This window comes from Harmonia axyridis, chromosome 6, assembly GCF_914767665.1.
Source record: "Harmonia axyridis chromosome 6, icHarAxyr1.1, whole genome shotgun sequence".
Taxonomy (NCBI): domain Eukaryota; kingdom Metazoa; phylum Arthropoda; class Insecta; order Coleoptera; family Coccinellidae; genus Harmonia; species Harmonia axyridis.
Genome location: NC_059506.1, coordinates 18,997,896 through 19,121,478, shown reverse-complemented (window position 1 = coordinate 19,121,478; position 123,583 = coordinate 18,997,896). Strand labels below are relative to the sequence as shown.

Below are 123,583 nucleotides of genomic sequence, written 5' to 3'. Positions count from 1 at the left end.
AATCTTCTCTGTACGTCCTCAAGGTGGTATTGATGGCAAAAATAAATAGGATGCCAAATAATGCTCCCATACTCCAACTTGCTTCGGATGAGGGAATGAAAAAGACTCAAAAATGTTGAAGTATTAGTGAAATATTTGCCATTGCGAGCAATGAATCCATATGTTCCCGAGCCCGAGGCATATGAAATAAGTTGGGAGATGTGTGGAATGAAGAGAAAATTCTGATCAAAAACCACACCAAGATCTTTCACTTCATCAACACGAGATAGCACTTGATCCCCGACGAAATATTCACATCTCAGCATATCCATTTTCCTTGTGTAGGTAACAACACTACACTTTGAAACATTTAAACTCAAAAGATTATCCTCACATCACCTGGCAACACTATCCAGCTCGAGCTTAAGTTGAACACAGTTTTCCAGTGACTGAATTTCATAATATAGTTTCAAATCGTCCGCAAACATCAGATGTGGCAATTCAAGATCATCCATCAAATCATTCACAAACAAAATAAATAGAATTGGCCCAAGATTAGAGCCCTGAGGAATCCCAGAAGTGGGTATAAACTCGGATGACTGTACACCCTCCAGCTGGACGAATTGACGACGATCAACCAGGTATGAACGAAACAGTTTGACAAGGCTCTCGGAAAAGCTAAACTTGTTGCGCAATTTCGATATGAGAAGATCATGCGCAACCTTGTCAAAAGCCTTCTGAAAGTCTGTGTATATTGTATCAACTTGACCGCCGGAATCGAGCACTTCGCAAATATGCCGGGAAAATATCGTCAAATTGCTTGCGCAAGATCTCCTTGCCATGAACCCATGCTGCTCAATCTTAATATGACTCCTTATGGCTGGATAAACATTATTGTAGACAATAATTTCAAATAATTTGGAGAAGTTGGACAAAATAGTTACTAACATGGGCGCCCGCAGGGGGGGGGGACAGGGGGGCCATGGCCATGGCTGGACTGATTGGAAGGGTGAGCATATTTATTGGTGGATGAGAACTGTGAATACTATTTTCTGCTAGTAGACGACTTCAATTTATCGCGTTTCTCTTGGATTTCCGGAATGAGTGCAGACATGGTTTGTGATCCGGTGCATCTCTAAATGTTCTTCAAAGATTTCATGTCTTACAATTCACTGAAACAGTTTAACTCCCAAAGCAATAGCAATGGTGAAATATTGGATTTAATTTTATAACCTAACCACAACATCGTCTCCAAGCGTTCATTGCCTTTATTTGCCATTGAGAATGTTCATCACCCCGCCCTGGATGTTCTGGTTGAGTTCACCGGTCACGCAATTTAAGTAGTATTACATATTACACTATTTTTTGACCAATAAAAAAAATGAGATCTCATCTGAAAACAAAATTTGGGTTTTTCTCATAGCTGACTTTGACATCGAAATCGAAACAGCTTGTACGTTCAATTGAATTTTTATTAACGCAGAAGAACCATTGGTATGTCTTCTGATATAAGCTAGAAATTTTCATGAAAAAATCTCAAAGTTATCAACATTGGAATGAAGCTCTATTCGAGAAATTTTTTCAAAAATTCAAATAATACATCAAAGCAATATATAATTCAATGAGTTATTTGATTATGAATAAAATAAATGTTACATTTGAAAAACGAAAGTTGGTTTTGATTCTGCGTCTCAGAGTTACCAGAGTCTCAGAATATGAATAAAAGGAACGGAAAATAAATATTTGTTGTTGCAAAATGACTCCAAATAGATAGTTGCTTATTTTCACCAATTGAAGCTGACCTAGTTGAGTTGGAAACTGCCATCTCAATATTTAATATGAGTTATCACATCTCCAACGTCACTACTGTAGTATCGCTTCAAACAAAAAGTGTTATTGATGATTTATTCAAAATAATTCCTAATAATATAAATTCATATGATGAAAACTTTGAAATAAAACACCGAGAGTTTTTCCTGAAATATATTAATTTAGACATCTTCATGCAATTCTTTGCATTTCAATTTACATATAGAGAAATACCTATGTCTGTATAAATATTTTTCTTCACAGCATACTATCTATTACTTCTCCTGGATGTTCCAAAGCCGATTTTCTTTCGTTGATGGCTGTCATTAGTTTTATATGAGGGCCGAGAGGTAAATTTAGAGTTTTTAAATCACTTTCTGTCATCAACATGAGAGTGTCCAAATCAATTTTTTGTTCTTCGAATTTCGGTAAGTATTCATTAAGCCCCCAAGCTGTGAAAAATCTTTCAAGTGGCCCATTTGGATGGTCATCTTCACTAGATTCGACATCTGAAAAAGCAATATCAAGGTATTAATGCTGGCTGTAGTTCAAAACAACTCTTCAGATCAGCTGCCGACCTCCGCCGCGGAGATAGCACTTGAAGAAGAAGAAGAATGTTGACAATTTCAAGTTGAAAGTTGAAGGTATTCAATTATTCTAATAATAAAGGACATTTCATAAAACGTCGTTTAATTAATGTGGTCCCCCTTTATAACAAAATACTCTGTATTCTATACCTAAACTGATGCGTAAGATTTGGGAAAGTGGTATCAAGAGGGAACACCACTAAGTGACTGCTTAGTTCAGAACGAAATTAGAAATATTCCTTCTCACAAATCACCGATTTTTATGGGGTTTTTACATAATTTCTTCAAACATAATAATCGACATTATAGTATTTCAATATTTACAATTTGCAAATGAAAAAAAATATAATTTTGGTTTGGAACCTATCATTCTACAGGTTTAATGATGAAATTGAAAGTTCGCAAAATATGAAAATACCGAGAATTTCACGTTTGCGTAAGCTCAACGCCAACACTTCATTTAGAAAAGCTTAATCATTAAAGGTATGGTCCGTATATCACCTTGGTTGCTATGGTTAGTAAGTTGGTGGTCCTTATATATCCAATTGGCAGTTGTCACTTTAATTTTCAGATCATTGTTTATGAACATTTTCCATGACATTTAACACTCAAATACTTCATTATTTTAATTATGAAACAAATACCCTTCAGAGCCATTAAGAACTTTTAGTTGTTCACAAACTAAGAGAGATTAACCATTTATAACGTCCAAAATTCTATCGAAGAAAAATTTTGTTGACTAACGACAAGTGTCAAGCGATCAGTAAACACGAACCTGCTTAGGTTACCTGAAATATTGAAAACCACTGTAACCGCTCCGAAATTCACGGCGATACACGGATCATACCCTAAATAAATTATTAATTACCTATAAACAATTGATATTTAATGATATCGTACCTGATAATTCATCTTCAATGCTGATTAAGTTGCGCATGCCGTAATTGCTATCGGACCCGATTGAACTTTCGCCTGTTGTTGTCATTTCCGGTCCATTAACACCAGAGAATGTATTTGTGATGCTTTTTCTAAAAAAAAAGATTTATTGAAAATGAGATTTGAAAATTAAAAAATATATCTAATCAGTTATTCAAATTGTCAAATTAGACACTTATTTACGGATGCCTAGGATAACGGTTTTTCCGGTATTTAGGTGAAGTACTATTACTGATCCTGGATCAGAGCATTCGAATGTCGAGATCCAATCTAAGACCCAGAAAACTCAGATGAAGCCTTCCAATAAAGCTGTAGGAAAAAAGATAGGTAAAAAACGACTAGACCACGTCTAAATTTCTTCCTCTGTTGTTCTTTAGAGATGTTTGAAGAACTTTATTATTCGATTAAATCTGGTATCAGTAGAATTTTAATGAAAGTCCTATCGATTTTCTTCGCCTGTGTTAGATAAAAAATTTGTTATTACCAAAATCCCCTCATATTCAATCTGATTCCGCCGAATTACGAAAAAAACAGAAAAATATAAAAGCCTCATCATATTTGAGTTTTGTCACAAAACTTGAGGAAATAAAAACTCAAGAAAGTAAAATTCTTTCTATTTTTTTACCTGAATGCCATGCTTCCTATACCTGGCCTAACAAATATACTGGCTGGTTCCTGGTCAACCTTCTGCAAACCCTCTTCTCTCAATTGTTGCATGAAGTCGGGTTGTGATAGACTTCTAGACATACCATTGCTCTGGATTGTTGCATAGTTGTTCCTTGTGTTCACTTCTTCGATTTCATTGAATACACCATTCAGTTTTCCCCTTCTGGTCTGTTCCAAAGTACCACTGTAGAGAATCTCTGAATCTCTGCGATAACCTTTTATGGAACTTATGGTCCTTTTTCCATCTTCTATTTCACTGATCTATTTTTTTGAAGATGATTTGTCTAGATTATTACATGTATAGGATATAGAGAACAAAAACCTAGGGCGATTAATTTTTGACTACTTTTTTACAATGCTCCATTCCATTTGATTAAATTGAAAATTCTGTTGAACATAAAATTTTCAGAAATTTTGTTCAATCCAATAGATATCGCTAATTGAAAAATACATTCTGCTAATCAAAGAATTCTAGAAAACCAGTAATTATTTTTTGATTTCTTTATATTATTAATTGACAAATTAGAAAGAGTTTGCTCTTTCATTTGTTAATTCAAAATTGAGCAATTTACGGCATTTAAGGTCTGATTGGTGATATCGTACTCAAATTAAACAACATAGATAACTAGATAAGGATCAAAAATTACCCACCAAACTTTTTCATTACCTAAAAAATATTCATAGATTATACTTGTTGTACCAAGTATTGGACGTTAAGTATGCGGTAATATAAAATTCAAAGAATATTTTGAGAATAACTTGCCTTGAATTCGTCATCATTAGCCAGTTTATTATTCCTATTAACCAATTTTCTTTGAAGAGTACTTCTGTTTTTGGAAGAAATTGTGTTTCCACTAACAAGGGTACTGAAATTATTCCTAGGTGCCTCTGTACCAACTTGAGAGAGATTTGACATCGAACCACTTTTGATTCTGCTCTTCAGCGTTTCGATCACTGAAGTTTTCTGTGTTTTCTTTACTTGTCTTTCCTGCATTTCTTCATTTTTCGATTTAAGCTTCTGATAAACCTAAAAATTGAATTGCATTGATTACAGTATGCATTTACTGTATATTGTCTTCAACCTAAGTTGAAATGGAAATTGAAATTGAATTCCTGTCAGGATCGAATAGAAAAAGAAAATTTCTAACTTCATATTTACGGAAACCCTAGTCGTATTGTACCCAGTAACGAACAGAATGGTTTTACAGGCAATTTTGGAAATATATCAACAATATCGAGCGGTTAATGTTTTCACTGTTTTCCAGAAAAATTACTAATTTTGCTGAAAACATTTGATGATTGAGCAGCTCCAAAGCACATGGTAGGGTAGAAGTCGTACCTGAATTGAATTAGGTTAGAAAAATAAAGTTTTTTTGAACTGGATTATTGGTCACTATGGAATCAAAGGAAATGAAGAGTCTAAATCACTCCAGAAATAAGGGAGAAAGAACGCCTTTTACCTGCTCTATACCTTTCTGTGGTATCAGAAAATACACCCTTAAGAAAAAGTGTTTATAAGAGGAAGAAAAAACAAAAAAAAACCCCCGGCGGAATCTTCCAAGATTCGATTACTTCTAATTTCTTTGAAACTTTAATACTACTAGATTCAAAAAGTGCTACAGCTCTTCACTGTTTTCCTCACAGGGCACTGTCTCTTCAGGAATCACTTAATTGAAATAGGTTCATAAGAAACTAACGAGGCAGATTCTGTTGGTAGGAGAAATTTACTACTGATCTCCTGTTCACAGAATGTCCCGCCATTGAAGTCTAACGTCTTCGACGAGTAATTTGTGAGAGGAGGAATGAAATCTCCTTAAGCCATTCCAGACTCATGAGTTTCCTAGGTCTCTCACGAGTTCCTTATGACTCTAGGCGAACTGGTGAGCTGTAGGTCAATGGTGCAGCGAAGAGAAGAGATTTGATGGAGGTCCAATAGCCAATTGGGTAATCAACTATCAAATGAGCTTTCAATCATAGTATGGGAACCCTTATGGTACCATTTGATTCCTTGATCTACGAAGGGAAACAACTGCCAAATGGAATAGATTTTACGTGGTAATGATATCCCACAAAAATTTAAAATAGACGTATTTTTTAACTTTTTTTTAACTTGATATCATTTTGAATATTCAGTTTTATACATTGATGATTGATGTCCATTCTTGTTTTTGTTTTCAACAATGAATAATAATAATAATAATAATAAGATTTATTTCCCAGAAATTAATACATATACAATCAGTTATGAAAAATCATATTTGTAGGTAATTCACAAAAAAATGCAAGAAAAAAAAAAACAATAAGCAATCCAAACCGGGATCGTATGAAATAGTGAAAATTAAAAACAGATCGAACTATTTCCACTTCCTTCATAAATGATTTGGTTTTTTGAAATTAATAACTTAAACACGTTGATTTATGAATGATTATATCGCGTGTCCCTAATTCATTGTCTAGTGAGGGTACCTCAGCTCAGAATCACTTTGAGTTAGAGAAAGATTATTGGCACACTAATAGTTTTGAAAAGGGATTTCATTTTTTATAGTTATTTATATAGTTTTCATTGAAAAAAAAAACACAAGGTATTATTACACCAATGGATTCCACTAAAAAAAGTGCCTGTAGAAAGTTTCTGATTCATGTTGATAGCACCAGTAAATAAAGAAGTTATGAGAACTTTTCATTGCACGGCATTTTCCAATTTTCTCAGTTGAATTTATGAGGTTGCTGTTATCACCAAATTAATTATCTCTAATATCGAGCCTGAAAATGTACGCCGGTAAGGTTAGCTCCCGGCCGGCCAGCTCCACGGGCACCATTCATTCCACCACGGTCAAACACACTTTCGTCATTTTCGATATTTGAATTGAATTTCTAGATGCGTGAATGTAATAAATTTAGGTTCATCTTATAGAAAAATGAAAGATCTAGCGAGTAGTAATTTTTCGTTTACATAAGCTACATCTAGGGATCAATTTCAGGATGGAATTGAAGAATTTCATGCCGGCCGAAGAGATTTTCGTGATTTTTATATTTTCCGAATGAGCGGCCAAAGATGAAATTTAGTCCATGGTATGAAGGATTGAAAAAGCCATAAATATTTAAATTTTCGTTCACATTGGTTAACCCTATGGCCACAGCTCCACGACCTGAATAGTCTGATATCGTGCCGGCCGGATAGTTTTTCGTGTTTTTTATGTTCTTCGAATAAGCGGCCAAAGATGAAATTTAGTCCATGTTATGAAGGATTGAAAAAGCCATAAATATTGAAATTTTCGTTCACATTGGGTACCTCTAAAGGCCCAGCTCCACGACTTGAATTGTATGATATCATGCCAGCCGGATAGTTTTTCGTGTTTTTTATGTTTTTCGAATGAGCGGCCAAAGATGAAATTTAATCCATGTTATGAAGGATTGAAAAAGCCATAAATATTGAAATTTTCATTCACTTTGGTTACCCCTAAGGGCCCAGCTCCACGACCTGAATAGTATGATATCGTGCCGGCCGGATAGTTTTTCGTGTTTTTCATGTTTTTCGAATATGCGGCCAAAGAAAAAATTTAGTCCATGGTATCCTTCATACCATGGACTAAATTTCATCTTTGGCCGCTCATTCGGAAAATATAAAAATTATGAAAATCTCTTCGGCCGGCATGAAATTCTTCAATTCCATCCTTAAATTGATCCCTATATGTAGCTTATGTAAACGAAAAATTACTACTCGCTAGATCTTTCATTTCTCTATAAGATGAACCTCAATTTATTACATTCACGCATCTAGAAATTCAATTCAAATATCGAAAATGACGAAAGTGTGTTTGACCGTGGTGGAATGAATGGTGCCCGTGGAGCTGGCCGGCCGGGAGCTAACCTTACCGGCGTTGAAAAACGTGTCATTCATTTTTTTCTAGCTCGAAGGAATTCTGAGATCTCCTCAATAGACAACGATTTTGGGACATTCGATTGATGAAACACCCTGAATATGTTCTTATTGGATTTTTTTAACTAAAGTCTGCGGTCAATAATTAGTGACCTGTTAGAGGAAAATAATGAAATGAACTCACCTTAACTCTCTTCTCTGAATCCTTCTTGGCCTTATCCTTCATGGCTTTGGCTTTCTTGTGATCACCAGCCTCAGTTTTTGTCAACACTTCATCTAGAAATCTGAGAATGTCGTCTCTATTATTAATTCCTGCTAATTCTTGAGCTGTCCTGCCATCTATATCTGTGTAATATATGTTCGCGTCGAAATTAACTAGAAAAGTGACGACATGTTTATGACCTTGAGCTGCCGCCAAATGAAGGGCTGTGTTCCCGAAGAGATCGGCCTTATTCGGATTTCCCCTGATGAATGAATCAATGACAAGATTGGAAGATAAATTCATAAAATACAGCGTTGTTCGAAGATAGAACCAATAAAACTTCTGAGATTATAGGAACTGCAGATGTGATTGCAAAATCAAAATGCCATATACAAATGTCCAAAACTGCTGTACTGCAGACATACAAAGTGGTTTGTGAATTTAGACAAAAAATTCAATCCTCCATATAAAACACAGATACAGAGCCATCGCTGTAGCCGTAGGCAGAATTCCAACAGAACCTAATAGAAGTCAACTTAAATAAAAATGAGACATTTTTTTTGAAAAATTTGAACAAACAAAACTTTGAGACAATTCAAATCTGAGCTTGGTTAGATATTTGATAATTTTTATATGTAATTTATTTCTGGAAGAACTTAATATTTCGACCCTGAAGTGGATACCGCGATCCACTAAATACCGGAGTAACAGGCCAATTAAAAAGTCTTCCATAGTAGAAAACTTTTTTTTGGCAAAATTCGATTTTCTTATTCAACATAGTTGCCTTCGAGGGCGATACAGCGATTATAGCGATCTTCCAACTTTTCGATACCATATTTGTAGCACGATTTGTCTTTCGCTTCAAAATAGGCCTTAGTTTCGGCGATTACTTCTTCATTGGCGCCAAATTTCTTTCCAGCGAGCATTCTTTTGAGGTCTGAGAACAGGAAAAAGTCGCTGAGGGGCCATATCTGGCGAATACGGTAGGTGCAGAAGCAATTCGAAGTCCATTTCAGGCCATTTTACCATTGTTTTCATTGATTTGTGACACGGCGCATTGTCTTGATGAAACAGCACCTTTTTTTTTCTTCAAATGGGGCCGTTTTTTAACGATTTCATCCAAAACGATCCAATAATGCTGAATAATAATCGCTGTTGATGGTCTGGCCCTTTTGCAGGTAATCAATGAATATTTTACCTTGCGCATCTCAGAATACTTATGCCATAACCTTGCTAGCTGACTGTTGTGTTTTTCCTCGCTTTGGATTCGCTTCATCGTGTGCAGTCCACTCAGCTGACTGTCGATTGGACTCCGGAGTGAAATGATGAAATGTTTGATCCATTGTCACATATCGACTCAAAATTCAGTTTTATTGCACTTTAACAGCTTCAAACACTGCTCAGAATCATTAACACGTTGTTGCTTTTGATCGATTGTGAGCTCGCGCGGCACTCATTTTGCATACATCTACGCATGTACAAAAATTCGTGAATGATGATGATATCTATACAATGTCTGCTATCTCGATCAACTTCACTTTACGGTCATTCAAAATTATTTTATGAACTTTTTTGATTTTTTCGTCGGTGACAGCGTCTTTTGGGCGTTTACTGCGTTCGCCGTCTTCGGTGCTCATTTTACCACGTTTAAGCTTAGCATACCAATCAATGATGGTTGATTTTCCTGGTACAGACCCCGAAAACTCTTCATCAAGCCAAGATTTTGCTTCAACTGTTTTTTTCCTTCAAAAAGCAATATTTTATCAGCACACGAAATTTTTCTTCCATCTTTTTTCAAATAACAAAGGTAGCTACACTCACAACGCAATATCTCATAAACTAATGATCGGACTGCTGTGAAATTTTGACACGAATCGTTTGAAGGTTGGTACTAACCGAGGTACTAACTAAAAATCATATGGATTTAATACTAGCAACGCCATCTGTGCATCAGACCGGGGGCTTTTCAATTGGCCTCATAGTTAGATATTTGATTATTTTTATACGTAATTTATTTCTTGAAGAACTGAAAGGAATATTTTGCTCCTGATATTGGTTTCGTTCACCTTATTAAGGCCGTTTAGGTGAATTCATGTACCAAATTTAAACCGAATTGTATAATTCTTGTATTTTAGTATAGAGGATTATTTTTTGTCCAAATTCGCAAATTAAACGAAGCGTTTTCCAACATTTGTATATGGTATTTTGCAATCATATTGACAGTCCTTATATCATCATGAGTTTCGTCCGTTTCATCTCCAGATATCCTGTATAATAAATAAAATTGTTTCATCTTGATATTCACCCTCGGCCGCATAATATTCGCAGAGCGTCCAAATGTCCATAAAATGCCGCATATAAGGTTGGAGTCATTCCTTGTTCATCTTTACTGTTACATTCTTTTCTAGTTGCTTCTTTAAGAACCTCTATCATGCCATCTTTGGCCGCCCTAAAAAAAATAAAATTGAATTATTGCCATTCGCCATGCATGTATTCAAGGGGTTTCTCCTCCCTGAATTTGCTCATAACTAAGGAGGTAATTCTTGGATCTATTAAGAGTAAAAACTTATTATGTTTGATATGTCGCAAAATGTTTCAATATTTGAACTACTGGATGATGAATTGTCCAAAAAATATAATTTTTTTCGACTCTTCATCTTTCTCGAAACGTAATACGCATATTACAGGATGTTCCTCAATTGGTGTACAAACGAAAATGAGAGATTCCTCAGATAATTTCAAGGAAAAAGTCTTATACAGGGTGTCCTAACGAAAATTCGACCTCCCTCAGAACTCAGAAACGAAGAATTTTCCAAGATTTTAAAACTTGAAGGAGGAAAAGCAAACCTCTGAAATTCATACCACCAGACAAAACCTCCACGCTTCTTGCAGAACAAACATATTTTTGTTTTGAAATTTCGATACAAAATATCTCTAATGAGAGAAATATTTTTTTTGATTGAAAATTTCATGACGAAACAAAGTAGTAGCTACACATTTTTCTATTGCCGGTTCAGACCTGTTTTCTTCCCTAAGCAATCTTCAGCAGGTTTTTTATTTTTATTTTCCTGCATTAAACCAAACATATCTTAAACTGAATTACATCATCCTTAATGTCCTTTACTTTCTTTCTTTATTCCCCTAAGCAAAAAAAAATTGGCCGCCCTCTGAATTGCATACATACATCGAGAAACATACATGAATAATAAGATAAATTATGATAAGAATTAACTCTACAATTCTCCCTCACAATGATCATGTTCCTCTCGAGTTTAATCAGTATAGTAGGCATTTAGATTTTTGAATTCGCTGATAAAAACGCATTGACAAACAGTCATCAAAAGTTTGATTAAGCATATTCTGGCCTTGTATACCTAGCTTATTTTTCAACTGCGTAACAGAATAAGAAACGCCTTTTTTTGCTGAAGAAAATATGTTAAATTCATACAAAAAATGCATTCTTCAAAAGTTACATTTTCATTATTCTATACGAATAAGAATTACAATTTTTTTGAATACGTTTTCATTTGCCGAAAATTCGCCGCCTCTAGAACCTTGTCACTTCAGATCGAATTTCAGACGGCTAATCTCAAGTTTATGTTCTTTAACCATAACATGTGACATGCGACATGATAATATTCAATCATAACTCGCAACTCCCAACAATCTAGACCTAGAAAATGCAGGAAGCATGTTCCACAAGGATCCTGGAACTGTTCTTCCCAGAAAATTTCCAAACGGAAGGTCTAAACTAGGGATAGGCAAACAAAGGATATCGATTTATCGATATTTTTTCAGAAAATGTTCGATAAATATCATCGATATTTTCAATTCCAGTAATATCGATAGTCGATATTTTCAATACCGATATAGTCGATATTTTCAATACCGATATTATCGATATTCAATATTTTTTCAGAGTATCAAATTCGATAATTTTTAATATGTATTTCGCATTATGCTTTCGACCACACGAAACATTATACCTACTCTAGTTCCATTGGTCGAAAATCCTGATTTAGCGTGGTCAGATTCATTTGAAAACGACGTATTTAGTAGTTTGCTCTCATTTTTATAAATCGAAAATATCCATATTCTATATATCTATTGTCGAAAATATTCCATAAAATTGGAATATTAAATATGTCGTTTTCAACGAGACATACTAAAATGATAAAGGTGCGTTTTTTCAAATGGATTGACCTGCATATCATAAGATATACGACGATGCAAAATGTTCCTATACCTAAATTTTAAAATTTCCTAATCCAAAGCAAATTTTCATCTCAATATTAGATACATTTGTTTAAAGTATTCATGAAATTCTATCGTGCGTTAATGTAAATTCGTGGTCTAGAGTGCTGTGGAGAAATTAGAGTTGATTTTCAGTGATTACAAGTAGCGCTCAGCTTGTACCATATAGTTCCCAAATTCGAAGTAAGTATGTAAACAAATGTAATATGGTACAAGCTGAGCGCTACTTATAATCACAGAAAATCCCCTCTAATTTCTCAACAACACTCTTCACCACGAATTTAAACGAACGCTCGTTATAACAAATATTTCAATGGAAAAACAATTCAAATGGAATGCAATAGTGATGTACACCAGTTTTCGATGAAATTCTTCATTCTTCACTGCCAATACAATCAAATTGTAGTAAGAACATGCAGAAATTTTAATGACTTCTACATATATCGTGAGTCCCGACCTAGAACCAATGAACAAGATCAAATTGCATTGGCCTTGAAGAATGAAAAATTTCATCAAAACTTCATTTGTGAAATTATTACTTTCCATTTAAATCGTCTATCAATTAAATATTCGTTGATAAATTCAATAATAACAGTGTACGATTCGTGCTGTACTATAACATTTCATGCATATCTAAAACAAATGTATTTTAATATTGCCATAGGTATGAAAACTTGCTTTTAATTAGGAAATCTTACAATTTATGTATACCCTGCACATGTTAATAACGTCTGAAAAGAAATTTAATTTTCTCTCAAAAAAAAAATGATATGCAGGTCATTTCATTTGAAAAAACACACTTTTTACCATTTAAGTATGTCTCGTTGAAGCTTGTTATTTTGAAGAATCCTGTATGATTAGGGGCGTATTTTATAACACATAAATGATAAATGGGATATTGGTAATCCATAGCCGAAATTTCAGCTTTCTCGGTTTCAAAATATAGTATATCCAAAGCCAATTGAACTAGTCCATAAAAACGCTTGGCCATAGATGTCCCTTTGAAGTGGATATCGCGATCAGTTAAATACCGGGATTTATTTGAAAGTATTGTTAGGCAATAAATCCACTGGCACCAAAGGAATTTTTGGAAACTTGGACAACCCTTGTATAATCGAAATAGTCAGCCTCCTCCAAGTGACTTTGGATATACCAGGCGCGGATCCAGGCCCCACTTTTGGGGGGGGGGGAACTTTAAGATACTAAAAATACTGAAAATGTGGACCCCAGACACCTCCGCCATTTTGGGACGCCATTTTTTGCCGTTCAATAATATGGTTTCTCTATTTCAGTATCGTAATGAGTTCATTACAGTTCTAAAAACAGTGATGTAATGGACTCATTACAGCATTGTTTTCAGTTATATTTTTCGTTATTTGGTTGTCTACACAGACTTCCAATCTTGTCAAAATTCAATACACATCAATTGTCAATACGACATAATTTCGAATGAGTGAAATGATTTGCGACATTATTCGCAATTTCTCTTAATTTTGTTGATGTTGAATCGATTTCGGCAGAAATAATTCATGAATTTAATGCGTAATTATAAATTGATTCAAAATTTGAAACGTACGATTCAAATTCATATTCCGTAATCTGTCAATTTTCGTAACAGTAACACCAACTGCCAAGATACAATACAAATGTCACTAGGATGTATAATCTGGATTTTTTCATTGAAGTTCGACAATATTTCACAAAACTTGACTGAAATAGAGAAAATATCGTCTAATACTCGTTGCAGAAGGCAATTCCGACACTCATGTGTTCGAAAACTCGCTCCTTCGTCGCTCGTTTTCGAATTTCGCATTCATGTTGGAATAGGAGCCCATTCTGCAACTTGTTTCAGAATATACTATTTCCACAAAATGTATTGAAAGTGAAATTTTTGCTGATCTTGTAATTATTCGAGCCTTAGTATGTCAAATTCTAAGAGGGCCGGTAAAATTTAAGAGGTGCCCGGGCCATTTGGGGGGGGAACGTTCCCCCAGTTCCCCCCCCGTGGATCCGCGCCAGGGATATACTATACCTTCCGGACTGATGAATTAATAATTGAAGCAATTTTTGTACAAAAAAGAAGTAAATGAATCAATTACTATAAAATCGATAGAGATGAATTTATTTCATAAAAAATCAAGAGGCTAAGGCAAACAAAAAAATGTAATAATAAAAAGGATGTTTCATTCAAAATATCGGAGTTGTCAGTACTTTTTGATATAAACGGCAATAATGATGTCAAATCAGAAGCTTTTTAGCGATAGTCATTCATGCACCAATTGCACCCATAGAAACCACATATTATATCTATCTATCCATAGAAAGCACATATACCTATAAATAGTAGTGTGGTCTCCAAGAGCGCCATTGGATGACGAGAGCTCAAGAGTTCCTGAATTCACGACAGTGATTATCTCATGTTTTAATTGTTATTTCGATTTTTTTGTTCAAAGTTTATGGATCCATCAATATCTCTTAAATTATTTGAATTTTTAAAATTTAATGTGAAAATTTATCAATAGCTGGGGAACCTAATGGGATTTAAATACGAAACATCTTCGCAATATTTAATTGAAAATATCCTTAATTTTAAACTGTTGAAAGTTTCTCCTAAAAAGGATGTTGACTTTTCTTCTATACAGGGTGATTACTAACTACGGAACGAAACTTCAGAGAATTATCGTAAATATTCTTGAACCGATTTGGTTGAAGTTATTTGAAGTAATAAGGCGCTCATTTAGTACAAACTAGATTGAAAGTATTTGGGCCAATGGCGACTCAGTGGGCACAACAGCCAAGAATATTGAAGAAAAAAGTACGCCACTGGCTTTTTTGTGGTTTTTTAAATTGAGCAACTAAAAATACCACCTTTTAGTCTCATGTGTTTTTTTTTATGGAAAGTTTATAAATTGCATAATATGAAAGCTTTGGAGACGAAGTATAAGGTGATTTTTTTCGGAAACGAAGCTTGATATGAAGAAAACACAGGAAACCGTTAGATGTTTAATCTAAAAAATGAAAAACTGCAAATAAAATATATTTTTGGACTCACAGACTTCCAGGACTCGCTTACGCTCGTCCTGGAATTTTGTCTATTCGTCCAAAAAACCCTATTTTCCGGACTTGTTACGTAAATTACTATTATGTACGATACTTTCCGTTTTTTAAACATCAGTGGAATGGTTCAGACTTATATTCATAGGACCTTTTTTCTTAAAACTACCCAACGAATCACTCTCTGAAGTATCGTACTGTAGGTAGGAATCACCCTGTATCAACAATTCAAATTAGAAGCTCTCGGCTAATTTGGAAAGTCTGACATTTTTGGAAACCAAAAAATATCTCAATTTTTATTGTTGATCATTTTATTTCAAATGTGATTAAAAATTTGAAAAGAATAACATTTTGTAAGCAAACATGAAGCAGTGACATTTCAAAGAAAATATTGGACGAAGTCTGTTACTTTGCGATACCTGCTACTTCATTCTAAAAGAAAATTCTATTATAAATAAAAAAACTCGATCGATGCAAATTCTTCTCAAAAAACTATAAACGTGAATTATTGAAATGAGTACCTTTGAATTACAAGTACCTAACTCATTTCCCTATATTTCTCTCGCAATAACGGATAGCATTGTTTTATTATATCTATATTGTACCATTTTATAATACCTAATTTAATTAGCACATATTTTTTACGTAGATACTTTGGTTATAGATATAAATTTAGCTGTTAGCGAACTAGAAAATGAAATTTAAGAATTGGGAATAAGTGTATTTCTACTTATAATTTGGAAAGTATCATTTTAACCCTTGTTTTCATTTGATATTAATCAATAAAACATCAAAAAGGAAATATTTAGCAATCCGTTATCTATGCCAATCAAAACAAAACAAAATACAATATAAGGACTTACCTATGAAACCGGTTTGACATTATTGTTTATATATTCCTAAGCAATGTTAAAGTATTCCAAGAGCAAACAATCGAATTGATTTTTACGAAATACACAGCTGATGGCATCACTACGAATGAAAAGACATCGATTTCTTAGTCATCCATCACTATCGGAAATGAGTTATCAGATAAAGTGATTGTATTGTTTCACCTGTACTCCGCTATCTAAAAGGTTAGAATTTTATAATTTCGTGTCGATTTGACACGAGTGAGTACTCTGCTACCTGTATCTGTCAGGTAAGTACCATTCACTAGAAATGCGAACCATTGTGACATCTATGAGTGAGTGGATCAAGTTATAGTTCTGACTATGATGAACATCTTTGAATTCTGTTATGCTTGTGCAATTTTCCATTGGTACTACGCTGTGATACTACCAGCCAACGGCGTAGAAATGGGGGTACTGGGGGTAATTACTCCCTAAGATTTTCAAAATATAGAATTACAGAAATACCGCAAAGATGAAGAACGTAAATTTATCCATAAAATGAATCAATAATAATCATTTCACTTTCCTTTGAAATCGACACGTCATTAAAAAATCGGACCCCTTTACGGTTTATGAGTTTATTATAGCTTTCAAGATGAGTACTTTTATTGCACTACGAACTCGTCTTTGTCTGAGGTTTATTATTTTCCTTTATCTATCCTCTTTCTCTGCATCGCTCCTTATTTGCCATCTGTGATGTTTGCATTCGTCATCGGTATACACTTACATCCTTACTTACATACTTCCTTAATTTGGAGGTACAAATGAAAATGACAGATTTCTCGGATCATTTCAAGAAAAAAAGCCCTATAACATGAGTCCGCAAACACTTCGTTTCTGAGATATCTACAGGTGTTGAAGTTCAAGTTTTTCTCCCATAGCACCTTTCCTTCACAAGATATTCAACTTGAATTGGTCTAGATATTCCAATTTAAAGTTTTCTTTATGTGATATCCTAATTTTGAATGCAAATCTACAGGGTGAATTTTTTTCTGAAGGGTGTCCGTTTCTTATTACCTCCAGAATTATTGTTTGTGAACCACTGGTAGTTTAGAAAAATTTAAAACGAAACTCTGGTTCAGTACTACACTTTTTGGTTTGTTGTAGTTTAGTCGTATCTCCAACCGATTTCTAGAAAAAAATTCAAACAGCTTTCTATAGTCATTCTCAGGAAAATACAAATTATTATAAAGAACCCGTCAGGTAGCTGTGATAAATTAATTGATTATAAGTTTTGGTACTTATTTCCCAACTCAAGATTCGGTAAAAAAAAATTATTTCGAGTAATTTTCTTTTTTCACATTATGAGTAAATAATGTCGTCAATTTTTTTTTTTCAAACAAACGGAGTCAATAACAGAAGCCAGTCACTCATTTGTGGTTTCGGTGGACAGACCCTTTGGGCTATGGGGCAACAACCAACGTGACCACGTAGACAGCTATAGCTACCTGTATGACATCCGAGTCCACTAATGAACATATAGAGGAAATAATGAGGAGAATTATTCAAAAGCAAAGAAAAAATATGAGAATCCCTCAAGGACAAGTTCTAATCCTATAGACATGAATTTCGGGCTAGTCAAAGCTCTCAAATTTCAAAACCATCAACAAAATTCAGGAAAACCAGATCAAGATACAAAAAATTGAAATCTACTGACGAATCTGGTCAACATACCCATTAAATCTGCGACAATACAGTATAGCCCAATACTTACTCACACGCCCTTGATAAAAGCATAGTATAAGGATAACCTTATACTATGATAAAAGGTTTACCTAGGTACTAAACAAACAAACAAAAATCACACGTAAGATACAATATTCAAATCTACATAAAATTATCTCGGAAAAAACGGAAAATAAAAGTCGACGATTCAGATGTTTTTCAAAAGTTGTCAGCGAAGAAAAGAAATCGACGTGTGGACAGACGACACCTGACGTTGTCAACAGTCTGACAAGTGGGGAGTTTGTGGTGTAGTTTTTTTCTCCTGAGGGAGACCTGAAACATATTATCTGACCTGAGTTTTAGATCAGGAAGCCTAAAGAAAATCTCCTCCAAAATACCAGGAGCAATGATCAACCCATTGAAGAGCTTGAACATGAATGAAGCATCATTCATGAATCTTATATAGACTAGCCTGGGAAGCTGAAAAATCCTACGGGCATACGTGTAATTGTGATTTTCAAATACAATTTTATTTTTGTAGGCCAGAAACCGAATGAACCTGTTCTGAACAGACTCCAAGCGTCGAACATAGCAGTCGTATCTCGGGTTCCATATGATCGATGAGAAGTTCATTCGTGAGGAGACAAATACATGGTAAAGTGTTAAAATAGTCTCATTCTTTCGGAAAGCTTTTCCATGCCTAAGTCAAGTATTCTGGAGCAGAATGTGACGACGTTACCAATGTGAACACCACACTGGAGATCCAGATAGTCCTCGAGGGATCGAATCATTATGAACAGCTTAAGTTCGTCGGCAAAAAGTAGGAACCTACTATACCTAAAGCATTTTCTATTGTTATTAACATAAATTAGAAATAGTAAGGGGCCTAGATGAGAACCCTGCGGAACACCAGAGGTATTGTATCTGGATTCATAAGGTTTAATTAACAGAAGAACTAAAGCCAGTTGACCACGGAATGCTTAGAACATATGCCGATTGTGTGCTTGAACAAGAATGTTTGAATGACGATTTTGGGCAATCGAATCTTTTTCACTATGACTAGGTGACTGTTAAACAAACTAAATTGTCGCATATAGGGCAGTGGGAATCCTAGTATAACCGCTGAGAGACAGAAAGTCACTATATGGTGTGCCATTTGGTCTAGTGGAGAGATTGGCGCGTACTTTGAAAATGGAGAAGCTTTCACGCGAATCATCTCATATATGTATTTATTGTTTTGCTCCTTATTCGTGGTCATGCATATAAACTGGCGAAGGAGATTCTTAGATCATTGCAGAGGCAGAATTTCATCTCCAACCGTGTTTTTGGTGCATGGAACAGTTTGCCGTCGGCCGTTGTGAACTTGGTGTTGGTTAATGCTGAGATGCATCTTAGTTAATGCCTTCAAAAAACAATTTTGACAGTTTGTGCCATCGCGTACGACAGGATCACTCGTGAAGGTGGATTTTTTTCTCACTTCGATTCTCTCTGTATTTTTTCTCATTTTCATATATTTTTTGCGTAGAATGTTAATGTTAATTTTTTCGAGTTTTATAGACTTTGCCTCAACTCTTCATCCTTCATAAATAAATATTCTTCATTCATCGGAAGAAGAAAGCTTTATTTTATCATCGGAGCAGGTGCTATTTTTTTTGTGGTTATGAGGGAGGTCATGTCTTAGAGTATTGGACTTAGACCTAATATCAAATTTGATATTAGGTCTCTGGTTTAGAATGAAGAATTCTATGTTCTAAGGGTCATGTGGTTATGCAAGCCAGGACCACAGAATAGAGAGGTATACCTCTCTATTCTGTGCCAGGACCAAAATTACTCGCGCCAACCCTGGTTTTCCTAAAATATTAGGGCTTGGTGGAAATTATTGAGTAATTGTTATTTACTCATCTTCTGATATTTTACTATTATTGGATAATAATTCATATACATCTAAATCCAAAATACTAATTCAAAATGAAAAAACCTTATTTTCGTTATTAACCACTGATTTCGATATAATTTGCGAATTGTATTAATTTCCATTTGGAGATCAGCCGATTTAACCCATTTAGAAGTTTGCTTGTATACAGATAACGTAACTTACCCTTGAATTGCGGATTCTCTTTCCTGTTATTCTATGTTCCTACTCAAACCAAACTCAAAGTTCTAACCCAACATTATTTTCTGAATTTTCTGATAACGAAATTTGTTTCAATTTTTGTGTATGTCCTTATATTTCGACCAAAATGAAGACGTTAGTATATTTTAGCAGCTATTTTGTTCATTATTCCTAACCCATCAATCTATACATTGTTTAACTCAGTCGATATTTTAATATTGAGGGTATATAACCTTCAGTTTTTTCATCTTTTCGAGATAAATCTTATTAATCTTAATTAAAACTCACTTTGTATACGTACCTATATTTTTTTGTTTCAGTGTAAAAGAGAAAGCTGTTGCTCTTTGTAATTTTGAAGTAATGGAAAAACTAAAAAAAGTTAGATCTGCCAAAACAATGAAGAAGGGAGAACTGGCCACAATTACATATGAAGTAAGTATCTAGCATTCAGTTGAATTCTGCAATGTTGATGGAAATTTGTTTAATCAATAATAGGAATTTCACCTATACTTCCAATTCTTAGATTTTTCATATTCTCTGATAAAGTAGAATATCAAATAAATATACTGTACTGTCTTCACCATAAATGATTCCTATTATAATATTTCAGGCACTATGCTACTTAGAAAGTACTCCATGTAAAAAAATGACTCATTTATCTGTGGCGAGGTGCTTGAGGGAATTAAAACCCATTCTTGTTTTGAGTGATCTTGAAAGACTGATGCTTGTTAATAGCCCACCAATAAATGCAGTAGAGCTACAATTGGTAGGAAATTGTTCAATATTTTATTGTATGATGCAGATGGTAGAAAATACTATTTCAGAATTTATTATTTTAGATCGTACGAGACAGTGAAGAACGCCTTACTGAAGAAGAAGTGGATAAGATCCTTGAAATAGTGGCCAGAAATTTTCCCCATATAAAAGAATTTAAAAAAGATTTGGATGAAGAGGATTGATGTTTGAATACCCCCAGAGGATAGGGGCCTCAGAATCACAACTTGTTCAAGAATTTAACGAAATGTGATATTAATCGAAAGTCTCAATGATCAATTGGTCATTTTGTAAGAAATATTTTTGAATTATGTACTAATAAGTAATTAAAATAGTGAAGAATATAATGAATAACAACAAAAATTTATAATTCTTTTAATATTTGAATGTTACATCGAGTTAGTTACTTCATTATCCAAAAAAAATACTTATCTTTTCTGATCGCCCAAATCCTCAATGAAATCCTCATCAATCTGAAATAAAAAGAGCAATGATAAAATCAAGAAATTTATATAAAAATATATGTAGTGGTATATCAGTTCGTGATGATACCTGTAGTTTTCAAATTTTGAGCCTGGGAATGGCCTCCACAGATAACGTTTGACTCGATGATGAACGTTTTGAGTTCAAAATTAGTTGAACAATTCCATTCAAATAATTGAAAATAAGAATTTAACTTTCAAAAGCAGATTGTCTCAATCCCTTTTTAGTTATAATAATTCAAACTAGAAATTACTCTTATGCCATTACAAATTAATCCTAATCAATTGAAAAACGTAATCAAAAATTACTGAATTATGTTGAATACCATTTAGGTAATCTAAACAACAGAAACACACCAGGAGAAAAATTTTTCACATTCAAAAAAATGAATAATAAATCATAGGTATAATACCTTACTTTTGTACTCTGAAAAACAGGAAATTGATATATCCCTATTCCTTCCAAACAATCATTTTGAAAGACAGCTTACTACTGCCTCTGTTGATGTAAGCTGTGGACTGACTGCTCTTTTCTTAAATTATATATAATAAATTACCAGTAAATGAATTTTCAGCCATTAGAGAACGCCTACTCCAACATTGAAATTTTAACACTACACATGTAGACAACAATGGAAGTGGTTGCTGACTTAACCTTCATTTACAGTGCTTATCGAAAAAAAGCAAGTTGATCAGAGTAGGGTTGTGATTGTAAATAGCTAGGAGCAGATAGGGGTAGTTTGATATTCCTACTTGCATGATATTTTTTTCAATTAAGTTAGTATCCTTTAATTTATGAGGATAACAGTGTTGTTGAAATGGATTTAAGTGTGTAAATGAAAAATAAATATCGAAAAACCAATATAACAAATAAAAGTATTTCAATTATATACAGTTTAATCATAATTGCTATTCACTTACCTCTGGCCACTTGTCAGGTATAATATCAAACAAATCGTCTTTCACATCTCCTTGAATAACTATCTCATCATCTCCTGTCACAGAAGATCCACAGGCAAACTTGGTGCCAAAGTATTTTGCAGCTACTTTCAAATCGATATCTAAAAATTAATCAAACCCATATTAACATTCATCATTCATGAATTATTAGATAATTCCAGGTGTAATGGGCAAAGCTAATGATATTCCATAATGTACAAAAAAATTTTAAACTTTTTTTTTTCATAATGGATTCCTCAAGATTATCAATGAGATTTTAACAAAAGCCCATATAATTTCAGAATTATCTAGTTTCATAATACTGTTAGTTTATTAATGACTGAGTAGTATTTTTACCAAAAGTATTCAAGCCTGTAACAACGGTAACAGACTTCTTTTTTCCTCTAGGTGCTCTTGAAACACAGACTCTCTTGGGTGCATCCTCCTTCTTTTTAGTTTTGATGATGCCTTTTCCCCCACGTTTCTGTCTTTTTTTTTCTTCTTCATTTCCAGCACCTTCCAATTCATCGATCACCTTCATTTTATCAAATTCATCTGGTAGATTCTTTTCAAGCCATGTTTTACATTTCTCATACTCAGGATAATACTCACAATACTAGAATAATCAAAATATTATAGAATTCAGCCAATAATGGAATGAAACTATTTTTGAATGTTTTTCATTATAATCAACGATTTTACCTACTTCAATCGGCATATTGCAGTTTCCACAATATTGTACATGAATTGGATAAGTTATGCCTTCCCTAGGGCCCATCGCTAATTTATCAACATCGGTCATTTTTATAGTATGTAATGGAAAAGAGTTGTGTTTCTATGTTTTTTCGCTATTTTGGCAAACAAGAATGCAAGAACAACTTCTATTATCTATAGTGTTCTATGAGGTTTCGATTGTTTCGAATAAGAAAAAAAATTGGCAAAAGAGGTTAGGTTTAATTAGACAGGTTCATAGATAAACCAGATTAGTTTGTCTACGGACAGGTTTTGAAAATTAACTAGGAATGGGCAAAGAAATATCGATATCTTTTCAGATAATCATCGATATTTTCTATTCCGATTCTATCAATATTCGATATTTCCAATTCCGATACTATCGATATTCGATATTTATTTCAGAGTAGCAAATCCGATATTTTTGATATTTCAAATCATGATTTCTTCCACACGAAACATATTATACTTTAATTTGACGTTATATCGATCCTTACAATTACGCAGAAAACGGTAATATTGTTAATGAAAGTATTAATAAAAGTATGATATCGGTGAAAGTCGATTTCATGAAAAATCAAAGAAAAACTAGCTACATTGGAGAAGAATATTTCTCTCTTTCTGGTTAAAAATTATGTCCTAATTCTAAACTAAACTAGATGGACCAGGAAGTCTTGGCTTCCCTTTAAAAAACCCTGGCAACTCCTTGCCCCCCTTAGGTTTGAAAGCTGGCTGCTCTGAATGAATGTTTATTGCACTCCACGTGAAATTGTTGGACAACACTTCGAGTGCAATAAACAATTTTTGCACGAGTTTCATACAACATTTTTTCTACGTTCATGCAAAAAGCAAACAATGATTTATTGAGGTGCGGCACTAGGTGTAGGAAAATGAAAAGCGCAACTTGAATACGTTATTTTTAATATCGATTTGCATTGAAACAGGAACTAATACGTTACGAGCAATTTAACTCAAATTTTATTTTTTCCCTCAATGTTGAAAGTGAATGAACAATTGGTGCAATTTTCAATATGAATATTTCGTAGTGGAGTACTTTTTAAATCCACTTCTTGATTTGTTACTGCTGTAAACGTCCTAGTACTTGGTAAGGTAACGGCACATCGTTATTTCCTTCAGGCTGAAATATTTGTTTGTCATGATGACAGCACGTTGAAGTAGAATGACAGATGAGTGCAATAAAAACTTTATTGCACTAGTGCAATAAAGAACTTCTTTTTACACTAAATATAGTTCAATAAAGTTTTGCTTTTTGCATGAATGTAGAAAAAGGATATTTTTGCTTTGATAAAAGTAAAAAAATATTCAAATAAATTTTCTGATATAAATGTTCCTTTCCATATGACATATGACATGAAAATGAGTTAAACAAATTTTTTTTGAAGAAATTTCTTCAAAAAGTTCATTGGAAACACATCTTTATTGAATGGTATTAGTAAATAACTAAAAGCAATTTATTCATCTCTATTCTCTAACTTCAAATCGAATAGAGATGTTATGGATCGAATAGAAATGCATATGAATCGTTGAGAATTTATATTATGTATCTCAAGCATAATTACTATGGATATCAATTATGAATTACATTTGGCGATAGAAGAAGAATTGGATACAGAATACCAAAGTTGGACGCGATAGAAATGAAACATTCCGATTTCTCAGATTACGATCCGATTCGTTCATTTCTATTCGAGTTACAGAACAGGTCCCATTGTCATCATTAACAATTTATTGAAGGATATGTAACTGTTGTGTGAATTATTATCACCTTGAAGGGAAAATATAATAGGTACTTTCAAAGAATTTTCATTTTAATTTAATATTGCCATAACCCTTCTTTCTATTTGATGGGGATGTGGAAAAAGATTGATTGCATACACATCGCAAAAATCTCAGTTCTTTCTTACATTATAATGTTTCCAGTATTCACTTTCAGCAAAACAACCTTTTGGCACGCATGATATCATTGATATTGGATATAATCACGTGAAACCTAGTCAATCATCCGTATGATTTTTCCTCAGAGTAATGATGAATTTTTGACATAAAAGTACTGATTTGCTAAGTTGCACAATGTTAACAACCCTCTCTCTTCGTGTTGGTGCAAAACAGTGCAAGAAGAGCAAGTAGATCATACAAGTAGATCATATAGCGTAGCAAAGATCAATAATCTATGGAAGTGGTCAATTATCAAATAGTAAATATCTATGAGTAGTTGGGTTAACTTTTTTCAAATTTGAAAATCTGAAAAGTAATGACTTCACTTTACTTTTTAGTGCCCAGTGGAAGTAACAAGAATAATAGTTATTTATAACTCAAAATGGAAGTAAAAAAAACTTCTAGTGTATGTTATAAATATTGATATCATAAACATATCGATCATGTTATTATAATTCTAGACTTGGAAATCTTTTGATTTTGGTCCAGAGAAAGTATTTCCTAGAAAATCACCAATGGTCACTGATTCTTCTAATTATGAATCCAAAACACGGATAATCACAAGTAAAATAAATAATAAACCTCGAAAGTCATCTTTTGACTTCTATTCACAACTTTCGCCAAAAAACATATCTGATTTAGCAGTTCATCCTAAAAAAATTCAGGAAGTGAAATCATGGTTAGAAAAAGCATTCTCTAATGAATCTGAAGTATGTAATGACCACTCTGAAGTATTTGAATACAAAAACAAAAACTTTTTTCAGAAAACCAATTCATTTTTACTTCTATCTGGACCTACAGGTTCAGGTAAGACTGCTACACTAAATGTTCTATGTGAACAAATGGGAATTAGTATTACTGAATGGATAAATCCAATTGATCAGGACTTTGAATTACTAAGAGGACCAAACCAAGTAAATAAATTTTTGGATTTCCTGACAACAGAATCAAATTATTCATCTCTTTTGAATACTTCCATGTTAAAAAGGATTGTGTTGGTTGAAGATTTTCCGAATGTTTTCATGAAACATCATGAAGAGTTTGCTAATGTTTTAGAGTAAGTTGATATAATCTTTTCAAAACATATTTCAATTTTGCTTTTCAGTGAATGTTATTATAAAGTGAAGCATCCCATTGTTTTTATTTGTACAGAGGTGATAAACAGTAAAGTCAACTTGGTGTATAATTTATTTCCTCAAGAAATTTTAGTTAAATATAACATATCTAATATAAGGTGAGGTTAACATCATGCTCTTTACACTACCCACAATCAATTCATTTTCAGTTTCAATTCATGTGCACCAACATTATTAAAGACAGCTTTGAAAAAAGCACATGATATTGTAAAATTAAATCAAGATCTTTTTCAACTACCATCTTCGAACATAGTTGATGCAATTATATCTTCATCGATGGGAGATATCAGATGTGCCATTAATCAATATTACTTTGCTAGTTTATTAGGTATGCTGCTTATCAAATTTTTTTCTTCTTATGGTGAAGGTATAATCTTACTCTTTTGGCATAAATGATAACAAATGTTCCAAGTTTTTTTTCTTGAATTGGTTAGATTAGAAATTTTTTTTATGAATGGAATGTTGAGGTATCATTTGACATTTTTGGCCCAAATGATAATAAATATTCCAATAAATATTGATATATGAATAAATATTTTAATCAATCAAAATCATATACCAGTTGCAGTATCTGATAATTTTCACTAGAGATAATAGCAAAATTATTTTATACATTTTATTGTCAACATTGAGTGAAATTGAGATGGAAAACACTGCAAATTTTACACTGTGGCTCATTATGTTCTCTTTCAATGTAAAAAAAATGAACCATTGTGTAAATTTTACACCTTTATCTGAAGTTAATGAACTTCTTCCACTCTATTCTATCTGTCGTCATCATTACTGCCTCTCTTAAAGTTTTTCTCTTCTTGATCTCACTCTCGACCATGTCGAAAATATCATTGTGCTGCTAAACCTATATATACGGTATCACTAGAAGGATACATCAGGCTGAAAGTTTATTAGATCCATATTTTAGTATTTAATATCGCTTATACTAAAAATCATTATAAATACAGACCTGAATAATTTGTTGATCCATTTTGCACAATAGTCAAAAGATAAAATCTCCCTATAAAATGTCATGAAGAATGTGCTGCTTATCTTTTTCATAGAATGACTAGATACAAGTTTATTTCTTAATATTACTCTATGATGGCAGAACTCTTGAGCAGATTTCCACACGTCTTCATCTATAACTCTTGATAGGGACTCAAGGCAAGGTGTTAGCTTCCCTGGCCAGAAAGTTCGAATCTGCAGAGTCGATTCTTCCTCATAAGTGAATCCCTGAGGTTTTCCTACCGCTCATTTATTACTATTATTAAATTTTTCTTTTATCAAAATAATTGCTTGTTCAATTTAATGAACTGAAAAAATATGTACAATTATTTCAACTTGTATATAAAAAATTCAGCTTGTCAACAGAATGCATTAATTTTATTTTAAGGGAGCCAAGAATTGCCCACAGTGAAGAATATGCCAATTAAGACTGGTACAAAAAGAAAAAGATCCGAAAAATCTTCCAGTATCAAGATAATGGCAAAAGATGAGACACTTGGTTTATTTCATGCATTAGGCAGAATTCTAAATCCTAAAAGAACTGATAATGGTGAACTGAATTGCAATATGGAGAGTCTCCTAATGGAACTTCAATCTCAGCCTGAAACAATGGTGTCATTTTTATTCACGAATTATATAAAATATTTTGGAGATTTGAGGGAATTTCAGCAAGCTTCTGAAATACTTAGTTTCTCTCAAAAATTCTTCGATAAATGGACAGATAAAAATGACCTACACCAGTATTCTCTGTGGATATCTGTGTTAGGACTGATGAGTCTAAACAACCATAAAGTTTCAAAGTGGAATCAAATCGAAGGACCAAAAAAAATACAGAAGAAAATGTATGTATATGTTTCATAGTATGCCACATATTTAATGACTTGAAGATATTTTATTTTCAATAATAGTGTATTCTAAAACAAGTTGCAGAATGGGCTTCTATTACAACATGAATGCGAAAGTCTTCCAATTGCCTTCTGCAACAAGTATTAGACGATATTTTCTCTATTTCAGTCAATTTTTGTGAAATATTGTCGAAATTCAATGAAGAATTTAGATTTAACATCCTAGTGATTTTTGTATTGTATCTTAGCAGTTGGTGTGACCGTTACGAAAATTGACAGATTACGGAGTTTATTTCAAATTGTACATTTCTAATTTTGAAATAATTTATAATTACGCATTAAATTCGTGAATTATTTCTGACGAAATCGATTTACTACCACCAGAATTGAGAGAAAAACGAATAATGCTGCAAATCATTTCACTTTATCCAAATCATATTATATTGACAATGGACGTCTGTCAGTGTACACAAACACAAAACGAAAAATATAACTGAAAACAATGCTTTAATGAGTTCATTACAGCACTGTTTTTATTACTGTAATGAACTCATTACGATATACTGAAATAGAGAATAGTATATTCTTGAACAAGTTGCAGAATGGGCTCCTATTCCAACACGAATGCGAAATTCGAAAACAAGCGACGAAGGAGCGAGTTATTGAACACATGAGTGTTGGAATTGCCTTCTGCAACGAGTATTAGACGATATTTTCTCTATTTCAGTCAAGTTTTGTGAAATATTGTCGAAATTCAATGAAAAATTCAGATTATCTATCCTAGTGACTTTTGTCTTATTGTATCTTGGCAGTTGGTCTGACTGTTACGAAAATTGACAGATTACGGAATTTCAATTTGAATCGTACTTATGTTTCGAATTTTGAAATTTATAATTACGCATTAAATTCGTGAATTATGTCTGACGAAATCCATTTAACACCAACAGAATTGAAAGAAATTGCGAATAATGTCGCAAATCATTTCACTAAATCCAAATTATATTATAATAGAGAGTTATTGCAACGCACAAATAAGCGATCTTTTATTACAGGATCTCTTATTTTGACATGTACGCATGCGCACTGAGTCAGATATTAAGGATTGCTAAATCTAAAATACAGGCGTCCCTTACTTTATTTAAATACAGGCGACCAACTTTTATTTAAGGATCCTTTATTTTGACAGATATCTGTTTATGCCGAATATTTGCCGTCGTTATGCAGCAAGAACTAACCTAAAATATTGGTAGCTGTTTAGGTAAACAAAGTAAACTTTTTGAGAAATTTGCATTTTATTTCTTGATTTTCGGCATCTGTGGGAACCATTTCATTCGAGGAAAAAATGTGCTCTCAATAACGAATTTTTCAAGAACTTATACGATTCTCAACAAAACATCATATTTAATTTGATCCTACTAAAAGAATTAAAAATAATACTGATAAATCCTGAATTTTATTAGAAATAAGAATTTACCTATATGTATAATGTAGTATTGTTACAGAATGCTACTGCATACTGAATATTATTTTTTTATATTGAATATAAGTAATTTATTCTGTAATATAGAAACACCAATGGGATTGTTTTGAAAGAAAAATAATGAACTTGTTACCTAAGTACTTTTTTATATATCGGATCAACATAGCATAAAAAAAGCAAATCACAATGCAGAACCTAATTAATTATCAGTAATGTTATTATAAAATTATACGTTAAGTACACTTTTTTAAAATTATTGTAGGAAAAGGTACAAAAATACATAACATAATTCTGTTGAACAAAATAATCTTCCAATACTGGTGGTTTTACATGAAAAGAAATACCTGATTGACTTCCATTCAAACAAGTACATAAAGTAGACTGATATTTTACATAGTGATGATACTTTGTCAACAAGTTTCTCTAATAGTTCCATCGATAAAACCCCAGTAGTTTGGTACAGCTCCTCCCATATGACGAATTGGTAGACTAAAAACGAATTAAGGTAATATAATAAATAATTTAATTTCAATTAAGCTAATAGCTTACCTATAACTAGAGCTGATAACTATTTCTATAAAGCCACTTATGTGCATTCAAATTATCTTAGAAGTGTCCATGATTTTCCACAATGAAGTTTGCAGTTATAAAAATAAACTTCGATAATGATTGCGAGACTTGTAGTAAAAATTTTCCAAGTCAACTAGTCGATTTGTTTGAATTGGTTTTGATATATTTTCTACACCAACTGTATCTATTATGAAAAATCAATTCCTCAATAATGGTCCCAGCTAAAATTGCTAACGCTATTTGTTCTTTCATTTTCGATTTTGAACTTTTACCAAATGAATTATTTTATTTATCAAAATACAAAATAAAGGTGACAAAATATAAATATGTCAAATTTAAAGATCTGTCACTTTACTGACTTTCGTTAAAAGCACCTTGCAATAGTTCACTTTTAACGTCCACGATAGAGGATCCTTTATTACAGGATCCTTTAATAAAAGATCGCTTATTTGTGCGTTGCAATAACTCTCTATTGACAATTTGACGTGTGTTGAATTATGATAGGATTGACAATCAGTGCAGACAACCACAAAACGATAAATATATATGAAAACAATGCTGTGATGAGTTCATTGAAGCACTGTTTTTAGAACTCTAATGAACTCATTACGATACTGAAATAGAGAAAAATTTTTATTGAATTTAAAGCCAACTGTTATGTGTTAATCAAATTATAATTTTAATTTTCAGTAAACGCAGTCGGGAGTCAATATTTACAGTTGATGAGTATTATGCTGATATCATTAAAAAGTCTGGAGAGGGGAACAAAATTGTATATTAATTTACAGCTTTATATTTATAGTTATATTTTAAATAATTTATTCATGAATAGATGTTTGATATTAAATTGGAGACTTTTTCATAAACTTCATTTTAACATCTCGAAACTTTAGTGGATCCCTAACTGCGAAATAGATTTGATGCATGATATTTCATTACATGTATAGGGAATTGGAGGTTGGAACATATTCATTTCCATCAATTCTTTGAAATTTAGGAAACAATTAAATTATTTATTGAAAACAAAATCAACTCAAAACTTTTCTAATTTCTAACACCTCTTCAGCAGGCAAGACAGTAAAAGCGTATATTATGATTATCGATTATGTTTTACTAATGATTTCATTTCGCCACGAAGGGCGCCACATGCAAATATCAAAGAACTGACATAACAGCTGGGTGTCAATTCTTGACGGCAATATAATAGAACGTTCATGGGATCGTTCCTAGATTCTACTCTATTGCTGCTCCCTACAATCGTATTTCATGGGCGCCCGCAGGGGGGGCCATGGACCCCCTGAGATTTTGATTACCTCATTTTTCAGCACAACATCCTCAATATTACTTTCTCAATCCAAAGGGCATGGAAAAATAGGAAGTAATGGATTCACAACAATTTTCCGGTTTTCAATGACAATCATGGACGCCTTATCGTTTTTCAATAATTTTTATTCGTCCCCCCTGAGAAAAATTTCTGCGGGCGCCCATGTCGTATTTTCGTATTCTCGAGCATAAAGAAAGGATCATGAAATAGGGGAACCAAACCGCAGCGTTGCCGAATTTCTTGACCAATCATAAATACGAATGTTTTGACAGACAATGTCATGTTATAATTGTCATCCCGTTTTTATGGTGGGTTTATGCACCAATTCTAAGGACCAAGGTTTATATATCCAAACGTACCATGTTGGATAGAAACAGCCATATTTTTTTCTTTGAATAACAAATGTCTTGTATGATACCTTTTTGGAATCACTATAAAATAGACAATTTATTGATGTAATGTGCCGTAGTAGCTCGGTACATATTGGTTCCACTACGATGGGCTAAACTTCATGAACAAAAGAATCCACTACCAAAATTTTCAATAAAAATATTTCTCACAGCCCCCCTTTAAAATGTTCGGTGAATGCTTTTAATGTAAACGTTAAAATCATTCTTCAGCAATATTTTACTGAAAAAATTAACCAAAAATGTGTAAAATTGTACCAACCGTAAAGACAAAACTATTGAAAGGGGCAAAAATTCATTATTTTCAAAAAAAAAATATCTTGAAAACGGTAACACTTTTATAATGGGAATTTTGTCATAGCAGGTGGGTTATCCTTTGATCTACATTCTTTCTCGGTTTGACGTGTTTTTACGGGACACTCTGTATATTTGTGTTTTGCTTTAGTTCCTACACGTGAAATTAGCGTTTCCGCCGAAAGGTGGCTTGGTAAAGAACTTGCATTGCTAATTCTCGTCCTTATTTGACAACCCATGCCACCGACATAATGTGTCAATTCGAATGTCCTTAAAAATGGGATAAGCGGCCGTTATAGTTCTGCTAATCTTTTAGCCTTAGTATGTCAAATTTTAGGGAGGCCCGGGACCCTCCTGTCCCCCCTAGCGTCGCCACTGCATTCAAATTAGTACGTTGTCGTTGAAGAAATTGGCTTCTTTGATAAATAAGATTATTTAGGGAACGATTTTAAAATTAATTAATAGACAGAAGAAACGAGATTAATGCCAGTAAGTTTGAACTTGAAGTTCAAACAAATAAACACGGCTTTTTACAAAATCTGGGGAATTATACAGGATTCAAACTTACTGGTATTAATCTTGTTCCTTCTATCAATTAATACTGAAATAATTCCTCAAATACTCTTATTTAATAAAATGAGCCAATTCCTTCAACGATACCATACTAATTTGAATGACAATTTATTTGTTTGGATTCCGAACACTGACAGGAGAACTAAAATGGCGGTGTGTGACGTCAAACGAATAGAGCGTATTCTGTAACTCGAATGAAAATGAACGAATTGATCGTAATCTGAGAAATCGGAATGTTTCACTTCTATCGTAGACACCATAGAACACTATACATAGTGTTCTGTGATAGACAGCACAAATCGAAATGTGTATTGGAATGGATCTTTATTTCGATTTGACGCTTTTGAATCTTGGTAGAGTTGATAAGAGATAGCATTGTATGCGTTAAGCAATTCTCACCCGCCAATTTCAATGTCCATGAAAATGGAATATTTAAACAAGAGGAAAGTGTCTCCTGAACAACTCTCCATTTTGGTGAAAGCTCTATCAGAAAATAAGGTATTGGTGCATTGTAAAAACAGACCGTCGGAAGCTGAAAAGGAGCTCGCAGAAAATTTGTGGGAGGATTTAACTAAAAAGTTAAATTCGATTGGCAATGGACCTTCGAAAACGCCATCCCAATGGAAAAAGGTACACCTGGTAGTGATTCAAATTTATTTCGATTCATTTACATCATTATGTTAATTTTCAGACATTAATTGACTGGAAGTGTAATACAAAAAAAAAAGCTAGGGAACTTAAAGAACAGCAAAAAACAGGAGGAGGAACTACTGTAACCAGAGGGTTGACTGCAAATGAGAAAAAACTGATGTCTCTATCAACTGGGATCTCTGTGGAAGGAGAAGACGCTGAGGAAGTAGGATTAGGATACGAAACTGTTGATGTTATATTTGAGATTTCTGATGTGGTCACTGAAATGCCCAAAGATCAACAGTCTTCGAAAAGGTCTAAGAGTTGTAGTCCTCCTGTTCATAGAAAAAAAATATATTCAGATACTGAAACTGAGAAAGAAACAGGTTGGTGTTTATGAACATATAAGTACGATTATTTTATTTGAATATGTAACCAATTTGTTTTAGGTGAAGCAAGTAATTTGCAGAATGCAGATATGGGTTTCAAAATTGCCAATAAATATATGCACGAAAGCATAGAACAAATATTACAGACCAATTGTTCAGAGGCTATGATTGAATTAAAAAAAAAAGAATTAGAACTAAAGGAAGTTGAATTGAAAATACGTCTCCTAGAAGCTACCAATAAAACAAAAGAATTGGAACTTGAAGAAAAGAAATTGAATCTAGAGGAGGCCAAGTTTATGTACGAACAAAAGACTAGAACGAAAGAATGATTACACCATTATAGAGAAGTAAAAAGAAATATATGAATCAGTTAAAAAATGAATTCTTCAATAGGATAACATTGAAACCTTACAGAAATTATGTTGCTTAGGTAGGAGCAGAAAAAATATGCAATCAATATAATTCCTGATATATTTTCAATATATCCTGTAGTGTTTTTGGAAACTTAATATAGCTTCCACTCGAATGCTGTGCCACAGCTCTGCTCACTTGCTCAAACTCCTAATGACCATCGTTTGACTGAGACTCGAAAAAAATCTTGAAGAACACTTTTTTAAAACTCCCTTGAGCAAAAAAATAAAGGACATACAAAACCTAAAATAGTGAAATTCAAATAAAGAAACTAATTTTAATTCTTCTGTACCTATCTTCACATGAATTGGGATGTGTATTAAATCTTATATTTTATGGGAACAACTCAGTTGATTTGTAGATTCCATGTAATTGTAAATAAATGTCTTCTTATCAGTTGCTGTAAATGAAGACCGACTGATCCATACCATCGCCTTTCGATTTGGAGTTACAGAATAGGGCTGATTAATTCTGTGTCATCACTTATCACATTTCAATACCATTCTTCTTCCGAGAGCCACAAGGACAATTGAACAAGAGCGACAGCAGTCAATTCTCTAGAAGAAAGGTCAGCCAGGTTGTCACCAGAATCCATATGATGTCAAAAGTTTTAGGTATAATTTTTTTGACTGGGTGTTACACGGTTCGCATTGTAACAAGGCCATTATTTCTGTGACTACTTCTGATCTAGGAAACAGTAGAGTTAGAGCATTCTAATACACTTACACCACATATTTAAGAATTTTGTGCACCACATATTTAAGAATTTTGTGTAATAATTCAGTTAACAATAGCGCCACACAGGGTTCGAGGCGAAGAATTTAAATTCGCTAGAGGTGCTACATGTTAATATTTTTCCAAAACTTTCAGATACTATTAATTCTTGGTGAAGGCCCAATATTGGTGTGGGGCGCAATATCGTTAACGGCGCGTACTTACTTGATTGTGATAAAAAATGGAAATCTCAACACCGCATGTTACTTAACTGCATTAATTCCTAATTCAAAATAATGCTGTCCTGTCCTTTTCGAAGCTGGAATTGCTACTATATACTGACCAGCTCGTAGCATAGTTCTCAAGCCCATAGAACAGATTTGGAAGACGGTTGAAAGACCTAACTGAAATTTGGGAAAACCTGGACAAAATCCACATTCAGTGACTGATTGTCTGAACTGCCTTAGTGAAGAGATCATCTGAAATAGGGAAAGAAATACGCAATATTGACTAAATAAAATTTAGATATCTTGTATTTTTTCTTGAAATATAAACTTTTTCGTTCTTAGTTTCATTTCATTTTGAGAATTTAAATGTTGGAGATATAACAAAGGAAGTATCTAGTAGAGTTGTTTTCAACAACTTGTAGAAATGTCTGAGATTCTACGAATATAATATAATAATTTAAAAGTATTCAATTTCTGTGAGTATTGTATAGCTCCATTAATAAATAAATATAAAAATAACATTTTAATTAAAAACTCAATGAGTTGGATGGTAGACTAATATTATAGATAAATACTAACGTAGAACCTTGATAGATGGACTAATATAATCTACCATTCTACTGCAAACATTTTTTCCATTCAGATGGCGCTATAATCTTTATTTACTGAAAAGTTGTCCTTTTACTCTTTGTATGTATTTATTGGTAGAAGATTCAGTCGTAAACACCTCCAACACTCAATTTGATTCGGTACATTTCTCAAAAAAATATGGTGGATAGATATTTTTGCCGAAATTGTAAACCTGCCTGTATAAGGTGATATTGGATCATTATTGTCTGCTCCTATTCATTCCCTGAGTCTTTCCTTATGGGATGCCTTCATATGTTTATTTCAATAATCAAGAATACTCGTTAAAAGTAATAAAATATATTCTTCATATAAAATTCCTCTGATAAGTATCTATTTCATAATGTGAATGATGATAAAATAACTTAATATACTTTATGATTTAATATCATATAAATTATCATTATTAATATCCTAATTTGAATATGTTGTTCACTTCATGGTCATATGCTGTCGTCTGTTGCTTCATCCTCAGTATCTTCTAATTCAGTTGCACACATTTCTTCAAAATCACAAGTTGCTCTGTCACCTTTATAGTAACTTAAAATTTTACTGAGAGTACAGAGGTCACTTGTTGGACAACTTGGCAACTTAACAATTCTTTCTTGGTGAAGAGTCAAAACTTTAGGAGTTCCTTCACAACTGCAACATAAAGGTATCTTTGATTTCAGGATGAATTAATTTTCTCGAATTCTATAAATTCGAGACGCGGATCTCATTTTAAGGGCGTAAATAAAGACATTTTGAAAATATTTTTTTCGATGTCTATAGGATAGTCTGAAGTACAATTCAAAATTATCCAAATACGTAGCCACTTTTTTCAACACCCTGTATATGAATTCAAAAATGGAATGCCAAGTTCAAATAATAATGGATTTCTTCGAATCACTTTATACCTTAAAAGCACCATATACGAGAAAATGGAATAAAATAATATTTAATATGTTCCTTATCCATTTGATCTTATCAATCAATCTATCGTATTAGATAGATGTAGTTAATGTTCGAATAATAATAACATAATACTTTCTAGAGATTTAAAAATAGTAACTGAGTAAGAATAGCAGAGATGCAAATAGCAGCTTGCAATTACGTTAAATCCCCAAAATTTTCTGATGTAACGTGTATGGAAACTTCAAACTAGATTATCTCCCCTTAAAAGCGATCAAATCATGCATTTAAGGCCATCAAGACTACTAATTTTTTTCTAGAATCCGAAAAAAATATTATTCGTTTGTTATTCTACATTGCACATAAAGAAAACCCACTATCTAGTGGAAAATTTAAATTTTCTTATAAGATGAAGCTTATCTCTTATTTAAAAAAAAAACTTGAGGATATAAGGAATATTATGCAAAAAGATTGACACTCTATGGCACTCCTATTAAAAGTTATAAGCCTCCCAAATACGGGACTTGTGAACCGCCCTAAGAGGTTTGGAAAATACATTTGGAAAGATAGTATTCGTTATTCTAGGAAATACTCATGGTCCGGTGGAACAGTGCAATGTGCAAAACATCTGCATGATACTATGTTGAACAAACATGAATGAGTAGGGTAGAGAACAAAAGATCTACATGGTCGCAGTTCCCGGAAGGCTCACAAGTTTCCTTTTTCAATGGCGAAGTGGGGTGGTCACACTTGCGGTGCGCCGCATTAGAATTAGACGAATTAGTTGCTGCCAAACCGTGTGATGCGTTGTAAGAACATATCGATAATAAGTAGAAATTACTCTCTGAAAATCATGAATAGTCCGAAATTAAAATCCCGCGTTACTTCAATTTTATACTAACTGCTTCCGCCATCCCCTGCTGGCCACTCTCAACCAGTGGTACTCTCTGGGATCTCCCACCATATATTCTGTACTCTACTATACTGTAAATTATTTTGTTAATTATAAATTACTTACAGGCTCACGCCTCAGTGAGTAAGTTTGTTCTGTATTCAAATTCCAGAATAAACGATTTATTATTATTATTATATGACCTCAACACAATACAAAAGCCAATCTTTCTATTTCTGGATCGGTATGACTACATCAGAAGTATCAAACACATGAAGATCCAATTCAGTATTTTGTTATATTCAGTCAATACTGCATCTTGCGTACTTTCTCTCATCATATTGAGTGGAAGACAAAAATCAAGTTGAGTCTCATCAAAAGGCTTTCTCAAATAGACCTGGAGAGTGGTAATTATCTGATTAGTCCCCTTTCTTATGAATAGCCACTTCAATAGCGGAAATGAAGGTTCCAGCATTGTATAAAAAATACCTGTATTCTGCATACAATGGTTTCAGTTATCATACCATAATGTGGAATGTCATCGAATTCTGTCAATTTTTTTTTACTGCAAATATTATATCAGTAATTTCCATGTCATTATCCTTATCATGGTACATGCTATGTTGGTCGATCCCTGAATAAGTACTATTGAAGTGAGAAAATCAATTTCATTCTGTATTCATTAAAAATTATTGCCTTCACAAACAGGTCAAACATGTATTGTCATAAATATTATCTAGCAATTTTGCAGGATTCCCTGATTTTAATATTCAAATTGATTGTCTACCATACCGCTCTTGAAATAATATAAGCTTGATAATATTTTTCATTGAAAAATTGCTTATTCACTTTAATGATGTAGTCTGAATGTTTTCAATATGTTATATATTTTTTATCATTGTCAATTTTACTGATTTTATGTAGTAAATTGACTTTTCACATGACATTCCTTATTGATGCACATTCTCTTATCTTATACCTTATCGGTTCAGAAACCGATCCACTAATAATTTAGTGGAAATTACTTTGTTTTATTTGTAGTAAATTTGCTAGTACTAGAGAAGGCGTCGCACGCTTCGCAATACTTGACAGAATGACACCACTTGAAACATAAGACAAACCATTCTATGGCAAAGTCACCAAGCTTAGAGTGGTTTGTCTGGGATCACAAGTAGCGCTTATATTGTACCATATTACTAATAGCGTATTCGACTGGCTGCACCAGTGCGAATTCATTCAAATTTTTGTAGTGCTAAATGACATAATTAGCTCGAATTAATTCGAACTAGTGCAGCCAGTCTAATACTCTATTACATTCATTTACATACTTCAAATATGAGAACTATATGGTACAAGCTAAGCTCTACTTGTAATCACAGAAAATCAACTCTAATTCCTGATTTCTCCAAAGGACTCTTGACTACGAATTTAAATTAACACACGTTATAATAGACCATTGAGTTTCCATACTGATGACTTTGACAGTGGTCCCGGGATGAAACGCTGCAATCCCCTCAGAGAGGAAGGGCACACCATTAAAATTAGGAACTCCTTGTAAAAAATTATCCTCTTATTGTTTCAGCCGTAAAAATAAAAACTTTTTACTCCAATAGGCCAAATTTCAATTGTTTGTGGTTCAGTGCCAATTGAACCTTCCACAGATGACAGTGCTTTTCTACAATCTTTGTTTCATTCGAAGTCAGGGGAAGTGGAATTTTGTGTCTCATTTAGATTTTTACAAGTAAATATTTGCAGATATTCACTGCAATAAGAGTTGTATTCTTTCTCTTCTGAATAAATTATTACAAAAGATCTATTACTTTGTTGATTTTTTCCACTAATTTTTGTATAAGCCTATTTGAAGTCTCGATTCCCACACTTGCATTTTTTAGCAAGTACTTCTATAGCTCCACTACTCTCAGTGATATTTTTAATTCACTCCACAATTTAGCTGTTTCTATCTTTTAGGATTCTAGAGAAAAAACTAAGCAACATCATATCCATAAATATAATTCATGAATTTTATACTCACTTCATCAACACAAAAGCTAGATTAGTGGCAAAAGATCCTATACGGCTAACTCTGAAATTCCTATTATCTTTTTTGTCACTGAAGTTGTATTGAGTCAATGGTACATCTTCTTTGTACAGTCCTAAATGGGACATAACTTTCAAAAGAGTTCCAGAATGTGTAAAATAAATAGTTGCTTTAGGATAAGGGTTTTTACTGAAAAATTGAATAGTTAAAATTATAAACCTTATTTATGAATCAAGACCTTACTCTCTGAAGAAAGACACAATGTCTTCAAAAGCTACACATGCTTGTTCATGATTCAAGTTGAAACCATATCCATCTACCCAATAATATTTCAAATCTTCGTAGTATTCAAAGACCTGAAATTATTTTCGATTTTTATTCAAAATGTCTCTTCCAATTATAATAAAACAATATAGTAAAATCTATTTAAGATGAAGAAAAATTAAAATGGAAAAAAATTACAAGACCTTCATCTCATTTGCAGAGAAAGCAGAACACCATGGAGACTTTATATTTGCTTTCCAAGCAGTTTCGAAGGCACAGGTTGAATACATCAAGTAAGCATCATCTAGAAATTAAGTAATTGAACATTTCTCTTCTATCAGAATAGTTAGGAAATACCAAATGTTAATGTGTGTTCTGGCAAATTCAATTTATTGTTTATTCTATCAACTATAGTCACCATTAGTGAACTGTTACTAAAAGCTCTTCGATGAGATAAACTTTCAGGATTATTTTTTACATCTTTCCTCCATTTTTTACACAACTTATAAAACTGGAAAACATAAAATATAAAATTTTGATCCTGAAATAGTAATTTACTCACCCTTAAAATAGGATCTCTCTTAGAGGGCTCAGGATATGATACAGACTTAGCAGTGCTTTTCCCGAAGAGACCTACAGTAAAATAGTATGCACTTTTCTGGGTCCTTTGAGAATCAGTGTATTTAAACTAAAATAAATACTTTTAAAAAAGAAATTAAATCAAATGATTCTTACCATATATGAAGTACTACTATAAATATTACTAAAAAGAGAAGGAAATCTACTTTGCATTCTTTCAGCGATATCAATCATTTCATTTTGACCCTCATGAGTCAATTTTTTTGAATCTTTTTTAGCGAGTTTCACTTGCCATTTCTGAAGTGCTATCAAATCAGAGTTATGTAAAAATTCTAAAGAAAAAAAAACAAACATAAATAAAAAAAAATATGAAAATCTTCGTTACAACATTTTTATTTTATGGAATAAGGTACCTGAAGAAATTGTATTGTACTTCAATATGAGATCTTTAATTTCAGGCAATCTAGTATTCATGTTTTCAATGAAAGAGTGACTTGGGTTTCTTGTACCATGTCGAATAATCATCCATATCTTAGAGGGGCTACATCCTGAAAACTCGTTGAAATTATATTCGAAAACATTTAATTTCATGTTGTTTTAACCTGGATAATCAATCCTGCCAAATGTATTGTTTCCAACAAACCTATAAGGTGTTTTGGTCCCCAAATAATTCTGATGAGAATTGAGATTATCATCACATATTTCATTACATATAGAATAGCCTATAAATATTGTAATTATAAAAAAAAATGTGTTCTCCATTTATTCCAGATTATTAAAGCTCAAGGTGCATCTTGCTACAAGTTGTAACTTTTTTATTATTTTAATTTGCTTTTCTGGTAGATTAGATTTCAAAGATTCCATCAACCTATTTGTTTACGTTGACGTGACGTCAGAGATGTTATCTCTGCACAGCGTTGCCAACCCAAAATCTTGAGATTACCGTATCAGGGACGAGAAATTACCGTATTTGGGACACTTTTACCGTACACAGAACCACAGAAGTACATAGAGAAAGAGATAAACAATTCTTTCTATTCTATGGCCATACCTAACCTACAAATTGTAATTTAAACTTGTCAAAATTTAACTAAGCCCTAAATCAAAGATTAGGGAGAGAAAGAAAAAATGCTTTGTCAAATTAGTGGAATTTTTAATTCAATTGAATAAACATAATAAAATGTACAGAAGAATATATACATGAAAATAAGTAATATATAAGTAATCTTAAATGTGAATCATTATTCATTGCATAGATTTCTTAGTTTTTGATTTTTTGTATTCACTTAACAAGCTTAACAAGCACATTTCTTTCAAGTCATCATCATATCTTCTGTTGAGTTTATTAACAAAGTTTGCTTTCAACTCATTAGCAAAAATAATATGAGCATCTTTGGAAAGGTATCGTTTTGATTCACATATCAATCTTGAGATATTTCGAAGACTTAAGAATGAAGAGAGAGGTTAACAGATGATTTTTACAGGTTGTTATTTTACATGAACATATTTTGTAGAATGTTGTGCTATTACACAGAAATAAAACTTCTTTTTATCGATACATTACAATTTCAAAAGCCACTATTACAATGAGCTCAAAAAAAAAAAATCGCAATTGAAATTACGAAATTACCGTATTTCGGCGTACGGTAGCCCATTCGGACCGTATACCGTATTTGGCATCAATTTACCGTACAAATACGGTAATTACCGTACGGTTGGCAACGCTGTCTCTGCATGACGTCAACAAATCACATCCATAGAATTTCAGAAACCTTGAACCATATCATTTGTTTATTACTCTATGATTGAATAATTATGAATTATTAATTTTTGAAATAATATGTCTCTGACACGACCTCGGCATGTGTCAATAACATCCCAAGTTTCAATAAATTTCACCCATAAGTTTGGTTCTGATGATGGTTTCATTATTTCCATGAGAATGAAAACTTACCCTGTAGCTTTCTGAGGAAGAGCAGAAATTAATTTTTAATAGTCAATCCGTACTCCCTTAGTGGTTCTCCACCTCTGATAAGAGAATGTTTATTATACTCCTGTCTCCTGCGACACCCTTTAAAATAGTAGTTTGTACGTATATACGTGTTACCAGCCTTTTTAATTTGTGAAGTTTATTTTGATTTTCTTCAGAATATTTTACCTGTTTTGCTCGATGATGAAGCTCTTGATGTAGGAGGCATGTATTTTTAACACCTCATTTCAAGGCCATTGTGACCAATTTCTTAAACGAAAATTTTCCGAATCGTTGAATTGGTAGACACTGCAAGAAGCCCCGACTTGAATCCCATCGATTATTACTCGACAGAATAAATAAACGGTAGAATAGGTATAACTTCTTCAGAGAATCGAGGACGTTACGACTAATTGAAGAATAATCAAGAAATGATTGGAAAATCAATAACTTGTCTGATTAAACGAGCACAGAAATGCATTGAGACGAATGAAAGCCATTTTGAGCAATTTTTGAGACTTTTTTCTCTGTTTCAAAGGATTTTTTATAAAATTGAGTTTTTCCATGAGAATGTTATGTTTTTCAATTCTCACAGGCACATAGTACCAAAATTAACATAGAAATGAAAAAAAAAAGAGGTGATGAAAAGTGGATCATTTATGACGTCAAGCAAAAACGGTTGTGGTCGAAACGCGGTGAGCCTTCGGAAACGGCCAGGAAGATTTTGTTGTGAGTTTAGTGAGATTGGCAGGGAATTATCTACGAAGAGCTGTTCCCCTGAGGTGCAACTGTTTACTTGAGACTGTAGTTATCGAGAACGAAACAGCGCATATTTGACCCAAATTGGATCATTTTAACTATGTTTTTTTTTACTACACCTTATACTTCTTGTTTTCTTATGAAATGAATTTACATATATTTATGAAATATGTGAAATTTTTTTACAACTTGTTTTTGGCCTACAAAAATTTTGGAAACTGAATATATGATATTTTGCTAACCTATATGAGCCGTGACTTTTTCTTGGCACCCCTCCCAAACATCGTCTGGATCCGCCCCTGGGTAAACAATAGCACGGACAATTAGGGATTCATCAGCCAAGTAACTTGATAATTCATCCAACTATTTGACTTCAAAATCAGGCTCGTGAAAAATTGCATACTTGAGTTTGACTGAGATATTTATTGCTTGACTTGAAATCAAGCTACTTGATATTACTTGAGCTTGATACGGCCGAGTCGCACGACATAATATTTCTGCAAGCTTGTACGCGCTTAAACAAAATAAGGGGGTTCCCCGAGCTCCGAGATGTCTGAAGCGATCGCAAGCAGTGGCGTAACTAGAGTTGACTTATGGGGGGCGTTTATCCCCACAGTGTGAATTTTTTAGTAGTTTTCTAGCATTTATATGACATTTTTAGTAAGAAGAAATCTGTAGGCAGATTTTGGTAGTTTTATAAAAATATGAAATGAGAAGGAACCTTGCAAAAAGCATTTTTATCTATTAAACTATATTGTAGCAAAGAACTCAAAATAAATCACTATAAATAATAAATAACAAAATAAAAAATATGAAAAAATACAGTTTCTTAATATTGAGAAAACTCCAAGCACTGTTTGATAACATAATTAGGATTTTAAGTTTTGCTAACTTTACGTTGAGCTAGCAGACAATTTCTCTGACAATTTGGGAGAAATAGTATATTTTAATAGGATAATATGTTAGCTCAAAATTGTGGCCAAAAATTAATCTAAAGTTCCAAAGTGGTTCTGCTAGCTTCCTAATATCTTTGAATATTTTCAAGAGGGAGGTATTGCTGGAAAAGATTTACAAGATAAAATAATCAAATACAGAGTTCTTTGAATCTGACTTATCGAGATACTAGATACAAGTTACTTTTCGAAATTGGTTCTGGATTACTAAATATAAAATCTTATATTATGAAAACGTCTTTTTAATTTTCAGATTTAGAATTAATCAAATCGATTCCTAATTAGTCTAGGCATCCCAATTCCCAACTGTCTCGGTAGCTCCGTTCCTCCATCGCTAGAGCTGATTTTCAAAATACATATAAGATTTCTGCCTAATAAAAATTTTTAGAAATGCGGAAAAACTACTAAAAAAGTCACACTGGCAATCATAGGTGATTAACAATTCGAAAAAAAATCATAAAAAAATTTGGAGATTCTGCTTTTTCAAAGTGGGGGTAAACACCCCCCATGAGTTCAGTCTAGTTACGCCCCAGCTGGCGATCGCTTCAGTCATCTTGGAGCTCGGGGAACCTCCTTTTTGTGTCTAAGCGCGCATGAGCTCGCAGAAATATATGACGTGCGACTCGTGTGTATCAAGCTCAAGTAATATCAAGTAGCTTGGTATCAAGTCAAGCAATAAATATCTCAAGTCAAGCTCAAGTATGTAATTTTTCACGAGCTTGATTTTCAAGTCAAGTAGTTGGTTAAAATATCAAGCTACTTGGCTTGATGAATCCCTATTGAAAAACTACTACTTGACTTGAACTTGACTTGATTTCAGGTCAAGTAGCTTGAAAATCAAGTCAAGCCGTGAATTTTAGTTATAGTTATTAATATTTTTTAAAATTATATTGATAACGTCTTATCCTGGAAAAAGCACATCAGAGAATTAACAAACCCTGATGGTTCATTAAACCACTATTTCAATTTTACATCGTATTATTTTCTAGGAGACTTCGTCTGAAATGGAACATGTGCTCAAGATGCGGAAAAGAGTCATTATAATTATCTCATTAAAGGATTTCAATTCATAAATTTTATTAAAAACAATATTTCCTGGTGCTCGTATAGTTAACAGCATACGGAAGACAAGGTATGGTGAAAATATTCTTCTCCCTAGACATTACGAAAGAACTATATTATTTCATCTGGAAATTGTTTAATTACCAGCCAGCATCAAAAAGAAATATTACTCTGATTGAATTCAGATGAGCAACAAGAAAGCTAATTTTTGGAGAAGAATTTTTATTTTTTTTGTATTGACAATGTTTAACATATTTATGTATCAATGCCAATAAAGTATTAACAATAATAATAATTTCTAATGAGTTTACAGTGAAAATGAAGAAACGAGCGTTCATTTAAATTCGTGGTCAAGAGTGCTGTGGAGAAATTAGAGCTTTTCTTTGATAATAAGTAGCGCTTAGCTTGTACCATAATTAGCTCCAGATTTGAAGTATGTAGTAAACAAATGTAATCACAGAGAATCAATTCTAATTTCTCCAAAGCACTCTTGAGCACGAATTCAATGAACGCTCGATATTTTTCGGGTAGAAATATGGAAGAAGAAGAAAATAATGTATGTATACCTATAATTTTTCCATAGAGGAATCTCCACGTTCTGTGTATTCTTTGATATGGAATGTCAATCGTCTTTATGATGGATCCTTGTATAAATGTCAGTGTATCAAAATTGAAAGAAATATTAGAGAAGAAGCAGCAAGTGGGAAATAAATCTAGAAATAAACATGTAGGCAAATTGAAGAAATGCCAAAGCAAACTGCAAAAACGAGTCAATTTTCCTTTGGCAGAATTGGGTGAGCCAGATGAGTAAGTGAGTTAAGAGTTGAATTGATTAATTGATAGAATATATATGTTGTCGGTAATTCAATTCAATTGTCAAATGATTAAAGAATACATCGTGGTCTCGTGGTCTTGCAAATTGTTGACCCTTCCGACATATACTAACTGACAAAGAAACTGCAACAGCCACCAGAAGGTAAAACATAGATAGTACAGCAAGGAGTAAATGCCGCGATTATCTATACACTCCCCAACACGTCTCGGCTTTGATGGAATATCTAGATGATCTATTTCTTCTTGAGGGATACTATCCCAATCTACTTGTACTTCATGTCTCAGCACCGCCAAAGTGCGTGGAGGCTGGGATAAATTTCTAAGCCTTCTACTCATGATGTCCCAAACATACTCTATAGGCGAAAGATCGGAGTATCTTACCCTTCTTTGGCCATCATGTGCACCCAAGGAGAATCGAGATTCATCAGAAAAGACGACCTGATACCATTCCACATTCCAATGTTGATGTTCTCTGCACCACTGTAATCGTTGCCGGCTATGCTTAACCGTCAGAGGTAACATAAGATGGGGTCGATAATGCTGCAGTTTAAAAGACCTTATCCGACGGTAAACCGTTCGGACAGTTACAGGATGGCCTTATTCTCCTAACCACTCGTCAAGATTGAGTTGTCGCAAATCGATCTCTAATATGGTTATGAGTCTTAGACGTCGATCTTGAACTTCATTTGTGCCCTTTCGACGTCCGGTGCCTACTCTTCTTCGATTGTGGACATTATCAAACCACGCTTGACAACATCTCCTAAAGGCGGCTACTCACGAGGCACCCATCAAGGTCGAGCGTTCGGATCATTTTAGAGTCGAGCAGCTCGGGAGTCGGGACACGATAAATCAGATAATGAACTCGACTTCCCAACTGAAATCTCTTGGATGCCTGGCTTCCAGATGCTCGAGAAAATGCCTCGTGAGTGGCAGGCATAGCAGTAGTTGGATTTCTGTTCGTACGGTTAGATATTTCTCGTAATGACAACCCCCTTCCCGTAGACCAATAATTCGACCTCTTTCAAATTCACTTAGCTGGCTATAAATTCCGCGTACACGTGCTCTAGGCATTTCAACAACAACTAAACATCGAGTTTGGATCTCCTCGAACAAGTTTGTTGTAAAATTAAAAAACTTGCAAAAAACGACTACAATATTTAAATAACAAAAATTGTTTACATGAAAAAACCTTCACGATTTTTTCTCCGAAATCAATCATTTACTCCTTCTGGGTGTTGCAGTTTCTTGGTCAGTTAGTATATTTCACCTTTGTCCTATAGATGCTTGCCATATAGAGTTATTGTGTGGTAACACCACTGAATACTGTCAAAGTTTTTTTATTCTTCAATGATTTAAATGGTATGATTTGCACTGGCAGACTGATATTCGCCTAGGACCTCAAAGTCAAAATGTATCTGCGAATAAGGTCTACAGGGTGCCATGGACATTTTTCTGTAATGGTGTGTGGCCACTCATTCAAAATCAAATCTCTTGAATTTGAAATGTAAAGTTGGGTCTTACACGAGAAAATATGGACCACTTGTATTTGACTATTGTATTGAATATACCAGACTAGCTATAGACCCAGATAGGTTGAGGATCTGGGTGTACTATTCTACAATTTTTATGGAAAGTATTGAAATATTTCTGTGTATATCGTTGAGTGGTTTTTGCATTGAAAAATATTGGTTGGCAGAACTCTTTTCTGTATCACAAATTTGACAGATTATAGATAAATCCGTGATAGAAGAGTTCCGCGTATAAACATATAATGATGAAATATGTCTGAAATGGAGATATTCCTGTACGAATTTGTTCTACAATTCTACACAAGGCATGGGAGAATGAACAAATTCCCCACAGAATTAGAGAAAATACTTCTCAAATACGGAAACATCACACTGTTAGTCAACACTTTGGTGTGAACCAGTCTAGAGTATACCTCGTTCATCTGGCAATCAATTTTTTAGCGTCATAAGCAGCGTTATCATAAAAAATGAAGTTTTGGAAATTAAAGGCACTTACGACCTTACGTGAAGGCAGGAGCACTTGAGCGCTAGCTTTAACCCGTGTTCATTCAATTTTATTGATATTTACTTTCGCAAAGATATTTCAGCAATCATCGAAGTTTTCCAGTATAGTATTCTGAAGTCCACTCCGTCCAAACTCTCTGGTCTGTATTAAAGTTATAAAAATATGTACCCCCATAAAGAACTCATATAACATAATAGAATACAATGATTACAATAACCACATCAACCCGCATACAATAAACACTACAAGAACAAATAATTTCGCCATTTCCAAATGATCAATGACTGTATATATGCGCAAGGTATAATATTCATTGATTACCTCCAAAAGGCCAGACCATAAACAGCGGTCAGCGATTATTATATTTAGCGTTATTGTATCGTTTAAAGGATGAAATCGTTAAAAAACGGCCCCATTTGAAGAAAAAAAAGGTGCTGTTTCATCAAGACAATGCGCCGTCTCACAAATCAATGAAAACAATGGCAAAATTGCATGAATTGAGCTTCGAATTGCATCTGTATTCACCGTATTCTGGCCCCCAGCGACTTTTTCCTGTTCTCAGACCTCAAATGCGCCAATGAAGAAGTAATCGCAGAAATTGAGGCCTATTTTGAAGCGAAAGACAAATCGTACTACAAAAATGATATCGAAAAGTTGGAAGATCGCTATAATCGCTGTATCGCCCTCGAAGGCAACTATGTTGAATAATAAAATCGAATTTTGCCAAAAAAATGTGTTTTACTATGCTATACCGGGGACTTATCAATTGGCCTGATATGATAGCAGATAAAACTCTTTCTCCAAACCTTGGATTTGACAGAAAACTGACACGAAGCTTGACTGCGTAGAGACAAATTTTAAATTTAATGTCAGTTTGACATTTCACTTGGCTTGAGCAACCGCGCTCTTCAAGCGATTGTCCAATTGGTGAAATAACATGATTTTCACCCAGATTTTTATCTACAATCAATAATTATAATCCGTGGCGCGTTTCTCGTCTTTTTTTATCGACCGTGGCGCCGGCTATCTTCCCAAATTTGTCTTATGTGATCGCGTTGGAAAGAGCCTTCCCTTCTCCATACCGAGTCCATAACTGGGACTAGGACAATGAATAATCGACTCATTCGCTTTGTAAACATACGCCATATATGTTACGGCGATTTTGTAAGTGGTACTAAAGAAGCGGTTCAGGCATGCAATTTTATACCGTATATGGTAAAGCGAGAGAGAGTGAATGTTGCGCTAAATTTATAATTAGTTTACACCGTCCGTGTACTGAGTCATGACCGATTAAATCGGCTTTCATCAGCTGTTTCTTAGAATTTGGCATTGCTGGAATCATTTTCCCCAAAAAATTATTTTTTCGTAAATCCTTTACGTACAAGAGTCAATATTGTTGGTAATTTTTTCGGTTTGTCAGTAGGCCCCGACTCAAAAGACGTTACTGTCTTTTACTCAGATAAACTTTACAAACTAGAAGATTTTCAAAAATTACTTCCCGTCACTTTGTCATTAAAAAAACACTACTTGATCCCCCAAACCCTTAACAACCCCTATTCTACTATACAGTTCTATATACAACAACAAAATATAACAATATAGATATAAATGAAATGGTCTCCAAATTATATCAAATATTTCTTAGCATTTGGCATTTCGCGTCAATTCATGTTTAAAAGAGTCCTTCAAATTCAGATAGTACTTAGGTATCGAATAATTATTAATGCTCGAATGATCAATTATCAATATAAGCTTAAATTTTGGATATATAAATCCTTGGATAAACTCCATATAAGGTAAATGTCCCAATTATCGACAATTTCGATTTGTTTTCTAATTTAATAAGATGAAGAGAAGTTTGATGAACATTTTCAGTCTACAAGTTACAACTTTGTGGTTTTCTGAACATATATGAATTTACCACCAACTTCTCCCAAGCATCCCTTTCATAATAACAGCTGATAATAATCTGTCGAGTGTCATTCTGATTTCAGTCATAGAAATGGAGAGAAAAATGAAGAAGATTGTTTCAAGGATACAATCGTTTAATAATTTTTTGGTAATCTGGACCTGGATGTTCCTTGTGATCTTTAAGTGATTCATTTAAGCTTTAAATAAGAAAGATGTGTGCCAAATATAACAAAAATTACTGGGTGGTGCGCTTGTTGTGACCTCGGCGGAAAGAAATGTGCAAAATTCATGAATCACCCTATATCTCGTTAACCAAAGCAGTCAGACCAAATAAATGGGGTATATCTAGAACCACCTCGGTGTCCTTTATTCACTGTTCTAGCTCTAGTTTTTCCGTTTACCAATGAAACAACCTGTATTATAAACTATATTGATCAAGATTTTATCACAAGAGCAACATTTAGAAATTTTTGGTTTCCTTTATGATCTAAGCAAGTAGAAAATATATCAAATCAGAATATTTTAAAACACTGTAAAGGATTTACATATGACTCTGAGGGTAGATGTAGAGAGGCACTACAAGGATATCGAAAACCGTTAGAAATACAGGGTGGCTTAAATTACAAAGAAGTTGCGTTATTTAGGGATTAGTGTGTTGGTGTTGACAGATCCAAAATATCTCCAATGGTTCCCGAAATATCTCGAAAAAACTAAAATCGAGATTTTCTTTTTTTCTGTATAACTCATTTGTTTCTGAAGATAACGAAATTAGGTTTGTAGCCCTTATCCAATATAGAGATTTAAATGGTGTCATCAGATTTTTTCTGTTTTCCAATGTTTCAGAGACGCGAGAGTCAACTTTTTTTTCTTATGGGCGCCATCTTGGGTCTCCTTATGAGGAGATAAAGAAAAAAATTACGAATTCACCAATGTATCACATTCTACAAAAATATCGAATCTAGCTTTGCAAATTTAATTCTAATGTTGAAAAGGATACAATATTTTGTTATGATTAAAAACGTAAATCGAAATTAAATGAGTTATTCCATTTCCCTTTTTGAATTATACAGTGTGAGAGTTAAAAATGAAACTTTCATGGAAGGAAGTTCCATTCTCCCAGAATGTCCACTCGTCCAGAATGACCAGAAAAAATATCACTCTGTAGATTTATATTCAATATTATCATATCACATGATGAAAACTTGAAATTGGAATAGCTATGCCCATGGGCGCCCGCAGAAATTTTTCTCAGGGGGGGCAAAATGAAAATTATTGAAAAACGATAAGGCGTCCATGATTGTCATTGGAAACCAGAAAATTGTTGAGAATCCATTACTTTCCTTCTTTCCATGTCCTTTGGATTGAGAAAGAAATATTGAGGGTGTTGTGCTGAAAAATGGGGCAATCTAAAACTCAAGGGGGGCCATGGCCCCTCCTGGCCCCCCTGCGGGCGCCCATGGCTATGCCAATTCAAGTTTTTAAGTCTTGTGAAGGGAAGGTGCTATGAGAAAAAAACTTGAACTATATGTGTATCTCGAAAAAAAAACGTTTGAGGACCCATGTTATAGGACTTTCTTTCTTAAAATGATTCGAGGAATCTGTCATTTTTGATTGTACCTTAAATTTAGGAACACCCTGTATAGTCAATTCAAAACTTCACAAATAAATTGCAATTTGAATGGAACATATTAAATTGTAAAACACAGCACCGACAATTTCTCGAAACGAATAACTCAGTTCAGTTCTTTGATAACTGCAGTATTATTTATTGAAATATTGTGACGAGAATGATAGAAAAAAAACGGAAAACAACGGGTAAATATATACCGATGACGAATGCAAATATCACAGATGGCAAAACAGAGGAGAAGCCGACAAAACGGGTAGATGAAGGAAAATAATAAACCTGGGACATGGACGTGCTCGTAGTGCAAAAAAAGAGTTCATCTTGAGAGCGATAATAAACTCATAAACTGTAAGAAAAGTAAAAATATTATTGGTTCAAGTCATGGAAAAATGTTTGTTCTTCGTCTTTGAGAGAACTCTAAAATTTTATATTTCGCAAATAGGGGGGGGGAGTGCAGTTAATTACCCCCAGTACCCCTCCCCCCAAATTCTTCGCCCTTGGAAACATTATTCTCTTCCTTCAGATCTGGAGAGGATATTGATCTGCACAAGATTTTACATTTTGAATAATTTTCAAATTGGAAGAAGATATTTACTGTGTACGTAAACAATTATTCTTTATATACAGGGTGTCCCGGGAAGAATGCGACAAACGGATACCATGAATTGAGGTCATCATGGAGGACTCGTATCAAGAGGTTTCAATCGCCTGAATGCCTTCTTTTGGGATATACAGGGTGATGTTCATCTTATGAGTGAAATTTCAGAGTTCAATAGCTCTTTAACCAATCGACCGAATAATTTCAACTTTTGAAGTTCTGTCACCCTTTACTATCGCCTTCCTTCAATATTTCTGAAATCGAGTAAATCAGATCCGGACCAGGAAAATTTCAGACTTTTCCTATTTTCGTGAATATTGGATCACTCTGTACGTGAACATTATGATTTTTTTCCGTTTTCGTTACCATAAAGAATTAATTTATATAGAATAAAAATTCTAAATCTCGGTTTGACACGCTCATACAGGATAAACAATAAACATTCCTTTAAGAGTGATTTTTGTTTTAGTTCAATGACTCTTCAACTAATCCAATGAATCATTTCAAATTTTTAAGTTTTGTCCTTTACTATCGTCCTTCTTCAATATTTCTGAAATCTAATAAATCAGATTCGGACTTGGAAAATTTTAGATTTTTTCTATTTTCGTGAATATTGGATCACCCTGTACGTTGATATCATGATTTTTTTCGTTTTCGTAACCACAAAGAATTAATTCATAATAATAATTCTATATCTCTGCTTGGCATCGTCATACAGGGTGATCAGTAAACATTTTCTTATGAAAGAAATTTCATAGTTCAAGTGTTCAAGATATCTTGAATTTATCGGTAGAGTTATTTCGAAAATTGCAGTTATTTCACCCTTCACGAATGCCTACCCTAATTTTTTTTCAAATTATTTAAGAAAACTTTTAATCAACAAACTGGATAAACAATAGAACTTGAAAACATTGAATCGAAAACAAATTGAATGAAAAAATGGTATCCCTCCATTTCAATACATTTTTGAGCATCTCAAAAATCAATAATTCTTTGCAGAAGTTGCTCCCTACTGTTAGTCTGTCCCTCATAGACCTTCCCATAATAAATGATCCAAGGGTGTCAGATAAAGGGATCGAGAAGGCCAAGCCATATTTCCACATTGCCAATCCATCTGTTTTCAAGTCTCAGTCAAATATTCGGTTAGTGAACATTAGCTCCATCGTGTTGCAACCACAATGTTTCGATTTGAATGTTTTCTAACAAACAAAATTGTATTTCTAAAAATGTTCAAAAATTTCTCCTGATGTCTACCTATTTTCCAAAAATATTGGGGCAAATCAAATTGTTTTACCGCACCAAACATTCATCGGGAATTTTTATGAATCACTGATTATGGATTATCCTGAGCCCATACGAGAAAATAATTTGTTGGTTTCATTTCTAGTGATGAATGATGAATTTCTAGTATGAATGGCGAACTGTAAAATTCCGCTCACAAGGGAATGTTAACTGATCATCCTGTATGACGGTGACAAGCAGGAGATTTAGAATTATGAAATAATTCTTTTTGGTTACGAAAACGAAAAATAATCATGATTTTAACCTACAGGGTGATCCAATATTCTGCGCGAAAATAGAAAAAGTCTAAAATTTTCCTAGGCCGGATCTGATTCATTCGATTTCAGAAATATTGAAGGAAGGCGAAATTAAAGGGTGACAAAACTTCAAAAATTGAAATTATTCGTTGGATTAGTTGAAGAGTTATTGAACTAAAAAAAATTCACTCATAAAAGAATGTTTATTGTTCACTCTGTATGACCGTGCTAAGCAGACATTCAGAATTTTATTATTAATTAACTCTTTGTGAAAACGAAAAAAAAACATGATTTTAACCTACAGGGTGATCCGATATTCTGCACGAAAATAGAAAAAGTCTGAAATTTTCCTAGGCCGGACCTGATTTATTCGATTTCAGAAATATTGAAGGAAGGCGAAAGTAAAGGGTGACAAAACTTCAAAAATTGAAATTATTCGTTGGATTAGTTGAAGAGTTATTGAACTAAAAAAATTTCACTCATAAGAGAATGTTTATTGTTCACTCTGTATGACCGTGCGAAGCAGAAATTTAGAATTTTTATTATTAATTAACTCTTTGTGAAAACGAAAAAATTATAACATTCACGTATAGGGTGATCCAATATTCACGAAAACAAGAAAAGTCCGAAATTTTCGTAGTCCAGATCTGATTTACTCGATTTCAGAAATATTGAAGAAATGTGATAGTAAAGGGTGACAAAATTTCGAAATTTGAAATTATTCGGTCGAATAGTTAAACAGTTATTGAACCCATACGATGAACATCACCCTGTATATCCCAAACGAAGGCACTCAGGCGATTGAAACCTCTTGATACGAGTCCTCCATGATGACCTTAATTCATGGTATCTGTTTGTCGCATTCTTCCCGGGACACCCTATATATAAAATTAAAAAGTGGAAATAGAATAACTCTCATTTCATTTTGATTGAAAGAATTTCCATCAAGTAGACAGTATTCAAAACGTATCATTTATTTATTTAATGAATTGTTGTTATATATATATAGATTAATTTGAACCATAATAGGTTCCTTGAAATGTTGCACACTATGCTTTATGATATCACCAAAATTCGACATCGTCTTTTGAAGAATCGGATTCTTTCGACAAATTTTCAATTCACGAATTATTCCGCAGTAGCTCGCGATCAGGAATCCGGAACGATATCAATCGAAGAGATATTGGAAAATTGGAAATTCGAGAAAAAGGGAAAAATTGAGAACATTTTAGCAACAGGTTGACGTTTCAACGGTAGGTCGAGGGGGTTTGCAACGTCTAGTCTGGAAGAGCGTAGGTCACCCAAGGCACTCGCTCCAGCAAACTTTGCGTTGCCACGTCTACGTATTTTTCAAGAGAATTAATTCTTTTCGCATTTTAGGAAATATTTTTTTTTCCTACAACTGCTATGAAAAGTTGCGTATTCTCCACAGCTTACTCAATTCCAAAACTATGTATTGCTCATACTGTGGGAAATATTATTCCCCACGGCACTTTGCCAACACCTCGCTTGGTAGACCAATGAAATTGGGCATTTGAGTCGTTTCTATAGAAACGCAATAAATTAGCACATACTATCAACGAAGGCCATTTTGATTTGAATCAAGTACACATTACTTGAATTATTGAAATTTGAGCAATTGTAGGAAAAGTATAGTGTGCAACATGTGGAGAAAGTCCTTTTCTCGCTCGTGTGTTTGCGGCACTCGCCTTTCAGGCTTGTGCCACAAACTTCCACACTCGCGAGAAAAGTTGGACTTTCCCCACTTGTTGCACAATATACTATTATTGATTTATATCATACGTCTATGAAGAATACTTTATCAATGTTCTGTTGATCTAATACAAAATAAATGCAATTATATCCATTTACATAACAACTACTAAGATGACTTTTCATTAAGGCATATAATTTATATTTCATCCTGTGGGTGGATAGAAAGCACGGTGAGCGATAAGAATAATAAGATACCGAATAATAAAAATATCTTGGGGTATAATGAACAGATTGTCTCATAAAGGCCAAGACAAGACAATGTTAGGGAAACTTTAGTTGACGAGATAACCCACTGAAAAAGACCCCATTATAATTATAAAAGTCTTGCAATTTGGTAGATTTTTCAAAATAAATATTGAATTTTACCCGTTTCAGAAGTTTTTTCTGTGTTGTTGGAAAAACAGAATGCTTCTCCGACTAATTTTCCCAGCAAAATATTATTGAATAGATATTCTAACTCCAACATTGAAAAAATTTCAATTGTATAACACAAAAAAGAAAAATTGGTATATTTTTCAGTTGCTGTGCACTCGATCAGAGTGCTATATAATTTATTCACGATGTCCATATTTTTCGAAATTTGAGCCTAAAATGCTCTCAAACGATTAGGTTCAACTCAATAATGATACATCCGGGTCAAATTGGATTTAGTCCGTCCGTCAGGCCGTAAAAATGATAACTCTGGACTGAAAAAACCTAAAAGCTTGAAATTTTCAGGATCGAATCGGATCTAAATTGCCGCATAATTTCCAAAAATCCGAGTAAGATTTTTGTAAATGAGGTCGCTTCAAAGTATACAAGGCAAATGCTACTGCTGGCTTTCAACCACATAACCTCAGTTATCATTTGGTAGTCATTGATGTTGGATAGTGGGATACTGATGATCTCCAAAAGGAGCGAAAACGTTCTATCGCTACTAACCTTCAATGACAATAATGACATCACGTTTCATTGAGGTTCACTCTGAACCTAGAGTTTCTGTCTAGATCTCTATATCAATTGGCTGAATTAATTTTTTTAAAGAAAAATGACTTCTACGGTACGTACCTACGTACCGTAGAATTTTGTAAATGCCTACTGTAAATAAAGGGTGATATTAGATACCTATCTAATATCACCCTTTATTTACAGTAGGCATTTACAAAATTTGAGTAGGGTAGAAGGTTGCAATTATTTTGAAAATTATAACAATACACTATCAGAAAATAGTCTTTCTTCTGAATTCCATAAATTTATCAACTAGATGCCATAAAACATATACAGGGTGATTCACCGCGATGGCCTATTAGACATTTATGGAAAACAAATCATAATTTTCTGCTGGAAATTTGCCCTAAAATATTTTCAGATCTCGACAACTTCCGATTATACTGAACAGAGACTACTATCTACTTTCTTATTTCAAATGGCACACTCAGTATATATTATTGCATCATTAGGTAGTTCTTCTGTCTTTTACGGAAGTCACAGACTAGTCCACACAGTTAGAATTTGCGGTTTTTCCTCATTTAAAATTTTTCCTCAATAACTCTGGAAGTATTTATTTTAGATGAAGGGTTTGCTTAAGAAACCCCTCCCCTACTTTTTATACGTAAAATGGATTGAAACAATAAAAAATATAGTTTTTAATTTGAAAATCTTGAGTTTCGTTGAATTTGAGTTGTCCAAGTTCATGATCTTCTGATAAACACCTTGTACATATTTGGTCCAAACCGCAAACAGACTTATAATACTACGTATTCGCAGAATCTAAAATGAAAAGTTTTTCGAAAAAACTTTTTTGCATAAGTTTTTCGAAAAAAAATTTTCTACAGAAATATTGAAAAAAGGCTGAAGGACCTCAGGTTGATGGCCATTCGTTTGTTTATGAACAATAAAGTACTGTTACTACTACTATTAAAAAAAATGTGAATCCTCGCCGCCACCTTTATTTTTTTAAGAATCCCATTAACTCATGAGTCATGAAACGTTGAGTTTTTACCCAGACTCCAGAGGATGGCATATTGCTGAAATTGTACTCAAAAAAGCAATCCAATGATTCAATCATATACTGGGTGTGCCAATTGAAATAAGGAAGTATTAGTCTGTTTTCGGTATAACCGGAAAATGTAAAGATCTGAAAATATTTTAGGGAGAAAGATCAGTGGCTCAAACTTCAACATGCAAATTTTCGGCACAAAATTATAATTCGTTTTCCATAAACGTCTAATAGGACATCGCTGTGAATCGCCCTGTATATGATCAATATTTTAATAATTAATATCCGTCCATAATCATCCGTCAATATTTTAAAATAAATCTAATGTTGTCAGGTTTAAATATTTCAATGCAATTTGTAACATAGTAACATTTATTCATAAAATCTTGATATTATTCAGGGTAAACTGCAGGGATATTATGAATAATATCGTTACACAAATATTTGAAGTCCATACTTGTCGGAAGTTTGACAACACCGTCAACTTTGTGGCGGTTTAACGAAGATCGAACAATCGGGCCTCTACGAGGAATCTCGTCGGTTCGCTTCGGGCGTGGTCGACCGGCTGTTGTGTGTTGTAGATTCCATTCCACTCGGTGGCTACTTGTCATTTTATTCATTTTACGTTCATTTGCAGAGCACTAAGTGACTTTATACTAGACATTAAACAGTAACGCTGATAGATAGTTCATAAACAGTTAGAGAATCTTATAAGAACATTCGAACGCGGAAAAATTTTCCTATGTGTGAAACGTATATTTTTTGTGATCCGAAAGTATCATAGAACAGTGCGGCTTTTTTGTTTGTGAACGAAGTAAACTTCGCGTTATTTTCATGGCCGACGTGGATAGGGATCGCTACGATCCCGAGCTCAAATATCTTTTTGTGGACAGGAACAATTTCAACGATCCAGCTTCCCAGGCAGAATGGACTCAGAAGAGGTTGGTATGGGTGCCCCACGACACCCAGGGCTTTGTGGCCGCCAGTGTCAAGGGAGAAAGAGGAGACGAGGTCGAAGTAGAGCTTCAGGAGACAGGAAAACGAGTATTTGTACCCAAGGACGATATCCAAAAGATGAACCCTCCGAAATTCGACAAAGTCGAGGATATGGCCGAGTTGACTTGTCTGAATGAAGCCTGCGTGCTTCATAACCTCAAAGATAGGTACTACTCGGGATTGATTTATGTAAGTTTCCCCCTTGAAAATCCTATTTTGAGAAATATAATTCCTCAGGTATCCTTAGAAACCAGAAAGAGAGTATACCCCAAATTATTTTAAACAACAAAAGAGTAATTGATGAGTTTTCCATCTAAACATGGGCCAACAGTCCAGAAATTTCGGTACTGAATAGATTTCAAGTTGAACTGTTGTGAGCTCGTTCATTCAATCCAATCAGAGAGAAATTAAATAAATAAGGAGTTATTTCGCTTTGAAAACGTTATTTTAATGGTTCTCAAGTCAGTACTTACGAAGAGGAAGATTCAAAAGTACCTACATTTTATACTATTAAACGTTAGTATCTCAAGTGTGTTGGAAAATGTGATAATGATCTCAACATATTTATTCTGTTAAAAAAATTAATAAATGGTACTTAGGTCTATATCTATATTCCCTAGATTTTGTTGAGAAAATGAAGTTTAAATATTTTCTTCTAATCATCGATGCTTCCGATTTTATTCTTTGGAACGAACATTTTCTCGTTTAAAATTGAAAATGATACCCATTACTGGAAAATTTTGTGAATGATGGTTTGCGATCCTGCTTTAAAAATACGAAATTCTTTAGTTCTTATTGAACATAAATTCACCTGAAATTCAGATACAAGCTGAGCAAGCACCTAGGAAGTGGGGAAATTTCGATGACGCATCCTTAATACAAGAAATGTTTGCATTCCTTACGTTGGTTTTGTTTCAATTCAAGACACTAAAGATTCCTTCATATTTGATTCGTCGTTTTCGTCATTATTATTTATAATAATCATACCGTACATCATATTGTATTGAATAATATAATGATATATTGTTCGTTTCTGCAAAGAAAAGGTTTTTTTCCGTTCATCAGATATGAAATACCTATTTGTCTATTTGGGACGTCTTGTATGATGAATTCTAGTCCTAGCATTTACCAACACTTCCATATCATTCAGATAGGTCGTAATGACTTGGGACTGGTTTTATTTATCTCACTCAGGTGTTATCTTCTTCCTAAATGGAAAAACTTTTACGCAGAATTGGGTTTCGTTCAGAACAAGAGAAAAAAACTGGTCTGCTTTATTGGAGTTGGATGATTAACCATTTTTGGTGTTGTGTCAATAACGAGAATTTTCGTCTCGTTGTTGAAAGCGGACACATGCATAGAATATTAAACATACGAATTTCATAGAGTATCCTTGATATTTAATATTCCGTGATAGCAAAGTTTGGCCACTGCCAACCTACGTAGGAGTCGGTTTGTTGATCTCATATCTGAAAAATCTCCTGGTTTTGGAGTCCGCGGTTACAAGTACGAGAAAATTAAATGGTCCAGCATTTGACGTGTGGGTCCAGGAATGCGGTTCTGTCGTGCTTTTTCAGGGTCAATGCCACAACCTCACCCCCGCCAGGACGACGATGTTGCTTAGCCGTCGCGGTTCCTCCTGAGAAAGCACGAAAATCGAGGACGTTGGTAGCGAATTATTGACGAAAATAACTCTGGTCTATGATTCGCAACCCTCGCTGAAAGGAAAAGAGATATCACTGTTTCCTGGAAATATTTTGTTTTGCGATATTAAATAGAAGAGCAGTCGGTGACAGGGCCAATTGCACCATTCAAAAAATAAACATTGATCAACTAATCAATGTTTAGTATTAACCGATGTTTATAATTTCTACCGATTGCACCATTTGATAATAATCGATGTTTAGTTAAACAGGAGATATGTTTGGCAACATTGCAAAATTTCGTCGGTGATCATAGAGAAATCATGAATTTCAATTTTCTAGTAAAATGTTATCTGCTCTTGTGGTGACATAAATTACAGGAATTAATATTATAAATTGTCATTGAATGATAATTCACGATTTGAATTTGAATCCATATTTCAATTTTGAAATTGCTCACAAAACCAAACACAGAAACATAACAATGTGGCACAATCAGATTATGTCCATAGATAAATAATGTTTATGGTTATGTTATAAGTCATGTTTTGACGTTTTGAGTTGCGCAGAACCATAGACCAAATATCAAATTGATATAAGGTATATGCGCAGCACCTAGTTTAAAACTAATCGGGAAGATAAACGTCCATATTTTCTTGTTTAGTGTAATCGGTGATTAGGCCACATTGAACGTCATTTGAAAGATGGTGCAAGAGAAGTCATAAAGTAATCAATGTTAGGCAAACGGTGCAACTGGCCATTAAAGTTTTAGCCAAGACATTCTGCTATTTTATACTTTTTATTATGTATATGCTTTTCTATCCCGATTCTCCCAGGCGATTTCACACAGAGCTTTGAGGTGTTCAATTATCGTATAAAGGAACGACCGCTCAAAAGCTACTGGCTCAATTCCTTTTATATTCTGCTTCTATAGTTCTAATGACGCAAAAATTTTGCAAAAAGGTTGATATGTTCAAAATATCTGTCCCGTCTGTTATGTTTTCACGGAAATATTGAAAATTGTTATTCCACATCTAAATTCAATATTTCACGTCCAACGAGTCTGTATTTTTGAAATTGATTGGAGAACAAAACTTCGAACGTAAATCTTTATGGATTTTGCCAGTTAACGAACTCTCCCCTATTCAAAATCCGATACTACCCTGAAAATTTCAAATTTTTACTCTTTTCCAATCGTTATGAAAACGTAAAATGTAATTGAGAAAAGCAAATTGAATTTCAGAAGATCGAAATTCAGAAAAAAACTTTATATCCAGAAACGGTAATTTTATTTCAGAATAGCAATATGTAATTCAGAAAAGGGAAAAATTGATTTCTGAAAATATAAATTGGAATCGGGATTAACTAATTTGAAATTCAGAAATTGTAATTCAGAATTTGTTACATTTACTTCAGAATTAATGAAAATGAATAGCCATATCTATGTAATAATACCTGAGTGCATATTGTACAGGGTGGGCAAATTTCGATGTTTTAGCGCTACAACTTCTAAACGGTGCGTAGTGGCGTCTTTTTTACAGGGTTTTCAATTACAAAGTGATGACCCAAAGTTATGTTTTTTCAAACATAGCACTTAGATAAAAAAGGTTTTTGACCATTTTTTATTATTTATATTGATACAAACCATACGATGTTATATATTTTTTGAAATCAGGAGAAACCAAGCTTTCGAAAAATGGCACAGAAATCTTGTCTCCCCATTTGAAAAAACACAACTTTGGGGCATAGCTCCCTAATTAAAAACCCTGTTAAAAAGAAGAGCACGCCACAGGATTCTACATAAAAAAGTGCCTCTATGTTGTTTTAATTTCAGAGTTCTATCATCAATATTAGCGGAAATATCAATATTTTTCTATATAGCCATTTTTCCAATTTTCGCTTATAACTCGAAAACGAAAGAAGGTGACCACAAATGAATAGTACTCTTGTTAGTTTCTCAGAAAAAGAGAACGAGAATGGGGTATCAGATTCTGTCTACCTCCTCTGATTCAAAAGTTATAGAGCTAAAACAGAGCTCACCACAGGATTCTACATAAAAAAGTGCCTCTATGATGTTTTAATTTCAAAATTCTATCATCAGTATTAGCGGAGATATAAATATTTTTCGATATAGCAATTTTCCCAATTTTCGCTTATAACTCGAAAACAAAAGAAGGTTTAGTTTCTCAGAAAAAGAGAACGAGAATGGGGTATCAGATTATGTCTATCTTTAAAAGTTGTAGAGCTAAAACATCGAAATTTGCCCACCATGTACTGGTAGGTACCTCAAATTCGGTACTGTTCTGAATTTCGTATGACATCTGAACTTGAATCGATAAGCTCTGAAATACAATTCTTCTTTTCTGAAATATAATTTGCTGTTTCTGAAATTCAATTCAATATTCTGAATTAAAACTTCGTAATCTGAATTTCAATTTTCTTTTTTCTGAGTTAAATTAACTATTCTGTAATACGTTCCCTTTCCTGAAATTCTGAACTACAATTGGAGAAGTTGTAGGTATTGTCTGAACGGACGTATATGCTTTCATAATCAGTGAGCCGGACCTTATCGTTTGAGGACATTCTAGGCTCAAAATTCGAAAATTACGTACATCGTGATTCGTGGTGGAATGATAAAGCGACCTGTTCGGTGACGAGCGCTGGATTCGGAATTCACGTAAAGTTCACTCTTTTCTCCATAGTCCTTCTCGACGAAAGAGTGAGTCAGATTAGTCGCCGACCGTCGTCTTGAAGAATTGTTTATTTAGTTGCGTGGCTCACATTCAACTCAATAACGTCATGCCGTAGATATTTCAACCGATTTCTCGGGATCTGACTAACCGACCGGCGGACGCAATTTTGTGGTCCCGATATGGAATAAACTTCCTCTTTCTTTGGGGGACGATTCGTCGTTAAAACCTCTTAATAGGCCAATTGAAAAGTCCCCGGTCCATCATAGTAAAACAAAATTTTTGGCAAAATTCGATTTTATTATTCAACATAGTTGCCTTCGAGGGCGATACAGCGATTATAGCGATCTTCCAACTTTTCTATTCTATTTTTGTAGTTCGATTTGTCTTTCGCTTAAAAATAAGCATCAGTTTCGGGGATTACTTCTTCATTGGAGCTAAATTTCTTTCCAGCGAGCATTCTTTTGAGGTCTAAAAACAGGAAAAAGTCGCAGGGGCCAGATCTGGCGAATACAGTGGATGCAGAAGCAATTCGAAGCCCAATTCATGCAATTTCGCCATTGTTTTCATTGATTTGTGACACGGCGCATTGTCTTGATGAAACAGCAAATTTTTTTCTTCAAATGAGGCCGTTTTTTAACAATTTCATCCTTTAAACGATCCAATAACGCTATGTATAATAATCGCTGTTGATGGTCTGGACCTTTTGGAGGTAATCAATGAATATTATACCTTGCGCATCACAGAATACTGATGCCATAACCTTGCCAGCTGACTGTTGTGGTTTTCCTCGCTTTGGATCCGGTTCATCGTGTGCAGTTCACTCAGCTGACTGTCGATTGGACCCCGGAGTGAAATTATGGAATCATGTTACATATCGACGCAAAAATTTAGGTTTATTGCTCTTGAACAGCTTCAAACACTGCTCAGAATCATTAACGATCGATTGTGAGCTCGCGCGGCACCCATTTTGCACACATCTTCCTCGTCTACAAATATTCGTAAATGATATGATGTACACGTTCAGATGATATCTCCACAATGTCTGCTATCTTGATCAATTTCATTTTACGGTCATTCAGAATTATTTTGTGAACTTCTTTGATTTTTTCGTCGGTGACACCCTCTTTTGGGCGTCCACTGCGTTCGTCGTCTTCGGTGCTCATTCCACCACGTTTAAACTTAGCATATCAATCAATGATGATCAATGATGATTGATTTTCCTGGTGCAGAGCCCGAGAACTCTTCATCAAGCCAAGATTTTGCTTCAACTGTATTTTTTCCCGTCAAAAAGCAATATTTTACAGCACACTAAATTCTTCTTTTTCCATCTTTTTTCAAAATAACAAAAGTAGCTACACTCTCAACGCAATATCTCACAAACTAATGGTCGGACCGCTGTCAAATTTTGACACGTATCGTTTGAAGGTTGGTACTAACTAAAAATCATATGGATTTAATACTAACACCGCCATCTGTGTATCAGACCGGGGATTTTTCGATTGGCCTAATACCATAGTATAAGGAAAGGATAGTAAACCAACCCCCGTTTGACGGCAAGGAAATAGTCACCAGGGGTCGCTACTGTAGTTGGTTTCGGATTTGGAGAAGTAACTCGATAATAGATAGCGCTGAATCATGACCTATAGATGGCGCAAAAATAATACGATAATTCATTCAGTGGCGTGGTTGAAAAGGGGTCGCATGACATTGCCAACAATGTTATTATTAAGTTATCACAAATACACGCCACTGGCGTAAATGCTTATTACAAAGCAGAAAAAATATCAAAATATAGAAAACTTCTGACCATTTTATTTCAAATATTTTAGTTCTTCAAAATAACACCGATTTTTTCAGAGGGCTCCACTTTACGGACCAATTTTTGACAGTAAAATTCGGGTAAAACGTGAGTACAACTAGATGGCGCTCAACATCAACAAAATCGAAAAAAGTACTACACTGGCTTACTATCCGTTCCTTATACTATGCTAATACTTAATTTTGAAGGTACTTCAGTCGATCTTTATTCGAGAAAAATGCCATATCTGAGTAGTTTGGCGCCCGATTGATTCCGGTGATTCACCCTCTTTTGGGGGCGTTGACCCCGACGATTGCACTCTTCGCAACCCTTCGAGGCGCCTGTGTCAGTTCTCCTACCCACATAATCTGACTGATAACCGATTCAAGCAAGACCTACCTCGCCCGTCTGGTTCGTGTCGGTAAGGCTTGGATTGGGGCGTTTTCTATCTACTCTCGATTAGTGAAAATTTAACTACAGTCTGAATTTATTGAGTCTGGTGTCCCAGATTCGTTGTCTAGTGAGGGGATCTCGGAGTTCCTTCGAGCTAGAAAAAAAGGGTTCCGCAAATTCGGGTTCTATTTCTGAGAAAATTAATTTGATGAAAACAAGGGCGTAGAAATGGGAGGGGGGGTACTGGGGGTAAATACCACCCCCCCCAAGATTTCCAAAATATAAAGTTTCAGAAAGCTCGCAAAGACGAAGAACAAAAATTTCTCCATAAAATGAACCAATAATAATCATTTTACTTTCCTTGGAAATCGACACGTCAGTAAAAAATCGGACCCCTTTACGGTTCATGAGTTTATTATCGCTTTCAAGATCAGTACTTTTATTGCACTACGAGCTCGTCCTTGTCCGAGGTTTATTTATTTCCTTGATCTATCCGCTTTCTCGCCATCGCCCCTAATTTGCATCTGTGATTTTTGCTTTCGTCATCGGTATACCCTTACCCGTGGTTTTCGGTTTTTTGTATCATTGTCTTCACAACATTTGAGTACTGTTGTTATCAAAGAATTAAACTGATTTATTCGCATCGAAAAATTGTGTAGGCTGTGTTGTACAATTTATTGTGTTTCATTTAAATTGCAATTTATTTGTGGAGACATCAGTTTTGAATTGATTATGTCTACAGGGTGTTCCTAAATTGAAGGTACAAATGAAAATGACAGATTTCTCGGATCATTTCAAGAAAAAATGTCCTATCATATGAGTCCGCAAACGCTTTGTTTTTGAGATACAGTTCAAGTTTTTCTCTCATAACACCTTCCCTTCACAAGATATTCAATCCGAATTTGCTAGATATTCAATCCGAATTTGCTAGATATTCCAATTTAAAGTTTTCATCATGTGATATCCTAATTTTGAATGTAAATCTACAGGGAGAATTTTTTCTGGAAGGGTGCCCGCTTCTTTCCTCCAGAATTATTTTTTGTGAACCACTGGTAGTTAAAAAAAAATAAAAAAAAAACTCTTCAATTCAGGAACACCCAGTATAAGATAAGAACAATCGAATTGGTAATAAAAAAATATTATTTCGAGTAATTTGTTTCAAACATCGTTATGAAACCTCTTTTTCCCACATTATAGATATGAGTAAACAATGTCGTCAAATCATTTTTTTTTATTCGATTACCCTCCCCAAGAAAAAAAATATCTACGCCTTTGGCTATAAACATGAGAAAAAAACATTCTACTGGCACTTTTTTCAGTATAATTCATTGGTGTAAAAAGTTATAACAAGAACTTGTGCTTTTTCAAATGTAGGTGAACCATAAATAACATATTAATATTTTTGTCAAACTATAAAAATCATCAAAAGTTTGTTTCGCTTGGCAAAGTAATTATTTACTTCATGTCAGACTGCTCTAATCCCTGAACTAGATGAAATTTTCTAGACTTACCAATTTTGTGGTGTAGATTACGAACGAAAGTCAACAAATTCTGATCGCCTTTTTGAACCTTTTTCTATATAACCTAACGTGGAGTTACCTTGGTAAATATTTTTTGTATTTTTTTTGGAAAATTTTTTGTTTGAAATACGGCCATCAGAGTTTGTTGATTTCGGATTAGTAATCTACACCACAAAATTAGTAATAGTGGAAAATTTCATCTCGTTCAGAGCAGTTTGTCATAAAGTAAATAATTTCCGGCAAATCAAACAGGTGCTTATCTATGATAATCTGTGAATTTCAGATAATTAAAATATTCGGTGGTCAAGAGCAGTATACTTAGGATTTTGCTTTTTCATATTCTGTGATTCACAGATAACATAGCCTTTCTAGCTTATCATTTCCCTTAGAATTCCTTTGAAAATTGTGCCCCATTGCCCAAGTCATTTTCATGCAAATAATGAAATAAAGACTCCCACACACCAACGCGGCAAATGCGAATATTGGTACCGCATCTGTGCCTGGAACCTACTAATTTATTATCGTTACTACCGATTATCAAACTATTAATCTATAATAAATTAGTAGGTTCCAGGCTCAGATGCGGTACGAATATTTGCATTTGCCGCGTTGTCTTGTTAGAGCCTCAATATGCGACATCGCAATAGCCACAGATTTTTATTGCACTCAATATCTTCATTAAAACCATATTTGATTAATTAAATATTGATTTGTGTGAATAGTAAGAATTAAATCTAGCCTCCCCCCCCTCCAAGAACTATGAGAAAAATCTGTAAGCTATAGGCAAAATTAATCAACAAGAAAAAGAAATATACCTACAGATTTTTTTGATGTTGCGCTTGGCGATCCCAAAACAATGAATATTGAAAAGTGCAAATTGTGTGAAAATAAAGAACAACGGTATAAAATACCAATAGTTTAACTAGTTCTTTATCGACATTTGATGAAGAGCCACAAAAAATTGTAGGAAGTAGAATTTTCGCAGGAAGCAACACCTTCTGGATCAAGTAGTATTTGTGGTAGTAACAACATAAAACGTTGGACCAGAATTGTCAAAATTGTTTTTGGACGACAGCTCCTTCATTCATCATCATTTATAACTAGAGCAAATTAAGGAATTTTCAAAAAATGTTTGCACCAATTCAAAACTCACAATATCACTAAACATTGAACATTGAGTTATTTGAAATGAGAGGTCCCTCTAAAGGTGAATAGTCATTTATAGAATATGTTCAGTTTCAAACTTCAATTTGCGGAATAGTATCAATTTTTTTTAAGAAAATCTAAGTATATATAAAACCGCTTGCACATATACGTCAAACTTTAAACGTAAAATCACAGCCCAAACGGGACCATCTAGAGCAAAAATGACAAGAATAAGACCCCCCTCAAAATCGTCTGGAGATCCCGGGAAAAATCCCAAACCTTCGATTCTCCCCGCGGTTTTCGAGTATACGGGGTGTTTCGGATCATTTTGACATTTCAAGTCCCATATTTCTGTGGTATCTGTGGACAATTTGGCTGTCAGTGTCATGTTAATAATAAATATTCCATTTCGATATATGAAAGTTCTTGAAAAAGTTTGCAGTTTCCAAAATTGTTATTCAATATTTAAATAAATGCCGACAGATAAAATGCAGTCTTCGGCGAATCGAAAATTCGATAGATATTTGTCAAAATTTAGAAATGAACATTTATATCATCGAATGCATTTTCCTCAATTCAGGTTTGTTTTAAGTGTTTGTATTATTTGGAATTAATTGGATGAATGTTACTTTATTTCAGGAATTTTTCGTTTATTTTCCACAAACTATAAAACTACATTCCCTTTCGTGAAAATTTGAATTTATTGCGACAGAAGATGGAACTACCAAAGAGAACAGAAGCTTTATTCATCAATTCAGTCTTGGATTGGAGTAAAAGTTGTGCTACTATGAAACAGTATTAAACAGATAGAAAAACTCCTTATAGATAATTCACAATTGGCTTTATTACTGGAAAAAAAGAGCCAAGTTAGTCAGATAACATTCAAAAGTTTCCATATGTTTTTTGAATATCTAAAATATACACTTTTACGACAGAGGAGTGCAAAAATATAAGTGACCACTCCGTTTTTGAAGAATTTGAGTGCAGTGCTGTTGAATTTATAATGAATAAGTCAAATCTTTCATACTAATAATTTCAACTATATATACCCTGTTATATTATTTTCCGCTCAACTGAAACATGTATTAATAAACCTTGGAAATTAGAGACTCTCAAACTTATAACCTGATTTCTCAAAAAGGTTTCACCAAGATAAGATATTATAGGTAATTGCTTATGAGGTAACATAGGCCATGGGTATTTGAAAGGCAAGTCTATTCATTATGTCTCTTTTTAGTTGGTTTATTATAGCTATACTGAATATTTCTAAAAATAACATTCACTTTAGATGTGAATTAATTAAATTTGGACTTATGCATCATATCATATATGACTATGAAATTGAGAGAGAAAGATATATTCTTCTAAATTCCATTATAAGTCTTTTGAATAGTACTTTGAAGATATTGATTTCAATAACGTATGGAATATATCAGTTGAAATACTAGTCAAAATGTTACGACAGAAATAAATTTTGAAGGATCATTCAGTATATGAAGAATTTTAACATGGCAGTCACTTTCGAAATTGGTATCAATTTTCCAGCAATTCAATGAAGGTATAAAATACTTTAAAAAGCAACTATTTATTGAAAATTTCCATTTCATGAATGATCAAATTTGTATAATGTAGATACCTACCTATTTGTTCACTAAAGTTTCCAATCTTTTAATCGTTATAGGAATAGGTGCTATATGGCCATTTCATCGAACCCACTAATATGGGTCAATAGTATTGACCGATACAATTTTAGTACCGATTTCAAATACTCAGTTCCTTTTGACTGAAGTAAAATTTGAACAATGATCTTTGTATCTTGAAATGAGTTTTGCACTTTTCCAGTGTTCAACAATGAGATAATTATTAAATTGACTCAAGAAACTAACAGAGTATGCTATATCAGGACTAGTTAATACTGCTAAAGATGTTAATAAACCTATTAATTTCTTATATGGTTCATCATTACAACTCTTTTTTGTTGAATCAAAATTCAATTTAGTTTTCACATGTTCACAATCAGACATGTTGAATTATTGCAATACATATTTGAAGAATATAATCGATAGCTTTACTACCTTTTCCATAATTTCTAGTAATATTCATCCCTAATCATTTTTTAGCTTCCCCTAATTTCTTTTTCATAAAATTTTCTATCAGAAAATTCATTCAGAATTAACATTAGTTAAAACAAAAAAGTCATCCACGTACAATGCAACAATAGTAAGCCAGTTATTTTTTGATTTATGTAAATACTATGATCAGTTGTTGATCTTTTGAAACTTATATCTATCAAAATTTTATTTACTATATAGGACATAAATTGCCCTGTTTAATTCACTTCTGAGTAAAACCCAGAGCCACAAGTCTCGTTCTATAACATAGCATCAATACAATCTTCAGATACTAAAAAACTCAGGAATTTCCAATAGGTCCTTCAAATTGTTGCAATTATATTGTATTTCTTCACAAAATATGGAATAGAAGAATAATTTGCTGCTCAACTGAAAAATGTATTGATAAACCTTGGAAATGAGGGACTTCTTATAACCTGATTTCTCAGATATGGGTATCCGAAAGGTAGATCTATTATTCATTCTGCCTCTTTTCAGTTTGTTTATTACAGCTATACTGAATATTCCTAAAACAAAATCTCACTGTAGGTCTTTTCATAGATCTTATCGAACGATTATGTAAATTCAATATTTGTCAAAACTGAAAATAAACATTGAATGCAATTTCTTTATTTCAGGTAGTATTTCTATTAATGAGTCAATGGAATGAATGTAACTTCATTTTAGGGCTCACAAGTAAATATCCAATGGAATGATAGCCCTTAAAATATATCTATTATTCATTTTGAATTGACTTACAAGAATATCAATATTTGTCAATTTTTCCCACCCAATCATCAATTAAATTTGGACTTATGCATCATACATGTCTCTATAAAGAAGAAATGTGCTAATTTAAAATCTTAATGTTGGGATTATATTATTATTCAATATTCTCTAAAAATTTTTTACAAACCTATAAGCATGAATAACTTTCTTGAAAGACTGACGCTCACATTTTGATTATTCATTTCTCCCAAATTCTTCAAAGAAAGAAATTGCCATTTCTGGAAAAATGAGATCTGAGAATTTGGTTGATATCGTTAATTTTTTATTCATTATTAAAGAATACAATATACGATTTATATTTGAACAAAATTTTAAGACATGCGTTTGACTGACAAAAGAGAAATCTTTGTTTATGGTTATGACTGCGTTCGGCAAATCCACACTAGGGATGGGCAAAGGTCAGAAAATTATCGATATCTATATATTGTATCGATATTTTCTGACTCTATCGAAATGTATCGAAATATGTAAGAGTGAAATATCGATATATATCGCTGTGATATTTTGGTGTGAGAAAATTCTGTTGATTTGAATAAAGTTTTTCTATCATAGAGGATAATAATGAGATTCAGTGGAAAACGACATATTTAGTAGTTTGCTTCCATTTTTATGGAGTATTTTGTCGTCCTGAACATTTATAGGGACATTGATGTTGACGAGGACGCTGTGATTACAAGGTTTTCAAAGGGTTCAAAGTTTTAAAGACCAAATTAGATTTTGTGATGTAGTTGCCAATTGTCTTCTTTTTTTCATATTAAACAATCTAATTTTTTTAAAATTTCTACCCGAATGGTTAAAACCCTGATTAGTAAATAATGCTATTATAATACAACAAATACATAAGGGTACAACTTTTTTTTGCGAAATTCGAGGCTTTATTGTAAAAAACTGGTTATACATTTATAATTCAAAGTATTGCCCATCGCTGGTCACTACTTTCTCCCATCTTTCGGACAGCGTACGAATTGAAAAAACTGGTCATCTTTTGAAGCGATCCACGAATCGATTCAAGTTTTTACTTCTTCATAAGATCGGAAGTGTTGGTCAGCCAGGCCGTGTGCTATTAATTGAAACAAGTGATAGTCCGTGGGAGCAACGTCTGGAGAATACGTCGGGTAGGGTTGTGGGATAGGAATTCCCATTTTAACGTTTCCAAGTATATCTTGACTACTTTCGCAACATGGGGTCGAACATTGTCATGCAGTAAAATCAATTCATCTTCTCTCTCGTTGTATTGCGACGGTTTGTTTTTCAATGCTCGGTACAAACGCATTAATTGCGTTCGATAAAGATCGCCTGTGATTCTTTCAGTCATAATACACTACACCGAGCTGGTAATATAATAATATAATAATAATAATAATAATGGTCCCACCAAATACTGAGCATGACCTTAGAACCGTGAATATTCGGTTTGGCCGTCGATGTGGAAGCATTGTCAGGATATCCTCATGATTTTATGCGCTTGGGATTATCGTAATGAACCCATTTTTCGTCTCCAGTCCCAATCCGATGCAGAAACCCCTTCCGTCTTTGTCTTGCAAGCAGCTTTTCACAAGTAAATAAACGTCGTTCACACACCGCGCGGCTTCAACTCGTACCGCACCCAATTTCCTTGTTTCTGTGTCATTCCTATGACATTCAGGCGTTTTGAAATGGCTTTTAGTGTCACTCCTATTGATCCTACAATTATTGTTGCGTTTGACATGAGTCTTGATCAATTATTGCCTCCAATTCTGCATCTTCAAAAAACTTCTCTCTTCCACCGCGATGCTGGTCATCGACATCAAAATCACCATTCTTGAAGCGTTGAAACCACTCATCTATTCCTTGATTTATTTAATCAAACGGAACAAGCCATTTTACAGATGTACCAGAAAATAACTAAACCTAGACATAAACAATATCGTTGGTACGTTCTTCCACCAATATCGTTCTCACTATAGGTATTTGAAAGCATTCGATGAACCTCAGCCGCGGATTTTTTCATATTTTAGTAGAAAATTGAAACTTCCGCAAATGACGAGAATTTGGCTCGTAAGCTAACATGGTTAATCGTGAATAACTTTAAGATGCAGACACAAATCGGCTAACATGTCAATGGCGTTATGTTCACAAATACCTAAACTTATTGTATGACATCTACGATATATTTATTTCTACTACCACTTACCGTTACAGCCATCTATTGCAAAACGGCGGACGCAAAGTTGTACGCCTTATATAAATATTCATATGAATATCTAAATATGAATATTTTTGAGAGGTAAGGCTTGATATCGGTATAATCTGGGATTTGGTCCCATAGAAATACTCGAAGCCCATAACGGCGAACCCCCTCAAAATTTAAGGCTAGGACCGCCCTTGATTTGTCGTCATGGAAAGTTATTTGCATCAAATATTTTCATGTGAGCAAGGGCCAAACGGTATGTTCTAGGAAAAAAAATCATATAGAATTCCACCCTAGAATCAGCATAGTATACCGAGTGAATCGTCTGAAATCAGCTAACGATACAAGGTTTCCGAAAAAAATCTTTTATTTTCTAGAGGGATACCCAGTGAAGGATCTACCGGCATAGTGACGGGGTCCAAGGGGCGGAGCCCCTTCGGCGAGCAGAGCGAGTCGAAATTATACGTTCAAGTTCACTATCACGTCATTGTTCACTCAAAAAATGAAATGAATCCGTCCTGTATTTTGGAATTTCTAATGTTGTTGATTAGCACTGAAATAGCATCGGCATGAACAAGGTATCTAACACCCTTTTGAAGTCAAAAGTATGATGTTTGTTTTATCGTACTTGTAATGGGGCTCTTGTGCCAGATTTCTTGTTCACAGTATTCACTTGATTTGTAAGAAGTACTGAAGTAAGGACTTTACTTTTCACGAATACTTTTAAGGTAACAATTTGCAGTTGATCAAAAAAAGTTAAAAATGTATATTCTTTTTGGTTATTAACGTAGGTATTTGTTGTACCACTTACTAGATTCAACATAAATATTTTACCCATTCAAGGTATATCTACTAAATAAATTCTTTTCAAACTCTTTTAAACTAGTTTGACAAACAGTTTGAATTTTCATACCTGTTACCATTGTCCAGTTTGATTTGCCTTGAATCATTCGTCAGAAAGATTGACTTGAGTTTGATTAAATTTCAAATCAAGCTCAAACATTCAAGTCAAACTTGTGCAACTCTAATAAGTACTCAACCCTCGCTTAGTTCAACTAGAAAACTAAAAACTTAAGGAATTGAATATTGTGTTCAAAATAATGTACCTATCTATCTGCAAAAATTATCACATACCTAGGTACTTTTTATGAACAGAATAATTCGATCGATTCGTCGATTTATTTTTCAAGATAAAAAACCCATCTAAATACATAAGCGATCGTTCAGAAAAATGACGGTTTTCTGTTTGCACACTCAAAATACTTCTGAAGTGTTCGCATTACAGATAGGGCGATTAATGAATATTTAATCACCGGCATGAATATCCCGCCGAGCCGTTGACTCTTCTTGTTCATATAGACTCACTATACGTAGCTTGAATACATATTTGACGAACGACTGACTCATCGGTTTTCGCTGAAAGTGATCCTTGAAATACCAAATTCACGGTTCATTCAAAGTGATCTTTTCTTCTTTTTCGATAGAAACTCTCGATATCTCCTCCGCGGCGAGCTCCTCCATTTATGGCCTTATCGGCAGGATGTGTTAACTGGTTTATGCAATGAATGGGAATGCACACAGTTGAGACATCGACCAACTAGTTACGAAAGTCTATGTTATCAATTAAACCACGTGAAGTGAGCTTTGCTCGAGTGGGCCTATCTAATAGGCCAATTGAAAAGTCCCCGGTCTACCATAGTAAAACACATTTTTTTGGCTAAATTCGATTTTATTATTCAACATAGTTGCCTTCGAGGGCGATACAGCGATTATAGCGATCTTCCAACTTTTCGTTACCATTTTTGTAGTACGATTTGTCTTTCGCTTCAAGATAGGCCTCAGTTTCGGCGATTACTTCTTCATTGGCGCTAAATTTCTTTTCAGCGAGCATTCTGTTGAGGTCTGAGAACAGGAAAAAGTTATAAACGAATAATGACATTTCACAAAAAACTAGACGACTATGTTTTTTTAAATTGATAAGAAATAATTTCTTTCATATTCTGTCTGCTAGACCACAAGTACCTAACATGTTTGGAAACAGTTCATTTTTATTAATCAAAAAATGTAACAAACTACAGGCTGTTACATTCAAACCAATTGCCGCTAATAAGTAATTTTGATAATATTGTTAATTTAACTATTAAAGAATGTTACGCGTTTCTTTATGAGCACACACAAAACTATTGTATTTTTGTCCACCCAGTTGGAATCAACATTTGATCATTTTTGGAATCAGCTCAGCTAGAGTAATCGGAAAATTAAGAAAAAAGGGGAGTGTTCCATTTAAAAAAATGACGGTGACGTCATTACTCGAAAGTAATTCACCCTGTATATAGATTATTATTTTAAAATACGGTAATTTAAAATCAACAATCGACGTGTTTCAGGATTATTTCTTTAAATGGTCTGTTTAGCTAAAAATGAATTTGTTCCATAATTTACGGACACAGTGTATATCGATCAAAGTAAAAGAAGCACCTTAGCTTCAGTGCAATTTGATACTCTATTAATTGAAGAATTTTGATGGTTTGTATGCAGTATTGACAGGATAATTGGAAAGTCCCCGGTCTACCATAGTACAACACATTTTTTTGGCAAAATTCGATTTTATTATTCAACATAATTGCCTTCGAGGGCGATACAGCGATTATAGCGATCTTCCAACTTTTCTATAACATTTTTGTAGTATGATTTGTCTTTCACTTCAAAACAGGCCTCAGTTTCGGCGATTACTTCTTCATTGGTGCTGAATTTCTTTCGATCGAGCATTCTTTTGAGGTCTGAAAACAGGAAAAAGTCGCTGGGGTCAGATCTGGCGAATACGGTGGATGTAGAAGCAATTCGAAGCCAAATTCATGCAATTTTGCCATTGTTTTCATTGATTTGCGGCACGGCGCATTGTCTTGATGAAACAACACTTCTTTTTTTTCTTCAAATGGGGCCGTTTTTTAACGATTTAATCCTTTAAACGATCCACTAACGCTTTCCAATAATTGCTGTTGATGGTCTGGCCTTTGTGGAGGTAATCAATGAATATTATATCTAGCGCATCCCAGAATACAGATGCCATAACCTTGCCAGCTGAAAGTTGTGTTTTTCCTCGCTTGTCATTGTCATATATCGACACAAAACTTCAGGTTTATTGCACTCAAACAGCTCCAAACACTGATCAGAATGATTAACACGTTGTTGCTTTTGCTCGATTGTGAGCTCGCGCTGCACCCATTTTGCACGAGCTTTCTCATTCGTGAATGATAAGATGTACACGTTCAGATCATATATTCACAATGTCTGATATCTCGATCAACTTCACTTTACGGTCATTCAAAATTATTTTGTGAACTTTTTTGATTTTTTCGTCGGTGACAGCCTCAAACAAATTCAACCCTTTTTTGAACAAAGACTGTTTTCTGCTTTAATTATGTGATAAACAGAGGAAAACTGAATCGAACGACATAGTCCACACAGTTTGTCAGCCCCATAGAGGGGGGTAAATGCGATATTAGGGGTATTTTCTAGTAAAAAATCCATAACTTTTTCAAATGAAGAAGTACCGTTGATATGTGGTGAATAGAGGAAAACTGAATCGAATGACATAGTTCGTATAGTTTGTCAGACATCAGGGAGGGGTTTAAATGCAATTTCAGGGGTATTCTAGGACTTTGCGGTAGAAAGTTTTCGAGAAATAAATTCTCTCAATTTCGTTTCCTTGATTTTTTGCTTCAAATATTTATACAGGGTGTTTCATTATAAACGTAGATGACACTGGGAGAATCATTATTGCTTCATAACAAATAACACGTTTTCGAAGAATGAGCGAGACACAGGGTGTTCAATGTCATTTCTGAGGAATATTCTATTGAGTGTCATCAGTAATGTGCAGGTGCGATTTCTGGTCACATGAGAGTATTTTTTTTAGTGTTCAATGCAAAAAAGGTGAAGATCTCTGAAAAAAATATCAAAATGGCGGAAAACTTGCAATGTTCGTAAGCCAAAATTTTGAAATTCGGCTGTCGAAATATTCCAGATGGTAATGTAAAGTTATCACAAGAAATAATCACTTTAATTTCAATATTGAGTTGAGCTCTCGACCTTGAGGTATTACCTGTGGAATGGAAATTTTGAATTCATCCAAGGATATTAGTGGCTTTAATAAAGGAACCGTATCAAATTTTTCGATTATGTTTTCATATTCGTGTTAGGTATAAAAAAAGTACAATCGTGAAACTTTTCAACTTTTTCGGGTGAAATTTTGTTTTCACCGTACCAAGGCCAATTTTTGTTCGATTTATGAAGAATTTTATTCACAGAAATTTTTAGCAAATTGAGTGCATTCATAGAAAGAAATTTAATTTGGAAAAAATCTAGAACATTGCAGGTTTTCGGCCATTGAATTTTTTTTCCTAGTTCTTCACCTTTTCTAATGGATCACTCAAACATACTCTGAAATGACCAAAAAAAAAAAGAAAACGAGATATATGCTCGGGTATATTTTATATGTCATAAGGCAAAAATGATTCTCCCGGTGTCATCTACCCGACTTAATATTTTTGTCCAGTTTATGATGAAAGATCTGTAGATCGTATTCCCGAGCTGGGAGTATCATGCAAAAAGCTCTTACCTATAGTTTCCGAAAAAATCTTTGGACGGCGACGATCTCTAAATAGTTATTCAGTTTACAGCGTGTAATCGATGAAATGTTGAAAAAACGAGGTTCTATAAGAGGAACGATGGAAAATTCGCATATTAACTACCATTACCATATAAAGAAGGTGAAGGTACTTTATAGTGAAGTTAGAAAAAAAATCAATAGATGATTGGCCTGAAACGCCAACTGCGTACGAGTGTTGTAAAAAGTAGCCCATCGAAAAAACAGTACCATTTATGGAAAATCTGTGTCGACGGATTACATAACAATGAGAAGAACTTACTGGCATACGTATGCGAACAGCAGTTGTTTGTAGACCTGTTTGAACCTTGTAAACGTTGAACTTTTGGAATTAAGGACATAAAAGAAATCATAGCATCTCTCTTAAATTCTTCGGGTAATTTATTGGCGATAGCCATTCCGAATTATTCACGAATTCCATAAATAAGGTGGATATTGCTCCGAAAAATTTTAAAAGGTTGAAATAAAAATGGTTCTACTTTCAGTGAAATTCAATTATTTCAAATAATTTGTTCATGACTTCACAGTCGAATATGGGAGATTAAAGAACACAGGTGGATAGATTGAGTTGTGTATATGACGATTGTCATTGAGATCCGAGCATATAGGTAACCATTCTATGTGATTTCACAATATTCATTTTTGTTACGATAAAACTGATTTTTCTATTTAATCTCTAGTAGATATTCGCATTGAAGAAATTAAGTTCAACTTCAATGAATATTCAATAATCAATCACTGATGTAAAACAATTTTTTTTGGCAAAATTCGATTTTATTATTCAACATAGTTCGAGCCTTCGAGGGCGATACGGCGATTATAGCGATCTTTCAACTTTTCGATACCATTTTTGTAGTACGATTCGTCTTTCGCTTCGAAATAGGCCTTAGTTTCGGCGATTACTTCTTCATTGGCGCTAAATTTCTTTCCAGCGAGCATTCTTTTGAGGTCTGAGAACAGGAAAAAGTCGCTGATGGGGATCAGATCTGGCGAATACAGTGGATGCAGAAGAAAATTGAAGCCCAATTGAAGCAATTTTGCCATTGTTTTCATTTATTTGTAATTCGGGCATTGTTTTGATGAAAAAGCATTTTTTTTTCTTCAAATAGGGGCGTTTTTTAACGATATCATTCTTTAAACGATCCAATAACGCTATATAATAATCGCTGTTGATGGTCTGGCCTTTTGGAGGTAATCAATGAATATAATACCTTACGCATCCCAGAATACTTATGCCATAACCTTGCCAGCTGAATGTTGTGTTTTTCCTCGCTTTGGATTCGGTTCATCGTGTGCAGTCCACTCAGCTGACTGTCGATTGGACTCCGGAGTGAAATGATGGAACCATGTTTCATCCATTGTCAGATATCGACGCAAAAATTCAGGTTTATTGTACTTAAACAGCTTCAAACACTGATCAGAATCATTAACACGTTGTTGGTTTTGATCGATTGTGAGCTCGCGCGGCACCCATTTTGCACACAGCTTTCTCATGTACAAATATTCGTGAATCATATGATGTACACGTTCAGATGATATATTCACAATGTCTGCTTTCTCGATCAACTTTACTTTACGTCCATTCAAAATTATTTTGTGAACTTTTTGTTTTTTTCGTTGGTGACAGTCTCTTTTGGGCGTACCCTGCGTTCGGCGTCTTCGGTGCTCATTTCACCACGTTTTAACTTGACATACCAATCAATGATGGTTGATTTTCCTGGTGCAGACCCCGGAAACTGTTCATCAAACCAAGATTTTGCTTCAAATTTATTTTTCCCTTCAGAAAGCAATATTTTTTCAGCACAAGAAATTCTTTTCTTTTTTCAGTTAACAAAAGTAGCTACGCTCACAACGCAATATCCCACAACCTGATGGTCGAATTGCTGTCAAATTTTGACACGTATCGTTGAAGGTACTAACTAAAAATCTTATGGATTTAATACTAGCACCTGCCATCTATGCATCAGACCGGGGGCTTCTCAATTGGCCCAATATTTGGGTGATATTCCATATAATTCGGAGAAACTCACTCATTTATAGTAGAATCTACGTTTTTTCAAAGTTCTCTTGATTTTCATTCAAAATATCACCCACTTGTTTAGGAGATAAAACATCGTGCCGACAACTATTTGAATTTTCATGAAAAACCTCAGATTAGGACATGGCCAGCAAGTTTCCTAATCAAACCGTTGGTAATTATTCTAGACTAGATAAGACCGTTCGTCCAAGGTATATTATATGGACGTGTGTAATGTTATGGTAAACGTAGTGGGCATTTACTAGGTTTAAAATGTTATTTATAGTTTGAAATCGAGTAGACTTACATATTACGGACAAGTTGAGTCACTCTGATAAAAATATCGATAAAAAATCTACCTTCGTTTATGGCCAAAAACAATTTAAAATTATATTAGATTTCTTACGATTGCTAATATAATTTTAAATTGTTTTTTGTTTATTATCATTATTGTTATTATTATTATGAATGTTACTCTCATTATTATATTGTAATCGATTGATCTACTCATTCATTTCGCCAACGATCATATTATTAGATAGTATTCATTCGTATGTGTGAAGTTCAAACAGTTCATAGAAAAAAAAAAGAATTATCAAGAATTCGTGGGTTAATATCGGAAGTTCCATTCATAGTTTGCTTCCAACACTTGGACTTCTATATTCTACCAGGATAGTACTATATTGTATCAAAACTGCAGATATTTTCACGGATTCGTTTGTCTGTGAGATGCTATCATCAATTTCGAGACATTCTGAGGAAAATGTCTTGGCACCCCATTGTCAGATTATCGAGATTTCTGAGAAACAAATCACATATCATATGTAAATGACATCAATAGTGATCACAATTGTTATCCCTGAGGATATATGATTATGATTTTCCCATTTTCCCCCATTACAGCTCGCGATACCTGGTTATGAACATTTCGGCTAACATATTTGATATTATTGGACATCAGATATATGAGGATTCCGTTATTATGGTCTCTCTTAAAAAAATCTCACAATATGTCGTTTCTCAGTCATGTGAATTATTCTGGCGTCATCTTATGGCATGAAAAGATGTATGGAAGATCTTGGATTTTGTATCTCATTTCATAGCCAATGTGGAGCAGTGTATAAAAAATTATCGATGGCGGTGCCTAATATAACCAAGGAAGATCATTTCTCAGTCGGGTTCTGGCCGCCGAACATCCAAATTCCATCAAAACCAGAAATGAGAGCTCCCCGATTGATGAGCAAAAACTCCGAAAATTGCAAAAAAATCGATTTTCAAAGCTCCATATCTCGAAAACTGTCCATTTTTGACCTTTGTGGCTGGTGACACTTCTGATCAGTTCATCAAGAACTACAACATATCAAAAATTCAGCCAAATTCACGGACTAAATTTCCCATACTAAACGTGCGGGGTCCTTTGTTTTTTCTAATTATTGAGTAGAAATAATGCTTGATTTGAGCAATCAGTGTCTTTGCACCCTTGGATATACTTACCTATGAACAGTTATGTGGTCTCCAAGGGCGCCATTGGAGCATTAATCAATTAGCGCTCAAAAGCTCCTGACTTCCTCACATCAGTGGTTTTCTAATATTGAGTATTTTTTAGATAATCTTCTTTGGTTACAAAATTTTGAACGAAACTTCAAACGGTTATTACGTTTCAAATACACAATGCAAAGTTTTTTCGTTATTTTAAATCCAAATGCAAATTGTCATTTCGATCGAATCTGCTGTTTATGAATTTACAGGAACAGAACATTTCGAACGGCCATATTTACGAAACCTGATCGGATTATCTTATTCTACTTTTCATAAATTGATAGAATAGTCGATAGTTTGTTGTGATTGTCCTTTAGTTTTTTCTAATTAAAATATCATTGCGTTATTTCATTTGACGTACACATTTATCATAATCGTAGCATCGAACATCTCTTTGTTAAAGTCGACTTGATTCATGAATCGTCGGTATATGGTAAACTAATATACCGGCGAGTTCAAGTTCACACCGAAAATAGCTTGATGACTTCATGAGAAGAACTAATTTGAACGGAACCAAATGCCATTGGTTTACTGATCTCCTGAAAATTTACTTCTTTCTATATTCTACGTCGATATGTATTCACCACTGCTTTCGGCTGAAATAATTAATTACATTGAATTGTTGTATATAATATGATAACCGTACCTATGTCTTACGTATGGAGATTAGAAAAAGTGTTTATAATAAAGCTCAAATAACAGTCCAATTGAAAAGTCCCCGGTCTACCATAGTAAAACACATTTTCTTGGCAAAACTCGATTTTATTATTCAACATAGTTGCCTTCGAGGGCGATACAGCGATTATAGCGATCTTCCAACTTTTCGATACCATTTTCGTGATGCGATTTGTCTTTCGCTTCAAAATAGGCCTCAGTTTTGGGCGATTACTTCTTCATTGGCGCTAAATTTCTTTCCAGCGAGCATTCTTTTGAGTTCTGAGAACAGGAAAAAGTCGCTGGGGGCCAGATCTGGCGAATACGGTGGATGCAGAAGCAATTCGAAGCCCAATTCATGCAATTCCGCCATTGTTCTCATTGATTTGTGACACGGCGCATTGTCTTGATACAACAGCACCTGTTTTTCTTCAAATGGGGCCGTTTTTAACGATTTCATCCTTTAAACGATCAAATTCAATTCAATAACGCTATATAATAATCGCTGTTGATGATCTGACCCTTTTGGAGGTAATCAATGAATATTATACCTTTTCGCATCCCAGAATACTTATGCCATAACCTTGCCAGCTGACTGTTGTGTTTTTCCTCGCTTTGGATTCGGTTCATCATGTGCAGTCCTCTCAGCTGACTGTCGATTGGACTCCGGAGTGAAATGATGGAGCTATGTTTCATCCATTGTCACATATCGACGCAAAAATTCAGGTTTATTGCACTTAAACAGCTTCAAATACTCCTCAGAATCATCAACACGTTGTTGCTTTTGATCGATTGTGAGCTCGCGCGGCACCCATAATGCACACAGCTTTCTCATATACAAATATTCGTTGATGATATGATGTACACGTTCAGATGATATCTTCACAATGTCTCCTATCTCGATCAACTTCGCTTTACGGTATTTCAAAATTATTGATAATAATCAATAGGCCATCGACCGAGGTCCTTCAGCCATCAAAATTATTTTGTGAACTTTTTTTATTTTTTCGTCGGTGACAGTCTTTTTTAGGCGTCCACTGCGTTCGCCGTCTTTGGTGCTCATTTCTCATTTCACCACGTTTAAACTTAGCATACCAATCATTAATCAATGACGGTTCATTTTCCTGGTGCAGACCCCGAAAACTCTTCATCAAGCCGAAATTTTTCTTCAACTCTATTTTTTCCTTTCAAAAAGCAATATTTTATCAGCGCACGAAATTCTTTTTTTTTATCTTTTTTCAAATAACAAAAGTAGCTCCAGTCACAACGCAATATCACAAACAAATAATCGGACTGCTGACAAATTTTGACACGTATCGTTTGAAGTTTGGTACTAACTAAAACTCATATGGATTAAATACTAGCACCGCCATCTGTGCATCAGATCGGGAACTTCTCAATTGTCCTAATATGTGGGAGAAGTAAGAGGTGTAGAAATTACTTTCACAACATTTTTACATAATTGGTTAATTTCATCCACCAGAATCATGCTCAAAATCATATTAGGTTTTGGGCAGATTAAGCTTGGTGTAATCATGCACGTGCCATTCATAATTTGATGAATGCTGAAAAATTGCGGTTCACTTTTTGAAATTTTATGAAGAAATTTGTGCAAAAATTTTTGCGGCATACGTTATAATTCTTTCTCTCTGTTTATTTTTGGCAAGACTTAATTAGTATAAGAATGCCTACTCTTATTTTAACTAAATATACCCGTATTGTTATACCCAGTATTGACATTATTGTTCTTCCTTGGCACTGTTTAGGAACATTACAAAATAAGAAATAACACAGGTTGGGATAAACTCGATCCACAACTAATAATCATCATAAATATCAAAAAATTGACAACTTTGTGTATATTCCTCCACAATAATATATCTTTATGATATATTTGTTAACAGTTTTCTCAGTTCGTACAGTTTCAGTTATTTTGAATTTTCTTTGGGTGGTTATGAATTTTGTCTTTTTCAGAATTGGAATTTTATTCCAATGAGGAGGAATACACACAAATTAGTCAATTTTTTTATATTTATATTGAATATCCGTCATCAAGTAGATTCATTAAACCTTTATAATAATAATCATCGTATACAAAGTATGTTAATTCTTCACGTTAGAGCAAATTAATCATGCAATACCGCGCTAGTAATAGATTAATTACTGTATGCAATATAAGCATTACGACAATACCTTCTAATGATCGCTTAAAAGTACTAGGGCGGACTAGAGGAGGAAGGCCTGTCTAATTTACCAACGTCCTCTCAGACAGCTATTAACTGGAAATTTTGCACGAAGTTTGGAATTGTTTTTCTATATCGGGTGTCCCAAGGTGAGTGGCCTATTAGATTATTATGGAAACTATTGATGGTAAAGATTTCAAATTTTGTGGATAGATATTTGGCCATGTAAGGTACATTTTTAAAATAATTTCACATTTCCAGTGTTGCCGGATGTACGACAATTTGGCAACAACTTTGTTATTTTAAAGGGACATCCGGTATTTCTATTTTTTTATGATACTCCATGAAATATTAAATCTATTCACTCCTACTTTTCTATCCCTATCTTTAACGGTTTTTGAGTTATTAATTATTTTTCGAAATTTTAGATCAAATTGGCGTATTATGAAAATGGCTCTAGTTCGCTCAATATTTGAGATTTAAGTCAGAAATTTTGCAAGTCGTTAGATATTGATCTGATCTGTGTCACTGCTTTTGAATTATGGTTGTCAATAATACAGGACGGACCAAAAAAAATCATCATTTGCCCAGTTACAAAATTGTAAAAAAGTCTATTTTTTCAAATTAGACACCTAGTATATTTTTCAATTTTTGGAATCAGTACAACACACTCTACAATTTTCCTATTCACGTCCCTATACCTATCTCAACTGGATTCCGAGTTATATGCGTTATATGTGTATATCTTTCTTGAGCCATTATTTATAGAAAAACCTCGGAACAAAACTCCTGTTGGGCAATAATTGTTTATTTTGACATTTATGGATTGAACTGATTCATTGATATATCGATCTATGAACCACATAGAGAAAATAACAATACAAAAGAAATTAACGCTTATTGAATCAATGTGAAATCTAATAAACGCATATAACTCGGAAACCAGTCAAGATAGGTATAGGGACGTGAATAGAAGAATTGTAGAGTGTGTTGTACTGATTCCAAAAATTGAAAAATATACTAGGTGTCTAATTTGAAAAAATAGACTTTTTTACAATTTTGTAACTGGGCAAATGATGATTTTTTTTGGTCCGTCCTGTATTATTGACAACCATAATTCAAAAGCAGTGACACAGATCAGATCAATATCTAACGACTTGCAAAATTTCTGACTTAAATCTCAAATATTGAGCGAACTAGAGCCATTTTCATAATACGCCAATTTGATCTAAAATTTCGAAAAATAATTAATAACTCAAAAACCGTTAAAGATAGGGATAGAAAAGTAAGAGTGAATAGATTTAATATTTTATGGAGTATCATAAAAAAATAGAAATACCGGATGTCCCATTCAAAATAACAAAGTTGTTGCCAAATTGTCGTACATCCGGCAACACTCGAAATGTGAAATTATTTTAAAAATGTACCTTACATGGCCAAATATCTATTCACAAAATTTGAAATCTTTACCATCAATAGTTTCCATAATAATCTAATAGGCCACTCACCTTGGGACACCCGATATACCTACCTAGGCACACAAAATTTCAACTTGATCAGATAAGTTGTTAGTGAAATAATAGGTTTTTTCGATATTCTGCTCAAATTTTCCATGTACCTGAATACGCTATCTACACGAAATTTTGCATGAAACTTAAAATGATTTTTCTTGATATAAGTAGGCGTAAAATTTCAACTGAGGGATCGGATATGTATTCAAAAAATTAAGAAGAATATTGGAGAAGAAATAATCAATATATTCATATTGATTATTTCTTCTCCAATATTCTTCTTAATTTTTTGATGATTCTGGAGATGTGATTAGCTTATTATTTTGCACGAAACTTCAAATTGTTCCTTTATCATATCATCAACACCCAAAACCTCAACTCTGATTTTTGTTGTCAGGAATTGTATTTTCTATGGTTCTGGTTACGCGATCGACATGAAATGTGGTACGCAGCTTGAAAATGTCATTTTACATCCAGATGCAAATTTTCATCTCGATCGTTCGATCGAGTTTCAAACTCAAGTTTCGAAGTTTCAAACTCAATAAGAAAACAAAATTTAAAAATAGTTCTCGAGATAACCGAATTATGCCCACCTTCTACATAATAATACTTTTGTATTATTATGCCCACCTTCTACATAATAATACTTTTGTATCTCTGTTTTTCGATAAAAAAGATAGTTTAAAACCTCAAATCGCTACGGCACACTGTGGTTCAGATTCAAGCTAGGCAAAACCTTTTGCATTGCCTATTCGTACTGAAATTGGATTGGAGACTGGAGAGTCAATATCGCGATATATTTTGGCAAATTTGTATTTAAAAATCAAGATGGCTGAATCAATAAGTTTAGTTATTTATAGTCTCATCCATGTGAATCCTGATATGATGATTTTTTGATAAGTAGATTGCGAATATATTATCAAAATCGAAGAAAAATTATACGGTGATTCCTATATGACAAATATATTTCGTTATCTGTGTCGCAATTCTCCTAAAAGCGGCATGTCTGATAATTCGTGAGGATACAAATTACAAATTTCATATAAAATAGAGTTCGTCCACATTCTAAATTATCCGTTCCGATATGTGATCTATAATTGAAATTCCCTATTTCAAATTAGGATAGCGAGCCACTTTTCCAAAAATCAATGAAACCAAAATTTGTCGGGTACCTATTCATCGTCAAAGAAAAGATTCATCGCGCTTCAAATTTTATTACCCAGCGAGGAGAAAGGGGCCAGCTGCCCCCCCCTGGAAGTAAAAAAATTGATTAATAAATTTTGTGACAGGAATTCATTAAAATTATTATAACTATTTCAATAATGAAAAATACACTATTGAAAATTTTGGAATAAGGTTAATTTATTGTTATTTTATAAAATTTCACAGATTGAATAATGGTTTTCCCCCTTAATTTTGATCCTGGGTACGACCTTGCATTGCAGTCTTGGTACGATGTTTACACCTCGTGACCCAGGGCCCCTACCAACCGATATTTTGATTGGTTTAACATATTGAGCCAAGAGCCAATCGAACATGGAATCGTCGAACCTCTTCAGATCACGTGATTTGACTTCCCTTATGATCGGTTGAAATTCTTTAGCCTATCCCTCGTGGTCACATGACCCAGGGTTTTTTCTCTCTTATGATTTTACTCATAAACTTGACTCGAAAATCCAACTTTTTATGTAGAAAAGTTTGACTTGACTTGATTTCTGTATCTTTAGGCTTGGTTTGAAATCAAACTTCTTCAAACAGTTTGGAGTTTGAATATCACATTGCGCAACATGTTTGAACCTGAACTCTGCCATTCCGCAAATTAGGAATAGTTCCTATTTCATGTGTTGTGCGTTTAAAATTTTTTCATGCATCTCATGCTGCTCGGTATACGTACCAGAAAAAATTGAGTCTGATTTTGAAGCCGCTTCCTCTCCAAAAACTATTATAAAAAAAAATCTGTAGACGAGGCAAAATTAATCAACAAGAAAAATATACAGATTTTTCTCTATTTCAGTATCGTAATGAGTCCATTATAGTTCTAAAAACAGTGCTGTAATGAACTCATTACAGTATTGTTTTCAGTTGAATTTGTCGTTTTGTGGTTGTCTACACAGACTTCTAATCCTGTCAATTTTGACAGTATTGTCAAATTATATCATATTGACAATTGATTTGTTTTGAATTTTCAACACAAATCAATTGTCAATATGATATAATTTGGATTAAGTGAAATGATTTGCGACATAATTCGCAATTTCTTTTAATTCTGTTGGTGTTAAATCGATTTCGGCAGGAATAATTCACGAATTTAATGCGTAATTATAAATTACTCCAAAATTCGAAACGTACGATTCTAATTCATATTCCGTAATCTGCCAATGTTCGTAACAGTCACACCAACTGCCAAGATACAATAAAAATGTCATTAGGATGTAAAGGGTGTTTTTTTTAGAGCTATAGAACTTTAAATTGCAATAAAACAACGATGGATTATTCGATTGACATGAATTTTATTTATCCGCAAGATAATCTTGTGGCATTACATTTCAAATATGATTTCTGGCATATGATCGCAACGGCTGGCTCGGATGTAGTTCAATCTGGACGTCCAATTTTCGATTACTTTTTCCAACATTTGTGGCCGTAAATCGGCAATAACACGGCGAATGTTGTCTTCCAAATGGTCAAGGGTTTGTGGCTTATCCGCATAGACCAATGACTTTACATAGCCCCACAGAAAGTAGTCTAGCGTTGTTAAATCACAAGATCTTGGAGGTCAATTCACAGGTCCAAAACGTGAAATTAGGCGGTCACCAAACGTGTCTTTCAATAAATCGATTGTGGCACGAGCTGTGTGACATGTTGCGCCGTCTTGTTGAAACCACAGCTCCTGGACATCATGGTTGTTCAATTCAGGAATGAAAAAGTTAGTAATCATGTCTCTATACCGATCACCATTGATTGTAACGTTCTGGCGATCATCGTTTTTGAAGAAGTACGGACCAATGATTCCACCAGCCCATAAAGCGCACCAAACAGTCAGTTTTTCTGGATGTAACGGTGTTTCGACATACACTTGGGGATTAGCTTCACTCCAAATGCGGCAGTTTTGTTTGTTGACGTAGCCATTCAACCAGAAGTGCGCTTCATCGCTAATGGACGTAGTGCGCGATACGTATTCCGCACAGGACCATTATTTTCGAAATAAAATTGCACTATTTGCAAGCGTTGTTCAGGCGTAAGTCTATTCATGATGATTTGCCAAACCAAACTCCGAATAAATCACTTGACAGCTGTTAAATCGGTCGCCATCTTGAACAGTAATGCCAACTTGAAGTTATATACCTCGAAAAAAAACACCCTATATAATCTGAATTTTTATTATGTTTCGACAATATTCCACAAAACTTGACTGAAATAGAGAAAATATCGTCTAATACTCGTTGCAGAATTCCATCACTCATGCGTTCGAACGCATGAGTGTTCGCATGAACACATGAGTTTTCGAATTTCGCAGTCGTGTTGGAATAGAAGCCCATTCTGCAACTTGTTTCAGAATATACTGTTTCAAACTCTTTCGAACTAGTTTGACTATCAGTTTGAATTTTCAAATCTTTAACCATTGTCTAGTTTGACTTGACTTGAATCATTGAATTAAAAACCTCTGTAACTCACCATGTTTATTTATGTTGAATAAACATTATTATTATTATTATTATTATTATTTGTCAGAAATGGGTTTGATTTGATCTCAAGTCAAACTTATGCAACTTCAATTTAAAATTTCTCTTAATTTCTGTAGAGCTCCTCTTACATGAATGTTGATTTCGAGAGAAATTTCCCAATGTTTCATCGAACCGGCCAGTCCGACGCTGATCCTTCCGAACGGCCGTCAATCAACTTTAATGTAGTTACACTAGTTACTCTCGCCACGGAAAGCCACGTGGGCGTAACTCCCTCGAAACGACCGTTGTTTCCGAGCGTATCGTTTTCGGCCAAAGCTACAGGCATGGACAGCGAGGAAACTCGTCCGGATCCAACCCTTCTGGAAGTCTGCGATGATCGTAACAAGCCCTTATCCCTCGCCAAAACACCATATTGAGGTTCGTTTACGCAACTCGCTTCGAAAGGACGAAGGTCGATGCCGAAATTGGGAAGCGATCTTCGCCGGCTGTCGCGAACTTGTCGTTATCGTTAATTCGTCGCCTTTTAAGGGGGTATTGGCCATTTCCAAATTCGGAACGATTTCGCGGCATACTGTCTAATCATAGCGTGCCGATTCCATATCTGATATGCCCCGAGCTGTGCACGAGATCAGAACGTCTTTGCCGTTTTTGGTTACGTCGTTTAGATTGGATTTGGTTCGATTCTGCGCGGGTAGAAATTGTTCCGCTGCTGAAGTCGTTTCTGATTTTCTCAATTTCGAATTTGAAAGTCGCGTAGAGACCACTGATTATTAAACACAATGGCTTATTTTTCCTCCAATATAATAGCATACACTGTGTCCGTAAAGTATGGAACAAATTCATTTTAAGCTAAACAGATCATTTTAAGAAATAATCCTGAAACATTTCGATTTTTATTTTAATTTACCGTATTATTAAAATAATAATCTAATATACAGGGTGAATTACTTTCAAGTTATGACGTCACCGTCATTTTTTTAAATGGAACACCCCCATTTTGTCTCAATTTTCCGATTACTCTAGCTGAGCTGATTCCAAAAATGTATCACATGTTGATTCCAATTGGTACAGGGTGGACAAAAATACAATTGTTTTGTGTGGACAAAAATACAATTGTTTTGTGTGTCTGCTAGACCACAAGTACCAAACATGTTTAGAAACAGCTCATTTTTATTAATCTAAAAATGTAACAAACTACAGGGTGTTACATTCAAACCAATTGCCGCTAGACAATAAGTAATTTTGATAATATTGTTGATTTAACTAATAAAGAATGTTAAGCGTTACTTTATGAGCACACACAAAACAATTGTATTTTTGTCCACTCTGTACCAATTGGAAACAACATGTGATACATTTTTGGAATCAGCTCAGCTAGAGTAATCGGATAATTGAGACAAAATGGGGGCGTTCCATTAAAAAAAAATGACGGTGATGTCATTACTCGAAAGTAATTCACCTTGTGAATAGATTATTATTATAAATACGGTAAATTAAAATCAAAATTCGACGTGTTTCAGGATTATTTCTTAAAATGGTCTGTTTAGCTAAAAATCAATTTGTTCCATACTTTACGGACACAGTCTATATCGATCAATGTGAAAGAAGCACCTTAGCTTCAGAGCAATTTGATACTCTACTAATTGAAGAATATTGATGGTTTGTATCCAGAACTGGCAGGACAATTGAAAAGTTCCCGGTCTACCATAGTACAACACATTTTTTTTTGCAAAATTCGATTTTATTATTCAACGTAGTTGCCTTCAAGGGCGATACAGCGATTATAGCGATCTTCCAACTTTTCGATAACATTTTTGTAGTATGAAATTCAAAATAGGCTTCAGTTTCGGCGATTACTTCTTCATTGGCGCTAAATTTCTTTCAATCGAGCATTCTTTTGAGGTCTGAAAACAGGAAAAAGTCGCTGGGGTCATATCTGGCGAATACGGCCAAATTCATGCAATTTTGCCATTGTTTCCATTGATTTGCGGCACGGCGCATTGTTTTGATGAAACAGCTTCTTTTTTTCTTCAAATTGGGCCGTTTTTTAACGATTTCATCCTTTAGACAATCCAATAACGCCATATAATAATTGCTGTTAATGGCCTGGCCCTTTTGGAGGTAATCAATGAATATTATACCTTGCGCATCCCAGAATAATGATGCCATAACCTTGCCAACTGACTGTTGTGTTTTTCCTCGCTTTGGATTCGGTTCATCATGTGCAATCCACTCAGCTGACTGTCGATTGGACTCCAGAATGAACTGATGGAGCCATGTTTCATTCATTGTCACATATCGACGCAAAAATTCAGGTTTATTTCACTTAAACAGCTTGAAACACTGCTCTGAATCATTAACACGTAGTTGCTTTTAATCAATTGTGAGCTCGCGCGGCACTTATTTTTTCGTCGGTGACAGCCTCTTTTGGACGTCCACTGCTTTCGCCGTTTTCGGTGCTCATTTCACCACGTTTAAACTTAGCATACCAATCAATTGATGGTTGATTTTCCTGGTGCAGACCCCGGAAACTCTTCAGCAAGCCAAAATTTTGCTTCAACTGTATTTCTTTCTTCCATCTTTTTTCAAATAACCAAGAAACTACACTCACAACGCAATATCTCACAAACTAATGGCAGGATTGCTGTCAAATTTTGACACGTATCGTTTGAAGGTTGGTACTAACTGAAAGTCATATGGATTTAATACTAGCACCGCCATCTGTGCATCAGACCGGGGACTTTTCAATTGTCCTAATATCTCGATCAATGTAAATGAAGCTTCAGAGCAATTTCTTTCTATCAATTAAAGAATATTGATGGTTTGTATCCAGTATTATCTTAACAACAATATAAGTTCCCAAAATTTATTATTACAATGTTATAATGTTCCCATCCTTCTCTAGTTGAGGTTGGCGATCAATATGATGACATAACCTACTCTCATAATGTTTCCGAAATATAGATTTTTTGTAATTTATTTCTCGATTTCAAACTTTCTCGAGCTTGGTGGATAAACTCCTATAGCAACTGGTACCAAATTTGTTACAAAATGCAAAACTATTGCTGTATAATATTAAGTATAATGACGACTTTAGCCTCTACGCGTAGGAAAGAAAACTCCCCTCGCCGTCGTCTTTCTCACTCCCCGCTAAAAGGAACATTCACTCAATTCCAGATATTTAAAATATCAGAAGGATTGAGCTCGGTCGTGTCCGGTCCTTGTGGTCCCCCTGGTTCTCGTCCTTGGATCCTTGGACCTGTCTGTCGCCTCCTAGGAATTTTCTCACCGTCCTTGCAGTAGATTATATGCAGTAGACATAATGAAGTGAATTGTGCGTTCCAAATATCAATCAAATATACTGGGTGGTTCAGAAGTTATAGGGAATTGAATTAATAAACCACCCTGTATCTCGACTATGGGGAAGATTAAATCTATCATATATAGGTTTTTTTGGACTCGTCTAGGGTAGCTCTACCTCAGGTTAACGTAGGTACATTTACCAATGAAACACCCTGTATGTACAGGGTGGGCAAATTTCGATGTTTTATCACTACAACTTTTGAACCAGAGGAGATAGACAAATTCTGATACCCCATTCTCGGTCTCTTTTTCTGAGAAACTAACAAGGGTAGTATTCATTTTTGGCCACCTTCTTTTGTATTCGAGTTATAAGCGAAAATTGGAAAAATGGCGATATCGAAAAACATTTATGTCTCCGCTAATATTGATGATAGAGCTCTGAAATTAAAACATTATACAGGCACTTTTTTACGTAGAATCCAGAGGCGTGCTCGTATTTTCAAAAGGTTTTTTGATTACGAAGCTATAACCCAAAGTTATGTTTTTTTAAATGGGAACACTAGACTTTTGTGCCATTTTCTGAAAGCTTAATTTTTCCTGATTTCAAAAATATATAACATGGTATGGTTTGTATTAAAATAAATAATAGAAAATGGTCATAAACCTTTTTTTACCTAAGAGTCCCAATATTTCTATGGTTTCAACTGTTGATGAGCACAGAAAACTGAGCTTTCTATAACAAGAGGAGTGTCCGTCAATCTGATTATTTCTATGCTTTTTACTAATTTCTACAAAATTCGAATCTAGATATGTTTTATAAATTTTTCATCTAAAAATCGATTTGGAAATAAAGAAAAGATCCACAAGGTCGAATGTTTCGATCGAAAGAGTTGTATGGGATCGATGTATCAGAAGATTATTTACACAGGTCTCCAGAATGAATTCGCACAAGTACCAATCCATTCTGAATAGCATATGAAACAACGCATATATGATTGAACTCAACAATTTAATTACGAAGGGAACAAACAAGAAATAATATTCAACCTAATAATGACAACAATTGCACAATGCACAGTCGACACTTCTTCTCGATATTTCGCACCGAATTCAATAGATGAATATTTGAAACTGTGTTCAAGCTAACTAGAAAATTTTTTCCGAGATCATTTATATTTTTCGAAACTATTTTTATAACATAAATCCAGATTCGAATTATGTAGAAATTAGTAAAAAGCATAAAAATAATCAAATTGATGGAAGGACACTGTTCTTGTTATAGAAAGCTCAATTTTTCTGTGCTCATCAATAGTTGAAACCATAGAAATATTTTCTGTTATTTATTTCAATACAAACCATACCATGTTATATATTTTTGAAATCAGAAAAAATTAAGCTTTCAGAAAATGGCACAGAAATCTAGTGTTCCCATTTGAAAAAATATAACTTTGGGTCATAGCGTCGTAATTAAAAACCCTTCTGAAAATACGAGCACGCCACTGGATTCTACGTAAAAAAGTGCCTGTATAATGTTTTAATTTCAGAGCTCTATCATCAGTATTAGCGGAGATATAAATGTTTTTCGATATCGCCATTTTTCCAATTTTCGCTTATAACTCGAAAACAAAAGAAGGTGGCCAAAAATTAAACCTCCCTTGTTAGTTTCTCAGAAAAAGAGACCGAGAATAGGGTATCAGATTTTGTCTATCTTCCTGGTTTAAAAGTTCTAGTGCTAAAACATCGAAATTTGCCCACCCTGTACTTTTCTTCGATTTGACGCATCAAATATTGCGTGAACAATCGTATTCAATCCTTTTTCAAGTAATTCGAGAAGTTGAAACGCTTTCTTCTGCATCAAGCGACGACCTACGATCATGACCAAGTAAACAAGCAACACCGTTGTATTAAGTAGTCACCAATCTTCTTGGAGGTCACCGCACTGGCAAGGTCACCTGAAGATGGCAAGATGATCGTCGTGCCTGCTGCCGTTGTTTCACCTACACTACGAGGTGGCTTTCAATAATGGCAGTTTGGGCAGTTTCCGTTGATATTGTCTTGATTTCCAGTTTTCGCCGAAATCTCAGCGGTGTCTGAAACACTGGAAAACTGATCTCCTCTTAATTTTTTTTTCGATATTCTCCAGAATTTTTATAATTCTGATGAAATTTCACCAAATATCATTCTTTTCAACAAGGGCGTAGAAATAGGGGGTACTGGGGATAATTAATCCCCCCACCCCCCCAAGATTTTCGAAATATCAAATTTCAGAAATCTCGCAAAGACGAAGAACGAAAATTTCTCCATAAAATGAACCATTAATAATCATTTTACTTTCCTTTGAATTCGACACGTCAGTAAAAAATCGGACCCTTTTACGGTTTATGAGTTTATTATCGCTTTCAAGATGAGTACTTTCATTGCACTACGAGCTCGTCTTTTCTGAGGTTTATTATTTTCCTTTATCTATCCGCTTTCTCGGCATCGCCCTTTATTTGCCATCTGCGATTTTTGCATTCGTCATCGGTATACTCTTACCTGTTGTGCTCAGTTTTTTGTATTATTCTCGTCACAAAATTTCAATACAATAGTTATCAAAGAAGTGAACTAAGTAATTCGCATCGAACAATTGTCTGGGCTTCGTTACACAATTTATTGTGTTTCATTCAAATTGCAATTTATTTGTGAAAACATTAGTTTTGAATTGACTATATCTACAGGGTGTTCCTAAGTTGGAGATACAAATGAAAATGAAAGAGTTCTCGGATCATTCCAAGAAAAGAAGTCACGAGTCCGCAAACACTTTGTTTTTGAGATGCAGGTGTTAAAGTTCAAGTTTTTTTGCAATAGTACCTTCCCTCCACAAGATATTTTACTTGAATTGGCATAGATATTCCAATTTTAAGTTTTTATCATGTGATATCCTTATTTTGAATGCAAATCTACAGGGTTAATTTTTTCTGGAAAGGTGCTCGCTTCTTTCCTCCAGAATTATTTTTTTGTGAACCACTAGTTCACGAAATTTATAATCAATTGAAATTGTTTCGAGTAATTTGGTTCAAATTATTATTAAACTTCTTTTTCTCACATTATAGATATGAGTTAACAATGTTATCAACAATTTTTTTTTCGATTACACCCCCAAGAAAAAAGAGATCTACGCCCTTGCTTTTCAAAGAAAATCAACTCTTGAATTTCATTCTTATTGTTCCATATTTGTGATCATTCGACATGAAAATCTTCTACATCTAGATCCTTCCCAGATCAAAAGATTTGATTCGAGTGAGGAAGGTTTTCTGTGTGAAAAGGAGGTGTTTTGCTATTCCTCCAACTGTTTTGGGCGATCGTTCTATTGAGGTCTTGTTTGATCGTTCCGACTTGTCAGCGAAAGTTTATTACGTTTATCTGTTAGTTATTTGTAAATTAATAAACGAGTGACACCATACATCGAAGTAGGTTCGATAAGCAAACAATACTTTTTATAATTGGGTAATTCATGGAGCATGGATTGAGTCATTTTGTAAACAAAGAACCAATTTAACGCATTTGATAGATGGCTAGTTAATGTAAATGGAACTGGGAAAAATCTTTTTAGGAATGCTAAACTACCTTTGTTAGAGATTGAAATATGTGTATACAGAATTAGTGGTCTATAATTCACCGCCTTATTCTACAATCAAAAATATAATTCAACAAATATAGCCTTCCACTATTAAAAATGATAATTTTTACAAATTGGCGCTGAAATGGGTACATTACCAATTTTGCGTAAAAAATTACACATCTTTGATTGTCTAGTAATATTTTCAAATTGTTCCACTTTAAAAAGTAATTGTTCTTTGAAGAAGTATTTGCTTACTATTTATGAACAATTGTAGAGAAAAAATATATAAATTTTGGGAAGAAGATTCTCTGGATAAATATTTTAAAAAAGTACCCAATAATTGTTCAATTTTCATGAACAATTGTAGAGAAGACAGGTATATGAATTTTGTTAACTTTTCATTTAAATGTTTAAAAAAAAATACGCAATACTTGTGCACTTGAGCCATTTAATCTAATTCTAGTTCATAATTATTAAATCATCATTGTCTTGTGTACCTACATCAATAGTTTTCAAAATTATTGAACATTCTAAAACATAATTTTTATCATAACTCGTCATAGATTCCTCATTCAATTTTGTAGTAACCAAATGCTTTATCTCATACACAGGTAGAATTCTACAATCACTCCTCAGATTGAATCGAAAAATTTTATTGAATAAATTGTTTGTTCACGATCATAAATGAATAGTCCGAAACCAGTTGGGGAATATCGAGAGTATGTGCAAAATCCTGAAGGTTTTTTAATTGCACTCCATAAAAATTACAGAAATCCAAATAATTCAACTCTTAAAAGAGAAGGCTCATTAAAGAATATTTGATCATTTTGGAAAATTGAAGTATTCCTCTTATTTTCAGGTATATTTTTGATTAAAAAAAAATTATTTGTGAAATTCAAATATTTGGTTAAATGTAACTCTGTTTGTCTTATATGAGCTCATGTCCACAGTTAAAAGGATATATCTTATTTTAGGAAAACTTTAGTGCGCAGGTTTTCAGGGGTGGAATAGCTTTATTATGAACTGTTAAATGGCTATATACTTTCATCTAGGCCGAATCGCAAAAAATGGTAAAGGTAGAAAGTTTTCTTTCTGAAGTCAAGAACATACCGTTGAAATATCTGCAAGTCAAAGACTCACCCTGTATAGATTTATACACATAAAATCTCAACCCGATCAAATCTCTCATAGCTCAAGTATGATATTATTGAAATCACCTAGTACAATCGATTGAATATTATCTATATATTTCCTTTCTTTGTTGCAGACATATTCTGGTCTTTTCTGCGTCGTCGTCAACCCGTACAAAAAATTGCCAATTTACACAGAAAAGATAATGGAGAGATACAAAGGAATCAAACGCCATGAAGTGCCACCACATGTCTTTGCCATAACTGATACAGCGTACAGATCGATGCTGCAAGGTTGGTACCTTTGACAGCGTAGTGCAACTTTAGCATATGGATAGGCTTTCAGAAATATGTCAGTTTCCTATTGTTTTTCATGTGATTTACAGCCATGTCTTCAAAAAGAAGGGAGATCAGCAAAATTTACATGCTTTTGATGATATTCTTATGATGAAACCGTAATGATGTATAAACAATAAGTATGTATGTATACTGAGCGATAAAATAAACACCTGATAATGATAACACGTCCGCGTCAAGGGTTGTTACGCTAATCCCGGAGGTATGTGTTATTATGATTGGAAAATAATATCTTCAAAAATTAATTTCTCGAAAGCACATAGTCATTGAATTGGAAATATACTGACAAAGAAACGGCAATACCCAGAAGGAGCTGTTTAAATTTTATTTTTTTTTTATATAAAACATAGATAGTATAGCAAGGAGTGAATGATTGAAATTTGGAGAAAAAACGAAGGGTGTTCAATTTTTTTTAATAAATTTGTTAATAATTCTGCACTATTCACGTCCATGTTTACATTATTTCTGTCCAAATTCCTGTGATAAATTGCTCAATTTGTTAATAATGTGTTTGTTCAACGCGATTATCTATACATTCCCCAACATGTCTCGGCATGGAGAGATACTATCCCATGCTATCTATATTTCATGTCTCAGAGCCGCCAAAGTCCGTGGGGTTTGGGGTGAATTTCCAAGTCTTCTACCCATGATGTCTCAAACATGCTCTATAGGCGAAAGATCGGGGGATCTGGGCGGCCAAGGCAAAATATTCACATGGGTCGCTTCGAAAAAGTTTTAACTAACTCTGGCAACATTTTAAAATACGACCTGATGCCATTCCACATTCCAATGTTGACGTTCTCTGCACCACTGTAATCGTTGCCGGCGATGCTCAACCGTCAGAGGGTAACACAAGATGGGGTCGATAATGATGCAGTCCAAAAGAACTTATCGGGCTGAAAACCGTTCGGACAGTTACAGGATGGCCTTGTTCTCCTAACCTCTCCAAGCCAAAGATCGAATTGTCGCAAATCGGTCTCTAATGGCCATAAGTCTAAGTCGATCTTGAACTTCATTTGTGCCCGTTCGGCGTTCGGTGTCTACTCTTCTTCGATTTTGGGCATTATCAAACCACGCTTGACAACATATCATAACAATAGTTGGATTTATGTTCGTACGGTTAGCGATTTCTCGAAATGATAACCTCGTCTCCCGTAGACCAATAATTCACTTAGCTGGCGATAAATTCCGCGTACACGTGCTGTAGGCATTTTAACAATAACTAAACATCGACTTTGAATCTCCTCGATCAGCTGGTTTGTTGTAAAATATAAAAAACGACTACAACATTTAAGTAACAAAAATTGTTCACATGAAAAAACCTTCACGATTTTTTTCTTCAAATTCAATCATTTACTCCTTGCAATACTATCTCTGTTTTACCAAAAATTAAATTAAATTTAAACAGCTCCTTCTGGGCAGTTTCTTTGTCAGTTAGTATATGTATTGATACGATGCTATTGACAATTTATTTTACCGTATCCTAGCATTTATAATTTCGGAATTCTTGACTATATATTCCTGTTAGGACCATGACCATGATGCACTTACCTACAAAGATCTGAGGGGTTAGATTAGGAAGTTTGCAGCAATAGTAGTAATTTCAAGATTTGTGTGAAATTTGATGTTCATAGAGTTTTCCATAGAATATAGGGAAAAAATTCAATATATCAGCATCGAAGTAAGTTTAAATTCAATTTGTATATGTCAAATATTTAGTAACTCGAATGTGCAAACCACAGATTATCTGTAATCTGTGCGAGCCCAATATCAGGAAGATCGTATCATCAGAACCTCTTATAAATGAACTAACCGACAACAATGATATGATCATAAATCACATTTCATATTATCCTATATACAGTTATGTGGTCACATGTGGGCTCATTAATGAAAGACCGTCGAAAACTCCTGACTTCATGGCAGTGTCAGTGCTTTCCTCTATTTGTTTTATTATTTTAGAATCCAAAAATGAAAAAAAAAATGGAATAAAATGTCACTCAATAGTTTATTACTTCCAAATTTCATCAAATTCAGAAATTTTTCAATAAAAAGCAACTTATGGAATGAAAGAATAAATATTCAACTCATTCTGCAGTTTGTTTTTTGAATAGACTGAATAGGTCATTAACCAGTCAGGATAATAAGATAAAATTTCAGTGTGTTATCCGGAATACCACGAAAATCTGAAATATTTTCCAGTTTTTGTAACTTCCGGTCATACCGGAAGTAGCTATCAACTTGGTTTTTGCTAAGATGTCTACAATATTGTTGTGTTCACTGATTAGATTTTGTTTAAGATAATTCTGGCTACTCGGTTCAACATGGGTCCCTTTTCTCTTTTCTTCCTTGCTTCCGCCGTTTTTTTTTTGAAATTCGAGGCTTTATTGTGAAAAACTGGTTATACATTTATGATTCAAAGTATTGTCCATCGCTGACCACTACTTTCTCCCATCTTTCGGGCAGCGTACGAATCCCGCCTTGAAAAAACTGGTCAAGTGCTGGTCAGGCGGCCGTGTGCCATTGATCGAAACAAATGATAGTCCGAGGAAGAAAATAGCGGGTGGGGTAGGACTTCCCATTTCAACGTTTCCAAGTATGCCTTTACCACTTTCGCAACATGGAGTCGAGCATTGTCATGTAAAATCACTTTACCTTATCTCTCGTTGTATTGCGGCCGTTTGTCTTTCAATGCTTGGCTCAAACGCATTCATTGCGTTCGATAACGATCGCCTGTGATTGTCGGTTTTAACCACTCATAATACACTACACCGAGCTGGTCCCACCAAATATTGAGCTTGACCTTGGAACCGCGAATGTTCGGTTTGGTCGTCGACGTAGAAACATGGCCGGGATACCCCATGCTTTTATGCGCTTGGGATTATCATGATTATGAAGCTTTTGATTCCAATACTTTTTAGTGAAAAATATTGTCGTACAAAATTTCTTGTAAATAACTCTGATAGTTTGCGAGAAAAGCTTAGCACGGTGAACAGATTTTTTTTTCATTCGATTTTTTGATACTACACCTCACCTTACAAAACAAAAACTTAAAATTTCAGGGAATGTTCAATGTTTTCTATAATTTCTATCTCAACTCCCCATAGGCCTCCGTGAAACCTCTCAGAAGCTCGGAACTTGTACGGATTAAGAGAACAGGGTTGTGTTCTGTGTAGGCTTTGTTACTGTGTCCCATCGCCACTTCACTTGAAAAAATAACCAGAAAATTTCGTTCCTGATCTGGGCCTTAGACTTCCGTCCCTTGGCTTGGGTATACAGGGTCCTCCACTGACTTGAAAATATATACCTTGGCCTATCCCAAAGGTATATTACTGTAATAATATTCAGAAATAATTGTAGAATAGGGATAAGCATATATGGGTGTGTTCATATTTTTGTTTGTTAATCAGTCTATTTACCTTTGTTAATACCTCATATTAATATCCAATTTTTTTTTTCAGAACGTGAAGATCAATCAATTTTATGTACAGGAGAATCAGGTGCTGGTAAAACTGAAAATACAAAAAAAGTTATACAGTACCTTGCGTACGTAGCTGCCTCAAAATCTCCAAAAGGCGGTGGTGCGGTAAGTAACTTATTAACTTATATGTACGTGCATTAAAAAATTTGAGGATATTTATGTATAAGTACATTCTCTTATTCAACTTGATCTTAACACTAAGAAAAGTAAAATTTGGACAAATACCAATAAGGATAAGATTTTCTACATGATTCTTAACTGATTTTTATTGTATTGTTCGATAGAGACTGTACTCATATTACATAAAACAATTTAATATATTTAAAAAAGGATTCAAATTTCATATTCCGCATCTACCCCTGGAATATCACAGGATAGAGCCAAACAACCTTTTTCAAGCATTTATAATATCCTTCCGGTTTTAATGATTTAGTTATTATTTTTTGTCGTAATTGACAATTGCAAATTAGACTTTCGATTTGCATCAATGAGTTCCAGATTTTGAATATAATGAATGTCTTTTGTTCATAGTGTAAATCATTATTTAAGAAAAAATTCAAGGAGTGGGAAACAAGGATAAAATGTACTCAATACTGAAAAAATTGCAGAAATAAAATTGAGCACAATTCATCTAATAATTTTTTTTTGCTTGTAATCAAAAAATTTGAAATATCCTCCAATATAACTTGTATAATGTTTTCAAATCGTATTCCATAAACTAAATATCCAATAATAATATTATAACGAATATTTATCATGTCATAATTTCTGAGTTGGATATATGTAGTAGGGATGCATGAATATTTATTTATGAAAGTCCTTTTTTATTATTTTATTAATTTATTTATTATTTGTATTATGTAGTTTACACCTACGTAATAAAACGAAAAACCCATATTTACTTTCAATTTCAAACAATTTAGTTAAAATTTCTGCTCTTGAATTTTTTCTAGTTTTCTTATCTATCTAGGGGGCTGTTTGTAGTGTTTTGAACCTATTTGCACAATATTTTCTTTTGAATACACAATTTCCTAATTCTTAAATTGTTTCTTTGCATGTCTTCTGTGGTGGCTTAATCAATGCAGAAAGATATCATCGTAAGTAAAATTTTATTGGTTTAACATTTTTCTTTATTTAGTGTTCTTAAATGATGAAACTTCTATGCAAGAATTCAAATACTTCCTTCACTTCGATCTAATTATTTATGAATATGTAGTATGTATATAATTATGCAAAATCAGTAGCTTAATGGTTTTATTCTCACAGCAAATCTCCGGCCACTTTATTACTTATTTTAAATCGATTACACCTATCTATAGAATGTTTTTTTCTTTACAAAATCCCTAAATTGAATGAATAGAGAAAACAAGAGAACTTTCAATTATTTTTTTCAATAATGAATCTTTAGAATCGTTCAAGGAAAATTTCCCAGAAATATTCGCAGCTCACGTTTTGGAATATGTAGAATTCAATTATCGAATGAAAAAAGCACTGACGCTTCTGAGCGCTCGTCATTCATGTGCTACATGTGTCATTGGACACCACAGAACTATGTGTAGATATATATGGTTTCCAAGGGCGCAATTGGCTCGGATCTCCAAACTTATTCGGCATTATCCTCATTTTTTTCGATTATCTGCATGAATTTTCTATGATTATGACACCACTATAAACCCGAAATATTGCAGGAAGCTTGATATTATGAATCTATTATATAAACACGCAAAATTTCGGCTCTGTCGGATCTCTTGTTGTAGTTATTATATTAGTACCCAGTGGAAGCGTGCTGGGCCCATAACCTGTAGTTATTTGATTAGTACGAAGTTTAAAGAGTAATGAACTGAACGCAATATATTATTCTAACAAATTAATTGATATCAGAACAACTACTGTCAATGTTACATAAGGGCTTTTTGATATTCTGATTGAATTTTCTATGGTTCTGATGGCGCTATCAACACTAAATTTTGGACATCCAGATCCACTAAGTTTATATATATGAACCTACTCTGAAAATTTCAAGTTTCTAAGTCTTTCCGTTAGAGAGTTATAGTAGTTACAGACGGGCGGAAAATTCGAAAATGATAGGGGGATCTTTTCAGAGAATGTCCATTCATCGCCTTTTCTTTTTTTTTCAAACCTATAAGATCTATTTGCCTAAAATTTGGTTTGAAAATTAGTTCAGTTGAAGAACACGATTCTTGAACTCTGAAGGCAAATCGTAAAGAATCTAATTAAAAAAATTATTTCTCTGAAACTCTGTGACTTATATAATGAGAAAATATATTGCTACGATGATAGTGAATACAATATCAATTTTGGGTCAGGTTCAAATCACTCCGATACACTTCTATTATAAATTTTTATATTTATGTTCATTATATAATACAATGAATTTCTGTTTTGCGATTTTTCGACGATAAAAGTGGAAATAATAAACAATATCATAAAATTTATAGTGTTTTCGTTTATTATTTTCAATAATGAACCTTTGGAACGGATGAATGAAACCACTTATGAGATGAAAAAAGTGTTGGTCTTCGTTTTCAGAATTTCCACTCGCAAAATGGATTACAGACCATCCTGAACAACTTTGTTTTCGTGTCTGTCGCTATGTGTGTCCGCATACCTTGTAACAGCCTTGAATTCTACAAGTCTCACCCGATTTTAATGAAATTCAGTTCGGGTGTAATTTTTGTAGTATACATTTAACAAGGGATTACCACGACGTGGCTTTCCGCTTATGAGTCAAACATTAGGTACCCATTAATTTCCCCCCTGGTGCTCCCCCCCCCTCCTTGAGCTATGATGCATGTTTAAAAATTAATTTTTCAAGTAAAAAATATCTTCTGGTCAAGAATGTATCGAAATGTGTCATTCGATAATTTTTAATTGATCCAATTTCGCACCTTTTCGCAGTTTTAACTCCCAGTGGACGGGGCGCATAGAGCTATGAGGACAAAACCAAATGTAGGTTAGAATTCTTGCATTCAAGTTTCTGTTTTTTGTTGATTATTATCAACATAATGAATAACTGTTATTGAATACACAGCACTTTTTCAATTTTACATATTAAACGCTATAACTTATATAACATATTTCTTCCTCGAAAATAAGTAGAAATGAAAATAAATATCTTTCAATACTGCTTTGGAGTCTTTTTTGATCGGAAATATACAGAGTTAGAACTATTTAAAGGGACAATACGGGGATATACAGGGTTAGAGATACAGGGTGGCTTAAATTACAAATTGCGTTATTTGGGGATTAGTGTGTTGGTGTTAACAGATTCAAAATATATCTGATGGTTCTCGAGATACCTCGAAAAAACTGAAAATCTAGATTTTCTTTTTTTCTGTATAACTCATTTCTTTTTGGGGATAAATTCACGAAATAAGGTTTGCAGTCATTATCCAATATAGAGATTCTAATGGTGCCGTCAGATTTTTTCTGTTTTCCATTGTTTCAGAGAGGCGATAGTCAATTTTTTTCTTATGGACGCCATATTGGTTTTCCTTATGAGATGATGAAGAAAAAAATTACGAATTCAACAATGTATCACACTACAAAAATATCGGTTCTAGGTACGCAAATTTGAAGAGTTTTTATGTGAAATCATCACTTGACTATCATTATTATCTCTATATTGGTTAATGGCTATAAACCAAATTTTGTGAAGTTATTTCCAAAAACAAATGAGTTATACCGAAAAAAAAGCAAATCTCGATTTTCAGTTTTTTCGAGATATCTCGGGAACCAATGGAGATATTTCGGATCTGTTCACTCCAACACACTCATCCGTAAATAACGCAACTTTATTGTAATTTAAGCCACCCTGCCTTTCTAACGGTTTTCGATATCCCTGTTTCTCTGATTTTAGAATTTTTTTAACCAATTCATTAGTTTAAAATATTTACATTTTGTTCGTCGGAACTACATTGTTTCGCATAATTAGGAATTTTGCCATTATTGCCTATGATGAAATTGTGACCTAATTCCATCACAAATTACGTTTTTCGGCAACCGTCCGGGAAGTGCTCACTTTCCGGACGCTTTTTCTCTGAGAAAGTAGCATTTCCCGGCCTAGTCCGGAAAGTACGTACTTCCCGGACTAGGCCGGAAAAGAATCATAGAATCCATAGCAACCGAGATAACGGCTGACAGTTCATATGAAATTAGTTGTCAAAAATTTGCATGTTTTTTGACCGCAATCGCAATAAAATATGAAAAGCAGCAGCGATAGTGTTATTTTACATGGTTGCCGAAAAAACATTGTACGCAACACGCCCGAAAATAGTTTTTTTGGACTCACAGACTTCCAGGACTCGCTTACGCTCGTCCTGGAATTTTGTCTATTCGTCCAAAAAAACCCTATTTTCCGGACTTGTTACGTAAATTACTATTATGAAGGACTCTGTAAGGGGATTTGATATGAATAGTCATTTTAGACATGCACAAATTTCTAATTCCCGGGACCTCAATTTCTCGAATTGTTCTACTCGGATTTCGATTATTGAAATTTGAAGATTCATAGAAATGTCAGTTGTTTCTAATGTACGGTTCACATGACAAACTACAAAAGTTATAACTCTTATCTATTATAGCCACTATTTTTTTCTCCGATATATTTTTTAAATTTTCTCTGGTTCTGGTAATGCGATCTTCATAAAATTTTGTATAAGTCTTGAAACTGCTATTCCACAGTTTTGAAATTATCAGGACAACAAAATTTTCACTGGCCATATCCATAAGACCTATCACAGTCGGATTTTGCCCATTAACGAACTACAAATTATAGACTTAACCTGCTCTGAAAATTTTAAGTCAGTAAGGTTTTTCAGTTCGAGAGTTAACGTGTCTACCACAGTGGCTGGTACCACAGAATGGTCATAATAGAATTAAATAAAAAATTATCTGTGTTAAGACGGATAACCTTAGTCAATATAGAGACTTGAACCAACCGCGTGTAAAATAATAGTCTTAGTCAAATAGGAATAACTAAAAGTGATAAGACAAAATGCAATACAGTGCAGTCGTCTTATTACTGAAATACTCTGAGTAGATCAACGAAAGAATAACACAACTGACAGGATCAGTCAGGAAAAAGGCATAGTGTAATAATGGATTAAATTGATTTAAAAGTATAAATAGACTTAACAGTGACTACTCAATGAATAGTTTTTAAAGTAATTTTCAGACTTCTTTAGATCACATTCAGCATGCTATGTATTTGTAAATTGTTTGTACATTTGAATTGATGAATAACCTACATTGCCCTTATCCGTTGAGCTGAAAGTCGAATTTCCACAGATAGGAGACTCAAAAATCGCATGATATCGCCTGATAAACCGCCAATAAATCCAATAAGACTTTCATTGCAGGTAATTAAATTTGGATAACGATCTCGATTCGAAGGTTGAAGCATTGCGAGTCGATGATATCATTATTTATTCGTTTATGTACAACTACTGTGTAACCTCTGCTTCTCCTAGCTAAGCAATTCAAATTATAAATTAATAAACTCAATTGATTAGGATCTCTTTCGTTGTCAGCAATATTAGTTGTTTTTGTTTAACATGTACCCTTTCAACAATCTTTGCCCAATTGTTATTTGTTATTCATTGTTAGTTCATTGTATTACATTCTCAGATCAGGGGCAAACTAATTTTCACTTAGCATTTTGTCAAATTTTCAGAGTTATTAGTAACGCTCTTTCACAATATATGAACTACTTTTCTGTAACTTTTAATTTCGCACTTTTCAATTTTGAATGTTTTTTCGTACAAGGTATTATATTTGAAGAGAGTAAAGTTGCAAAGTAGTTTGGACCAAACGATTTTTTGCTTTGATCTTCATCACTTTAACTAGAATGTACCCCCTCGACTTGATTGAATATTTTTAAATAAAAAAAATAAATTTTTTTTTTTCGAATACCTTTATTCAACATTTCTTCATGCTTGATAGAAATAAGAAGAGCGGGTCAAATTCCTGCTACTTCATTGTTAATCCAACAATTATTGAACAAAAGCTAAAACGACGAAAGACACGTAGGGAACAAGCAAGACAAGATTTTAACAAATCATAACAGGACTGTGAGCTATTACCCGAAAATTCTATGAGAACTGATCCGACCTAGTTGAAATTTTACGTGCATATAAAAGACAACAATTTGCAGCGTCTTGTAAAATTTCACGCTGATTGCGTCATCAGAATCAGAAAAAATTTAAAAAGAAAAAATATATACCTAAAAATCTATACGGTTATGTAGTCACCAAAATCGCAATTGGCGCATGAATAAACAAACGCTCAAAAGCTCCTGCCTTCATGTCAGTATTTTTTCATTGAAAAAAATTGTGCATATGCATGGCAGTGGGTAAGAGAGGTAAATTCCCATGAGAAAGTATGAAGCCACCATAGTTCTGGCTAACTGACAGTCGCAAAAGCCAAAAACTCATACAAACAAAAAAAAAACACAACAATAATACAAACGCATTTTAAGATGTCGCGCATGAGTATTGACTTAAATTAATTGGAATTGTACCTTTACCTTGATTTATAATTTTGACGTTGCTATTGTCGTTCGCAAGTTAACCAACAGATGGGTATTCTGTGCTACGAACAATCACAACGTCAGATGTAACATCAACTGTCAACGGCAACGCAAGTTCAATTCTCAAAAAACCATGTGAATTTCACTTTTACAAGTGTACAAATTGTAGATATTATTATACTATTTTATGAATATAATACTCTAATCATTCGTACCTCATTGTTTAGGGTGTTCCTAAATTAGAGGAACAAACGAAAATGATTCCTCGGATAATTTGAAGAAAAAATTCTATAAATATAGGTCCTCCAACGCTTTGTTTTCGAGATACAGGGTGTTAAATATGATTATTTTAAGTTTTTTGTCATAGCATCAGCACTTCACAAGATATTCAACTGAAGTTTGGCATATATATTCCAATTTAGAGTTTATATAACGTGATATGACGGTTTCGATTGCAAATCTACAGGGTGATATTTTTCTGGAACACTGCCCGTTTTTTCCTCCATAACTTTTCTTGGTTGACCACTGGTAATTTCAAACAATGTTAAAAGGTAATTTGATCTAGTACTAAACTTTTTGGTTCATTGTAGTTTTATCGTATGTGTTACCGATTTCTCGATTCTCTCGAAATACTCAGGAAAATCTAAATTATCTTAATTATTCTCTCAGTAAGCTGTGATGAATAAATAATCATTAGTTTAGGTGCTTATTTTTCAGATATGTACCAATGATTCATACAGATCCAATAAACAATATAATCACAACAAAGTAGGACTACAAGAAACACCCTGTATCTCAAAAACGTTTACAGGCCCATATTAATAGAACTTCTGCGTCATAAAATTATTCAAGAAATCTCTAATTTTTGTTTGTACCTCCAATTTAGGAACATCCTTTATTTGGACAAGAGACCACTTAGAATTGCTAGGTGAAATTTTAGCGTCTTCTAATTCTAACCATGATAATCAAGCGATGTAATAAATTGATATAAAATGGATTTTTTTTTCATAAGCATGCAATACTAAGATCATTTGGTCTGCGGCATATTCGGCACTTCATTTCTATATCACATCTAGAGACAGCAAATACTTTTTCAGATAGAATTGCATGCATGAGATAGAGATAGATATTCTTTCAAGTATCTGACCTTGCTCATAAAATGAGAAATTTATGTAAATTTTTTTTTCACATAATATCCTTAATTCCAGATAAGCCCTTGCAGAGAATTCTCGGTACGTTCAAGTGTTCGCCTGCTTGAGAATGTTCTTTTGAAACCCAAAAACGGCACATAGGAGGCCTTATGTAGATTTATATGTGCTATTTTGTGTGTTAGAATAGAAATCCTCTATGTAAAGGCTCATTTTCAGTGTGATAGTACTACCACGATAGTGCTATAGTGCGAATCACTCTCGCACTATCGTGATAATAGTATTAGCGTGGAAATGAGCCTTAACAATATAAATTTCGTTCGATTTTTTGAAAATTCTTTCATCTCGAATTGAAAATTATCAAATTCTTTCGAAATAAAACCTGCTCATATGAGTAATGGCAAGGTAGTTTATAAAGAAAAAATGGTGGTGGTAGTTTCCATCAAGAAAACATATTCTTAATTAATGATTTTTTCCGTTACATGCTATACGTAGGTTTCGAAAAGTCCATCTAGAGAGTTTTCGGTAGGTTGTTGTACTAACTTTCTTTTATAGGAGTTATTTGAATTAGTTTTCTGAATTTCTTTGGTGAATTATATGAGTAGTAATTTATAAGTTGAATAATTTGTTATATATAGTTGTGTTTTGGTTTTTGTGTCTTTATGTGGTTTTGTAATTCATATTCATATTATTAATTTGAATTTCTATTGTTTAGGGCGGTTTAGAGCAACAGTTACTTCAAGCCAATCCTATTCTAGAAGCATTCGGTAATGCAAAAACGATAAAAAACGACAACTCTTCCAGATTTGTAAGTATAAGATGCTTCAATTCTCAGGTTGATATTTTTCTATTGAACACTTTTTCAGGGTAAATTTATTAGGATAAATTTTGATGCTTCTGGGTATATAGCAGGAGCGAATATAGAGACTTACTTATTAGAGAAATCACGTGCCATACGTCAAGCTAAACAAGAAAGAACATTCCATATATTCTATCAACTTCTGTCGGGTGCATCAGCAGCGCAAAAGAGTAAGTTTTCACAATTTACACTTTAAGTAATTTAATAGTGGAAAATTGAAAGATTCGAAATACTTCGAATATGGGTATAATCAAGATCACACACAATTTAATATCTACTGAAAACATGAGCATAATATACAGGGTGATTCAAAATTCAGTATCAAGATTTAAGGGGCCTATTTTTCAGATCAAAATAAGATTTTTTTTTTTCATAAATATGTGTTCGCAAACGCTTCGTTATCGAACTAGAGAATGTTAAAGTTTTAAGATTTTTTTGTTTTTTTCTTCATAGCTCATTCAGTTTTTGAGATATTAAGATCAAATTTGCAATATAGGTTACGTTTTAGGGTTCACATTATCCAGTATACCTAGTGATTGTAATAACCCATTTTCGTCCCATAAACTTGTTTGTAGTACCCCGCTTGTGTTCTCCACAAGCACTATGTAAAAAATATCTACAAATATTCTAAAAAATTGCGATTAAGTTCTTGAGGAATATATTACAACCATTCTAGTGCATTATATTTCTTCAAATGAATTATTTCATCGAAAAATTCTTCAGACACATCTGCGGAGTATATTCACTGAAAATTTAATTTCATTCATTCGAAGCCCAATACCACCTAGAAACTTTTCAAAAAAAAATTAAGTGGCGCGAAAGGAATTGTTAAGATTATGGATAATTTATCTATAACCTTTAATTCAATTGAAAAACAAAAAAATTGGGTTTAACTTTTTTGCAGATAGTCAAAAAATATGCAGTATTATCACCGCTTTGCAAAAAGATTCCAAACAAAACAAAAATGTCATGATTGGATATTATCACTTCAATACAACCTTTTTCGATTAACTAAAGCTTTCTTGACCATGCTTCTTCAGTAATTTCAATTCGGTTATAAGTTTTATTGAGAACCTCGTTCAATTTCAATGATTCCGAAATTTAGGAAATCCCTTCATTACAACATTATTGAAGAAGCCGTTTTTCTCCTCAGAGGAATTCATCTTAGAAGATCCCAAGTCATATCCCTTCATCAGAGACGATAACCACCTAGTACCCGGTGTTGATGATTCTGCTGAATTCGAAGCTACCGTGAACAGTATGAACATCATGGGAATGACCCAAGAAGACTTTAGCGCCATATTCAAGATTGTTTCAGCGGTGATGCTCTTTGGCACCATGCAGTTCAAGCAAGACAGGAACTCGGACCAAGCAACACTACCCGACAACACCGTGGCTCAGAAAATAGCCCATTTGCTCGGTCTACCGGTTACAGACATGACCAAGGCTTTCTTGAAACCCAGAATCAAGGTCGGAAGGGACTTTGTGACTAAAAGTCAGACTAAAGAACAGGTCGGTATACTAAACCTTTCATGAACACGTCTAAATTCAAAAAGAACAGTTTTGATTCATCATTGTTACTGTCCTTAGGTTGAGTTTGCCGTAGAAGCCATATCCAAAGCATGCTATGAACGAATGTTCAGATGGCTGGTAACTAGAATAAATCGCTCTCTAGGTAGAACCAAACGTCAAGGTGCTAGTTTCATTGGAATCCTCGATATTGCCGGTTTTGAAATATTTGAATTGAATTCATTTGAGCAGTTATGTATCAACTATACTAACGAGAAGCTTCAACAGCTGTTCAATCACACTATGTTCATTTTGGAACAGGAGGAGTACCAGAGAGAAGGTATTGAATGGAAATTTATAGATTTTGGTCTAGATCTCCAGCCAACAATAGATTTGATCGATAAACCCATGGGTATCATGGCCCTTCTCGATGAAGAGTGTCTTTTCCCAAAGGCTACAGATAAAACGTTTGTCGATAAATTAGTGAACGCTCACTCAGGTCACCCCAAATTTCGTAAAAGCGACTTTAGGGGTGTAGCCGACTTTTCCATCATCCACTATGCGGGCAAAGTGGATTATTGCGCGAACCAATGGTTGATGAAAAACATGGATCCTCAAAATGAGAATGTAGTCTCTTTATTCCAATCCTCACAGGATCCTTTCGTTGTGCACATTTGGAAGGACGCGGAAAACATCGGGAGGGCTAAGGGAATGTTCCGTACTGTTTCCTATTTATATAAGGAACAGCTGGCTAACCTTATGATCACCCTAAGGAACACCAATCCGAATTTCGTTAGATGCATCATACCGAATCATGAAAAACGCTCTGGAAAAATTGACGCGCCTTTGGTACTGGATCAACTGAGGTGTAATGGTGTACTTGAGGGAATAAGAATCTGCAGACAAGGTTTTCCTAATCGTATACCTTTTCAAGAGTTCCGCCAACGGTACGAACTCCTAACACCAAATGTGATCAACAAAGGTTTCATGGATGGCAAGAAAGCCTGTGAAACTATGATAAAATGCTTAGACCTCGATCAAAATTTGTACAGAATCGGACAATCTAAGATCTTTTTCAGAGCTGGAGTGCTGGCCCATTTAGAAGAAGAGCGGGATTACAAAATCACCGATTTAATAGTCAACTTCCAAGCGTTCTGCCGAGGTTTCTTGTCTAGAAGAAATTATCAGAAAAGAGTACAGCAACTCAACGCTATCAGGATTATTCAAAGAAACTGCTCTGCATACCTGAAACTTCGGAACTGGCAGTGGTGGAGATTATACACCAAAGTTAAACCATTACTGGAGGTCACTAAACAAGAAGAAAAACTTATGCAAAAAGAAGATGAGCTGAAACAGGTGAAAGATAAACTTGAACTTCAAGTTAGAGCTTCTTCTGAATTCGAGAAGAAGTATCAACAAGCCCTCGAAGAAAAAACTGTTCTTCAAGAACAGCTACAGGCTGAAGTAGAACTTTGTGCTGAAGCAGAGGAAATGAGAGCTAGAATGACTGCTCGAAAACAAGAATTAGAAGAAATTCTTCACGACTTGGAATCTAGAGTAGAAGAAGAAGAAGAAAGAGCAAATACTCTAAACACTGATAAAAAAAGGTTATTAGGCACCATTCAAGACTTGGAAGAACAGTTAGAAGAAGAGGAAGCAGCCAGGCAAAAATTGCAATTAGAAAAAGTGCAATGTGATGGCAAAATAAAAAAACTTGAAGAGGACTTGGCTCTTAGTGATGATACCAATCAAAAATTATTGAAAGAAAAGAAAATTTTGGAAGAACGTTCAAACGACTTAAGCCAAACACTGGCTGAAGAAGAGGAAAAAGCCAAACATCTTTCAAAACTGAAGGCTAAGCATGAAGCAACCATTGCAGAGTTAGAAGAAAGACTTTTAAAAGATCATCAACAAAGACAAGAAGCAGATAGAACTAAAAGAAAGGTAGAAACTGAGGTAAATGATTTGAAGGAACAATTAATGGAAAGAAGAACTCAAATGGAAGAATTACAACTTCAATTGGGTAAAAGGGAAGAAGAATTAGCACAAGCTATGGTAAGAGTAGATGAAGAAGGTGCTATAAAAGCTCAGGCTCAAAAAGCGCTCAGAGAATTAGAAAGTCAACTTGCAGAACTCCAAGAAGATTTGGAGGTTGAAAAAGCAGCTAGAAGTAAAGCTGAAAAACAAAAAAGAGATCTAAACGAAGAACTGGAAGCTCTGAAAAATGAACTATTAGATTCCATGGATTCGACTGCTGCACAACAAGAATTAAGGTCTAAGAGAGAACAAGAATTGGCCACTTTGAAGAAAACTATTGAAGAAGAAACCCAAGCTCACGAAGTTGCGCTGGCTGATATGAGGCACAAGCATACTCAAGAATTAAGTTCCGTCACCGAGCAACTAGAAAATCTGAAGAAGACTAAGAATAATTTAGAAAAAAGTAAACAGTCATTGGAAGCAGAAAACGCTGATTTAGCAACTGAGTTGAGAAATGTTAGTTCGAACAGACAGGAAACTGAACGTCGCAGGAAACAAGCTGAAAGCCAGTTGACAGAAATTCAAGCCAAACTGGCTGAAGTAGAAAGAACAAAGACTGAATTTCAGGAAAAGACTCTAAAGCTCCAGCAAGAAATAGACAGCATTGCTCAGCAACTGGAGCAAGCTGAATTGAAAGCATCTGCTGCACAAAAGAATCAAAGCACTGCAGATTCACAATTATCTGAGGTTCAAACAGCTTTAGAAGAGGAAACGAAGCAGAAACTTTCCCTTAGCTCCAAACTGAGACAGATAGAGTCTGAGAAAGAAACTTTACAAGAACATCTTGAAGAGGAAGAAGAATTGAAAAAAAATCTTGAGAAACAGGTAAGAATCCTTAAACTTAAAAGTCAAACTAATTTATATTTTAACAAATATTTTTAATCCTATAGTTGGCCAATCTCAATATACAACTTCAAGAAGCTAAAAAGAAAGCAGAAGATGAAGCAGAACAATCTGCCATATTAGAAGAGAGTAAGAAGAAACTTGCCAAAGATTTAGATGTTCTTCAAAGACAGGTTGATGAACTTCTTGCCACCAATGATAAATTGGAAAGAAGCAAAAAGAAGATTGCTGCAGAGCTTGAAGATGCTAACATTGAATTAGAAGTACAAAGACAAAAAGTTATCGAACTGGAAAAGAAACAAAAGAACTTTGACAAGATTCTGGCTGAGGAGAAGCAGGTTAGTGAACAGTTAGCTGAGCAAAGGGATATAGCAGAACGAGAGGCGAGAGAGAAAGAAACAAGGGTATTATCCTTGAGCAGGGAACTTGATGAATCAAGTGAAAAGGTGAGTGAAATATAAAAAGTTGTTATTGAAGGAAAAATTGTAATCAATTTTCATTAAAGATTGAAGAGTTGGAAAGGGTGAAAAGACAACTTCAAGCAGAATTGGATGAACTTGTCAACAACCAAGGCGCTGCTGATAAGAATGTACATGAGCTAGAAAAGGCCAAGAGGTCCCTTGAAAGTCAGTTAGTAGAACTGAGAGCACAAAATGAAGAATTGGAAGATGAATTACAACTTACTGAAGATGCCAAGCTTCGTCTTGAAGTTAATATGCAGGTATGTAAATTTAAACTTACATTTAGGTATTTTTCTGATTCATTGTTCTTCGTAATTTCAGGCACTGCGGGCGCAATTTGAAAGAGATGTACAAGCAAAAGAAGAGCAAGCTGAAGAGAAGAGGAGGGGAATAGTAAAACAGTTGAGAGAAATGGAAGCAGAGTTAGATGAAGAAAGAAAACAGAGGACTGCCGCTGTTACTGCCAGGAAGAAATTAGAAGGTTAGATAATATTCATTCCTCATATTTATCTGAAAGAAACATTTTCAATTTGCTTCAGAATAAAATTTGATTTCATTTTGAGTAACAAATATTAATTTCAATTCAAGGTGACCTGAAAGAAATGGAAGGGCAGATTGAACTACAATACAAAGTCAAAGAAGACGCTCTCAAACAGTTGAAAAAATCTCAACAGCAATGCAAAGAAGCACTTAGAGAAGCAGAAGAAGCTAGGGCAGGAAGAGAAGACCTAGCTGCCAGTTGCAAGGAAGCCGAAAGAAAAGTTAAGACATTGGAAGCTGATGTTCTTCAGCTCACTGAAGACTTGTCAAGTTCTGAAAGGGCGAGAAGGGCTGCAGAAGCTGAAAGGGATGAACTTCTGGAGGAAATTAATAGTAGCAATAACAAAGGTAATTTGAAACAGACGAATATGTGTAATATCACCTTAACCATTTTATTCCCATAGGAACACTTCTAGTTGATGAAAAACGTAGACTTGAAGCAAGAATAGCAACTTTAGAAGAGGAGCTTGAAGAAGAGCAGAGTAACAATGAAATCTTCCAAGATAGGGCAAGAAAAGCTCAACTTAACATAGAACAGTTGACAACTGAACTGGCCAATGAAAGATCATCTGCACAGAAGAATGAATCCGGTAGATTGCTTCTCGAGAGACAAAACAAAGAACTTAAAGCCAAACTTACTGAGCTTGAAACTGCTCAGCGTACTAAGACAAAGGCCACAATTACAGCATTGGAAAGTAAATTGGCTAATTTGGAAGAGCAATTAGAGGTATGGCAGTTTTAATCATTTTAACAATAGAATACCCATTCTTCATTATTTTACAGGTTGAAGCTAAAGAACGGCTCACCCAGCAAAAGACCAACCGTAAGCTAGACAAAAAGCTTAAAGAGCTCCTTATGCAGTTGGAAGATGAACGCAGGCACGTGGATCAATACAAAGAACAAGTGGAAAAGGCGAAATCTCGCATGAACGCTTTCAAGCGTCAGCTCGATGAGGCTGAAGAAGAAATAAGCAGGGAAAAGGCACAGAAAAGAAAATTCCAGAGGGAATGTGAAGATATGGCTGAAAGTCACGAGCTAATGTCAAGAGAAATTAGCAACTTGAAGAGTAAATTGAGGTAGGTTGAAGTGAAGAGATCGAGTGGTAGTAGGAACACTTAAAATATTGGGCCGGTGTTTGTTGTGGTTATGTGGGTAAATAAATATATTTACACTAATCTGGAGACATCATTTTGAATTGGTTTTAATCTACAAAGTCAATTTTTGACATATTTTTACCTTCATTCTCTTTAAGTGAAATTTTCTTCATTTGCCATTTATTCAAATTCAACTTGCTAAAAAAGAAAAGGATAACATTTCAAAACGAAAATTATAACTAAGGAAAATCGAAAATTAAATTTTTTGTTGGAAATTATTTCAATGTGAATGGTTTTAATTAATGAAAATTTTAACGTAACCTGAATGAGTTTTGTTATATTCCTCTGGAAGAAAAATATATAACAAATTTTGTTCCCTTATTATTGTCATATATTCTATGAATCTTGTTGAACGCCCAATGATCTTATAATCCGTAGATACACCCTTGAACGATCGCAGTATGCAGTACAGAGCATTGACTCCAACATTAAAGAGAGAAAGGTTGAACCTATAATCATATATAATAAAACTTGAATGGAATTAATGATTTAAAAGAAGATTGAATTTCAACCAATAATAGAATGGTTCAATATGTGGGACCAACTAAAATTATTTTGTGACCTCGATCATCAAATGCATTCATCATGCCTCTCACTCACATGTTGGAATCAGTTCCTCTCTCTAGACACAATATCTACATATTATTTTATCATTGAGAGCACCATTCACTGCAATTCAATTTCTATGACAATTTCAATAGGATGTTGATAAATAAGCTAGTCTTTCTTATTTTTGATGGATTTCTTTTATGAAGCCTTCTTAGAGAAATTCTGAGTGGAAAGAGTATTCCCAATAGTGAAACAAATCTATTACTCAAAAACACATTATGAGTAATCAATTTCTCTTATGTATGACTTCAGTTTTGAATTTATTTATTTCAGCATCAAATAACTTCAGCTAACTACGAATTTGAAAGATCGGTATGTCGATAATTTTGTGATAGCCAAATGCATTTGTACATATATTTTGTCTTTAAACAATTGCTCTCATCATTTTCTTAGTGTTGAGTGAACCAATTTAACAATAATTTTTAACATTGCTTTTGAGCTCTGAAGTAGAAAATATAGATGAATGTACTCTGAACTAAGAAATATAGGTGAAACTCCAAGTATTTATTCCTTTGAAATATGTATTCACAATTTAAAAAAAAATGATGAGCGAATTCGAAAATGGAATATGTATGTCGAATTTTTGAGTGCTCGTTCTTTGCTCAGATCTCTCCATCATGTCATCAGGATGCCTATATACTTTTGGAATTTTAAGTCAGGGTTGGCCTCAAACGATAACATTCGATGATGTATTCGTTCTCAAAACTTCGATTCGGCTTTCAGGGATCAGAGTCTTTTCAGGGATTTATTGTGTTTTCTATAAATCCCTGAAAAGCCCTAAAAACTTGGTATGTTTGTTAATGGGCTCGCTTCTATTATATAATAGAAAAGCGATGATGAGCGAATTCGAAAATGGAATATGTATGTCGAATTGTTGAGTGCTCGTTCTTTGATCAGAGCTCTCCATCATTTCATCAGGATGCCTATATACTTTTGGAATTTTAATTCAGGGTTTGCCTCAAACGATAACATTCGATGATGTATTCATTCTTAAAACTTCGATTCGGCTTTCAGGGATCAGAGTCTTTTCAGGGATTTATTGTGTTTTCAATAAATCCCTGAAAATCCCTGAAATGTTATCGTTTGAGGCCAACCCTGACTTAAAATTCCAAAAGTATATAGGCATCCTGATGACATGATGGAGAGCTCTGATCAAAGAACGAGCACTCAAAAATTCGACATACATATTCCATTTTCGGATTCGCTCATCATTTTTTTTTTTTTAAATTGTGAATACATGTTTCAAAGGAATAAATACTTGGAGTTTCACCTATATTTCTTAGTTCAGAGTACATTCATCTATATTTTCTACTTCAGAGCTCAAAAATATATAATCAAAATCCCAATGATACCTTTCGGTATTTGGGACGCTTCTATTATGGGTTCTGTAAATAATTCCTGATAGTTTAAAAACTACGAATTTGATCGAGATGACATTTTGAACTATTTGAATTCAAAATTTCACATCAAAATATGATTGCATCACCAAAACTAGAGATTCTCAATGAATTTCTGATCTGTAATGAAAATATTAGGAATGTTTCATTTCTTTATTCTGCTTGAATTCCTTGTGGTTAGGTGGTAGGATTAACATGAAATTTTGGATCTAGCTTGAAAATATTCACGAATAATTTCAAATTGATCGGATATGTTTTCACCAAAAATCAATTTTTTTATATTCTACCCCAGAATTTTCTTTGGTTATTTTGTCTTTCAATCTTGTGTCTCAATACTATCGAATCTGTTCTATACTTAAAATTTTGCATTAACTTTTAACTGTTATTCTACATCCAAACGCAAAATTCATCTTGATCGAACTAATGGTATCTTAATGATCAGTAAAACCAAATTTCAATCGGCCATATTTACCCTAAAAATTTCAAGAATATCAATTCTGTTCCTTACAATGTCTTTAATTACAAACATCTTGACGACCGCTCAAAAATCACTGACAACTCATTAGTTTTTGCCCGCTTGTTCAAATTCGTATTCATTTAAATTATTTCAAATTTTGCATGTAGATTTTTGTTTTAATATTCAATTTACTGTTCTAAACACAAATCTGAAGTCAAAACTTCCTGCTTTGTTATGCCTTGAAACAATGTTTGGAACAATTTTCTTCAGGAAATCTCAGACTAATGAACATAGATGAAGGGAGCATAAGTCATTTTCAGTAAGCAGTTATTGTACGCACATATTCTTACAAATTTGACAGATGGAGCCAAATCACAACACATTTCAGGGACCAATCTATGATACGATATTTGAATCAATTTACAAGGAGTACTTAAGTTCCTAGGTGAATGGACGTTCTGTGTTATAGCCTAAAATATATGGAAGTAAACAATTTGATAAAAACAAAGACAAACCTCATTTAAAAATCGATTACAGGTAGCGGGGAAGAACGCAGCATAGTTTAACCGAAAATTATTCTAGTTCTAGTAAATTGATTTCATTCAATATAATTATTAGATTGATATTATTATAATAATAATAATAATAAATGTATTTGTGGCCATCAAACTAAGTTCTTCAACATATAATATAATATTATTGAGCATTTGAAAATACACTATATATAATTTGACGTCCATTTTGGGCACTCTTAAAAACTGCTCCATCTATATTTATTACTCTAAAGGCTCATTTTCATGGTGATAGTAAATATCATGATAGTGCGAGAGTACACTATCATGATAATACTATCACCGTGGAAATGAGACGAAAAAACAAAAACTCTGAATGCATGCTTGAAAAGTTCGACTTCTCGACTTTGGATATATGCCAATACATCAGCACCAAATCATGGAAGGGCAACCTGCAACCAAATTTGTCTTTTCCCAACTTCTCATTAATGCTATAATGCTGCGTCCTCCTGCCATAAAATCTATACCCCTACGAAAATTCCATCCTTTGTGCACTTTCTTTCATAATGGTGAAAAAAATGGCACAAGGATTGATCTATCCTGCATGTAACATACAAATCGGTCCCATTCTCCAAAAGATATTCTTTGATTCAAGATGGTATCAGATCAGAAAAAATTGATTATTTTCCCTGAGTAAAACTACATACCTGAATTCACCAATAATTCATTTCATTTATGAACCTTGTTTATACACAAAGTTTCAGAGATAGATTTTGAAAAATAATTTTTTTCAATCTACTAATGATGCGATTCACAAAATTTTGGTGATAGTTATCTTTTCAATTATTAAGAAAACAAAATATTTTGTATGGGTATAATAATCAAATAACGGATTTAGCTAATCATTGAACTTGTCCAAGACACTGAAAATTTAAAGTTCCTAGCAAATTCAGTTGCAGAGTTATTTTGTGTATTCGACCAACGGGCACACATGATTTTAACCTCAAATTCTCCATCAGTGAGTCGAACCAATTGCTTGAGATCATTTTGAGCTTAAAAATTCTAAAATTTCAGACATTCAGGCAAATTTTTCTGCTTCCCTCATGGAACAAGCACCCAAATAGTCCACATGAAAGAATTAGGTACATTTTTAGTAGCTTACTAATTGGAGGTCGTAATGTACAACAAGCACACATTGCAACCCTATTTTTTGTGACAGAAAACGTTTGAGTTTATAATTATAATTTTGCAGAGAATTGTTTTAACAATATACTTATTACGGATGAGCTTTTTGTGTGCTAGAACTAACAAGGAGCTGTTACTAACCCTGACTGAATTGAATCTCATTTTTTCTTGCATAGAAGGACTACGGGCTCAATGGGCATTTCATCATCTCGTTTGGGTTCATCTAAGAGAAGCACAGTATCTTCCAGTGGAAACGCATCAGGGGACGATTCTACAACTCAAGACGAAACAATGGACGGGGAAGATGGTTTAAACTAATCTGGAGAAATTTTGAGATCTTGACGGGGTTTTTGAAGATTGTACACTTTCGATCTGTTTCAATCAAACCTAAAATAACACCATTGGCATAGATCAAAGGTTGTAGAAATTTCATTTCAATCTTCTTGACTTAGTTTTAACTACTGCTTTAAAACGATTAGTGCAAAACCTTGTTATGATCTCTGAAAATATTTTGTAAATATTCATAGTACTTAGGCGGCTCGTATTCTGCAAAAGTTGTATTAAAATTATCTTATTAAACGGTTTTCAAGTAATAATCAGCAATCCTCGGAAATATTCAACACCCGAAATGCTTTCATTTTCTGCTGCCATTTTTGCTTCTTTCAGAATAAGTTAGTGTTATATTTTGATATCTTATTAGTCAATTCATTTTGCTTCATATTTTAGTGGCGTTTTATTCCTTCTATTTTTTCGAACAATATGTAAAGAATTCAAGGATTTTTCTGATTATACAACCTGACTTAATAAGTCTCCGACTTCTGTTGAGACAGGCTACTTTGAGCAACATGTCGGAACACTTCTTTGGCATTTTATTTTTAATAGTGCATTTTTTCCCTTAAATTTAACAATTACTACCAAGTTTTATTCAGGTAAATAAAATATATATATATTAGCAGCTTGACTTTTGTTAAGCCTGTACTTTTTACGTCTACTAGCATTGCCTTATAGGGTGTTGATAAAAGAAATGGCGATTTCAAGATATTTTATGAATTCTTAGTAACATTTCAAATTGATACTACCTAATTTTGATACTATTAACTGTAGATTATATATTTTGTAAAAATAATTGAATTTTGATAAAGATTTTTGTATAAACAAATACTGGATTTTGTATATATCTGATTATCATTGGTTCAGGGTTCAGTTTAATAAACAATTGTCAAAAGTGAACATGCTTCCTATATTCTGATAATTTATTTTTGTCACATTTTGAGTCTATATTTGACTGATTTGTCAAAAGCTGTCTGAAACTTTTCCCATATGCCTCTTTTTTCATTTCTATTATATTCTAACTTAGTTTTCAATAAAATTGTGTAATCTTTGCACAAACTATGGTTTCTTGATTTTCTAAACCTTTAAAAAACCATTACAGTATGCTAATCATCATTTATTAAGTTTCACTTGTTATAGTTTAGCTCATCCTGAAAATATTGCTTTATATCCCTACGAAATACAAAAGTGAGCCATCAAAAACAAACGGGGTTTTTAAAGCCAATCAATTTTCTGATTGATTGCTGAATTAGACTTATTAGAAATAAAACTCATTCTACGAACTATAATTCATTAAAATGCCAGTAACATCTCTATAAAAAAAGAGCACCACTCATATCGTATCTTCATCACAATCTCAGAATTCAAGTATATGAAGAAAAAAATTCAAAATTTCATGTATTGCGATCTTGTTCAGCTTAGGAAATGAAATAAATTAACAAATACTGTACATATTTTAAATGAAAAAGCCCTACGGAGATGATATAAAATATTCCTTCGGGTAAAAATTATTTACTCACCCATTTAAATTCTATCAATTTTTTTATTTCTTAAAATATCTTACGACCAATTTTATACAAATTGATAATGAATAATTAATTTTCACTGAAAAATTTATTTTTACAGCTTTTATCAAACAATAATATAACAATACTTAAAAAAAGAAGCCTATTATGAGTCAATACATATGTTAGTGAGCAAAATCGAAAATACGCGTACGATTTATTGAAAAAAAAAATATCAGATCTTCTTAATTTATTCAAAATCGTACATATATACGGGTATAAAAAATCATAATAAAAACAGGAATTGAATTTTTGCATACCTCTCCAATCAAGAGTATTCAATAAACAATTAAATACGTCGTAATAAAAATTAAATTTAGGTCAAATATTCAACAAAAAAGTAGTACCCTTCAATACCGTGAAGTGTCTATATAGGTTTCAAATATATTTCCCATCATTTTGGTTGCACTCGATAGTATCAGAATGCAAAGTAAAATAAGTTTGATGGATGGTGCATTTTTGATAACATACCAATTGTTCTAATCTATAAATATTAGAAAAGATCTAGCTTGACATTGTGGTATATTTTCATTAAACAATTCATATCTTCTCATTGACAATTTCAACTTATGAAAAATAAAAACTCCAAAATACATTAGTTTGATTGAATATGACTTCATGATGAGAAGAAATTAAGTTTCTGTTTCATCAATATGGAATAAACGAATCCAAGCCAATCTTGGGTGAATTGTAAACTGAATAAAGTTTCAAGTAGATATTTATTTACACAAGTATACAACAGCAATTTCTCCCTAGCTTTATTTTATTTATAATATATATATATATATGCACGGCTCGATAAAATTGTAATTGCCAGCTGTTTCCAGAGATAGATACAACAAATAATCTACACTTCAAAAACACAGCCATTCTACTTAGAGATGAATACAATGTTATTTAAATAATTCAAAAAACATAAAAGAACAATTGATTTTTTGTCAATAGCAGTTTAAAAAACATAATTAAGCAAATTAAAAATTACCAAATATCACAACTTATGTTCAGAAATCATCACGGCATTGAGAGACAAACAAAGAAAAAAATTTGAAAATTCTGTTACACCTCCAACCTTTTTCCAGTTTAATGAGCAGCTGTAATATCAAATTCACTAATTTATCAGCCGACGTTACAACTAAAGGAAAAAAGCCTGTAAAATTTGGTGTTATCGCCATTGTAAATATTGCGTTTTGACAATCCTTATTTATGGAGCGCATACAGCTGGCCTACAGATTTAATCTTCAAGGTCTTACGATTATGAAATAGAGAGGAAGGGAAGTTAATTTCACAGTAGACGCTCTTATAGTGTTGTCTTGTGATGAAGCGTAAATCTCTAAGTAAACGAAGAAAATAAAGAACACCTGGAGAAAATACTCTTTTTCAAACTGTTATTGTTGTCAGCGAGGAATTTTCAGTCTCTCAGTTGTATATTTTTATGGCTTTTTCCAAGTAGTTGTACCGAGACCGTTTTGGGGCCTTATTTACATGGTCCATGCCTAGCCAAGGTCTTGAACTTCCGGCTGAAAATTTTTGAGTTTAATAAAATATATGTTAATAATATAGATCTTCTTACTTTGATTGGGAAGGAGCCTGAAATCTGAAAAATTCACTACATATTCGTCTTCGTTAATGTACTGAGGCTTTCCCATGGAGACAATGGCGAATTTGAATTTTTCCCATTCTTTTTCAGGGACACATAATTTTTTTTGAATTCGCTCTAAAACATAAGTAAAAAATTTTTGATTGTAAATATTAGGAAGAATACAACATTAAGGTAAAATTTTCTATTG

The 123,583-nt window shown here is 33.8% G+C and overlaps 8 protein-coding genes and 1 long non-coding RNA gene across 14 annotated transcripts in view; 4 read left to right on the top strand and 5 right to left on the bottom strand.

The window, feature by feature from the left end:
* Nucleotides 1-1,948: 1,948 nt before the first annotated feature.
* LOC123682309 (Usher syndrome type-1G protein homolog) lies at nt 1,949-16,499 on the bottom strand. The gene is made up of 7 exons (XM_045620867.1): nt 16,231-16,499; nt 10,365-10,508; nt 8,042-8,321; nt 4,741-5,004; nt 3,937-4,238; nt 3,276-3,403; nt 1,949-2,297 (listed from the first exon to the last, which is right to left on the bottom strand). Exons 1-7 carry the CDS (start codon nt 16,248-16,250, stop codon nt 2,047-2,049), a joined length of 1,389 nt encoding a protein of 462 aa, XP_045476823.1. The 5' UTR covers nt 16,251-16,499; the 3' UTR covers nt 1,949-2,046.
* A 3,531-nt stretch (nt 16,500-20,030) lies between these two features.
* LOC123682651 (DNA-directed RNA polymerase III subunit RPC9) lies at nt 20,031-21,204 on the top strand. The gene is made up of 4 exons (XM_045621398.1): nt 20,031-20,173; nt 20,359-20,470; nt 20,649-20,804; nt 20,878-21,204. Exons 1-4 carry the CDS (start codon nt 20,166-20,168, stop codon nt 20,995-20,997), a joined length of 396 nt encoding a protein of 131 aa, XP_045477354.1. The 5' UTR covers nt 20,031-20,165; the 3' UTR covers nt 20,998-21,204.
* LOC123682650 (density-regulated protein homolog) lies at nt 21,173-23,196 on the bottom strand. The gene is made up of 4 exons (XM_045621397.1): nt 22,940-23,196; nt 22,591-22,849; nt 22,216-22,355; nt 21,173-21,285 (listed from the first exon to the last, which is right to left on the bottom strand). The coding sequence occupies exons 1-4, from the start codon at nt 23,033-23,035 to the stop codon at nt 21,241-21,243; spliced, it is 540 nt and encodes a 179-aa protein (XP_045477353.1). The 5' UTR covers nt 23,036-23,196; the 3' UTR covers nt 21,173-21,240.
* A 1,972-nt stretch (nt 23,197-25,168) lies between these two features.
* LOC123682543 (cell cycle checkpoint protein RAD17) lies at nt 25,169-30,798 on the top strand. Its single transcript, XM_045621193.1, has 7 exons — nt 25,169-25,327; nt 25,383-25,631; nt 25,686-25,978; nt 26,027-26,155; nt 26,207-26,385; nt 27,445-27,898; nt 30,642-30,798. Exons 1-7 carry the CDS (start codon nt 25,304-25,306, stop codon nt 30,730-30,732), a joined length of 1,419 nt encoding a protein of 472 aa, XP_045477149.1. The 5' UTR covers nt 25,169-25,303; the 3' UTR covers nt 30,733-30,798.
* On the bottom strand, nt 29,733-30,019 carry LOC123682544. Its single transcript, XR_006747829.1, has 2 exons — nt 29,931-30,019; nt 29,733-29,870 (listed from the first exon to the last, which is right to left on the bottom strand). It is a non-coding gene; the product is annotated as an uncharacterized LOC123682544 (long non-coding RNA).
* Nucleotides 30,799-32,752: 1,954 nt separating the features above from the next.
* Nucleotides 32,753-34,724, top strand: LOC123682764 (myb/SANT-like DNA-binding domain-containing protein 4). 2 transcript variants are annotated; one of them, XM_045621548.1, is made up of 4 exons: nt 32,753-33,179; nt 33,241-33,565; nt 33,629-33,915; nt 34,377-34,724. In XM_045621548.1, exons 1-3 carry the CDS (start codon nt 32,961-32,963, stop codon nt 33,895-33,897), a joined length of 813 nt encoding a protein of 270 aa, XP_045477504.1. In that variant the 5' UTR covers nt 32,753-32,960; the 3' UTR covers nt 33,898-33,915; nt 34,377-34,724. The 2 variants fall into 2 exon arrangements, 1 of the variants encoding a protein (XP_045477504.1); XR_006747866.1 differs by lacking the exon at nt 34,377-34,724 and adding an exon at nt 34,031-34,375 and having other exon boundaries at nt 32,754-33,179; nt 33,629-33,953.
* A 1,107-nt stretch (nt 34,725-35,831) lies between these two features.
* Nucleotides 35,832-41,117, bottom strand: LOC123682399 (multiple inositol polyphosphate phosphatase 1-like). The gene is made up of 9 exons (XM_045620997.1): nt 40,814-41,117; nt 40,625-40,759; nt 40,368-40,543; nt 40,195-40,320; nt 39,990-40,143; nt 39,836-39,936; nt 39,612-39,724; nt 39,363-39,557; nt 35,832-36,189 (listed from the first exon to the last, which is right to left on the bottom strand). The coding sequence occupies exons 1-9, from the start codon at nt 40,971-40,973 to the stop codon at nt 35,991-35,993; spliced, it is 1,359 nt and encodes a 452-aa protein (XP_045476953.1). The 5' UTR covers nt 40,974-41,117; the 3' UTR covers nt 35,832-35,990.
* A 16,684-nt stretch (nt 41,118-57,801) lies between these two features.
* LOC123682360 (myosin heavy chain, non-muscle) lies at nt 57,802-121,290 on the top strand. Of its 5 annotated transcripts, none has more exons than XM_045620937.1 (16): nt 57,802-58,435; nt 96,940-97,096; nt 100,621-100,745; nt 101,726-101,737; nt 109,054-109,146; nt 109,205-109,367; nt 110,351-110,709; nt 110,788-113,568; nt 113,634-114,032; nt 114,092-114,307; nt 114,369-114,528; nt 114,636-114,935; nt 114,992-115,314; nt 115,371-115,663; nt 116,624-116,662; nt 120,081-120,139. In XM_045620937.1, the coding sequence occupies exons 1-15, from the start codon at nt 58,085-58,087 to the stop codon at nt 116,631-116,633; spliced, it is 5,742 nt and encodes a 1,913-aa protein (XP_045476893.1). In that variant the 5' UTR covers nt 57,802-58,084; the 3' UTR covers nt 116,634-116,662; nt 120,081-120,139. The 5 variants fall into 5 exon arrangements, with proteins under 5 accessions (XP_045476893.1, XP_045476892.1, XP_045476890.1 ...); XM_045620936.1 differs by having other exon boundaries at nt 120,078-120,139; XM_045620934.1 differs by lacking the exon at nt 116,624-116,662 and having other exon boundaries at nt 120,081-121,290.
* Nucleotides 121,291-121,971: 681 nt separating this feature from the next.
* LOC123682362 (ubiquitin carboxyl-terminal hydrolase 7) overlaps nt 121,972-123,583 on the bottom strand; it is a 12,145-nt gene continuing 10,533 nt past the window's right edge. Inside the window, exons 17-18 of the mRNA XM_045620939.1 lie at nt 123,367-123,510; nt 121,972-123,313 (exon numbers count right to left, since the gene is read on the bottom strand). Coding sequence (XP_045476895.1) covers nt 123,213-123,313; nt 123,367-123,510 — 245 coding nt within the window. The 3' untranslated portion in view covers nt 121,972-123,212. The remainder of the gene's footprint in view (nt 123,314-123,366; nt 123,511-123,583) is intronic.

Excerpts from the sequence above, each read along its gene's own strand:
- LOC123682309 (XM_045620867.1), bottom strand. The coding sequence starts at position 16,250 with ATGTCAAACCGGTTTCATAG. Across the intron at positions 8,322-10,364 it reads CGAATATTATGCGGCCGAGG|GGGAAATCCGAATAAGGCCG; the intron begins GTGAATATCAAG and ends TTCATTCATCAG. Across the intron at positions 3,404-3,936 it reads ATAGGAAGCATGGCATTCAG|AAAAAGCATCACAAATACAT; the intron begins GTAAAAAAATAG and ends CTTTTTTTTTAG.
- LOC123682651 (XM_045621398.1), top strand. Across the intron at positions 20,471-20,648 it reads TGGCCACAATTACATATGAA|GCACTATGCTACTTAGAAAG; the intron begins GTAAGTATCTAG and ends ATAATATTTCAG. Across the intron at positions 20,805-20,877 it reads ATGCAGTAGAGCTACAATTG|ATCGTACGAGACAGTGAAGA; the intron begins GTAGGAAATTGT and ends TTATTATTTTAG.
- LOC123682650 (XM_045621397.1), bottom strand. The coding sequence starts at position 23,035 with ATGACCGATGTTGATAAATTAGCGATGGGCCCTAGGGAAGGCATAACT. Across the intron at positions 22,356-22,590 it reads TACAGGCTTGAATACTTTTG|ATATCGATTTGAAAGTAGCT; the intron begins GTAAAAATACTA and ends ATTAATTTTTAG. Across the intron at positions 21,286-22,215 it reads TACCTGACAAGTGGCCAGAG|ATTGATGAGGATTTCATTGA; the intron begins GTAAGTGAATAG and ends TTTTTATTTCAG.
- LOC123682543 (XM_045621193.1), top strand. The coding sequence starts at position 25,304 with ATGGAAGTAAAAAAAACTTCTAGT. Across the intron at positions 25,328-25,382 it reads AAGTAAAAAAAACTTCTAGT|ACTTGGAAATCTTTTGATTT; the intron begins GTATGTTATAAA and ends TTATAATTCTAG. Across the intron at positions 27,899-30,641 it reads AAAAAAATACAGAAGAAAAT|TAAACGCAGTCGGGAGTCAA; the intron begins GTATGTATATGT and ends TTTAATTTTCAG.
- LOC123682764 (XM_045621548.1), top strand. The coding sequence starts at position 32,961 with ATGTCCATGAAAATGGAATATTTAAACAAGAGGAAAGTGTCTCCTGAA. Across the intron at positions 33,180-33,240 it reads CGCCATCCCAATGGAAAAAG|ACATTAATTGACTGGAAGTG; the intron begins GTACACCTGGTA and ends GTTAATTTTCAG. Across the intron at positions 33,566-33,628 it reads TGAAACTGAGAAAGAAACAG|GTGAAGCAAGTAATTTGCAG; the intron begins GTTGGTGTTTAT and ends AATTTGTTTTAG.
- LOC123682399 (XM_045620997.1), bottom strand. The coding sequence starts at position 40,973 with ATGGAGAACACATTTTTTTTTATAATTACAATATTTATAGGCTATTCT. Across the intron at positions 40,760-40,813 it reads TGGCAGGATTGATTATCCAG|GATGTAGCCCCTCTAAGATA; the intron begins GTTAAAACAACA and ends ACGAGTTTTCAG. Across the intron at positions 39,725-39,835 it reads TCTCTGCAAATGAGATGAAG|GTCTTTGAATACTACGAAGA; the intron begins GTCTTGTAATTT and ends AAATAATTTCAG.
- LOC123682360 (XM_045620933.1), top strand. The coding sequence starts at position 58,085 with ATGGCCGACGTGGATAGGGATCGCTACGATCCCGAGCTCAAATATCTT. Across the intron at positions 115,315-115,370 it reads ATTTGGAAGAGCAATTAGAG|GTTGAAGCTAAAGAACGGCT; the intron begins GTATGGCAGTTT and ends ATTATTTTACAG. Across the intron at positions 115,664-120,077 it reads AACTTGAAGAGTAAATTGAG|AAGGACTACGGGCTCAATGG; the intron begins GTAGGTTGAAGT and ends TTTCTTGCATAG.